Here is a 144,179-nt window from a genome sequence, read left to right as displayed (position 1 = left end):
CAGACCTTGACAAAGATGACCTCAGTGACTTGGAGAACAAAGACATCGTGCAAATGGAATCCAGCTCACAGCATGTTTGAGAAGCCTCACATTCTGGTTCAAGCCAACCCTCACCCAGATGGAATACCAAGCAATGGGACTTTTGATTTTATCTGAAATACCTACCTGTGTCATCAGGGATTTCGTAACATAATGCCATCAACGTTAAAGTTGACATTCATAGAATGTCAGATATAACAAGTATCACCATGCCAGTGATCATTCCAAAAATTAAAGTTCTTATCAAAGTTTAAGAAAAAAATGTTGTGTACTTTTGAAATTTTCTATTGAATTTTGTTTTACTTTAAATATACAATCTGGATTTATTTATACATTTTTCAGGTATTGGCCACTATTTTTTGCAAGAATATAAGTGAGAAAGAGCCAATTACTTGTTTAATAAAAGGTTCTCTGTCTCTAAGTAGGAAAAACATTGTATATGAATTTGTATAGATGCTTCTACACACTTTTGGGAGTCTGTGATCCAAAAGGAATTAGGAATCACCAGTCTCTAAGCTGAAAGCATCTTCTATGACTTTGTAGCTGAGAAGTAGGTAGTTTAAGGGATGAATGTATGGGAAGAGTAGGATTTGTTGGAAGTGTGTGGGGATAGTTTCCATATGTCCCTTCAGATTCACTCTGTCCCTCCAGTTCTTCTCTGAACCTCTGGTAACTGACCTGTGTGAAATACATCAGGACCCTCCTGATTTTATGGCTTCCAGTTGGTTCCTCTAAAGCACACTCTTATCCTGCAGCCCCTCTCTTTCAGCTTCTAGCAGTTGACCCTTCCCACTGCCCCTTTATACCTAGGGCTGGCCCCTGTTTCCTGCTAGGCCATCATCTTTTATTTCCCTTAACCTTGACCACGTCTCAGTAAGTAGTCTCTTCATTATAATCTGTTTGATGACCTCTTGACTGTGTTTTCTGTTAGGACCTGGATGGATACAGGCTACCGCTCTTCTTTCCCTTTACCAAGTCAAGAGGATGTTTTTTAAAGGGATAAAAAACAAAGTGAGATATGTCACCAAAGACCTGACATCACCCCAAAACCTGATCCATGAAAGAAATAATAAGCAGGACTTCATGAAAATTAAAACTTCTGCTCTCCAAGAGACAACATCAAGAAAATAAGAAGACAAGCCACAGAACCTAAAACACATTTGCAAAAGACACCTAATAAAGGAACGTTATCCAGGCCTGGCTGGATGGTTTGGTCGGCTAGAGTGTCATCCTGATACGCCAAGGTTTCTGGTTCAATCCTCAGTCAAGGCACATGCAAGAATCAACCAATGAATGCACAAATAAGTGGAACAACAAATTGATGTTTCTCTCTCTCCCCCACTTCCTCTCTCTCTAAAATTAATCAATCAATAACACTTTAAAAGAAGGAATGTTATCCAGAATATACAAAAAACAGAAAAAACCTTTTAAAAACTCAACAGTAAGAAAATAAACCAAATAAAAAAATGAGATGAAATAAATTCTTGATAACATGCAACAACATGGATGAATAACATGCTGAGTGAAAAAAGCCAGACTAAAAAAATATGTGCTAAATGTTTCCATTTTCTTAAAACTAGAAAATGCAAACTAATCTGTAGTGACAGAATGATTGTTTGGGTGGGAAGGAAAGGCAAGAGAGAGGTTGTCAAGGTACACAAGGAACTTTTCGTGGTGGATATTTTCACACTCTTGATGGTAGTGATGAGTTCACAGGTATGAAGATATGTCAAAACTTACCAAAGTGTACACCTTAAATATGCAGTTTATCCTATGTCAACCATATCTGAATAAAGCAGCTTAAAAATGGAGACAACACAAGAAATACAACTTTGCTATTTGTGGTTCTCAGGGAACATATGTGTACGCTTTTATGTAAAGGGCATAATTTAGATCAGTTGTACTAAACACAATGCTTACCAATAATAAAAAAATTACCCAGTTCAACAAAAAATGTGTTAATAAATCGTCCTCTCTTTTTTGTCTTCTGTGTATTTCACTTGTGTGATAGATCTATAAAATTTCTCCAAGATAACCACTGACTTAAGATCGTTGAAACTCAAAATTGAAAATGGAGAGTCAGCCATTTTATAAGTTTTGTTGCTCTTCTCAGATATTTCTCCGTCTCTAGTTGGTTTAATTCTACTTTTATATTAAATTATTTGGAAACAATACTTATTGATATATGTTTTAAATGCCAATAATTTTGATGCCCATTTCTCAAACTCAAACAAATCTGAGTCATTGCTTTGATCATAGGTAAAGTCTCCTAACTTTAATATACTCAGTAACAAAAAGGATCAAAATGATACCTACATGTTAGGATTTTCATGAAGAGTAAATGTGGTGATTTACATCATATACCTACTTATAGAAAGTGCTCAACAAATGTTAGTTTCCTTCCTCTTCTTCTCCCTAGGCACCTTCTTCTACACCAGTACATAATCTACTCCGTAGACAACAGGAAGACAGGTGGGGGTGTTTCAGGTGATCTTGGAGTGGCAGATGAGGCTTTATGGTTGAGGCCAGTGGGGAAAAGGCCCATATATTCAAGGAGAGAAACTAGATATGTCACCTTGGAGATAGCCAAGCTGGTCCAACAACTAGCATCCCCCAAGAACTTCATCTGAGAAGAGAATTTCCCTTATAGACTTCACAGATTGCTCTTCATAGAAGAGAAAGCACCACAGTTGCACAGACCCAGGACTACAATAAGATCTCAATGCAATGGATAGTGACCAAGAATTCTTACAGAGGCCCCTGGAGTTTGGGGGCACAGAGGCTGGTGCCCGAATGAGCCTGAGCACAGGTGGCTGACCAGACCAATCGGCGAAGTCAGGACCAGGAGGCAAGACAGGAGAGGCCCGATAGTCTCTTTATAAACCAACTGTAAATATTTTGAGTTGCAATGAAGCTGGGAATGTCTCATCAAAATCAGAATTACTCTCACAAATGAAAGATGATATGTAGGTGGGAAGGGAATTTAGGGTTTCATTGGACTTTTCCTCAATGTTTATATAGTTTATACCTATATGGATAAGAACTAATTAAACAAAAACCCTTAGCTAGTTCTAGCTGGAGGCAGATATTTGAATGTTAGGAAGAGATACCAAAATATATGATAATAAGAAATTAATCATAAGAAATTATAATAAGAGTCTTAGGAATAAGTTGTATTTTAAGGTAGGGGTAAGTATACTCCCCTCCTGTAACTAGTTTGTGCTATATACAAGCATCAGTGACACTGTAGACAGGTAGACAGACATGTGCAGGGTAAGAACAGAAGCCAGGTACAGAGGGTCACCTGGGTGTCTAGCAAGAGACAATTGTAGGGTAGGATCTCGCCCTACCCCTTTCCTTCCCTAGCATATTGCTGGTCAGGCAGTCGAGACCCCCTTAGAGAAGAAACGAGGGGGCTGGAGAATAGCCTCAATGTACTCCCTGCAAGCCCTAGCACAACCCCTGCCGTAAGCAGTAAGCCCTCAGAACACTGACGTTCTGGCCTGCATCAACTTATCTTAGGAACAAAGCCTTAGGTCTTTTGACCACAAAGGCAGGTTTGCGCAAACTAGAGATAACATCTAGGCCTCAGTTGTTTCAATTCCAGGCCCAGAAAAGCAGTAAAACCAGAAGAAGCACTCTGGGACTGACATCAGGACCAGCTACAATGATTCATGATGCCTCCCCTACATTAGCACCAACCAATTAGTAGAGACCACCACCCTGAAAAGGACACAGCTGGAAAGCTGATGAGTAGAATATTCTATTGAGGTCCTCCCCTGAGACCTCCCCTAAAATCCCGGCTTTAGAAAACAGATAAAACTCCTTAAGAAGAAGGACCCAGTGTGCTCTGTGCTCTCTCCTCTCTGTCTCTCTCTCTTTCTCTCTCTCTCTCTAGCATACCTGTGCCTCTCCCTCTCCTTCCCCCAGGTACGTTCTCTTTGCCTTTCTTTCTCCCGGGATCCAAGGGCCCTTCTTTTGTCTCTGTAACTTGTTACTTGAGTCCATGCGGCCCAGCTGGCTCCCCTCTTCCACAGCTCCCTGCTTCTACATCTGTGACGTTCTAAATAAACTTTCACTTGTACTTGAGTCTTGGCTCTGAATTCTTTCTTAGCCAGAATTCAAGGTCCGAGATCTAACATCTGGTGCCATTTGCCATTAACATAGGTAAATAAAAACATAGAGAGTAATAACATTGAACTCATAAACTATTAGTTTGGTTGAAACAGATACTTTTCTGTAATCAAAAGAAGCTATTCTCTGTTCCCAGAACAATTAAGTACCTCCGGTGCCTTGAGATATAGACTGTTACATAAATGAGTCAAAGATGAGCCCCGTATATTGGCCCCTGGGTTGTTTATTCTTTCACTGCAGGCTGAGACCCACTATCTCAAAAGCCCCTTTGAAACCAGAAACGCCAGTGTCGATGCTGCCTGTCCTCTCCCAGACCCAATAAGCAGAGACAGGGATTGACTCCTTATGGGCGCTTGATTCAGATGGTTGGCTATCTGAGAAGACAGCAGGTTTGTACCTGAACAGAGTGTCTTAAATTCCATTATAAACGGGCCCTTTTTGTAAGGAGAAGAAAAGTGTAGGTAAGGGGTTTGGAATTCAGGGACAAGGTTAAGCAGATAAAAGCTGCAGCGTTCCTTCATCTGTGCCTTGGGCGGTGGTCCCAGTGTCCTGGGTGGTGGTCATCTCACCCTGGAGCGCAATGGCTCAGATTCCATCCTGATTGCTTGCCTCCTCCTGAGGCATAAAGGTGGAACTGCTCTGGGTTCCTGGAATCAGGGTGGGTCATACCCCCAGTTCCTGAAACAATAGCTTTTTACATACATTGATTACTAAGCTTTTTAGCTGTTACCTGAAACTCAAATTTTCCAGCATTTGAGTCCCCCATCACCTTGGTGCCACTCTCAAATTTATATACATCCAATTATTTCCCAAAAAGCCTGAACGATCCAAATTTTAACCGCTTTGCATCTGCCTGCTTTGCGTAACCCCAAAGCCTCACCCAACAGCTTTACCTACTGAGAGGACAGGGCCTTGCAGAGATAAGCCTGCGAGCCAATGCTTCCAGGGGAGCTTCTGAAACCCAGGACTCAGCGCAAGCTTCCTCTCTGACTCATTTCTTCCCTGTGAGTTCCCTAGCTTTCCTCTCCTTCAGGATGGTAGCCCTTTATGGGAAGCCTCTGCATGGTCTCATGCTGTGAGGGCCTTCCCCTCTCCTGCAACCTTGTTCACGTGCCATCCAGTTACTGATTTTCTCAGTCACCCTTCTTGATCAGCCCCCGCCTTTCTCAAATCCTTGTGTAGGATAATTACAAATTCAGTGGAAAAATTGTAGAAGGCTGCCAATTAAGATTAAGATATAGCTATAGAAAGAAGCGTTGTGGAATACATCTGTTAAACAAAATTCAGCTGAGTAAAGTTGAAGATCTAATCGGCTTCATTAAGGGATTCATGAATCAGGCAGCACCCTATCTGGAGACCAGAAGGGTGCTCAGAGGTGTACAAAATGGAAGTTTTTTTGTAGGAAGAAAGGAGGGCAAGGGAGTTATTGACAAAAGAAAAGGCAAGATTACTTTTAGACCAGGACATCTTTTAGGGCAAAAGGAATGGCTAGGGTTTTGATCATGCAGATTGCCTCTTCTTCCTTTGGGGGACTCATGGAGAGGACCCACGTGACAGATTAACTTAACTGCTACTTGACCAGAAATTCCAGACTGGTTGGTTAAGATTACCTTTCTGGGAGAAGTTAAGGAGAGAAAATGTGTAGGAATTTTGCAAAGATGCAAAAGATGTTGATTTGGGCTGTGACCAAATACGTTTCAAACAAATAAATTGTTCCTATTTCCACCTTATATTCAAAGGGAATGGACCATGATCTTCAATCTGTCGTTTACTGATCGTGCCAACTTAAGCAACTTTTTCTTTTACATCTCTTTGAATTTCCACTTCTGTACCAATAAAATGGAGATAATCATACTTATTGTGAAGTTATTCCGAGTTATTGCGAATATTAGCACCTGCTACCTAACAGGTTTTCCAGATTTGTTAACCCTCCACTCTAGATATGAGGGAAACATATTTTTTCTTTACAAGGGTTCAAAGTACTATCTCGATGACAAAGTACATATGTCATCGAGCTTTACAAACAGAGAGTGTTTTCAGCAATAATTTACTAAAGAATATGCTAACAGTTCAAAAGGTAGAGATGGTCCAAGTCACTCGTTCAAGAAAAGGCTATTATAACCCTCACCCCACTCAGCTACCCCCTTGCTTTAAAAGAAGTCTGGGCCTAAACGATCACGTGAGTTGAAGAGTTTCCTTCTGGCTTTCAGCGGTACTTTGGTTTCATTTGGAAGACAATGTGGTCTAGCGACTGCTCAGAACACAGATCTTGCATCCAGTGATTCCCGCTCTGTCTAGGAGAGACTAGCCACAAAATCACCCATGCCGAGTGCTGAGACCCCTGACAAATTCTTTGACCTCCCAAGCCCCAGTCAAACCCAAAACAAAGTAAAATGTGCTAGTCAGGTTATCTCTTCCTGAGAGTAAAACATCTTTTTAAAGGAGCTGAAGCAGCGTGAGAACTTAAGAAAACAGAAGAGAAACACAAACGCTCGGTCAAATGAACTCTGAATGCAGTAGCAAAAAAATGAGAATAGAAATATCATTGCTTCACATCCAAATCCAAATATCTGAATCATAGAGGTGGCAATTCCCCACGCTCCTCAATGCTAGATATTTAAGCATCCAAAATGCCAAGCAGAACTGTAAGTTCTGATGTCTGAAGTGTTGATTCAGAAAAATGAATGGAAGGGATTTCTTATATACAAATAGAACCCCTTTTTCTCTAAACTTTTATCATGTGTGAGAGAGAGAATAGTCTGTTTTGCTTAGGACCCCATATTGAACTTCAAAACACTGTAAAGATTTTGTTCTAAAGCTATTTCAGCGAAGGCAAAGACCTGGAAAATATTTGCTATAGAAAAAAAGCAGGAGGTAAAAGTGTAATCAGACTGGAGCCGGCGTATTGAAAGGGGTCCTACGATGCCCAGCTTCTATATTAATTCACCCTGCATTCTAGGTCCCAAATAACATTTAAATCAGATTTGAACTCCATCAAGCTGTCAAAGCATACACAGGAACATGCAATATCCGAAAATCTCTGCAGCCCATACTTAAGGATCTAATGCCATCTAAAGGAAGCTGTGGCAAATTACAAAATAAATACATGATTTAAAACTTTTCACTCTGGAAATAAACATAAATGAGATGTTCTTAGTTTAATATTATTAATATTGTCAAGCTAATTATGTTATTAGCTTAATATCATTAAGCTAAGAGCAACAGATCCTGTATTGATTCTGTTGGGGATAAAAAGATAATTTTCCTTCAACCCTCCAAAATTCTTCTGGCTTGTTTAATAATATTCAAATGACATACAGCAGAGTAAGAGGAGAAAATTGCAGAAGGATTTCACATAAACATGAACATTCCAAAGACTGTAAGGCCAAATGAGGTATGCATGTCCTTCTGAACTAAGGAGAGAGAAGTAGGGGGTCTGAGACTTCAGTGGGAAGTTAGGCTATTCACAGGGAGATGAAAGTTTATGTTTAGAAAACAAATGTTTGTTGAACCATCTTGAAACAATGGGATACAGAGAGGACTTTGATACCTGGGGCCTTGCTAAATTCCTCCCTGCCTATCACACCTAGTTCACATTGCACTCCAGTTATCTGTGATGGTAGCCTCCTTCTGGAGCAGGTTCTCTATTTTAAGTCTTGTAGGCATTTAGGGAGAAGCGCAAAGGGTTTTCCTGAGTCTTTTCCTTTCCCTCTTGAAAATAATCACCTTAAAATCATCAATATCCCAAAAAGGCATACTTTTGTAAGGGACAAAGAAGCCAGTCACTCTCAAACCAGTAGGAGATAATTAACAGATGAATCATGGAAAAGAGGCCAGGAAATGACATACTGCAGCTCCTGATACATATCTCTGGGACCAAAGGGAGAAAGATTGTCATCACCGAACCCAGAGAAATGGAAAGATGTAGCTAGATAACTTTGCAAATAAGTTGGAGATAGACCTATAACTAGATTACTCTTAATCACACCCTTAGTTAAGTAGTTAATTGTGTTAGATTGTGAACCTGTATTAACCAGTAATGGAGAAATGGGAGAGAAGGAGGGGGGGAAGGGGAGCTAATCACATTAATATAAAACCAGTTTTCTTTGTCTACCTCAGCATGCATGCCCCTGGTTGGCTGTGCGCCCGACTCAGCAGACTCATGAATAAACGCCTGTGTCCCGGTGTTTTATTGTGAGCATTTCTCACTCTTGGAGGTGGCAAACTCTGCTCACTGTCAATTCCATATAATACCTATTAAAGTTAATAAAGCTTTTGTTCAAAAATTCCACATAAGCAAAAATAAAATAAAAATTACTAATTAAGAGGGAAAAATGTGTTTGTATGTTCATTTCTGTGTGTTCAGCACTGCAATAAATCAAATAAGTATAATTAAAACTACACAGGGAAAGTGTCTTTAAAATTTAATGCTGACTAGACAAAAGGCAGAAGCAACCCGAATGTCTGTTGACAGAAAAATGGATAAACAAAATATGAGCAAAATATGCTGTATACCTGCAACGGAATGCTACTCTGCTTTTGAAAGCAAGGAAATTCTAGCCCATGCAACATGGAGAGAGGGCGTGAGTGTTGAATGGGTATACAGTCTCAGTTTGGGAAAATGAAAAGGTTTGGAAGTGCATGAGGGTGATTTTTGCACAACACTCTGAATGTACTTAATGCCACAGAACTCTATACCTAAACATGGTTAAAATGGTAAGTTTTATGTTATGTATATTTACTACACACACAAAAAATTCAATGCCAGTGGGAGAGGACTGAGATGCATTAATACACTGCTGAAGGAAGGAAAAAGTGATGTCATGCTCCTGGAAAAGAATGTGAAAATATGTAGTAAGAAATGCTTATATGTTTTTATCCTTTGATTATTAGTTCTATAGCTAGGACTCCATCCAAAATATATATAACATAAATATGTTCAAAGAATTATGTACAAGGATGATCATGAAAGCCTTATTTATAATACAGAAAAATGGAAAACTGCTTACAAACCCTATAATAGATAAATAAATTATAGAGGACCTATATAGATTAGTGTGTTGCAGTTATAACTATGTTTATGAAGAATACTTAATGACATGCAGGATTAAGTGGAAAAAAGGGGATTCTTATTTATTTTTACTTGTGTGTTTTACTAATGTTCTATTATACAAATTTCTGTTAATTGGAAAAATGTACATACACACACATACACAATCTGTGAGTTTATAGAAGAGTTGAATTAATTTTCTCTTTGAAATTCAGGTATCCCCTATATGTATAACATGGTACTTCAATAACACAGTTTTACTCTAACATGATATGACTGTAGAAGAGATCCAAGAATTGCTGGTAGAAGAAGAAACTGATGGAGCAATTTTGGTGGAAATGACACCTGGGATGTGCCAAGATAACTTAGGGGATGATAGCACGGATGAAAACCAAGAAGTTAAACAGTTTATTGTATTCTAAGGCCTAGACTTAGCTGAACTGTTAAAAGTCATGTTTCTTAAGTGAAGGTCCCTGCCCTGAAAGGAGCACAAAGTTTAAATGAGAACTTCAAAGTGCTTAGCACCGTATAACAAAATTTATAAAGCTCTCCCAGCTAAAAGCAAGCAATCTAAAATAACAGATTTTTTGCAAAAAGTAGAGCATAGAAATCGAGATAATGCTGAAGAAAGTTCAGAGGATGAAAGTTATCTTGTCAAAAAGAAAACATGACTTAATTCATATTAATATGTAATACTTTTGATGAAGATTGATGTAATAAAGATATTTCTCTTAATTATAAAAATATAGTAGTATTTTTAAAAACTTTTTGGAACCTGACCCCCTGCCCCTCCTTTTCGTACTAGTTTTTTGTTTCATATAACATGGGTTCACATAACATGGCATTTGTTAGGAACCTAACAACCAAATTATATGGGGGTTACCTGGACATTATAAAGTTATTTTTATTTAAGCAAAGCCTCAGAATTAATCATGTCACCTTATAATAATGGCAAAAACTACATTCTGTTTTACTTAACAAGAAACCCACTGAGAATGTTTAAGGCTTTTGTTGACATATAATTAGTCTTTTATTTCACAGAAAAAAGTTATTTGGACATTCAAGATTTTACAAAATTCCGATCATATTTACCACTATGAAAATCCACTATGATTGAGATTGTAGTAGGCACTTAATAGATTAAGTTGTATCTACTGTAAAACCACGATCTCTCTTTAGCCACCATTAGACTTTGCTTGAATTTAAATGCCATGACACAGCTTTTAGGTTGACAGAATGCTTGTTTTATTCCAATAAAAATAAACATTTGGCTCTATGCTAAAGATAATGTTTTAAAATATTGATTGCTTTAATTGATTTAAAAACCTAAGTACCATCCAAGTATTAGAGATACAACACTGAACAAAACAGAACTCCCAGCCCTCATAGAATTTACCATCTAGTGAGAGAGACAAAACAAGCTAACTAAATGAGTAATATGTAGATTGCGTTAGATTATGATAAGGGCTGTGGAGAAAAATGAAACCGAAAAAGGGAACAGAGAGCTTTGCAGAGTTTTGAATGGGAGTGAGTAGGGTGATAAGGGAAGGTGACCTTTGAGGAAACATAAAGGAATCGAGGGAGTAAGCCATGTATTTGGATATTTGGGTAAAAAGTGAAGGACATTCCAGACACATGCAAAGGTCCTGAGGTAAAAGAGTGTCTGTGTTGGAGGACAAACAGCAAGGAGGCCAGTGTGCCTGGAGAAGAATGAGCAAGAATTATTTCAGAGCTCAGAGAGGCAGAAGAAGTAGGAGCATTAAGAGAACTGCCTTGTAGATCATTATAAGAACTTCGGCTTTTGTTCCATGAAAACACCTGTGAAGCCTGGAGACATAAATATCTATCTGTGTATTTTACTTTTTACAGATTGAAGATGTCCTTGATAGCATTTATATACATTAGCTGAGGTTTTCAGGCCATATGTACACACTGAAATGAGACAGTAAGTCATGTGGATGGTCACCTGGATGACACCCCTCTGCTCCATGTGGCCCATCCTTCCACCGGTCAGCCTAGAGATATTCCACGGTGAAAGCAAAGGAATCAGACAGCACGTGGAAATGGCTATGCACTTGTTCAGGCCTCTGCTTGAAAACATTCTATTGGTCAAATCAAGTCACATGGCTGAGACCAGTATAGAGTCCTGAGGCAGGACGTCCCACACAGAATGAGAAGGTACTGCAAAATTACAAGGGCAGGGAAGGGGTGGGGAAGTGCGGAGAACAATGAACGCAGCACCCGGTTGGGAGGGAGTTCCTGCAGGTTCCCGTCCTTTCTGAGCTACATGAGAGTCTGAGGACCTGTGTTACAGAGTACCACTGCTAGCATCTAAAATCCATACTTCCTGTGGACACTGTGGTTCTCAAAAATAGGGAGTCTCTTGGGAGGAAGGTGAATATATCTAGGTCCAGCAGCCATGGAGAGGATGAATAAACAGAATTCTCTGAGTAAATTCCTTATTAAAAGAAGGTGGCTGGAAGAGAATTAAAAGTATAATGAGAACTCTGAAGGACTTCCATGAACAGTGCAGATGGACTAGGAATTCAGCATATTAATACAAAGAGAAGATGTTTAAAGTGACTCCAATTATAGTCCTGAAGATCAAGTAAAAGAGATCTCAAAGCATAGAACAAAAATATAAAGACATGGAAATCATTAGGGAATGAGAAGAGATTTGAAAGATAGGTCCAGAAGACCTAACATATGAATAATAGGCATTCCACGGGGGAATAAAAAAAATAATAGAAAAAGTCGATTATTAAACATAGCAGAAGGATATTTCCTTGAACTAAAGAAAGACATGCAAACTGAAAGGGCTCACTGAATTCCAGATGGTTTTAATAAGAAAGATACATTCCTGGCCATATTCTGGTAAACTTGAAACTCCAAGAATTTCGGATAAATAAAATCTTCCAGTCAGAAAAGAGTTTTTACCTACAAAGGAAGAAAGACTTCAAATCTGTACTATCAGAAGCTAGAGATTAGTAGAATAACATCTATATACTATCATAAAAAGAACTGAAACTCTAGAATATTTTACATAGATTAAAAAAAATAATTGACCAACAGGGGAAGAAAGTTATAACCAGAGAGTCAGAGAATATACCACCCCTGTATTTAATCTGAAACAAATACTTGAGAAATAACTCTAACCAAACAATATGTAAATCAAAATAGAGGCCTGAAGTGTTGAGCAAACAAGGAAAATGACCATGCAGCCTACATATATTGTTGCATTCATAGCCGATGTCTCATGGAAACAGAAGTCTCAGGAATACAGATCGTCCCGTTGCCCAGACATTGTGGGGCAGGCAGAGACTTCTGGCTGAATCAGACTGTGGGAGAGGGACCCCAACCTTTGGGCTTTGAGACTTTAAAGCTGTTTTATTAGAGAGGTATCAACCCCTCCACCCCGCTGCCAGGAATGATCAGAGTCTGGGCCACAACAGCAATGTGACAGGGCAGAAACTCGGTTCTACCTCTAACCCTCCCAGTTCAGCATGGTCCCTTATTTCCTGACATGAAATGGGGCATGGAGTCCAAGCCTTGTAGCTATGTGATGTTGTGAGCTGGTTGCATGACTCAGCACCTTAACATTCCACAGTTGGGGGAGCACCAGCCCATACTCTGGTGTGATCAGGATAGGAAAACCTGGTCTAACACTTATCATTGGCCAGTGCCTTTATGCACGGATCTGTATTCTTTTTCCACAGAACTTTGTAGAAAGCCTACTCTTTTTCTGGAAGACCATCCTGCAAAAGAATCTGTTTTATACAAGTTAACCCTTACCTGTTAGCACCACCTCCCACAATTCTGATCCCCAATTTGGCCTCTTTACTTCTTATTTCACTCTGTCAACACTCTGCTGCAACCATTGGGGCAGTGAGGCCGGTCACTATAGGGGACACTAGAGGTGATTAGGAATGACCTAGTGTGAGCCCTGGAGTACAGATAATGTGTACTCAAAGCAAACAGAGGAGGCCATTGGTGAGAATAGCCTGAGAGGCACCTCTTATCCAATCTGGAGTATAAAACAAGGTCATCATCGGTGGCTGCAGTTCAGGGGTGGAGAGAAGGCTAAAGAGGGCCAAGGTCCTTGATCTTCAAGCCTCTTCTAATGACAGGGTGGCCCACGTTTGCTGGAGAGAGAAAGAGCCACTTTGCATGGCTTGGTTACCAATTTTTTAAATTTTTCATCTATCATTGCTTCTAAGCCCGGAACTCTAGTCTGATGCCAGCATGCCCCAGGAGGAGAACTACAGGAAACAGCTGTATCCTAATACAGTGCAACACAATAAAAGCTAGACAATCATGGGCTTAGGTCCCTTAGAATAAAGGCCATAATCACCCAATCAGGTAAAGAATCCCAACAATGAAGGTGCTGGATGAGAACAAGAAAATTATGGAATGGGAGATGAAGGAAGTAATAAATATCACCCTTGGTCTTGTAATAGTTTTAGAAATAAGAGTTATAGGAGCTATGCCTTTTTTGTAAAAACCAAACCAACCAAACAAACAAAAACACACAATATCTATATCTATCTACCTACTTATCTACCTATTTATCTACTTGTATATCTGTGTATTCAGGCATACATCAGATTATTTTTCTTTTCTTTCAGATTTTTCCCCCTTTCCCTCCCCATAGGTCACCCGGACTCTGAGGTGCCACACCAGGAAGGATGACATATCATCTGGAGAATCTTGAGGTGGATACAATGGCTGATAGCGCTTTGGTCTCCCTTGTTGAGAAGGTGTCAGTCTCTTTGTTTGCAAGATGGTTAGGTGCTTCATGCTAGACAGAATTATGAAGTTCCTCTTCTATTGGTTTAAGGGTAAGAATGGATGCTGAATAGCAAAAAGGCCAGACTGTCAAATCCATTCTCTGCTCTTCAGATGCTCTACTCTCAATCAGAGGGTAACTACATCTCCCAGGTCCTTCTACACCTGGCTTCAAGGTAGGTGCCGCTCATGAAAGGACCAGGCAGAAGATTGGAGGACAAGAGAAGAGGAGAAGGTAAATTATTCCTAACTCTGCCTCAAGCAGGACCTGCAGAAGTTGTTCTGCCACGTTCTTGGTCTGGGTTCCTGCCATGCCCATTATGTCTCAGCTCGGTGGTAAGCTGAGGGCCCTCCATTCTAGTCCACTTTCTGGACTTTGGTAAGTTTATCTCCTTTAGTTGTCCTCCTGCTCTGGGGTAGTGGTAGGGTGCTCTCGTGATAATCTCTGGGTTGCCTCAATGTCCTATGCTTGGCTTCTCAGCTTTTCTTTTTCCTTTTTTTCTTTTAAAATATTTTATTTCTTTTTAGAGAGACGGGAAAGGAGATAGAAAGAGAGGGAGAGAAACATCAATGTGAGAGCTGAATGACATTGATCAGTTGCCTCTTGGACACAACCCCACTGGGGACTGAACCTGCAACGCAGGCATATACCCTGACAGGGAATCAAAATGGTGACCCCTCACTTTGGGAGATGACACCCAACCAACGGAGCCACACTTGTCAGGGCTGGTTTCTCAGCTTTTCTATCACTGTTTTCTCTGAATTAATATCCATTATTGTAAAAGACCTTGAGTAGTTTCTGTTTTCCTGACTGAACTCAGAAGGAGACATATGTATGTTTCATTACAAACGACCTCAAACTCTTTTGGAAATAGATAGTAGTTTTACAAAATAAAAGCTATTTGCCCTGGCTGGTGTGGCTCAGTGGACTGAGCACAGGCCTGTGAACCAGAAGGTCTCAGGTTCCTGGTTGGGGGTGCATGAGAGGCAACCAACTGATGTTTCTCTAGAACATCGACATTTCTCTCTCTCCCTCCCTTCTCCTCTCTCTGAAAATAAAATAAATACAATCTTAAAAAAAAGATATGAAAATCATTTAAATACTTGAAATTTTATCACAATCATCTCTTTTAAAAGTCAGTTATTAATTTTATAAACTATAAAATACTTTGTCCTTTGGATATAAATAATAAAGCCCTTCAATGTATAATGGTGTTATTATTTACATGAATACTGTTGAGTAGTTTTCCTTTAATGTGGCAAACAAATTACCTTTTAAATTTTACTCTCTTGATCTACACAATGGATGTAGATAATCTTTTGATAGGTGAAATTTCACAGATCTACCCAAAGAAGACTATTTGCCCGTATGTTATATTTAATTAAGCCCTCTTCCATTCATATTTTTTTCTTCTTAAAATTGTGTGTGAAGTTGCAAATGATCCAGATGTTACTGATTTGTTTATAGTTAAGTAATCAGCATTGCTTGATATAAAACATTTGAAGGCCTATGATGCTTTTAAAATATCTTTATCCTTTGAAGACCAAGGTTGAATACGGCCAAGGCTAAGTGAAACTTGAACTACACAAAACTCAACTCCAGTGAACCTAAGAAATTTAAAATTTGCACAAGGCCCAAAGCTAACTAATGTTTTCACATGTGACTCTGGATACTAAGCCAAGAAGGAAGAGTGGTTATTTATTTCTTTGTTTATTTGGATGGGTAGGGTGGGGGTTGATGGTTAATTCTACTCTTGTTAAAGGTTCCTATTCAATCAGAAATTATATTTAATGATTTATGGTTTTGACCAGATGGTTTTAAGATCACACTGCGTTGGCATGCAAGAATGCAGACAATGTATTTGGCTTCTATTCTGAAACAATTTTTTTTAACTGAGCAAATGAGATAACCAGTTGCCAAATAATGCCTAACCATTATTTTCCACTTATCCAATTTTAGTAAGCTGATGTACAGCCAAAGGTCTTTGAAGAATTTAAGTATACTGAAAGAAGAAAAGCCCAAGAGTATGTCAGAGTGGCTGAACACAAGTTTTCGAGTCAGTGAGACACGGGGTGGGATCCTAGCTGTATTAGTTACATGAATGTCCTCCTGTGTAAGTGAAAATAAGAATAGTAGCTGTCTCATGGAACTTTGATAATTAAAAAGGAAAACATATATGAAAAGCTGAGTAGATTGCCTGGCACATAGCATATGTTCACCTAGCTATTGCTATTTTGATACGGTATTCAAAACAAACTTCTTCCATGTTAGAAAACCTTTTTATACAAGATGAAATACAGAGATGATAAGACATCCCTAAATGTAGGTAGAACCAGTGAGACCTTTGCCAGTCAGTGAACAGTTTGTTCACTTGTATATATTTGAATTTTCTTTCACTTTTATTTACCTTTTCAAATAGTACATTTACATGGTTTGAAATTCAAAAGCTACTAAAAATATATACAATGAAAGAATTCCCTTTCATCTCTGTACCCTAGTTACCTGACTCTACTTGTTATGAGGCAGCCAATGTCAACATTTTTCTCATGAATCTATATGAGATATGTTCTGCACAAATAAATATTTTTACATAAAGAGTAGCACGCTATACAATTAGCTTGTTACTGCACTTGCTATTTTCCTTCAAGTATATCTTGTCTTATCATTCCATATCAATATGGCTGCATAGTATTCCATACTTTATTTTAACCATTGCCCTATTAATAGAAATTGAGGTCGTTTCCAGGCTTTTGCTATTACAAATAGTGTTCCCAAAACCGACCTCATCTATGCATTATTTAGTATATATATACGCTATACATGCCAGTAGGATTCATTCTGTGTATCTGTAAGAAAAATTCCCAGAAAAAGACCTGCTGGGTCAAAGAGTATGTGTAATTGTAATTTTGATGATTATTTGCAAATTGTCTCCCATAGAGATCACACCATTTCATAAAACTACCAACAATGTATTGTATCTGGGCATTTAAAAATCCATTGTCAAGGCTAGTAAAGGACCAAAGATTCAGTTAGCTCAACAGTGTATCAATTGATCCGCATATACTCTGAGCCCCATGTCTTTTTATTTATTTATTTTTTTTTAGTGTTAACCTCCAGGCAGAAGCATATCTCAGAGAGATTTCTTTTTGTCTCCATGGTGACACTTACCTATTTAGAAACCTCAAATTATTGTTCCTAGGTTACAACAGTAACAACTCCGGATTAAAACATTCTTCCCACTCCATGTTTTAAACAGGAAAGAGATAAGAAAAATGCTCATAGGCACCCAGTGGTACACATACTGCTTCTGTGCCTGGGGATTAATTTAGACATTTTCTTAGTGTGTGTTTAGGGGTATACTTTTCTGCTCTCTGAGATTCTCTTCAATTTTGCCCTCTAGTTTTTGAGAAAGAAACTCTATTTTCTTTTTCTTTTTATAAACTGGAAGAACATGGAGAAAAGGTATGGTGGGAGCAGGGCAATTATGGGTTTCCGCTTAATTTTCAGCCCCTCCGAGTAGAGAATTTTGCTATTTTCTGCTGTGACTCTTGGTGACTCAAATGCATTTGAATTTCTTTTCTTTTCTTTTCCTTTTTTTTTTTTTTTGCTATTAAGTATTAAGGTTGTAATAAACAACAAAGTGTTTTCCAAGGAGAAAAATGCATGTACTTCTCTGATTTTCTTTTTCATTTCAGTAATCAGAAAAGAAGAATTCAACTGAGCTATTGGAAAATCTCACAGAAGTGAACACACATACAATCCGTAGTGTTACTAGTTACAGGGAAAAAAAAAAGTTCCTCTAAGATATCCTTCAAAAACATTGGAGAGGTATGTATGTGTGCCTTCCTGTCACTTGCAGTCCATATGTGAAAATCTGCCCATTTGAAGAAAAAATTTGATTGGCTGTGAATGTGTTTATTTGCAACACTGAATAGTTCATTTGTGAATGTGTGCCCATCTGCAGATTAACTGTCTTTTGCAGGTGGGCTGAACCATAGAAAGGTATTTAAAACAAAAGGTTTCTGAGGGCTTAAGCTTTCACCAGAATTTCCTTTCCCAGTGTTGATTTTAAATTCAAATTCAACATTAAGTTATGCCTCATTTAATGAGTCCAGCTTTCTGACTTTTTCAGCGAAGACTTTTATCCTTGCTGTTTCTTTATTGGTACAAAATTAGGCTTTGAGTTCTGGATGACTTGTAATTTCAGTTAAAAGAAAAAGAAAAAAGGCAAAACTTTATTGTGTGATGATAAATCTGTATTTGCCATGTGTGAGAACAAAAACTTGACTGATATAACAAGTATTTTTTTTTTTTCTGTTTTGACATCTAAGTGCAGCCGTGGAAACATTTTCTGATTGCAAAGAGCCAATACAGCACTACCAATCTTTTCAAGCTTCTTTCCAAAAACAGATGTAGAGTTGAAATGTGAACTACAGCCAATGAATTGAGTCGATTTAGTCTTTCCGTATCTTTATAAAGGAAGAGGTGAATATTCCTGCATGTAACAGCTACCAGAGCTAAGTATTGTTACCTGCCAGAGTCCAGCCAGGGGGTAAAATAGGACTGAAAGGAAGGGCTGGGGAGAGAGAGAGAGAGAGAGAGAGAGAGAGAGAGAGAGAGAGAGAGAGAGAGAGAGAGAGAGAGAGAGAGAGAGAGGAAGGCAGACACTAGGTACTTTAACAGGGGAGATTTTATGTAGAGACTTGGTGACTCAAGAGCTGTAGGACTGAGGTAACAGGTGGAGCACTGGGATAACTCAGAGCCAACAGCAGAAGCAGCAGCTACATCTAGGTCTCGGGAAAACAATGGGACTACTATTCACCTGTTCAGAATAAGGGCCCTTTGGAGCTGGGGATCAGCACCGGTAAGAGCGTGCTGACTGGCTTTCCTCTGAGGGGGAGGGGAAGCTGGGGGTGATGAAAGCTGGGCCCACACAGTCAGGGATGGCAAAAATCAGGAAAGATGGCTCTTCTGTCTGCCTCCCACTGAAGCTCACTTGAGCGCTTCCGAATGGCAGAATTCTATAGCCAGGTGGCAAAGGAATCTGGGAAAAGTAATGTGCAAAGCCTCAGCCCTAGCATCAACAGGGAAGCTGTGGAAGGGTCAATTTGGTGTTGTAGGATTCAATTACTTGAATTTTTATAGAAAGCAATAAAGTTCAGACATTCTTAGTTACTCTATTTTTGTAAAGGATTTTGTATTAAGAAGTCCCACTTACTGGCAAGTTTACTAGAGAACCAATAAAAACCACTAAGAATATTATATTAGTGATTATTTTCATGAATTATAATATATATTTTATGTGTACCTAGTAAAGAGAAAATGGAGTGTTTTATCTGTGTTACTTATTCATTGCTATATAACAAATTATTCCAAAATGTAGGTGCTTAATATAACAAACACTTATTATCTCACAGTCTCTGAGGTCAAGAATCTTAGAATCTCAGAATCAAGAATCTGAGCTTAGCTGGGTGGTTCTGGCTCCAAGTTTCTCCTGAGGCTGCGGTCAGGATTTTGGCCAGGGTTTCAGTCATCTGAAAGCTTCAATGAGTTGGAGGATTCACTTCAAAGCTCTCACATGGCTGTTGGCAGGAGGCTCTAGTTTCCTACCAAGAGAACCTCTCTGAAATTCAGCTAAGGACTTCATAGCAACTAGCTTCCACCAGAGTCAACCCTCCAGGAGAGAGAGGATGGATGTAAGAGAGCAATCAAAATGCCAAAAGTCTCTTCTATATCCTAATTTCAGAAGTGACAGACCATCACTGTTGCCCTACTGCATTCTACTGATCATGCAGACCAACCCAGGTGGGGGCAGTTATACACGAGTGTGAACGCTAGGAGGTTGGTTACCACAGTATCGAAACTTTTAAGTGGGTGGGTAGGGGGTGGAACCCATTTTTTTTTAAACAAAAAATTCCTTCCAGTATAATTATTAGCTCTAAAGTTTGTGAGAGCAAACAGACTTGAGGTATTGTGTGCAAGGGGGAAAATAGTTAGTTGACCCATTCACATAAGATGAATTTAATTAATTTCGTTAGGTTTTCCAGGAGCATTGAATCTTTTTGGTTTTATTTGATTACAATTTCTCTGTTTAAAGAGTTCTTCACTTTCGCTGGTCAGAAATGGCTTCTTCAAAGTGAACATTTTCACTTCAGATGTGGTTTCCTGAAAAGTTTCAGAAGTTAATGCTAACAAGTAAAGATCCTTTGAAAGCCAGTGAGTTTCTATAAGTTTTGGTCCAGGTTAAAGGTATAGGAGCCTTTAAGGTTGCCTGAATAGCAAGCTATATTTGGAGATTTGGCACACAGAGGGTCTGTCTTGGATTAGGTCTCAAAATACCTAAAGGATTTCCTTAAACAGGCCCAGGGTCAGATACAACAGGTGTTTTACTTCTAATTTTGGAAACAGAAGCAGTCAGTTTAGAGTGAGGCTGTTCTGCACTCATTCAGCAGAGCGAGGACAGTAAGTGATTTTGCCAAGACATCAAGTGTAGAAAAAAATGGAAATGTGTTAGTTTTCTAATGGCAAACCACCTTTTTTCAAGATAACATAGAATTTTTATGAATTCTGATAAAGGCCTCTATTTTCTTAGTATTTAACAATTAATTTAAAAATATTAAAAGTGGACTCTAATGTCAGGTTCTGTACTAGAATACTTATTGGAACAGTTATGTCCATGCTTACTTTTATTATACTATTGCCAGTGAATTAAATTTTTGCAATGGAAAATAAGGCATTGTAGAGTTAAGGATATACTTGGTTTCATTTTCTTGTCAAAATATTTAATGGAATTTGGGGGCTTCAGCAGATGGTGATAATACTTTATTAAAAAATATGGAAGCATATTGAAATAAGATTAAAATATAGATAAGCCTTAAAATAGAAATATGCTCGAAACATTATTAGCCATCCAAAATGAAGTTTGGATGGCTAATAACTTCATTTTATTGTGCATATAAAAGTAAACTTTTTATTTGAATGACTTTAAAAAAATTAAAGCAATGTTATCATGAACTTTTTAATTACAAGACAAGGGTTCATACATTTTCAAATGTGAAGTCCCTGGAAATGTTTCTAATATATCCTCAAGATATTCAGCAATGAAATCTTTACATGATATATACAATATATTTCCCACAAATACACACTGAATGACATTAGCTTCAGAAATTCTTATTGAAGAAATATTAAAATGTTAGGAAAGGTATGGTTTTCTTGTATCAGAAAGTCTTGCTTATAAAACAAATACAACGGGGCCTATTCATTTGAGGAATTAAACATTAAAGCTCTATAGTTCAGGCATTAGTTTACTTTGAATTCTTCTGGGGGTTTAAAAAGTAAGCCACACTTAAAAACAAAACAAAAGGCAAGCCCTGTTGTAATTCTTTTGAGTGGAATGAGAAGTATATACAACGTAAATATTTTTGAAGGAAAGCAACTGCTTTGACCTGAAATAGGTTTTCATACATCATTCCATAATGTTTATTTCTCTACAACATGTACAAAATTTCATATCGAGACAAGAACGTCTATTTAGGTCACAATAACTTTTGCATTCTCTAAAAACAGTGCAATTGAAAATCGGATCTTTAAACATTGAGAGAAAATCAAGAAGCTCCAAGGTGAATACACATGTCACCAATTGCTCACACTGACAGTACTCAACACTAATTTCTAGAGTTTTCAGTAATTAGCGTGGGCCTCTCACTCTCGGGCCTGCCTTGACCCTGTTCAAGTTTCTTTGACGACACGTCGAAACCCCATAGTAACACCCCACCTTTTCCTTCTCCCCAACTCCACTTTAGCTTCAAGACTGGAGTAAATTTGACGACTGGCCATGCATTTAAATAATCAGGACATCATGGGCTGCTGTTGAATTTTAGCAATATAAAAGTCTGGAGTCACAAAAACATGTTGGGTTCTCAACACATCCTTTAATTTCAGAGGGGGGGACCTTGAGTGGGAAGCCTCAAGCACTGCTGGAAGCCATGGCAAGTCCAGCACATTATCCAGCAACTACAAGATGAATTTTTTAAGGAAAAAAAAAAAAATCTAACATTTTCTGACCAGTGACGTCTCTTTGTGCTGGTCTGCACAGCTATACTGGCAGGGTGACAAAAATGTCTGTGGCACAGGCATCATCCTGCCGCGGTGCGTGAGCTGTACTTCTAATAGGAATCAGCGATTCACGGCTGATTTATGGACACTGTGTCGTCCAGCACCGCGCCCGTTCCAGCAGCCTTCGCCAATTAGCTCTATTTTCTGCTTAAGCCGTTAAAGCCACCTCCATGGAAACGCCAGGAGAAAAGAGAGGCAGGAGGTGGGGTGGGCCGGGGGGAGGGGAGCAGACAGGTGCGTCCTCTGTTCGCGAATACACAAAGGGTCGACCCAGCGCCGCCGTGTCCCTGGCAACTCCACGCACGGAGGGCGCGCGCACTTCCCGCGCTCCCGCGGCGTAGTAGGCGGCCCGGCGCGCGCAGGGAGTCGGCGCGCTTGGCTCACGGAGACCCTCGGCCTGTTCACTGACGCGGGGCCGAAGAAGCGCGAAGCCGGCTCCGGCGCCGCCCGCGCTGTAGGGATTTGTAGTCCGCTTGTCTCCCGGGCGCCTGCCCCGGGTAGGCCGGCCGCGCGTTCCAGCCCGTCACCAGCCGACTTCCTGCCGCTGCCAAAACTACACCTCCCAGCATCCTCTCCGCTCTCGGGCCGAAAGCGAAAACAAATTCTGGGCCGTGGGTGCTGCCCTCCGCCGGGCGCCCCCACCCGCTCCCCGCCCCTCTGGTACCCTCCTACGAGGTGGGGAGGCGAAAGGCCGCGTCTTTCTCTTTTTGGCTTCCTTGGCTCCTGGTGTGGGGAGTGCTGGACGCGCAGGCCTCGCCTCACCTGAGCCGGCCTCGCGCGCGGGGGGCGGGGTTTCCTCTCTTCACCGCAGTCGGGACGAGGAAACTTGCGGAGAAGGCGACCCCCGGTCCGGGTGCTGAGCAGGGCAGCGAGGTCCCCGGGAAGTGACTTTTCACTCTCGGGTTTTTATTCGCCACCCCGTGCCCCCGGCGCGCGGTCCCTCGGAAAGCGGCCGCGTGCTCACAGCCATGCATTAGGCAGGGCTCCCCTATGCGCGCGGAGAGCGCGGACCGCTGTCTCGGGCCGCCGTCGCCGCCTGCAGCCCGCGGAGCCCGAGTCAGAACCGCCGCCCGCCCTAGGCCGGGGCGCAGAGTAGCCGGAGGCGCGGCCATGTGGGGCTAGCCCGCGCCGCGCCTGGCCTGCAGCGGGACCGGCAACATGGAGGCGGCCGTCGGCGCCCCCGACGGCGGGGACCGGGGCGGCGCACGGCCCCGCGAGGACGCGACGCCCATGGACGCTTATCTGCGGAAACTGGGCTTGTATCGGAAATTGGTCGCCAAGGACGGGTCGTGCCTGTTCCGGGCGGTGGCGGAGCAGGTAATGGGACGGGGGACGGCGGATGGGGGCCTGGGCGGTGGGGCCGGGTGGGAGAGCGGTGGCCGGCAGCTGCCCGGGCAGCCCGCGTCCGGGGCTGCGCGTGGCCCCGCTGTCGTCACAGCCGCCCATTGTAACGCCGGAATGGGACGCTGCCCTGGGTCTGGAAGCTGTAAATCGAAACTTAAAAACCCGAAAATGAACTGGGTGTCGTCCTTTCTGGTGAAGAGGTATTGAGTTGAGGACAACCTGTGAGGCCTGCAGAGAATATGCAGGGTGATTGATGGCCGGGGACTTGGCGAATGACATTTTTCCGTTCTGTTCCGCGTTCACCTTCTCTGCGTTTTATAAGCACGGCGTTCACACCAGTAAACCAGGTGTTTACTGGAAGGAGGTGGTGCGCCAGACAGGACTTGTAGAACATTTTTTCTGCGACTGGACTTTGGAATGTCGGGGAGTTACGTCCGCCGCTGTCCACCTGAATCAAGAGGGGGAAGAAGTGCAGCCAACCTTCTACAAATATAGAATATTTAAAAAAAAAGCCTTAGAGTAGATTACACACTTTATTTTGTTTCCTGAGGCAGTGTAGTTATACTAAAAATAATTTAATTACAAAAAAGCCTTGGTGTTGGAAGGATATAACTGGGGTTTCCTTACGTCCTTCGTGACCGAATTTTCCCGTTAATGGTCAATATCACATTTTAACACAGTTGCTTAGATAGCTTGTTTTTATTTTTTATTTTTGAGTAAGAGAGCATATTCCGTGTTATATAACCCTGTGTAGTTGGTAGGTATGCAGCCACCACAATCTATCCTGTATTGAAAATAGCTGCAAAAGGGGTAAAAGCTTCACATCACTGCCCAGGTGTGTGTGTCATACCTTTTTGTATTTTGCTCCTCCCCTCCTTGGAGTTTTTATGCTTCTGCTTTTCTCACCTTTTTGAATGCTGAGTAGCTTTCAGAATTTCTGTTTGTCAATAAATGTTTTACTTAACATCTGTAGACATCTGTCCTCTTTTTTTTTTTTTTCAGTGTCATAGACCAGCTATTTATTTTCCAAAGGCCCTCTTTTTCACATCAGTAGCATGAAATCTTTATTTAAGTCAAGAAATTGATTGAACTGGTACACACCTTTTTGCATTATGTTGCAGGCCCTGCCATTCAAACATTGTTCTTAAAGCTTCTCAAATCAAGTCCGGTCTTTTTCCAGTTCATTTTAAGAAATTTAGGATGATGTTCCAGTGTTGCTGTGGGAGGTGTTCACACACACCCACCCCAGTCCTGACTGTTAGTAGGTCAGCAGTCTGCCCCATTTGTGAATTTTCCACATCTCCATCTGCCCTGCTTCCTCTGCCTCCGCCTCCACCTCCCCAAACGCCTCAGCACCTCCAGAAGCTGGGGGAAGAGGTGGAAGGGAATTATATAGACTTAGCTCTAGCGAGAATTTGGTAAGGAAGAAGGTATAGAAACCAATAGAAATAAGGGAAGTATAGTGCTTATTTGGAGTTGATTGTCCAGATCTTGGTTTATTTTGAAGCAGAAAGGTGTGTTTCATTTCAGTATTCCATGCCATAGATAATTGGTGAACTTGATTGTACAGAAGCCTCTTTGTTATTGAAGTAGAAAGGGGCAAGAACTAGTTGTACTAAGAATTCATTGCTAACCGGCAGGTAAATACCATTACAACGAGATACAATAAAATGTGTTAGGTGAGGCAAAAGGGAGTATCCCTTTCATTTATGTGACTTGATTTTTAGTATACTGAGCTTAGGAAGCTTAATACCATGAACTTTTGGGAAAGTTCAGTTCTTCCGTAGACATGGGCCGAGCATGCAGCCTTCATGGCCAAAGGCGAAGTATGTGTGTGGGGGTAGGGACAAGGGAAGTAACACCAACCTCAGGCTGCCCTTTAAAAATATGTACAAGGAATTTTAATTTTTTGCCAACATTTTCTCCAGTAATATCAACATAATTTATTGTTTCTAAGAAGGAGTCAGAGTAACGAATCTAAATGACAGTCTTTGAAGGGAGTCGGGTAGAAACTTGAATTAGGAATAGTTTTTCCCTCCAAATTACCTGATTCAGATAGGCCTGCCCGTTTTACACTTCTGGGCTCGGGCCTGCAGGAGGCCTGACCTGAATCAGCCCGTGGCCACCACGCTAAAAATAGGGCGCCCTTAGAGGACGTGCTAAAGCTGCGTGTCCCAGCCTCTCCTGGGTGGGTCGCCGTCTCGTCCCAACTAAAGATGGGAAGGTTTTCTAGCTCTAGCTTATTTTCATGTACATCATGATTTGCAAAGGTATTTGTCATTTGAATTCTTCCTGCGTGTCCTTGAACTTGTACAGTATTATACTTCTATCTAAACAGTTGTCATGTAACCTTGCTTCTCTTACAGCACTTGGCTTTGGAAAGCACCGGCACCCAGCACCTGATGGAAGGTGCTGAGAGTTTTGCTTCTGAGTAACAGGTTCAGATTTTAGGTGCTAATAAAATCTTTGTTAAAAGGAGAAAAGACAGTATGCCTGCCATTGTTTTTGAGGGAAAATAAACTTTATTCTCTTATTTCTGCCACCTGTTGCTAGGTGAATCCCATGAAGACTAGCTTCACTTTGCTAACTGTTGGAAAGCCCTATCAAGTGACACTTCAGTTTACTCAAACTAACGATAACATAGCTTCTGTGAAGTGTCATTAACTGTCATTTGTTCAGTTGGCAAACAAGCTGTGTCGTGGTTATTTTTATATATGGACAGTTCTTCCAGTGCTGGAAGCTTACAGTATGTAAGGATGCTCTTTAATAGTTATATACTCGGTTAAGGTGAAAATCTGCCGGTGTACTGAAAACAGACTCATGGCCAACCTCAGACCGTGCAGCTTCAGTCTATTTCAACGTAAAGGGACTTACTAGCTGCCCAGGTGGTTGTGCCTCTGGTTCTCTGGGTCTGAATGGGCCTTGGCTGTTGCCAAAGAGGCCTGTCCGATGTGCAGCTGGAGCCTCTCTTTTCCTGCCCACCGTGTACATGAGAGAGAAGCCCTCGCTTGGAGCGGTAACTTTTTAACCTATAGTTGGTTTACAGTATTATGTGAATTATATTAGTTTCAGGTATACAAGATAGTAATTCAACATTTTTTTTACCTTCGTCATCTGTCACCATGTGAACTTACCGCAGTATTATTGACTCTACCCCTTCACCCTTTCACCCAGTCCCCCGTCTCCCTCCCTCTGGTAACCATCCCTTTGGTCTTGTTTCTGTGAGTGTGTTTTGTTTTGTTTGTTCGGTTTTTAAAAAATTCCATATGTAAGTGAAACTACGGTATTTGCCTTATTTTACTTAGCGTAATACTTTATAGGCCCATTCGTGTTGCCGTGTATGGCAAGATTTCATTCTTTTTTATTGCTGCATAAGTCATTGCATGCACACACGACATCGTCTTTATTCCATTTATCTATGGACACCTAGGTTGCTTCTCTGTCTTGGCTATTGTTAATAATACTACAGTGAACATGGGGTATATATATCTTCTTGAATTAGTGTTTTTGTTTTCTTTGGATAAATACCCAGAAGTGGAATTTCTGAGTTGTATGGTAGTTCTATTTTTAGTTTTTGAGGCGTCTCCTTAACTGTTTTCCAGAGTGACTACACCAATCTACATTCCCACCAGCAGTGCACTATGGTTCCCTTTTCTCCACATCCTCTTCAACTGTTTTTCATTTTTTTTTTTTAATCCTCACCTGAGGATATGCATATTGATTTTAGAGAGAGGGGAACGGAGGGAGAAGGAGAGGGAGAGCAAATTGATCTGAGAGATTGATTTGGTCCCTTATTGGGACCAAACCCACAACCCAGGCATGTGCCCTGACTGGGAATCGAACCCGGCAACCTTTTGCTTTGTGGGATGACGCCCAACCAACTGAATGACGCTGGTCAGGGCTGTTTGTTGACTTTTTGATACTAGTCATTCTGACTAGTGTAAGGTGGTATGTCATTGTGGTTTTGATTTGCATTTCCCTGGTGATTAGTGATGTTGAGCATTTTTTGATGTCTGTTGGCCATATTTGTATGTCGTCTTTGGAGAAATAATTACCTTTTAATGTTATCTGCCCAATTTCCGATTGGATTTATTTTTTTATTAAGTTTTGAGTTTCTTACATATTTTGTGTATCAGTCCCTCATTAGATATATTGTTGTTGTAACTCCTAAAATTACTTTATAATATAAATTTTGAAGTGGCTTTTCATAGTAGTTTGAGATGTGGTTATTTTAAAATATCAGTGTCTTCCCCCCCGCCCCGCACTTTGACCCTTTAGGGCACTAGGAACACCTTCATTTGAGACACTTAGCAATAGAAAATAATTTTAATCTCCTATTAAGTGTTGAAGTTCAAGTTTTAGAGGCTAGCCAGAGGGTTCCTAAGCATTTGATGAGAGCTTGTTTGAAATCAAAGCTTTGGAATTTTAGTAAGAGACCCAAGGCCAGTAAAGTTATCCTTTCTTGAATTAGTTGTTTAACCCGAAGAGCACAACGGCTACAAAGCGAGAGGATATGGTTCATCATCGTAGCATGGCTTATTTATGATTTTGGGTGTGAGAGCACATTTCCAGACTGCTGGGATGATGGCCCACAGCCACGTGTTGTGTCTGGCGTACACTTGGATGTTCTTTCCAGAGTCATGGAAGCCCACCAACTAAGGATTCAAGAAAGAGTGTCTTAATTTTTCTGAAACCATTGTGGACTTAAATTTCTACACCAGGCAAATAATTTAAAATGCATAGGATGAAGCTAAGCACTGCGTAGCGGGGATTCTATTATTGTTTTGTGAAGAGAAAAATTACAGTAAAGGGCTGTCCAAGAGAGGAAAGTGTCTTAAATTTATAGAGGTGTGAGTTCAGTGACCTAAAGAAGAAATGGTAATAAGCTCTTTATAGAATGACAGCTGGCTTAGGAATTGCTGCTGTTTGTGTCATGTCGTCCTCGTGGTTAGAGGAAGAGGTGGGAATGAATAAAGATCTAGAAATTATAGAAAGACAAATGATATGTCTGTTGGTTGTGAGGTTATTTCGGGTGTGAAAGAAGACACTAGGTAAAATCCCCTTCTAACAAGATGCTTAACGGGGTGTTGCCTTTTTTGTTCAGGTGTTGCACTCTCAGTCTCGCCACGTTGAAGTCAGGATGGCCTGCATTCACTATCTCCGAGAAAACAGAGAAAAGTTCGAAGCGGTAAGGTGTAACTTTAAACTTGTAACGGTGTCTTGACATGCATTTACAGTTCACCCTTTAGAAGGGGTCTGGTGGGAATTTTACAGGATAGCTCATAATGCAGGTTATGAAAATCCCCCTTATAAAAATAGAATTGCGTTGTTGAATTTAAATTCAATTACATTCATGTGATAGTTTTTACACCATTTCGTGGTTTTCATTTACTCAGCCATTTAGAAAACTTCTAGGACAGATAAGACACTGAGCTGTGGAGGACAGGGAGGTGACTCAGGCGGGATCCTTGCATAGTGAGATCCTTGCATGTCTTTGTCTGACATTGGGAATTGGGCATTGTGATTAATTGAGTTATCTGTGATGTGTAACACCCTGTGAATTAAAAAAAAAAAAATCATACTGACCCTTTTATCAGAAGGTGTCTATAGATTTTTAATTTTCACGGCTCATCATATATCAGAACACTGTAATTATGTAACTAATGATTAACAGTTAATGTTGTAGAACACCCTGCTGGACTTTTCTCAGTAGTATGTAGGAGGCTGTGAAATATAACAGTGATCTGTTTTCATTTTACATTGAAAGCCTTAAAAGGTTTACATAGAATTATGTCCCCTGACAGCTTTCAGTGCTGTTTTCCTCTGTTGACTGCCAAAGGAACATTGAAATTTTGCAGATAATTCAATTCTAAGACTTAATAGGTAAATGGTTCTTAGTTTGGATGTGCTCTTGGGTTGGTGTTCCTATTACCAGCGATGTTTTCCTGGGTGCTGTGTTACAAGATGGATAGTAATATATTTCTGCAAGGAGAGTTATCTGCTTGATCAGGACGTCTGAAAGCATGTCTTATAAAAAGAAAGCTGATAATGAGGAGGCTAAATAGAGTATTAGGCTGTGGTGGAGAAGATGAGGGTGAACGGAGAAATAACAAATGAGTTAATCATTATTATTGGCCCCAGAGGGTAAAACTCCATTGATAATAATGGAAATTGCTAACACTGGTTGAGAACTTACTATGTGCTTGGCATTATTCTAAATGCTTTACAAATATTTATTTAACCCTTGCAATCTTATGAGGTATGATCAGGTTGAAATTTTAAAAAGGGTAAGTTTCACTTTATAATAAGTACCTTGAATTGTTATGGCCAGAATTGGAAAAGGCTGTCATGGGAAGAGGGGCTGTTCCTTGTGACTGAGAATGTTCAGTCAGGGCCTAGGTGGATAGAAAGAAGAGCCTATATTGAATACAGGTTTGCAGAACGCTGCTTGGGTCTCTTCCAACTTTAAATGGTTCTGTGGGTTTTTTTTTTTTTTTTTTTAGTCCATAAATAATCACCTAATATAGAATTGTAGCCTTTGATTGGTGGGATATTTAAAATATGTGGCTATTTTATTACAAGTGTGTGTTGAAACTTAAGACATGTTTTGGAAATTTAACAGTATACGATCTGTATAAGAATATCAATCTTAAAAAAATCCCAAGGATTTTAAAAGATTTTTATAGACTGGGGAGAGTACTTTAATTAATTTTTAAGTGTATTACTTTGCTAAATTGATTGGGACTGTAATTTAAATAAAACCAAATTTGGGGTTTCACATGTTGTTTTAGAGCTTTCTCAATTAAATTAATCATTATTAGAAAAACGAATAAATGCTATCACATAGCTTGAACAAACTTTACTTTTATGTTAAGGTGATAGCGAAGCAAGCTGTATTAAAATCTTGTTGATTCTTCAAAATATCTTTAGCATTATTTTCATCTCTTTTTAGTATAACTGACTTAAAGAACAGTGGATATTCACATCTGTATTGGTAAACTAGTATTTCTTAGCTAATGTATCTGCCTTCATTTATGCTCTTCTACACATCGGTGATGAGCACATTAACCTCCAAGTGCTACTTTTATCATGTGATTTCTCTGTGCATATTGTCACCTTCAGTGACGTTAAGTTGCCTTCTCTTCCTCTTCTGGAAGTCCTGCCTGTGGTCAGGGCTCCCTGTAAATGGGTCCAGCCTGAGTTCTCACTCAGTCTGTTGTCTCCATGAAGTTGCTCTGTTTCTGCTGACCAGGTCATGCCTGTCTGCCCAGCTCAGTGTTCTCATGTTTCCATGGGCCCTACTGACCTGCGTCCGTCCACATCCTGTCCAGGAAACCTCTCCTGACTGTATTTACTTCCTTAAATCTTTCTGTATGTTTATGGTACTTAATGATTTGTATGTCTTTCATAGATTATATATGTATATATTTTTTATAGTACTGCTGTAGCCAAGGTTTGTGTAAGAACTTAAGTGATTCACAGTGGAGAGGTTAACTGTTGTTTTGATGTGTTCCTAATAGATTTTTTTCTTTTCTTTTCAGTTTATAGAAGGGTCATATGAAGAGTATTTAAAACGTTTGGAAAATCCACAGGTATGCATTACTCTTTTATAAATCTGTTTTTTATATATAAGATTAATATTACAGTGTATGAAAGGGTTACAGTGAGTTACCCTGTTTCCTTATAAACATTTCTTCGGTGCACATTTTATGCAGCATTTAATTATAAGACAGTTGGAGCTTTGGACTATGCATTGGGTGGATGAGCCCTAAAGACAGGGTTCTGGTATCGTTATCTTTGTTGTAATGGCATGTTAATGGAGCATAAAAGAGCTAAGATAACACTGGAGATGAGTTTCAGGATTCCGTGTTGGTAGGAGTATGGGGCTTGCTGCACAGGGCAGGATTTATTGCCTTCTTCGTACCTGAGGCGATGGGGTCTCTTATGGAGGTTCCGTTTTCTGTGATTAGCTTGAGAGGGAAGAGACAGTCGGAGTAAAAGGCTAGCACTTCCCCACCATGTCCCACTGCCACACTGTCTCAATCATTGAAGTTAAAAGTGTTTTTCCTGCTTCAAACACTCCCTGTAAAAACCCAAATATGGAACACCACGGAGAATGTTCTGTCATCTGCAAAGGGAATTGCCATTAAGTTTAAAATGACATTAGCAAAGGAAGAAGCTAAGAAGAGTCAGGTCAGGAGGGGAATAACACAAGATCAGGGTGTTTGATCCATGACTGCTATCTCAATTTGATTTCTAACACTAATTTCAGTGCTTGTTGTGGGCCAAGAACTGCAGTCACCTGGGGGATGCAGAGGTAACTGGGATTTGGATGCAGTTTGCAGGTGTTTTCTTGTGGGGAAGAATATCTAATACAGGTGGGAAGTGTTGAATACATGTGTCATAAGAAGTGTTAGGTATGAAGCTATAGGCATTCAGAGTTTTGTTTCTCCTGCTTAGGCTGCAAAGCAAGAGCTGGGGAGTGAGTTGGCATTTGAGGTCAGAATAGATTCCGAATGAGAAATGTCAGGAGTGAAGGGCATTTCCAGGTGGTGAAAATGGTGAGTAAGGCAGAGTCAGAAAGCAGTCCAGTTTTGGAGAACGATGGAGCCCATCTGTGAAAGTAGGAGTCAGTGTGAAATCGGTCAGTGGGCGGGCTGTGGGCCAGGTCCCTGAGGAGCCTCCAGGGCTGGGCCCCCCAGTTTGGAGTTTACTCCTTAGACTAGCGTATCTCAGGGTGAGCTACCTGCCATCTGCATCAGAAGCACTGGAGGTAGTTGTGAAAATGCAGGTTCCCTGCGCTCCATTCCTGATCTGAACTGAAGGCTGTGCCTGAGGCCTGGGACTCTGGCAATGGGAAGCCTTTCAAGCTTTTTTGAGGCAGAAAGTGAGTACGTTTTGTTCACTGCTATGAAACAACAGTGCCTGACATTTTTGTTGACTGAATAGGTGGATGAAGCTAATTTGGTGTAAAAGTGGTTTGGAGACAGACGTGATCAGAGGCAAGAACACCAGTTGCAGTGGTTTAAAAAAAATTATTTTAATACATGGAAAAATGCGCCCACTATGTTATAAAAGGAATAAGGAATAAGTGTAATATTCAGTTTGGGAGAGGATTCTCAAGGCTTTTTCTCTAAGTACACTCCAGACCACATTTTTATTTTAGTGATTTCAATACTGAGTTTTGCTTGTTTGTATACCATGATCACAAATTCATTTCCTGAATTTTATATTTTTTCTCCAAGTTGATAAGCCTCATTGAAGGAAAGAATTGCATATTTTATTGCTTTTGGAATTCCTGTCTTACTACATTTCAATTTGGGATGCCTAGTTGATGATCAGTTTGCTTGTACTGAATAAGTGTTAAATCCATATTGTAGTATATATAATAGATAGGAAAGATAAGCACCAAGATGTCTCTAGGTAGTAATATTACTGGTGATTTTCTTTTTCAGTTGATATGCCCTTTTGGTAGATATTGCAGTCAGATTCGTAGAAATACAAACCACACAATCATATTTTAGTGCCTGCCATGACCTTGCATGCCAGAAACCATGGAGCAAGGACATGGGAACAGACATCAAGATTCTTTCACTTGATTTAAGACAACTGTAACCTAAATAAGAGTTTGTAAGCAAGTCATATATGTAGTACTGGTGATTTGTACTCCCTTTATAGAAAATAAAGGGCATGACAAAGACTTATTTTCTTCATTCAGAAAAAAATCTCGCCGTGGTGTTTTACTGCAGCCCTCGTCCAGCGGTTCAGGCTGTTGAGCTGCGCAGGCTGAGAGGGATAGACCTACTGGGGGTGGAGAGAAGGGGAGGGAGGAAATGAGGTGGCATGAATGGAGCTGAGGCTGATGGGGGGTCTGGGAGAGGAAGGAGGGCCAGTTGCTGTGGTCGTGAGCACAGGGCAGGTTCTGGATGGCCAGATTTTTAATTCTTATGACACCCCCCACCCAGTCTGATCACACTTCTCCAGATGCTTTAGATGCCTTCTGAATAGTTGTTTGTTCTTTGTTATTAACACCACATATTTATGTCCTCATTCGTTTCTTTCTCCTCAACATATGGGATGTATGAAATGAAGAAAGTATGGTTGGTGGATGAACTCCATTGCCTCTTCATCCAGTTCTCACAGAGAGCATCGTTATCCATTTACTTAAAATACCAGTGGGGCACTTTGAAAATTTCTCAGACTTTTTGGAACAATATAATTTTTTTGTCAGCTTTAATGAGGTAAAATTGGCATACAATGAAATTCACTAGTTTTAAATGTATAATTTGATGAGCTTTGACAAATGTATGCATTGTGTAACCACCAGCACAAACATTTCCATCACTTCAAAAAGTTCTCCATGCTCTTTTGCATGCAATTTTCTTCTACAACCACTGACCTGATTTCTAAGTTTCATCTTTACTAGACTCTTAGAAATGGAATGATATAGTTTGTAGTCTTGTATGTCTGGCTTCTTTCACCCAGCATAAAGGGACTACTTAGAGATTCATCCATGTTGCTGTGTGTATTAGTATGTATTCACAACAGTTTGTTCCTTTTCATTACTGAGTGCTCTTTCATTATATTGATGTACCACAATTTGTTGATCCATTTACCAGTTGACGGCTATTTGGATTCTCTCCAGTTTGGGGTGGTTATGATTAAAGCTGCTAAGAACATTTACTCGTCAGTCTTTATGTGGACGTGATTTTTTCTCTAGCACGGAATTGGTGGGCCATATCATCATTGTATATTTAATTAAATGAGAAACTGCCAAACTTTTCTGAAGTGGCTATATCATTTTTCTTTTTCATTATATAATTCTCAATATATAAGAATTCCAGTTGTTCTACATCTTCAGCAACACCAAGTATCATCAGCCTTTTAAATTGTAGCGTAAGTGTTAGTGGTTGTGCAATGCAAGCTCAGCGATTTTAGTTTGCGTCTTTCTGGTAATGTTGAGCTCCTTCTCATGTGCTTATTTCCCATCCATGTATCTTCATTGGTAAAATGTCTGTTCATAGATTTTGCTCACTTTTTATTATGTTTTATTGAATTATAAGGGTTTGTTATACTAGATATAAGTTCAGTATTGAATATATATTTTGTAAATATTTTCTTCCAGTTTGTATCTTGTCTCGTTTTCTTTTGAGGAACAGAAATTTGCCTTTGATGACTAAGAACATTTAAGTATGCATTTTTGATATAGTTCATTAATTAGAACCTATTTTGCAGAAATGCTTTACTCTTACCTATAATAAATATGTATATCAAACATCCTTAAAAGTGCTGAGTAAATAAAATTATAGCCTTAAGGTGGAAGATAATAGAATATAATTAAAAAAAAATTAAAGTTGACTTTGGTTAGAGAAGACAAGAAGTTATTGTGATAGCCATTATTAACTTAACCAGACTACAGCAGAATTTGTTCTGAAGATTTCGTACTTATAAAATGGTACATTATTTGAGAGGTAGTATTTTTGTTGGCACTAGTAGAATGCTTTTCTATTTTTTAAAGTGATGTAACACAGTTTGCATAAGCTCGTGTTTGTGATTTAAGCAGACTGATTTCAGTGAGGGAGTTCGTTTACAAAAGGGGGGAGTCGCTTGTAGCATTTATGAGAAGCCATGATTGTGAGGCAGAGGCCTATTTTAAGAAATCTATTTTAATATGTGGCACCCATTTAATTTTGAAAATCAGAGCCAACTTAAAAAAACTTAAAATGAAAAGTCTCTGGGGGAAAGATTATCCTGTCTGAGATCATTGTTTAACATACTTATCTTATCTCAAATTTCTTTAAAAAAAAAAAAAAGTGGCAGCATTCATTTACCATAGCTCATTATTTTTAGTGACTGTTGGTATTCAGTCTTTACTAATTTCACAAGTATAGAATATATTCTTATGATAAAAGATTTACTATAGAATGAAGAGTGAAAAATTCTTCATTTTCTCTTATTTTCAATTCCCTGTCTCCACTGTCACTTTAGGATGTATTTTTCCAGTCTTTCTAGGAACGTACACATATGTATTACACATATCTTTTGTTTGTTTTATACAATGGGATTATTTTACTATGACTTACTTTTTATACTAGTCTGATTTTTGTCCAAATCAGTTCATATGGGTGTACTTCATTCTTTTTAATGATTGCATGTTCCATACAGAGTGGATGAAATTTATGTTATTTAATTATTCCTTATCTATTATTGGGATCTTAAGGCTTTAACAGAAATTTTTTTATAACTATTACAAATAGCTACAGTGAACATCCTTGTTTATATGTTTGTGGACACATGAAACATTTCTGTAGGATAGATTTATAGAAGTTGAATTGCTTTGTCAAAGAGTATATACTAAAAAGAGGCTATACTTAAAAATTTTTATGTATACTGGCTATTTCCTTCTAAAAGGCTTAAAGACTCCTTTAGGGTTGTATTGTAGAACTTTACATCATTTAAAAATGATTGCCGGGAAACTGCTCTCTTTGTACCTTTAATCACCCTGAAGACAAAAGATCTGCTTTTTAAAAAAAGTCCTGATTTCTGCATCCTGCCTCTGTCCAGCATCTCATTTACTGACACAGAGCGCCTGCCAGGCTGTGTCCTGGGTGCTGGGTTGGAGGACAGAGCCCCTGCATTCAAGTTCTCAGCTTAGAGCCACCACTCCTTGGTCTTACCACACAAGGAGGACTGGACAATCCATGCAGTTACTAAGGATTTTTGCAACAGAGACTTGGGCTGCTTTTTAGTTTATGTTATAGCCTGTTTTATATAAATGTTTTTATAATACTACCAATAATGAGCTTTCTGGCACATTACGTATGTTATATAAAGGTATGTATGAAGATACATACCTTTTTCATCTCAGGGCACGCACAAACTAATTACAGAAATTCTGCAGCACACCAAAAATACATTTCTTGCAGGTCTAACAAAAAAATTAGTACAATTTTGATTCACACCAGATGGCTATTGTTGTGTGGCTGTTGTCATTTTTTAATTTGACAGTCTAAGGGAAAAGAAGTCAGTGCCAGTGACCAAATTGTAAGGTACTGCATGCTTTAAAAACTGGTGGCACACCAGTGGTTGGAAGTAGCTGGTTCAGAGGTATATTGTAAAAAGTATGAGACACTGAGGCGCTTATGTGCTTTTTTTCCTCTTTTCATACAGGAATGGGTTGGACAGGTGGAAATAAGTGCCCTTTCTCTTATGTACAGGTAAACACTGTAATAAAAAAATTATATAATTAAACAAAAAGTTAGTGGAAAATTAGTATATTATACTAAAGTTGTTATAATAGCAATTTTATGTTTTGATTGTGAAGCATCTTTTGTAAGTTTTTGTTGTTGCATGAATGAGATTTTGACATTTAGATATGTCAGTGTTTAGAAATTTTAATTCTCAGAATATTTTTGGAAAGGAGTACAGAAAATTTTCCAGGCCTATAAACTATCATTTATTAACCTTACAGAGAAATGATTTCCTACTTTCTCAAGGCTGGTAGCATTGAATGGCCACTAGAAGAGAGCAAAGCACCGTATTAGCAATTTTACTACTGTTGCTTAGTAGAGGAGCAAATAAATGCTTTATGTTTTCTTTTCAAAATGTTTTTATGAATTTCCTCTTCACAATTTCTATGATTTTGAGGTCTCCTTGTAGAATTACCTGATGTCACACAAACACAAGTTATATTTGAAATTATTTTTTTTGAAAAAATACTTTTGTATAGGTATTCTACAACTTAGTTATTCCATTACTGTCTTCTGTTTACTTCTGTAGCTTCAGGGCCTAGACTATTGCCTGGCATATACGAGGCTCTTGATGAATGAATGAATGAATGAATGAGTGAGAAATCTATTCATGGAATACATTCCATCAGAAGTAATTTCTAAACGTTATTTTCAGGAAAGATTTTGTAATTTATCGGGAACCAAATGTTTCTCCTTCACAAGTAACTGAAAATAATTTTCCTGAAAAGGTAAGAATGTTTTTACAGTGTTTCTAAAGATCTAAGTAAAAGAACCACTCAGTTGCCACCTCGATCTCTTAAGCTATAATTTGAAAGTGATTTTTGGAAATATTTGTACATGAAGGTTAGATACTAAGCTGATAGATGTACTGCCTGTTAATCATCGAGATACATTATTTTGTTTTTGTTTTTCCCCACAAATCATTGTGTTGAACCCTATCATAACATTTCACTAGAGAAAAAATAATTGAGATACTAGTATATATAATTAACTAGACTGTTACTGTTTTATGTCAATATGAACATTTAATAGGCCTGGCTGGGTAGCTCAGTTGGTTAAAATGTCATGCCAAGGTTACAGGTTCTATCCCTCTGGTCAGGGCACATGTAAGAATCAACCAATGAATGCATCAGTAAGTGAAACAACAAATTGATGTCCATGACTCTCTCTCTCTTCCCTTTCCTCTCTCTGAAAATCAAATAAAAATTTAAAATATCTATAAAAATATAAACATTGAATAGTGAAAATAGATTCTGCCATTGCATCCAAAAATACTTGTAATCATGATATATTTCCCATTATAAAGATAATTTGCTGGCCAAGGTGTTATTATCTATTCAAAGCAGAAACAACTGAAAATTATGTAGTCTAGAAAGGAAAAAAAAAACCTGCTGATTTCATTAAAAAACAACAACAACTTTGTTTTAATTAGTTGGAGTCATCCAGGCCAAGTTGAAGTGTCTTGTCACCATGTTAAGGATGGTAAGGAGGAGGAGGATTGAGTGAAACACTACCTTTATAGGGACTTAGGGGTTTCCAAGATGCTTGGCTCTGGATCTGGCCTTTTCTAGTACCTTTTTTTGGAATATGACATAATCTAAATAAAATCAATATGCATTTTTCTTTGCGTACATAATTGACTATTTGGGAAGTAGAATTGACCCTTGAACAACAACATGAGTTTGAACTGCCTGGGTCCACTTATACGTGGATTTTTTTTTCACTAAACACACAATCTGTTTTCTGTGACTTAAGGTGTCACATTTGCAGATTCAACCAACCTCAGATTGAAAATAGTATTTTTGAGTGGAGGTTGGAGGTTGGGAATCCGCAAATGCGGAGGGGCAACTGTGCATTGTTCCACACCATTTTATTTAAGAGACTTGACCGTTTTTGGATTTTGGTGTGGGGGTGTGTCCTGGAACCAGTCTCCCATAGATACCTAGGGAGGACTGTAGTGATGTTTTAGGGGATTCAGAAGTTATTTTTGGATTTTCGACTGCTCAGGGATTGCTGTCCCTAACTTCCACATTGTTCAAGGGTTAACTATACTTAAAACTAATGTTAAAGAAGCATAAAATTTTTACTTTTGATTCTGCCTCTGAGAAGTAAGCATTAATAAAGTTCTGGAATAGTTTCTTACAGTCTCTTAACTCTCGTTCTTTTAAGTAGCTGAAATAATGTTTTCATATAATGTATTTGTTTTTTGATATCCCACAAGCATTTCCCCAAGTCATTAAGAATTTTTTTATTTAATGGCTCTGTAACATTTCAGCATAATGGATTTAACATAGTTGACTACATTGGAGCTTTAGGTTGCTTCTAAAATGCTCACTTTTGTTTGGGCATTATTTACTGGTAATTGAGAGAGATTGGAGATAATACGTTGCTATGTAATGTCATATATGAAGGGCTAAAAGGTATCTTATTTTTCTCTTTCAGGTATTACTGTGTTTTTCTAATGGAAACCATTATGATATTGTCTATCCCATCAAATATAAAGAGAGCTCTGCTATGTGTCAGTGTAAGTATCACCCTTGTGTTTTTATAGGAAATTATATTCCTAAGATAACAGTCTTAATGCACTTAAGTCAGGGCAGACATACTGTTTTGTTGTATAAAAAACATTTCTAAGAACCTTAGGTTATCAACAATATTAATACTATGTTAAAAACTCGTTTCAGTGGGGAAAAAAGAGTTAGAGCTTGACGTATAAATACAAACTATTTCTTCCCTGCAGTAGTTAAGTTCAATAGCAAAGATTTGTATGTGTTTTTAAAGCTGGTAGTGTATAGCTTGAAAATCTAAATGAGCAAATCAAACATTTGATTGTATTACCATTTAGTTCTAGAGCAGGGTTTCTGAATCTTGGCATTATTGACACTTTGGACCAGATAATTCTTTGTTGTGGGGGCTGTTCTGTACATTGTAGGATGTTTGGTAGTATCCTTAGCATCTGCTGTGTAGGTTGCTCTCCCAGTGTGACAACCAAAAAATGTCACCACATATTTCCTGGGAGGATACAAACCCCCTTCCCTTCCCAGTTGAGAATTACCACTCTATTAGTTCCTTCCTTCATCGATTCTGACAAAGTGCAAGGCACCCATACGAAGCAGTAGTGCTGGGCATGTAACAGCTTTTCCTTTATTCTTAAGCTAGTGATCAGGAAAGATTATTTGATTAATCTGTTTTGAGGTATGAAAGTCTAGCTGTCTGTATCCTGGACTGTCAAAACCTGAACCTGTCAGCTTTGGGAAGGATGGCTCATGGAGCCTCCTTTCCTGTACTTCTCAGTGCCTTTGGGTTGGATGATACCAGGGTTGGAAGACAGGTGGTGTGTGAGAAGGTCATCTCTTTGGGAACTCGTTGTTGATGAATTCTTAACTGCTCTTGTTTTCGTAAGGATCACTGTAGTGAAACCAAAGGAGAGTCCAAAACTCCACATGTGGGTGTTTTTGAATATTTGGTAATATAAATTTCTGTGTTTTGGGGTTTTTTTTTAAAGCAAGAAAGTTGCCTAAATATGCTTCTTTATTGGCTGCTGAGAGTACATTTCATCACAGTTTCTTTTTAGTCCCTTATGGAAAGTTACTCTCTTTTCTCTAGTCTTAATGTTTCTTAGTGTTTTCCATCCAGGTCTCTTAAGGTCGGGCATGTTGTATGGCATCTGTAGTTCTCAGTTTACTCATCTGTACAATTTGAATAATTGTACCACTGTGCTGGGATTAAATATGAAGATAATGTAAAGGCTTAACACAATGCGTGGAGTGTACTATGTGTATTTAGCTTTTATCATTGTGCTTGTTTCACAGTTGTGATACCTTTTGGTGTTATCGTTAGTTTAAAAAATGACAGTTATGTAATGCTTTCAAAGTAATTACGCACACAAATTCTGGTTGCTCTCTCGGTAACTTTCTGATTAATTTGTTCTGTTGACGATAGATGTTGCAGGTGGCTAGTTAGGGTTTTATAAGCCTGAGCAATAGATACTGAATTTTATGTTAGAATATAAAATTAGTTAATGTTGCATAATATCTCTTTTCTTGTTAATTCCAGCTCTCCTTTATGAATTGCTATATGAGAAGGTCTTTAAAACTGATGTTAATAAAATCTTAATGGGACTCGATGCTGCTGAGGTGGCTGGTGAGCACAGTGAAATCTCAGATTCTGAGGATGACAACTGCAGGTAAGGATGACTTTAAATCCTAAAATATCTGTATAGTGCCGTACAGAGAAATAGTTCAGTCAGTGTTTCTGCGTGTAGTTGCCTGGCACTGAAGTGTTACGGTATTCTTAATACAGCAGTCTGCAGTAGGCGTTTCTTTTCACTGCCACTAACTTTACCTAATCTCTATTAAAGATCTGTTTCTTTTGAAAGCTTATGTTTTTGGTTAATAAACATTATTTCTGTGTAATCTGGATGTATATATGTGGAATAGATTTGGTCTATTTATATGTGTGGTATTGTAGAATTTTAAGGTTAACTTGTCAATTGTTTACATACCCCACTGCTGAAAAAAAATGGCTATTTGATATCCTTGACTTTCTTATTGTTTTCTTTTCTTTTTTTAAAGATTTCATTTATTTTATTTTTAGAGAGAGGGGAGGGAGAAAGAGAGGGAGAGAAACATCAATATGTGGTTGCTTCTTGCACGCCCCCAACTGGGGACCTGGCCCACAAGCTAGGCATGTGCTCTGACTGGGAATCGAACCAGCAACCCTTTTGATTCACAGGCTGGTGCTCAATCCACTGAGCCACACCAGCCAGAGCTGTTGTTTTCTTTCTTAGACAAAGCCACCTTCTTTTTCTTTTTATAACAGATAATAAAAATTTCAAGTTGGAGTGTAGTATGTGAACAGCCTCTGGATAATGTGTCTGTCTGGTTGTGAATAAGCACCTTTTAACTTCAAGTCTCAGGCTCGTTTTTCTTTTCCACACAGGACGTAGAGGGGAGTGGTTAAGAGTTTGGGCTCTAGACATCAAAACCTAGTTTCAGTCCTGCCTTCCTGTCAACTAAGTAGATTTGGGCAAGTTACTTAAATCCACTAAGAAGCCTCAGTTGTATATCTTGTATATGTTAGTATTTCCTCAAAGGGCAGACTTTATAAGAATTAAATGAGATAACAGGTAAAGTGCATAGCCTAATTCCTAGACAGAGTGTCCAACATATATTAGTTTTCATCAGCAATATTAAGTTTATATTTTATATGAACTTTTCCTATTCCATTTCCATGAAGCTAAAACTATTATTGCTGTTGTATCTCAAGTAGGAAAGTATTTTACATACTGCTGTGTACTGTGAAAGCAGATAAAGAAATGAAATTAAGCCTTCAGATATCTAATCTTTTAGTAAATACTTATATCTTTTTTTAAATCTGTAATTCCAGGCATTTGTTGAATTAAATTTTTCTGATCCTGATGGAAAATTTGATAAACCACCATTTCTTTGTAAGAAAGAAATGAATCGGCTAGGTTAGAACCTGGTTCTGCCATCGTAAGGTTAATACTGGAATGGACTAACTTTGCACAGATAGAAAATCTCCATGGTTTTCTCCTGCACCTGTCTGATTAAGACCCATCATTGAGCATGGGAGAAAGTTAACCAGGGAAGGTGTGCTTGTTGTAATGCTGTTTTTCTTTTTATGCTATACTATCATAGCACTTGGAACATGGGAGCCTTTCTGGTTAACTTTTTGTATTGTTAAGATTTCTTGTGTCGTATCTGGCTTAGGGGAAGACAAGGCCTCAAAGAGGGAAGAATGTTACACATTCATGGTACGATAGATGGATAGATGGGCGTAGTGTGGTGGTAAGGAGGAAAGACCAAGGATGTCATTAAGTAGTTCCTTGCTGTATCGCGGTTTACTTATCGCGGCCTCACTGTATCGCGAGACTTTAAAAAATATTATATTTAATTATTTATCGCAGATTTTTCGCTGTATTGCTGGGTTTTGAGGTACTGTATACGTGTGTTGTTAAAGTTATGTAGGTTTAAGAGTGTAGAATAAATGTAAGGTTCTATTTTGTGGGGGGTTCTGGAACATAATACCCGCAATAAGTGAGGGAATACTGTGTACTCTTGTGCCTGGGTTCTTTCTGCATTCACATTGGTCAGTGCTAAAATACTGGAAATTATGGGTGCTTTCTTTTTTCTAAACATGGGGTGTCTTAACAATTGCTGCATTTAAGGGTATAGACGTGGAGATTGTCCTGAAGACTAGAGATGGCCTTATTGAGGAGTGCAGGGCAGAAGAATGCAGTTGCCTTCTCCCTTCTTCTCCCCTTCTACTTGCCATCACTCTGTTGCAACCTTGCTAGTAGCCTCTGGGCTACGCCAGGGTATTTGCACTTGCTGTGTGTCCCCTCTGCCTGAAATACTAAATAGCCATATCGTTTGCTGTCTCATCACCTTTAATTCTTTACGCAAAAAGACCTCTCAACAAGTTCTTCCATCATCCCACATCTTATTATTTCAGCCTACGACTCAACACTACCATGTTTTCCTCCCCCCTCCTCCCCAGCCCGTAGCACTCACGGATTCTCATCTATGTATTGAAAGGAAAGTTTTTACATTGAGTGTTTTACAAACTCCTACTTTATCCACCCAAATTAAAGTTTATTTGTTTCTGGTTTTTGATGATTGGGCCGGTAAGAATTACTGATAGACGCCTTTGACCTATGTTTTATGTCACACGCACTCGCACACTCACGGGCTCGACTGAAGCCTGTATGGGCTCATCGGGCTGTAGCCTTGACTGTTTGGAACATAACTTTTGACATTTTATGTGAGGTTAGAATAAGTTAATTGTATGCAAACATATTTGTACTCCTAATTGTAGCTATGCTTTTTCCTTTGTAGGAGTAAAACTACTACTGCTAATGATGTAAATGGATTTAAAGCTTTGTCAAGTAATCAGGTATTTTTTTCCTAATAGTTTTAACTCCTTTGATATAAGATCTTATGAAATTATAGTCTTAATTTTTTTCTCTTTTCTGTTACATTTTTTGTTTATTTTTTAATACTTACTTTATTTTTCCTGGTTCATTTTCAGTAGAGTTCAAGGAGCATCTGCTTGTAAGAAATTTTTCAGCAGTTGCTGAATTGTTGAAGTTTTCTTCTTTCATTTTATTATTCTTATATATATCTCAAAAAAATGTTTTATAAGCATGTTTGTGTTGATTGGACCTCCTGACTTTGTTTGTTTAGCACCTGAGAAATAACGGGACCTCTCCAAGCCTTCCTCTGTCTAGAAAGGTTCTTAAGTCACTCAGCCCAGCAGTTTATAGAAATGTGGAATATGAAATTTGGCTGAAGTCTAAACAAGGTGAGTTTCAGAATCTACATTTTTCATAAATTTACTTTGTGGCACTGGAAAATAATTAAATCAACTTGAAATACTGATATTGTTTACAGCTCAACAGAAACGTGACTATTCCCTTGCTGCTGGTTTACAGTATGAAGTGGGAGAGAAGTGCCAGGTAAGTGATTACAGACAAGAATAGATTTCACTTGAGATATTATTTATTATTATAGGAACTGAGAACAGATCAAGTTTGAATATGTTGTTAATTTGGAATTTCACAATACATTTTAATAGTTTTAAATACTTAGTATTTTGACTCATTTGAATACATTACCAAAATTGTAAAACCATTGCCTCCCATCAGGTAATCTTTAAAAACAATCTTTTATGTTAGTTGCTTCAAAGGAGTAACAGTAACATTATAAATTTTTTGATAATTTCATTACATTGGCAAATAATTTATAACTGGTTCAAGCTTGACATTATAGGTCAATTTACTTTGTTTATAAAAGTCATCCTAGAAAATCAAGAGCTACATGATGTTTTTTTTCTGTTGGATTAAGAAAGGAAAGTGGACAATAGAGGAGTTTCACTGTTTACTTTGAGTAAGCTCCTGCTCTGGACTTAAGTAGCTGATTATTAAAGGGGCAAGCTGGGTTAGATCTTGACCTGGAGTGGTTTTGCACCCCTTCTCCCTCTGCTTAGCAATGTCTGCCCATATTTTTTTGTTCCACAACTGAGAGGGTGCTGCTCACATCTAGTGGTGGAGGCCAGGGATGCTGCCAAATACGTGACAGTGTGCAGGAACCCCGGCCCCCAAACACACACAGCAAAGAGTGATCGGGGCCAAAGTGTAGAAATGCTGAGGCTAGAGAAACTCTGGGTAAGGTTACTTCCCAAGTCCCTTTTCTGTTCTTTGTTTGTGACAAAAATGCTACTATTTCCAAAATAAAAACGATCCACATACACAAAAATAAGTTGGAAGATAATTTTCATCAAAAAGTGTTACCTTTTAAAAACTACCTTAAAATAGGCATTGACAAACATTTCTTCTTGACTTGTGGGGGAAACACTCATTTCCTTCGTGAAAGAGCGGTTTGTAGACAGTGTCTGATTGACTAGGATTGTATTTGTGTGCTTTGGAGAACTTTTAATGATTCTGATTCTGAGGTATGTGGAAGGAAAGGAAAAAGAGGAAGAGGAGGGTGTGATTCATTTAGGTTTCCCTACAGGATTGGCAGAAACTTGCTCTAATTATAGAACAGAACTGTGGAATTTTTGGACAGCTTGGAAGGGAACAAAAGAAGAGTAAAACCAGGGTGCAGAGCGCCCCTCCTTCCCCGCCCCTTTAACAGAGGAGAGAAGGTTGCTTATCCTACCTACGCGGCATCACTCAAGCGGTGTTACTGGTTATTGCAAATCAAGCGTATTTCCTCTGAGGTTGCATTTGCTTCTGGTAAAATAGATACTGTTGATAAAGTAGCTTTAATTTTTTCCCTTTTGGGGTATTTCGTTTGTAATTCTACTACTTGACTATTTGACTTGGATAAAATTTAATTGCAGTTTTACAGTGGAAACTGCTAGGACTCAAAGATGACTTGTTTACTCCAGTAAGCATGTAAGATAGAGTTTAAACTTCTGATAAAAATCAGCTTTAGAAAACTCTTTGTTATTGTTAAACTCTTGAAGAGAGGAAGGCACAGTGTCCTTTCATGACTGAGGACTTGCATCTGCTAATAAAAGGAGGAGGACACTCAGCGCCCCGCTGCACGGGGTCCTGGGGCGGGGTCCCGGGGGGGGGGGGTCCCGGTGCCCCCGGTGCTCCCGGTGCAGTCAGGCAGGGCCCTGCTCAGTGTGTGGTGTTTGACGCAGAAAGAGCCTCAGGGCGTATGAGTTGCTCTTGGAAAATGCCAGTTGTGTGCTGGAGAACAGATACTGGATCTATTTTTATGGAGAAGAAAGGTCACAGTTACACATTTTAAATACTGGAAAACTGGGGTGAACATGATTATAATAGTTATTCTTGTGCCCTTCATATATATGATACATACCTTATTCCATCTTCATGAGTCTTATGACTCTGGTACTATTATTAGCCTTATTTTACATATGAAGACACTGAAGTATGAGAAGTAACTTGCCCAAGGTCATACTGCTGGTGAATAGAAACGCCAGGCCTGGAGTCCTGGCATGTGTCGTGCCACAACCTTGACGTTAGGACCAGGATGAGATGCCTCTCTTGTTTGGAGCTTTAATAGATTGTGCTCCTACTTCTTGAACTATTTAGAAAAATAATTTAGAACAATTTTGGAAGGATAAACAAAAGTATTTTGGGTAGAGGTACATAAGTCTGGGAGGTTAGAGAGAGAGCTATATATGTATACCCCTTTGAAATTAGTTTTGTGTTTAGCAATATACACTTTATTCTCTTTAATTGGAAACAAAATAAAATTTAAAAAGGATCATTAATGCAAGGAAGCAGGTGACTGATCTTTCTGGAATTATTCAACAGGTTAAGTTGGATCACAATGGGAGATTTTCTAATGCAGACCATCAAGGGGTTCACTCTGAGAACGGACCACTTTCGGTTGAAGAAGCTGGAAAGAAGTACGTACTGCTCTTCAACTAAGGCATTTACTGCCTTTTCTACTTACCCTCATGTAGTCACAAGCATTTCTAAGTGGCTCTGTATCTGTAGTTCAATTAAAGGTGCTGTCTGTGTGCAGGAAATATATTTGTTGTTTGAATCTTTTGAAAAATAGTTTGAATTCAAATTCAGTGTTTTACATGATGACACTTTAAATTTAAAAAAAGAAAACAAAACCCGGTTACTGTGGAAAACGCACCCTTCTTCATACTGGCAGTTTGGGAAGCTGACTGTTCCATGACTATAAATGGGAGCTTCGGAGAGTGAGGAGCACACTCATTTCTGACTTCACTCCGTGCTGCGTTACATGGAGTTAGTTTTAAGTAAATGTCAGATGGAGTCAAATTTTATGGTTGACTTACACCGTTACTTTAGAGCACCTCTGTTTCAGTTGCTGCTGCCCGTGTTAGAGATAAAAGTAGTTAGTAAGTCACACCTGCACTTTACTATGGAAAATTTCAGTCATATACAAGGAGCATAGTGCAGTGAGCCCCAACATACCGTTACCCTGACTTGGCAGTTAACTGCATTTAGCAGTCTTTTCGAATCTGTTCTCCCTAACCCTTTTTAAAAATGGAAGTGGAATTGGAATATTTCAAAAAATTCTAGGCATTACACTTCTTCTCATAGACAGGTACAGGGTTTTGAGTCTCTAGCACAGTATGGACCCCTCCCTTCCCTCACTTGAATGACAGCACCATCATCACATCTAACAAATAGTAATCATCCCTTTAATATTTTGCTTGGATTGTGATTTAAGGCCTTTTGGTCTTCTGTTTCTTTAGGTTAGAAAATAATGATTTATGTTATCTTCTTTGATTAGAATTACATCTAGATCACTAAATGGTTTTTTTTGTACTTTAACTTTTTAAAAATAATTTATTTGTTTGTTTATTTATTTATTTTTAGAGAGAGGGGAAAGGAGAAAGAGAGGGAGAGAAACATCACTGTGTGGTTGCCTCTCACTCGCGCCCCCAACTGGGGACCTGACGTGTAACCTGGTCATGTCCCCTGACTGGGAATTGAACCGGTGACACTTGGTTCGCAGGCCAATGCTCAGTCCACTGAGCCACAGAAGCCAGGGCTTTAATTTGTTTTTAATATAAGAATTAAAACTGGAAATTCTTACATAAGTTGCAGATAAAATTGTTATCCTGAAGACTTAAGTATGATTACAAGTCTTTTCTCTCCTCTTGAAGACACTCGCCGAAGAACCTCAAACCGCCTCCCTCAGAAAGCTGGAACACAGTGTCAGGGAAGAAGATGAAAAAACCTTCCCCTTCTGGACAAAATTTCCATTCTGGTAGGAGCACATCAAGTTATTCTTTTGGGGGGGCGGCAGGGTGATGATACATGGGGTTGTTCATCATAGGAAAAGTATGAGGTGTCTTTGGCTTCTTGTCATAGATGCAGATTACAGAGGGCCAAAGAACCCCAGCAAGCCCGTGAAAGCCCCGTCAGCGCTACCTCCTCGCCTGCAGCACCCTTCGGGGGTGAGAGTGCACACATTCGCTGGCCATTCCGTGGGGCCCCCATCGCAGAAGCCCTCCAGCGAGCACAGGAATCTTAGCAGGACACCCTCACAGATCGGAAGGTAACCGTCCCGAAAGCAAGGACTCAACGTCAAGGGAGACGCATTTCTTTTACTTGCCACGTCACGTGCTCATAGTTACAGAATAATATTAAAAGCATTGTTGATAAAATACTATTAAAATACTATGTGAGGACTTCAGTTCTTCATAGTTCTCTTTAAACAAATCAAAGTAACTTCGTAGGGTAGTCATCGTTACTTTTGAGTAAGTTTTTTTCGAATGGTTTGGGAGATCTTATTCTAGCCAAATCTCATGCTGGCACTTAATAGTTTTCTGGTAGCTTGTTAGACAGTAGAGTATGTTAAATACTGAAGTTTAGATTGCATTTCTAATTCCTTGGAGGGTGAGGATGTTTTCCTTTATATAGGAACTAAGGTTAGCCCAGATGGTTGCCTTACTTTGTTCTGAGTTTATGGTGCTTATATTATTAATGTGTCTAACATTGAGTGGAGCTACAAGTTTTAGGTTCATGTGATCACGAATATCAGCATTTTGACTGAATATCCAGACACAGAAGAACTTCAGGTCATAATTTGTGCTACGGATTTTATTTTTTCCCCTAATGTGCCGTTCCATGAAGTAGTTTAAAGCCCTTCGTATGTAGGAGCTTTATTTGAGAGGGTGTATCTGAAGTTGAGGCTGTCCTTGTCCTTCAAATCGGCCATGTCTCCTGTGGGTGCTGGAGCCCTCCAAGGTCACTGTGACCAGTGCCTTTCTCTCTGCAGGTGTTCGAACAGCTGTAGCATTAGCTTGCCAAGATCTGGTCTTTACTTCCTTTATTTCTAGCATTTGAGAATTTCCCTTTCTTAACATTTGTCATGTACTTAACACTTTGTACATTAAAGATTATTTATGTAACATAATATCTTCAAGATACTTACAGGTTCTTAGGCTGACTGTTACCAATACTGCATTAGTTTACTGGAGTTGTAGCAGGTACCACAAACTGGGTGGCCTAAAACAACGAATTTATCCTGTTGAGGTTCTGGAGGCTAGAAGTCTGATCTCAGGTTGTCAGTCGGGCCGTGCTCTATGAAGGTTCTAGGGCAGGCAGAATCTGTCCCATGCCTCTCTCCTGCTTCTGTTACCCGCAGTCCTTTGTGTGCAGGAACAGTGGAGGCCCATGGTGGGGGACCTCTCCCAACAGACAGAATTTGTGTCATTCATCTACTACTCATGGCTGAAGTGTGCTGTTCAGACATTGACCAGATTCCAGTAGCATCTCGTGGCATCTTGCTCAATGTAGACAGAGTACCAAAGAGGTCCTTATTTTGAATATTAGCTTTGGAAAACTAAAAATATGAAGTATAGACTAGAGAAGAAGCATTTCCCCCCCGGAACACAAGGGCACTTTCAGTGTGTTATTCATTAAAAAAGAAAATACACGTAGGCTACTAATTGGCTAATTTAAATATACTTTTGTTTACCACAAACTGAATTTATATTCAGTGTGTTTCTGCTGTTGTATCCAGTCTCCTAGGAATTGGTAGAACGATCAGACAGATGTGAAATGTCTCTGTCGCGTTAGGATCGTTTTCTTTTTTGTGCGTTAGCTGTTTTTATTACTTCGTATATGAAAACACTTGGTGGCAGAAGGCAGTGAGTAGTGCATAGACCCAAAACGTTAGAGCATTTTTGACATTGTGACTGATGACATAGGAACCTAGTTGTATTTGCCTTCTTCACTGTTAGCATAAGAGTGGATTTTACTTGAATATTAAAACAAATTTAGAGACTGCTGCTAATCAAATATTTAAGGTAAGAGTTTTTAAAAATTAAGTCAAAGTTTAGAATTTTATAGTTAACAAAATCCACTAGATTTAAGCCCTTTAGAGTTTACCTTTCTAATATTTAACACCTCAGCTTTGACTTGTTATAGAGTAAAAGCAGTGTAATGTTGGGCATGAGACCCTTCATTTCTTCTCATTGATATTGTCATTTTTTTGGAAAAAAGAAAACAAGATACAGTAAAAACCAAGCAAGAATGCCGTGTGTGGTTTCACGATGTGAGTGCTGAAAATGATAGCAATGTGGTCGCAGTCTCTCCTGCAGCGAGGTGCCAGTGGGAAGGGTTGGTCCTCCGTGTGGTGCGGACGGAGGTGCGATGAGTGGTTAGGGGTCATCGGGTGGGTGTGGCCTTGGGTGGCGTCAGCTTGGGCCCCAGCATTTGCTGAGTCTTCCCCTCCGGGGCCTGAGAAGGACGGGCCTAAGATAATGAGGGTCCAGTGTGCCCTGCTGCTGTTTTCCTCAATGACCTTGGGGTGGGCCTCTGCCCTGGGGGACTTGAGGTGTGATTTTAAGTGGGACTGTCAGAGGACCTTAAGGTGCTCTTCATTATTTTGAATATTTAAAAAAAAAACAACATGGTATCATTGTGTCCTCCCCACTCTTTTCAGGAAGGTTATATCTTCATATTGTGACAACATATTTTTCCTTTAGGGTGACTTTTCATTTCCCACTGCTGTGAAACTAAGACACTGTAGAGATAGTATTCAGATTGCCTGTGATTGTTACACGTCATACAAAAACATTAAAGTTATGCTATAGGATACTCACCTATTCATGAACTTTTTGTCATCCTTCTTTGACCAGAATTAAATTGAGATGACAGTAGTCTTATCTGTGCAGTTAGTATCTCGCCTGGCACATTTTAATATTTATTCCTTTTAACTTTCCATCTCTCGGGTGTCATTAAAAAGCTGGAGGGTCTTGGTGTCCCCTTTGAATGTCACCCTTTACTTGGAACAGAAAATGAGAATGCTTTTCAGACCTAAACTAATAACTTTCCCTTTCTTTTGAAAGTGAATTCTTATGAAAGTCTTAGAATGTGGAGCAAAGAAATATATACAGTACTTACATTTCTGTTCTGATGGAAAGGGAAAGAAAACAGACCTCAGGTATTTCTGTACCACTGCCCTGCCCCCCATTATAAACTTGTCTTCCTGACTCTATAATGTCGCAGGTATGCTGCTACAGGTGATTTCGTTTGCTGGACATTTATTAGTCATGGCGCCCGAAGTTCTGTAGTGTTATGATGTAGTTAATCAAATATTTTATTGGCAAAACAGGAGTTTTGTTTTATTGTATGTATTCAATACAGTTGTCTTCTTCCTTGTGACAAGAATGTTTTATTTGACAGAAAATCTGATCGTGAGAGAGCTGAGGACTTTGATCACGCCGGTCGAGAATCTAACTATTTTGGCCTCTCCCCAGAGGAGCTCAGAGAGAAGCAAGCTATAGAGGAGTCTCGAACACTTTATGAGATTCAAAACCGGGATGAACAGGCTTTCCCAGCCCTTTCCGTATGTATAAGAAGAGATGCTGGAAGTTATTGTTCAGAAATCTCTTTAATATACAGTTAACCTTTGAACAACACAGGTTTGAATTGTGTGGGTCCACTTATATGCAGATATTTTTTCAATAAAATATAGTCAGCCTTCCAAATCCTCGGGTTTCACATCTTCAGGTTCAACTAACTGCCAAATCTGCAGATGCGGAGGGCTGACTGTGTATTCTTCTACATCATGTTACATAAGCGACTTGAGCATCCATGGATTTTGTTATCTCTTTGAAGTTCTGGAATGAATCCCCTATGGATACCGAGGGATGCACATAACTGAGTTTGGGGGAAGTTAAAAGTTACATGCATGCCCTGGCAGGTGTGGCTCAGTGGATTGAGTGCCGGCCTGTGGACCAGAAGGTCGCAGGCTTGATTCCCAGTCAGGCCACATGCCTAGGTTGTGGACCAGGTCCCCTGTTGGGGGTGCACAAGAGGCAACCACATATTGATGTTTCTCTCCCTCTCTTTCTCCCTCCCCTCTCTCTAAAAATAAAATAAATGCACCTGAAACGTAGGTATGTGCCCTGACTAGGAATTGAACCCACAGCCTTTTGGCAAATGGGACAATGCTCCAGCCAACTGAGCCACCTGGCCAGGGCCATCTCATCACTTTTAGGCCAGTTGGATCATGTCTTCTAGACGTGACATAATCCTGTTCTCAGTTCTGTGTAGTATTTACTGACCTTCAAGGGAAATTTATCTAAAAAACCCAACTTATCCCTGCCCCTTTGTTACATCAGTTAGGAGGTGAGATCTCATGCAGAGCTTGCCTGATGAGCTGACAGGCAGTAGCACCTTAGTGATAACAGTCCTAGTGCACTGTATCTGTGAACTTGCACTTGGGTGCTTTTCACACAAAGGACTGTGGCTCTGCAGTGGCTGGTTTTTAAAGTTGGTTATGAAGGGTGCTTGCAATTCTTTGGGCGAAGAATGTAGAGTAAGTTGCAAGGTGAAAGTTAGGTCAGAGTGGCTTTCTGAAATCGGGCTCTGAAGAAGTGTTACTAGTAATTTGGGCCAAAGGTCTGATTGCCTAATAGTTATTACTAAGCCTATAACTGTAGTGTATATGATTAAATATAAACTGTAGGTCCTGTTTTTTCAGGTTTTGGAGTATAAAGATACAGGGCTATGAATTTGAGACTTAGATGCACGAAAAGTATAATTATGGGCAGGTCTTTAACACAAAGTGTTGGGTTTTGTTCATTTGAAGAGCTCATCAGTCAGTCAGTCACCTTCTCAGGGTAGCAACCCAGGTGTCCAGAGGAAATCGTCACACGTGAGTGATAGGAAAGGAAGCCGCCGGAGAATGGATGCTGAAGAACGGAAAGATAAAGGTACGTTACTGCATCATCGGAAGGCAGATGCTAGAGATCTGTGTCTGGTTTCCATTGGGAAAAGAACCCTTTTAAAATCATGAAGCAGTTGAATGTCACACATTTCACCGATGCAAAGAAACTGACTCATGCTAAAGCTCACGTTCAGTGTTCTCCTGAAAACTATTTTTCACTCACTAAACACGATTCAAATAGTGCTTTTGGCTTTCCCTGTCTTTATACTTTCTTATTCTGTCATCAAACCTGACTAGTGGCTGATGGCTGTCTTTTTTACCTTGATCTGTCACAGACTCCAGCCATGGACATACTCACCTGGATAAAAAGCCTGGGCCAAGCACATCGGAGGTAAACCTTATGAACACTAGCGGCATCTTGTCTTTTTCCTTAACACTGTGCCGATGAAGCAGGAGGAAGGGGAAAGGGAAGATGTTGATGACTTCATCATGTTATAACTGTTGGGGAAGTAAAAAAGGAGAGAGAAAAATGGGGAAATGATCATCGTACTTGAGAATTCCCTCACAGATTGTAACCGTTTCCTCCAGGGTGCGTTATGATGACCCGTCTGAATTGGTGGCAGCAGCTTTTACTTCCCAGTACTGTATAGTAGATTGAGCCTTTTAAAGGAAGAGGGTGCTCTTTGAAACATGGCCCCAGGAAAAATGCTGCAGTGATTTGATAGCGTGAAGATGTGCTGGCAGAGTTGCCTATCTGTTGCAGGCAGGTGAGAGGGTTCAGTCAGGTGCAGGTAGGGTGAACTATAAAGGCAGCCATCATGATCCTCGAACTTGGGTCTTTGAAATACAAAATTATACTTTTTTTTTTTTTTTTTGCTTCCAAAGAGTATTAATGATGATAAATGTGCAAGAATTTCATCACCATCAAAGTCAAAGAAACTAGAGTGCCCGCCTCCTGCAGAACAAGTGAGTACATACATCATTGCGTCTGAAATGAGGTTGGTTCTGTCCGGGCTTTGTAGCTTTATTATGTGATCATTTAAAAACAAAACAAAATGTCTATTAGGAAATGGGAGGATATATTTTAGCATCATAATTTGGATACAGTTATGATTTTTATATTCGTTTGGAATATTCTGTTTTTATGGGGTGTTATTTTTATATTTATCATTTTTTTGGACATAGAAGTCATTCTTCTGAATTGGTTTTTGAATAAGTTTTTATTTGGTACCTTGTTTTAGTTACCTTTGTGATGGGGTGGCTTGAAAATTAGATTTTTGAAGAGAGATTAAGAATTTCTACTTTATTTCAAAACTTTTGAGTTATTTGCATTCTTGAAAATTATTTCATAAAAGGTAGGGAATATAATGATTAGACTGTAATGAAGAAATTAGAAAAAAATACATTCAAAGAACAATACCACCAAGTTCTAAATTTAATAGTGAAGGAACCTGAGTTCCAGCAGACGTTTTGATTCTAGATCTAACACAGGAGTAGAGAAAGGTCTTAGTCCTTGCCTTTCAGTTAACATCCTTTCCATCAGTCAGAAAGCATATACTTCTGTGACATGTCTTTGTGTGAGGGGCTCCTCTACGTAACTGATGAGTTTGTGGCGCTGCCTGGCCTTAAAAGCACTGGGTTCAGGTTGCTTTTGAGTTTGTTTCTGACTGTCAGTGACTTCTGTGACTTTTGGCAGGCAGTCCCTGGTTAGGATCAAATTTGTGTGGGGTTTTTAGCTATTATGCTTTTTCCTTTCATTTCTGAGACCAGAAAAACCATTTATATAGAACTGCAGTTGTATGAAAGGCAGGTGCCTCCCGGGTCATTTGGTGGTTAAAATGAACTCTTACCTTTTTCCACCCCCCACCCCCCCGAAGAAGCCCCCAGAACGAGTGTCTTTGTTGAGCCCAGCTCCTCTCCTGGTCCCTCCAGAGGTGCATCTGACTCCTGCGGTGCCTTCTTTACCAGCCACTGTGCCAGCCTGGCCAAGTGAACCTACATCTTTTGGACCAACAGGTTAGATAAGAACTTAAAAATCCCACACAGGCCTTCCCAGTCAGAGACTTCAAATTCTCGAGGGAAAGCGTGACTTCAGGGTGGAGTTCGGTGTGTGGAGCCTCACAGAGCTTTGGGGATCCCCTGCTCTGCTCTGCTTCCAGGGGGGCGGGGGCGTTTGTCTGGCATTCGTTTCAGGTGTACCCTCAGCACCGGGGGGCAGGGGTGTGAGTGGGTTGTCCCCGCTGCTTGCTCTGCTGCTCAGCACTGACAGCGCAGTTGCATTCCCTGGGGATCGGCTCTTGACCCCACCGAGCCCTGGCCAGGCCCCGTCTGCGTGTGCTTGTGAGCGCGGCTGCTGTGTGACCAATGTGAAGCTTGTTTCCTGGGCTCGTCTCCTCCTGTGTGTCCAGGGAGGGGCCTTGACTCATATAAAAGGTCTCTTCATATTACTTAAGTGCATAGCTTTCTCACAGCGGCAGCATTTGCGCAGCGGTCCGTCTTTTTTTGCTTAATGTAAACTTAGGTTTGTAGAGAGTTACTCTTACCATTTCACAGCTCTTGATTCCCTCCCTTCTCTTGTAGGTGTCCCTGCTCCGATCCCTGTGTTACCAGTGACGCAGACTCTGACCTCGGGCCCGGACGCTGCTGTGTCCCAAGCTCACCTGACTCCCTCTCCAGTCCCTGTGTCGATACAGGCAGTTAACCAGCCCCTGATGCCTTTGCCGCAGACGCTGAGCCTTTACCAAGACCCGCTCTACCCCGGGTTTCCTTGCAACGAGAAGGGAGAGCGGGCCGTCGCACCACCGTACTCCCTCTGTCACAGTGGGGAGGACCTGCCTAAAGGTGAGCCCTCCACGTTCAGATCGAAGCATCTGCAGGTACTGAGAGGGGTTCACTGAGAAATGAAGCAGAGGCCAGCGGTCGTGTTGCCGCGTGAGCCGAAGGGCGGGCTGGGCCAGGGCGGCGGAGGCGTGGCTGTCTCTGTCCCGGCCTGTCGGGCTGGGCATGTTTTTGTATGTTGGGTAGCTGTGCCCTGCCCCTTCCCCCCTGTTATTTTCAAAAAACAGCCAGAAACCATTTTGAATTGAATCTTAATAATGTTAATAACCAGATAACCAAACATTTATTGAGTTTTCTCATCACTGCTTATACTGCTTGATGAAAAAATTACAAGGCCTGCATATAATACATGATAGCTGTCATAGTACTACATGCAACAATCTTTTTAAAAGAATTCTTTTTAAACTTTTCCTCCCTCCCTCCCTCCCTTCCTTATTTATATTGTTTATGCTGTTACAGTTGTTTCCCCTTTCTCTCCCCCCCCCCGCCCCCCGCCAACCCCACCTCTCCCATCCCAAGCTAATCCCCATCCTGTCCGTGAGTTGTGCATAAATCTTTGGCTAACCCTTTCACCATCTCTCATCCTGTCCCCATAGCCCCTACCCTCCTTTCCGGCATCTGTCACTGTGTTTTATGTATACAAGCTTCTGTTACTATCTTATTTGTTAGTTTATTGTGTTCATCAGATTCCACCTATGAGATTATGTATTTTTTTCACTGATTGGTTTAAATTCATTCAGCATAATTTTCTTCAAGTCCATCCATGCTGTTGCAAAATGTAAGAGTGTCTTTTTTACTGCTGCATCTGACCCCTTTAAAGAAATTTTAGTTGCAAAATTTCCTGTTTGTAGGCAAAGTAATGCAATGATATTCTATATGCTCTTTACCTGGATTTTTGTGGGTAATTTTTTTAGTCAGTAGCTTGATGTTCGAGTCTGGGTAACTAGTTCAATGTCAGATGAATACCTTAGCTGCTATTACCCTATGAGTCTTACTAACGAGGTAGGGTTATGTTGATTTTACCCTTAATCCCAACAGTTTTATTTCATCATATTTAAAACCCCACAGAGAAGCTGAAAAAGAAATACAGTGAACACCTGTGTTTCCCTCACACAGGTTTAATTTAAATCAGATTAAAAAATCTCAATTTAAGGAATTTTTGGCATTTAGATGTTGGCCTAGACAAAGCATTTTGAACTTGGAATTAATTACTCTATAGAAACAGAGCCTGGTTTAGATTATATTACAGTTTTCAATCCACATTTTATATCCTAGGCTAGAGAAAACAGTTCTAGTAGGTAAAATGGTCTTTAGAACTACATATGTGAGAATTATGAAAAAAAGCTTTTGAATGTATAATTTTAGTGAGTGATTATTATGTTATTTAATTTTCAGATAAGAACATCCTCCGATTCTTCTTTAATCTTGGTGTGAAGGTATTTATATTTTATCATTTTAAAGTTATTTTTAAGTTAACAGTATTAAATTATTACTATGAATTATCCTGTCAGTAAATAACCCATGGTTTACTAAATCTCAGTATTTTAAGCACTAGCATTTTCAGTACTGGGTAGTATGTTTCTTTTTGGTGGTGGTTGAGGCTCCAGGTTTTTGCTGCTTTTCCTTAATAGTCTGATTTCACCCTGTAAGTACATTCAGAAGACAGCTCTGCCCCTGGGCGGCCTGGTGGCAATGCCCTTGCTAAAGATAAGTGAGCCGTCTGGGTTTGAAGTTCTGCTCCATCACTTTTGAGCTCTATAGCCCTGGACAACTCATTTCATGTACCTGAGCCTAGCTTTTTTTCATTTATGGAAGGGGATAGCATTCTTCCAGCTGCCTCCATTGCTGAAAGGATCAAAGGAACGCCAAGGGAAGGTACTCCCGTGGAAGGCAGGGTGTTCACTAGTGGAGCAGAGGTATCCTTTGGGAAGTGGTCAGACAAAAAGTATCTTGTCTTAGAGAGGCTGGAGTGCACCATGTTCTTATCATTGCTGTGTTCTCTCCTGTCTCGGATTAGTTTTTGTGGGTCCTAGACTGTTAAAAAATGTGAAATGAAGTGCCCTATGGTAGGCTACTGACCAGTTCATAGAAGGAGACTTGGTTAATTTCACCACCTGCTGCGTTTCATTGCCCAGTTTTATATTTACCTAGTTAATGTTGACTTTAGCTAAACTAGCCAATTAGTTGGTAAATCTGTGTGTGTGCTTTGGGCTTTTCCTGATCCTTTGTAGGGAAAGAGTCTGGCATACTTCATTTTCAGTATTACCTTTGTCTGATTAGGAGTCTGAATTTTATCTTTGTACAGTGCTCTGGGGTCTCCTGGAACTGGGAGTCCTAACTGTGGGGGTCATTTACTCCTCTACCAGCATTTTTCTGATAGACCAGGCCTCCCAGACCAGTTAACGAGTTGGCTTGGGGGTCACACAAAGGGCCAGTGGTAGAGCCAGAACACAGATGTGGGTCAAGCTAAAGAGCCAGTGATTGAGATCCTGCAGTCTGGAGGATCAGGTGCTTGCTGGTGGTGGTTTTTGAAATCTGTATCACCCACAGTTATTTCCATGCAGTTATATCCAATGGGTGGACTTAATGGTCATGATAATCTGTGGGTGGGTTCATTGTGTTGTCTGTCAACCTCTGTATGGGACTTTGGGTTGGTTTCAGGATAGAACAAGGAATGGAGTTTTAGAGCAGTGACATTTTGTGATTCCTTTTCATGTTGAGTCTCCCAGTGATACAGTATTTGGACTGCAGATTATATGCTCTTTGCAGGCGTAAGAAATTTATCTTGAACCCACTCTAAACTCCATTTTTTAACTCCCTTTTTGTTTATTGTAACTTTTTTCTCTCTTGTAGGCATATAGTTGTCCTATGTGGGCCCCACATTCTTACCTGTATCCTCTGCACCAGGCCTACCTGGCAGCCTGCAGGATGTACCCAAAGGTCCCTGTCCCTGTGTATCCTCAAAATCCTTGGTTCCAAGAAGCTCCTTCTGCTCAGAATGAAAGTGATTGTACCTGTACCGATGCACACTTTCCTATGCAGACTGAGGCCAGTGTTAACGGTCAGATGCCACAGGCAGAGATTGGACCGCCGACGTTTTCTTCACCTCTGGTTATCCCTCCATCTCAGGTGTCTGAAAGTCATGGACAGTTGTCTTACCAGGCTGATCTTGAATCTGAAAACTCTGGGCATCTTCTTCATGCTGAATACGAAGAGTCATTAAGCGGCAAGAATATGTTCCCACAACCGTCCTTTGGACCTAATCCATTCTTAGGCCCAGTTCCCATTGCACCTCCTTTCTTTCCTCATGTTTGGTATGGGTACCCTTTCCAAGGATTCATAGAAAATCCGGTAATGAGGCAGAATATTGTTCTGCCTCCTGATGAGAAAGGAGAATTGGATCTTCCCCTGGAAAATCTGGATCTGTCTAAACAGTGTGGTTCAGGTTCAGCAGTAGTTGAGTTTCAGGAGGCCAGGTGTGAAGACACACATCCTCCTCTTCCTGAAGCAAGTGTGAGCGAGCACCAGGGCCGGGCTGAGCCCTCGTCCCAGACGCCCAAGGCAGATCTGGCCTCAGCTTCCATCCCTCCTGTGGTACAGGGGAGGGCTCATCTTCCCGCTCAGAGTCTAAACAGAGAGAGAGAAACGGTGCCTGTGGAACTTGATGAGCCTAAAAGGACCATTCCAAGTCTGAAAGAAAAACCAGAAAAAGGGAAAGATACTAAGACTGCTGCTGATGCGGTCAGCGGGGCCAACGCTGTGGACAGCAGACTGCAGAGACCAAAGGAAGAGAGCTCAGAAGATGAGAGCGAGGTTTCTAATATCCTGAGAAGTGGCAGGTCCAAGCAGTTCTATAATCAGACATATGGAGGCAGGAAGTTCAAAAGCGACTGGGGCTATTCTAGTAGGGGAGGCTATCAGCACGCACGAAGCGAGGAGTCCTGGAAAGGGCAGCCCAGCAGAAGCCGAGATGAAGGCTATCAGTACCATCGAAATGGCAGAGGACGGCCCTATAGGGGGGACAGGAGGAGGTCAGGGATGGGAGATGGCCATCGGGGACAGCACTCTTGATGGCTATCACTGCAGGATGTTAGAGCAGAAACCTTTTCTTAGGTGGAGTGTTTCTAAAGGCTTTAAAAATACATTAAAATAAAAACCCAAATTGGAACTATCTCTTCCTCTCCCCCTTCACCCTCACCACCTATCCTGGACAAGAGATTTTGGCTGTTTAAGGGGGCAGGTGAATTCCTGGCATTGCCATTTTTCTTCCTTCAAAATCTGTTTATTTATCTGGTGACTGTCCCCATAAAAAGTAGAAAACACGTTTGTTAAAGTATTTTTTATAAACAGCTTAATATAAATATAGGTTTAGTGTTTTTTTTCTTATATAAGTTTAATTTCAAATGTTGGAAACATGTGTTCTATAGTGTTTACTAAAGTGACAAGAAAATATACCATTTGACACATGATAGATTCCAAAACATAACATTGCACCAAATAGAAATGTATATTTTATTACGCAATGCCTTAGTCATAAACTGGCTCAAACGATTCTTAGGCTAAAACACTGTTGTCTTCTGAAATGCTTCCAACCCAAAGGCCTTTCATCTCAATATCTGTCAAACTTGAATAATGTCTTCTCTCTAATATCACACATAAGGCAGCCTATTAACCTGTGTCTTAGAAATGTTGTATATAGTTCTTTTAATATTAATAGGGTATATTTTTGAATTTTGTTATTTGTTGAACTTGAGATCGCATATAAGAACAGATGTTTAAGAAGTGATAGGAAATCTAATGAAATGGCTGTTTCCACCAAGAATTCTTAGCACTGGTGTAAATATGGTGCCTACTCGAAAGACACGTAGATGCTATGCATTTTGAGAATAATCTGCATCTGTTAAAACTGCAGAAGTTTTTTAATGCCACTTTAACACTAATGCACTGACAGATTTAAATATTTTGTGAAAAGAAATGTTAAAAATTTTTAGCTTGACAGGTTTCTATAGTTACTGTTGTGTTTTCTTTGCACCGTTGGTTATGTGTATACTTTACATTTGCATGTTCATTTTGTCCCAGCTGGAGCTATTGTACAAAACAAGGATGATTGTGACTTCTAGTTCTCTTCCAGAGGATGCTGCTAGAAAGTGGTTTTGCTTTGCGTTTTACGGCTTGTCACCCTCTGGGTAACACGAGTCGGATCCTGCTTCCTCCGGTCTCCGCAGTGTTTCACTAGAAGTTCCCTTTGCCTGTTGCACTCTGTCCTCCTTTGGAGATGTGACTCTGAATCAACAATTTCCATTCATCTGTGTTACACTGTATAGATAACCGTAGCTTGTATTTCTCATTTGTACATACTAGTGTGAAAATCTACCCTTTTTTATGTTCTCTTTTGATCAGGAAGTTTGAGTGCTATGCAAATAAGTGGTAATTTCTCTTTGCATGCAATGTATAATATATCTAGCAAAATAGATTTTTTTAAAAAAACAAATTACTTTAAAAAGCAAATACAATTCACTTGAATTTGACAAACTGAAACAGATAAGTTTTCTGGGTTCTCTGATAACTTACAGGAATGTCTGGGATGCCATCTAGGCCCGGTGACTCCCCACTGTACTGTAATAATGGTTATTTTACCTCTGTGTTGTTTTAATTACCTAATGTCTGTGTAACTGCTGATTTGAGTAGCGATTTAGCGTTTAGATGTTTTGTAACATAGGATTTTAGAGAGCACTTTGAAAGATAGTATTTTGTGATGGTGCTAGGTAAGGACTGTAAAGACCGAGGCGGGCGCGTAGAAGAGAGACGCTGGAGAGAACCCGTTGGAAGGAGTCCGCTGCCACCTAAGCTCGGACAGCTGGGGCGGTGCTGCTTGCGCCGCTGTGTTCCTGGGGCGCATCAGCAGTTACGGAATGGAACCCGTGGGTCCTTCACTTTCAGCTCATGCCTTTTTAAATGTAAGGTTAGCTCACCATAATCTTTAATGAAAATCACCTTTAGATGTTATGACCAGATTTAAAAGTTTAATGTAAGTTTAAACTCAGGAGTCCAAAAGAAATCGCTGTTGTCAGTGTATTTTGTTTTTATTGACTGGGATTTGGTCTTCTCAGTTTTTTCTGGAGATGTTGAAACATTGGATAGGAAAGAATACTGCTCATTTCTTCACTGTCACTGTCATACCTCAATGGAGTAACGGAATACTCTCGTTCCCGAAGGAGATGCTGATTCGCTTCCTGTTTCCCGTGTTTGACCTCCAGGACAGGACGGAAACAGGCTGAAAGAGAACTTGGCAGATGGTACTTGACTCAGTGACCTCTGGAATAAGAGAAATCTGACTTTTGATAATTAGTTTTAAAATTAGGAGTCTTCTGCATGAAGGTCAGTTTAGTTTTTTTCTTTAGGTTTGTTTTAAATGTGTGTGTTCAGGAGATTTTTGCCTTATGCTGAGGTTGAGCTAGGGGCAGGCCAGTTTTTGTCCTTCATTTTAACTTGAGTCATATGCTAGTGTACATGAGATACAATGTTTCTATATGAGAAAAATAAACACTTAGAAGTGAGAATCAATTGTATTTTGAGCTGGAAATTATGGAACTTCACTGTTTTAGGATCACACACATTTTAAAGAACAAATGTTTAGAATGACCAAAGGCCACCTCTTTTGGCTATTGCTAAACTTGATTTTTGTCCCTTTTAGCATTGTGTACATGTCCTTCAAGTTCACTTCCTCAGATAAATCCTCCCGTCTTGCTCCCTGTGCTCACTGGCAGCAGGATGTTAGCATCTGTGTGGTTTCCGGCCTGTTCCCTGGTAACCTCGTCTTCCTTTTCATGCTGACCTGGGCTTAGGCCCTGCCTTCAGCTGGCAGGGGTAGGTTTTCCCAAACCCCAGTGCTGATGCAGCTTAGTTGATGCAAACGCTACAAATTCCTGCATTGTCTTTCCTTTTTGACTCAAGGTTGAATTGAAATGCCTGTGAACTGCAAACTTGCTTACGATTGACTTGGTGCAATAAAGTTCCTTTCTAACCACTTCTGGTTTAGGAGACATTAGCCATCTTAGACACTCGCAATATTTATGTCTCGTTAACATTTTACCTTCAGTTTCAGATGATGGAACCATAGTCTTTCATTTGTGGGTACTAAGCAAGGTCCATTTTAGTGTAGCTGAAGAGAATGCATATTTGGCTACACTATTTCTGTTTACGATATTTTGCTTCTTATTTAATGTCTAAACGCTATTGTTTTTGTTTAATAATAATGGCCCAGTTCCAGCATGTCAGTTTCAAAGAACTACGGTTTTGCTAGTAGTGTCGCCACTTCCTGTCCCACTGATTGGGACTTTTTTTCCCCCTGAACTTAATTTTAGAAAATCTAGAAGAGGGGTGGGTGCATGTCTTAATGCTGGGAAACAGCAACTTTGGGGTTGAATTTACTTGAATGGATTATAATTGCATTGTTACAGAGCTAGAAAAAAATTTAAGTATGAAAAATGATAATAGCCTTACACTGAGTACAGATAATACTTAAAAGCATGTGAAGATGTGATCATTTGTGATATTACTTGTAAAAAACTATATATATATAAATATCTTTTGAAGTGTTGAAATAGTACTTTATATCTTTATCATATCACTTTTTGTAAGTGTTGAATATATTCCTGTTTATTTTTCTATGTTCTGTTTTGTAGCCTTAAGAAGTGTTTCAAACATATCTGAATGTATAAGAGTAAATGCCCTACATGGTGTGATGCTGCATTATATATAAAACTGTGTGCATATATTAAATTTGTCTGTTGATTCTGCTTGTGATTCTTTGGTTCCAGTGTTAATCAAGTAATATAGCATATAATCTTTAGAGGAACTTAGTAAATTTCTAAAAATAAGAGATAGTTTCCATGGTTTTTATCTAGTCAGAAGATAATTCTAGTATATGCAACTAAAAACCACGTGGGATTTACAAACTATGGGGTAGGTACTTTTCCCTACTTTATAAAGATAATGAGATAGGCCACATAATTTAAGGTCATGCCACTATTAGTGGTACAATTTGGATTTGAACCTAGCTGAGAGGTTTTAAAGCTAGTGTGCTCTGCCATTTTTCAGCAATTATGAAATTAAATGTGAATAGAATATCTAGGGTGTGATTTATAAATTAAATGGCCCTTTTATTTTTTGTGTTCTGAAGAAAGATAAAGGAACTCATTTGAAAGTGTTTTTGAAAATGAAAGTAAACCCACGTTTTTTAAGGCTGTATTTCTTCATTGAACCAAGTCACTAAGAGTGTGTGGCTAGTCAGTACTTGATTAAGCTGCTTACTAACAGGTCCTTGGAGAATGGCGTCCCCAGGGGCAGCGCCTGAAACAGGCTGCGTTCAGGGTGAGTGGGTGGGTGACAGAAAGGGATCTAAGAACAGGGGCAGCGAGCTGGGAAGGATGGACACGACACGTTGGTTAGTCACGGAAGCCAGTGTTTTGAGACCGGTTGAAGCGGCGAGTGAATATCACAGAACCGTGGCGGGTTGGATGGAGAAGGAACGGAGGGGAAAGGAGCGTTTTTCTGGTCACCGTGTGAGTGCCAGTGTCTGCTGCCCGTAAGTCAGTAGAGAAGCCAGTGTGGGGAGGAGAGCAGGAGGGGCGTGGGTGCTGGTGGGGCCCTTGCAGCCTGGTCGCCTGGACTGGTCGGATGGAGCAGTGAGACCAAGTGGCTGGGGTCCACAGACGCGTCCCATCCAGGGTTTCCCTGGAAGTTTTCTGTAATTAGAAGGGCCTGCTTTTCACTTTGAATATTTTATATTTTCACTTAACTCTGACTTTTAGATCCATGTCTAGAGAATAGTATGAGAATACATAAATCACAAAAGAAATAAGTAAATCCAGCGTCTCTTTAGAGACGCTGAATTTATAAGAAACTTCCAAAAGTGAATCTTGCACTCAGAATAGTGAAGCTACAGACATTGATTTAAAAATGTTAATTTCTTTTCTGATCTAGGGATTCATTAGAGCTTCAAAGTTAACCATTTAAAAATACATAATCAGTCTTGTGAAAAAAAAACTTTTTTTTTCCACAAAACTATCTTGTAAAGATTAAAGGTGTAAATAAAATTAACTGTGGTTCTTAAGGCCTAATGCCTTTCAATAGTCCAATGAAACAACTGGCAAGTGACTGATCCCTACAAAAAAAAATCTGTGCAGTAAATTACTTTCTGACTAACTGCCTTTGGATGGAGTAGAAGACCAAGTAATGTTACATACCTACCTGGGGAATATACCTGTTCCTGTGTAACTTGTTGCATGCTTTCTGTAAGTTACCTTCTAACTTCAGAGTTGGTAAAAGCATGTTAATCCTCTAATTTTATAAGGTATGTTTACAGGTCAGGGACCAAAAATGGAGACCAGAGGCACACGCATGAAGCCACACTAAGGGTGTGCACTACAAGAAGGGAATGTTGGCTGGACACGGCGGGTCGCTGCCTCAGCAGAGCTGTGTTGACAGACTTGGGGATATGCAAGGTTGGGAGCTGGAACAAATTTACATTAAAGCCAGGAGCACTCTGGTAAAAGGGGCAATCATGATCATAGTAAACTTTTCCCATAGACAAGCCTCTCCTGGTTTCCAGATCCCTAAAGGAAAAGAGAAGAGACAAACACCCACTGAGAATGTTACCACATTTGTTTAGGTTTGAGGTCCAGGAATCCGCAAGCTAAGATGAAAAGTGGACGTTTGCATCACCCAGTAGAAGCAAACAAAGCCTTTGGACAGACCTCCATCAAGCAGCCAAGGTTATTTAACATAAAACGAAGTAGCTTAAACAAAGGGATCTATTTGCCTTTCATAAGAGATCAGGAGGGAAGTGGCTGCTGGTCACTTTAGGACTAGCATCCTTGTGATATTCTTGGCACTTCTCATCACATACTGGCACAACACAAGTGAATCAGTACCAGGTACATCTTTTATTAGGAAAGCAACAGGGCTTCCAGAAACACCCGCCAAGAAACTGATACTTTCAACTTGGCGGCTAGGACTGGGCCATCGTGGCCATGCCTAGCTGCAAGAGACCAGGAAAATAAGGAAGAGGACATGTTGTGACTGTCTTGGCCCAATTCTGAACCATCCAGGCTGGACACACTGCCTACCCTACCAAGTTCCTAAGGAAGCAGGTGCTGGGAGGATGAGGTTGGTAAGGAAAGGGAGTGTGGTTGGCACACTACACCTTAGAATTTTCACCAATAAAGACTCACTGAACATCAGGTCACAAACCAAAATCATACAAGGAACCAGTCCAAGAGCAAGATGTAGCAGACAAAATACACAGTAATGCATATGTTAAGTGGACAGGCTCTAAATGTTTCAAAAGGTTAAAAGACAATGGAGTAAAGTAAGGTCCCAAACAACTGCCGTCTTGATAATTCCAGCTGCTTCTCAACTGGTTTTGCCTTCTTTCCAACCCCCGCTTTGAGCACGTAGAGACCTCGACCTTGGACCTGTAAGGCACTGGGAGTCCACTACTACCTGCCTGCATTCATCCTTGCACTGACCTCTGCCTCTGGCCGGACTTGGCTTCTGCTTTGCACGGGTCATTTTATCATTTATCGTTATAGGTGCTCTTTTTCCTGTGGGCTGCCTCCTTCACGGAGCCCTTTCTGACTCTCCAACAACTGTTCCTCGTCTGAACCTGAGTGCTCACAGTACACCAGGCACTCGGTTAAGTCTGACATACATGCATCTAAATGTTAGTGTGAATGAAATTATAGAACCAAGTAGCTGTCCTGTCTTCTAACTTCCTGTGGTAAGGAGATTCACTCCTTCAATGCTACATGTAGGCGAACTACATGCCAGGCACCACATTGACATAAGCAAGAGAAATACGCGACTGGACTTAATGTCCCCTTTCCTGTGTTTCAGTCAAGTTCTTCTTCCCAAAAGCATTACGCCTCTTGAGTACCTTTGCATATTTTCATTTGAATGGTGTATTAAATAAACTGTGCTGCCCCATGCTTTTTTGCTTAAGAGTTCTTCCAATCAGGACATATTAAACAGTCTCATTTTTTTTAATAGCTAATATCTGCATTGCTGGTATGTTTGAGTTGGTAATGCTGATTTTATAGAAAAACTTTGTTAGCAACTGTTAAGACTTTTTTTACAGCTATATAACATTTTAAGTAACATCTGAACCCATATTATAAAATTCTCATTTACATGGAAAATATTACAGATGAATACATATTCTGTCGTAAGCATTAAGCAGAAAGAACTGTTCTTAATATTATCGCTAGTTATTTTTTTTAGGACAGAATACAGAATCCGTAAATGAACGTAGCTTTTGGCTTATTTTATTCAATATATTTGAAATAATAATTCACAAACTTAACCTTAAAAATAGGCACTACGTATTTTAGTACAATCCCATTTATACACAATACAAATCCTTTACATATTCACTTAGGTAAGTGTACAGGGAAAAAAAAACGCATGAAATGCAAACACTGGTAACCTTTGTGAGGGTAACATGTGAGGGAGAGCATGACTTTATTCCGTAGTTTTATATATTTGAATTTTTCACAAGATGTACTTAGAGATTACATTAATTTTTTAGAAGTCCTAATGGGGCCCAGTTCAACTGTACTTTCTATCCAGTTTGCATATTAATCAAAGCTATTGTTTCAGGCGGCTCTAAAAGTCTGTTGGGTAATTTCTAATCCCATCCTCGCTTTTGCTCACCCCAGTAACTTGCTTAGTAAACTCTTGCCCTCACTTGTCCATGTCAGCTCCAGTTCCCTGCACTACTCAGAAGTATACCTGAAGGGGGCTTCACACTACAGGCTGCCATTGCTCAGAAGGTCAAATAGATTTTGAGAGCTCGTATTACTATCTGGGGACTTGTTTGCATTAATGCTGCCTTTAGGTAAGTGGATGAAAGTCCTTGGCTGCCCCTCAGAAATCTGGAAATTTAAAAATATATATAAATGCTTAAGCACCAACTCTGAAGATTTTGAGCCTGTACTTTGAAGGGAAGTAAGTGTCCTTTTAAATGATCAGTGATTATATAAATGTATGTTTAAAGAACCATTACTTTGAGAATAACAACAGAATATAGAATCTTATGGAATGCTAAAACTGAGTAAATCTGAGTAAAGTTAGGGTGTTTTCTTGGTGAGGGTGGGAGGTATTGAAATGATTTTTGATATATTCAGAAGCACCAAACACTGTAAACAATGGTTCAGTTGGTAACAGCCGTTTTCTGACAGTGATGTTTTGTGGTAATTTTCTTCCTTTGAAAGTGTAAACACAAGACTGAAAACAACAAATATAATCCTAATGTTTATTTATCAAATTTCACCAGTGGGGTCTTCGACCGGCGTTTGAAATAAGGGCAGTTCGTCTTCCTGGCATACTCGGCAAACCATTAAGTACAGAAACCTTTTTCAAGATTTTTAAAAGGGGGCAACGCTGGTCAGCATCTGGTACATGAGTATAACACATCTACTGAAAGTCTTCCCACACATCGCGAAAGTTTGGAGGTAATTAGTATAGCTTGAAATGTCTTCATTTTAGAATGCTGCGCACCAAAAGGGCCTGATCATCAACAACAGAAAGGTGGCAATTTTTGTGTTCAGACTACAACTTACAACACAACTGGCTTATGTTACATTAAGGAAATTATATTTCAGGCTCCAGAGTATGTGGGGCATAAAACCTGATTACAGTTTTATATGACAAAAACCCCAATAAATCTTTTAATAAATGGCTTATCAGTATTCTCAGATTCAGTCTAATCATCCAAGAAAAAGTAGTTTCCACTCTTCTTTTGTTCTACATCCTAAAAAACAAAACAGAGAAGCGACAAGAATGAGCACCGTTGCCCTGCACGTCGTGGGAGGCTGTCGCTCGCAGCATCACCAGCCGTGTCCACGACAGGGCCCCGTCTGCCCCCCTGCCCGCGCCGGCACACTGCTGGGTCAGCCACCAGGCAGGATCGCGCTCGCTCTGCTCCCCGCCGCGGCTATCAGAGCACTGCACCTGGTTCACTTCAAGCAAAGGCCCTTTATTTAAAATGCCTTAGTTACACGAACAAAATACTGCTACATAAAATACTACATCCAGGATGACGATTCCATTTTCACCATTTTAACTTTAAGGCCTTGGCACAAACAGTCCATACTGTCAGTCACACAAAACATGCACCCCCCCAGCACGGTTTACTGACGGGCTCGTAATGATCTGCCTGCTCCCCTGGCTGCTCCCTTGTTGGGGTTCCCGTATGACTGAGATGAGGGGGCAGAGAGAACTGAACCATACACTTCTGGGGAAAAAAGTGACAATACGAAGTGTTCATAATACTTCAGAAGAAATTCTAAGGAAAATTAAGCTGTGCATAACGTGTTCTAGAATTTGGATCCTCTTTCCTGCTTGATGTTTTCCAAACATAAGAAAACTTTTCACTTTTAAGCCAGAATCTGCCACTTCCTTAGGCAGGCACACCACACTGCAGGCTCCGGCGCCCGGGAGCCGCGCACCGCCCCTCGGCTCTGCCCCCCGGGAACGCGCGGGTTAGTCACAGAGCGAGGGGGGTACAAAACAATAAAACCTAGCAAGTGCTACCCAGTGCGTATGACATGCCTGGAAAGTTCCTGAAGTACTAAGGTGACGGCCAGAGGACTGAAATGGAAGCATTTTAAGGAGGTGCTTGCGGCAGGGATATAAAAACAGAAATGGGTCTTTAGAATTCTTTCACTTTTTCTTTTTTTGAGCAACCAAGGGATTACTGCCTTCTAAATAAAAACAGTAATTCACAGGCTACACCCAGTGTAGGGTACACGATTACTTCATAAACCACAAGGAAAGGAAAAATACTTTTCTATTGTTCACAATTTTATGCTCATTGAAGAAGCTTGTTCAGACTCTTAAAACATAACGTCTATCTATCACTCTTGTACATGCACACACAGAAAAACACACGAGAAACTAAGGTATTCATAAAAGCTTGCTGCAGTGGCGAAGCGGTATGAGCTCTCTGGAGGCACTTTAGTGGCAGTTCACCCCGGCGGCCCCACAGCGAGCACAGCTGACGGCACAGCCCGCCCGCGGCCCAGCAGCGACGGCGGCTGCCATGCGGCGGCTGCCTCCGTGGCTACGTGCGCCATCGTGTATCGAAGCGTGGAAAGCTCGACTCTTGGAGGTCATGAAATACAGATTTTAATGACACAGCCTTCCGATTGAAAACATGCCTTTCAGTTATTTACTGAGGAGTTATCCATGATCTAAGACATTTCTCCTACATACCTTAATGGAATTGAGTTTGTTTATTCTTGGCCTATAGTTGTTTGGATCTCTTCTGAATGTAATTTCAAGCTGAGATAAAAATTTATTCATGCCGGCCAAGAGGGTTTGAGGACTAGAAGAAAAATAAGATCATTGTGATTAAATTTTTCCCTCAAATCTGACTACTTTTTGGGAAAGAGTATTACGAATCACCGTTCCCTCTAATTCCCCAATCACAAATCACCCGGACAGTGGGATAATCGCAACAGATTATAAACTCTATGCTCAGAAATGTCTTTGCGTGGACGACACAGTTTGTTTGGCTATAGTATTTTTGTGCAAAACACACAGTTTAATGTGTTTCTGATCTGCAAAAGGAAAGTACTACTTTAGAACAACAAAAGACCATGAATTAGGAAATACAGAATCTCAAAGCTGACATTTTTAGGGGAGAAGAGAATGTAACAGAAAAGCTGATATTTGTATTAGAGGTAAGGCACTGGAGGGAATATGTACAACATAATGGTAACCAGAACTTTAAAAATTTCTATACTTTACTCATCTTAAATCATGCTAAATCACATCATACACGTGGAACATTTTAAGCACTTCATAAATACAAAGGGAGGATCACTATTTGAATAAATTAGCTTTTATGGTCTAAGAAATTTCCCTAACTCAAAGAAATATGCAATTCTCAGTACCTGATATATAAATTTAAAATGAAAAGAAAAGAGCTCTGGGATGCCCAGTAAAGTACTTATATTTCTTGGATAAATTATCCAAATAGCAACTCTGTTCCTCCCTAATACTAGAAAACATTGTTGGAATCACATAAAATTACTGTTTTAATAGGTCAAGAACAGTTGAATATAGTAACTTCATATGGTTCAATCTAATTCGAGGTTAAAGCACTAAAAGTTTAAGAAATTTTTTCATTAACTGATTTAAATACTAGGCTTCTCTACACTACAAATGCTCTCAAGCAAGCCCTTCAGGGAAAGAATGACAGGGAAAAGGGGAAAGGTTGAACCACTGGACCATTTTAGCTGCGCTGCAGAGCAATACCAGACACCCGGGTCTGCCGTGAGCCTGACCTCCAGCAGTGCAAGCCGGGCAGCCAAGTCACGTGGACCATATTTTATCTGTCATTGTGTAACACCTCTGTTTTTTAAGGTTACTGCAGATCCAAAACCCTAATGTGTTTTGGAAATCCAAGTCACACTGACAAAGGCGACCTAAAGGCGAGGGACCCAGAGCTCCGTATGCTCAGCCCCCTGGGCCAGGGCTCTATACTGTGGCGTGAAAACTCCTCTTCTGCCAGGTCCCGCCCAGTGTTCCATATAGAGAGTCTTGGAAGTCACAAAATAATTTCTACATTTTCTAGCTAACTCTTTCCTTCTTAAAACTTAAAATGGTATAAATAATGTTTATAAGCTTATTGGAAAATTTTAAATAACTTTCTAATTTTTAAAGTTAAAATGAGGTTGAATATTTTAGATAGTTTTACCTGTTTGCTAATGTGTTCTTAGATGGAACACCATCAAAAACGATGACTCGATCTGCTAGGTAGGTGGCCATGATGAAGTCATGTTCCACGACAAAGGCTGTCTTCTTAGCATGAAGTATGAAACTAAATAAAACACATGATTTTGAAATCTTGCAATTCCATATCATCACATATTCAAATGCTATTAAGCATAGCTGTAAGCCAGCACACAAAACCCAAAGTAATCCTCCCACGAGCCACCTTTACCGTTTGACAACTCGGGCTGCCATCAATCTCTGCTCAGAATCCAAATATGCAGACGGTTCATCGATTAAATAGACATCAGCAGGTTTGCCCAAACAAAGAGCTAATGCTACTCGCTGCAGTTCACCACCAGATAATGTCTGCACCTATTTGGAGAAGAAGTTTAGCAAACCATACAGATGTCCAGTTTAAAATAAAATGAAATAAAAATTAAGAGTACCTCCTGATCGATGATGTTTTCAATTTGCAGAGGCTTCATTACATCGGTCACAAATTGTGGGTGAGTGTAAGCATCTCGTATCTTTTCATGTAGTAACTGTCGAACACTTCCCTGTTTTTAATGGAGAAACACTGAAGTTTTATTTCAGTATAGAACTGATCTAATTATGAATTGTAACAAAGTTCCAGGCCAAAGGTATATCAATTTGCCACCAACAAATATTGGTACTGTTTTTATGCTTATCTGTCATCTATGGCATGTTTTGAAAATTTTAAATTAAAAACCCATCATGTCCAACAAGTAAAAAAAGCAATAATCTTGAAATTTGAAAGCAGTAAATAATGAATGCTTCAGGGTAGAAGTCATTTGAGAATAGGAATAATTCTCAAGGTCAGTGTGAATATCAAGTAATCTTATGTAATCAGCCAGATAACACAAACTGATGAGGATGAATCTTAAGAAGCCTATTGCTTGTTATTTCAGGAGAGGTCTGAGTTTGAGAACTTAAAAGGTAAGCGTACTGAATGTATCAACGATAGCCCTGGCCATGTAGCTCAGTTGGTCAGAACACTGTCTCCATACGCAAAGGTTCTGGGTCTGGTCCTCAGTCAGGGCATATACAAGCAGTAGCCAGTGACTGCACAGGTAAGTGGAACAATAAATTGCTGTTTCTCTTTCCCTTCCTCTCTCTAAAAATAAGTAAATACAAAAAAGTATCAATGATAAAATTTTTATTTTAAGCTAATAAGCCATCTCCAATAGACCAGAGGATTAAGGTACTGAGTATAGATATAGCGGTGAAGTTCATTACAACATCTGCAGAAACAAAAGGAGATTAACTTCATGTTTTCAAGGTTCATCTATATTGGAACAACTATCAGTATTTTATTTATTTTTATGGCCGAATAGCATTAAATTTGATGTATATACAGTGTTTATCCACTCATCAGTTGGTGGTCATGGGTTGTTTTCCACATTTTGGCTACTGTGCATAATGCATTTGTGCACAAGTTTTTGTGCTGAGATCGTCTCCACTTCTTTTGGGTGCCTGTCTCGTAGAGGAAGTGCTGGTTCACGTGTAACCTTGTTTAATTGTTTGAGGAACCGCCAGTTTGTTCTTCAAAGTGACCGCGCCGTTTTACACCACCAGCATGAGTTCTGTATCTCTACATCTCACCGATAGTCATTAGTCTTTTTGACTGAAGTCTCCCTAGTTGGTGTGAAGTGGTTATCTCATTGTGGCTTAAATTTGCTTTTCCCTAATGACTAATATCATCTTTGGAAAAAAGTATTCAAATCCTTTGCCCATTTTTAAATTGAGTTGTAAGAGTTCTTTATATATTCTAGATATGAGTATCTTATTAGATAGAGGTATGATTTGTAAATAGTTTATCCCATCCTGTGGGTGGCCTTTCCAATTTCTTTTTATAACCTCATCTGAGGACATTTTTTTTTCAGTGCTGAGAGAGAGAGAGAGAGAGAGAGAGAGAGAGAGAGAGAGAGAGAGAGAGAGAGAGAGACATAGATATGAGGGAGAAACATCGATTGGTTGTCTTCTGTACGCACCCTAACAACCAGGGATTGAACCTGCAACCTTTCAGTGTATGGGATGACACTCCAACCAACTGAGCTACACCAGCCGGGGCCCTTTCTACTTTCTTTTTCTTTTTTCTTTTTAAGATTTTAAAATTTATTTTTAGAGAGGGGAAGGGAGGAAGAAAGAGAAAGGAACATCAATGTATGGCTGCCTCTCGCTCGCCCCCAACTGGGGACCTGGCCCACAACCTGGGCATGTGCCCTGACTGGGGATCGAACCGGTGACCCTGTGGTTCACAGGCCTGCGCTCAACCCACTGAGCCACACCAGCCACGGCCTTTTCCACTTTCTTGATGGTGTTATTTTTGTAGCATAAAACACATTAGGTCTTTAAAGGTTCGTTCTGGAAAAAGATGCCTATCAGATTTTTAAAAGCATTTCTTAGTGGTGGAAATGAATCAAAGACTATATTCTTAATACCTTCTTTAGCCACTTTTTGATAAAACTGGACAGAAACTAATTTGGAGAAGAATTTTGATATAGTAGAACATTAAAGTTATAGGTACATAAACTTTAATAACCAAATAACAGAATAACTCACAGTTGATTTGGGACTGATTTTCTGTGGCTTATAACTGACATTTAAAACTGGTACTTCTCCTGCAAAATAATGCAAATAAATAAGTCACTGAAAACTGCCCAGATCTTTAATGTTTACTATGTGGAACAGAGTAAAAGGACTCAAAATTATAACAGTACCTCCTTCATCAGGTTTAAGTCTTCCAGCAAGCATCCTGATAAATGTCGTTTTACCAGTACCTGGCAACACAACATAGAACAAATCAACCTGAAACTTGCTTTATATATATAGAGTAAATCACCATGTACTATTGGGCTTTAATTGATATTATTAACCTATCAAGTATATTTCTAAAGTAATTAGGAGGACTATGAACTAGTCAAAGCTTATAATGACCATTTTAATAAATGATAGGTCTATAAGGTATAAGACTTGGGCTGCTTTTTAAAAGAATTGTATTTAGCTAAAATGTCAATGCACACAAATTGTTAAAATAGTATATGATTGATACTATCATTATAAAGTCCACTTCCATAAAATATTTGAGTTAACTGCAACCCAGTTCAAAATGCCTCCATTCACTAAAGGCTGATACGTTGCAACAATCCTCGTAAAAAAGTTTTCTTCAGCAGTTTTGTAAGCTCTTAAGTATACAATTCAAAAGTTTTTTAAAATCAGAAAAGTAATACCAGACTTGGTACTCAAATTCACCTCATAATTATATTTATGATGGCAACCTAATATAAAAAATGCTGGTAATATAACTACTGTATTTATAAAGGTAGACTAATTTGAATTTTAAAAGAAGAAAATCTCCAAAAGAAAGAGTGCAAGGCAATTTTAAACTTAATTGCTTCTGAATTACCAATATTATTTTCTTCCTAGTCAGTTTCCTATATGAATAAATGCACTGTCAATTTATATATAGAAAAAAACATTAAAAAATTATTTTTATTGAAGGTTATGAAACAAAATAAGAAATATGAACTTGACTGAAGGACAGATTAAACCATACAGTGTCACAAAATGCGAACTATTGAATACACTGAGAAATGTGTTTATTTAATCCAGCTCCCAGAACTAAGACTGAGTCAAACTTTTTCATGGAGTAGTTAAAACTAAGTTACTAGGTAAACAGATGTTCAAATATCATAAAATTAGAAAAACTTACCGTTTTCCCCCAACATCACCATGATTTCAGAATCTGTAAACTCTCCAGCTACAATTGCCAGCTCGAACTCCCCCATCTTCTTCTTCATCCCGGGGTATTTGTACATACACATCTTCTTGACTTCTTCTTCATTTGCTGTCTCAGCCACTTTAAAGACAAGTGACGCATCTCTGAATCGCAAATTTTCTGTTGGAACGTAGCCATCCAAAAAAATGTTTATGCCTGTTAAAAAGTCATTGACAATAGATTAGTGAAGATCAGTTAAAGACTAAACTTTTTCTACAGTGAGACATATTATTACATAAAAGCTCAAATCCCAGGCTTGCTTGGGAGCATTCTAAGCAGAGATTTTACTTTTCTGTGGGTTCATAACATGCAGTGACAACGTGGTGTTTTATGTGCCTAAGGTAAGTTTAAATAATATATGTACACACACACATCCAAAGTACATCATTTCATTATGATGTAATTTTTATAAGATTTTTTCCATCAGGTTTAATACAAAAGCGTATGATGCTATTTCTGCTGGTTTTTATGCCAAAAATAGCAATTTTTCTCTAAAAATGACTAATAAAAGTGGAATGTTTTCAGACTGACATAAAATGATATAAAATAGTGCAGAGAATACTTTTTAAAATAATTTAAATTATGAGTATTCATTTTCATGTGAGCTATAATCATATACTGAAATTACAATTTATTGTATCCCCAATTATTTTTTCAGATTTGTAAGAAATTTATAATGAACTTCATTTGACATGTTTTTGCCTTATTATACAAAGTTAAACCCCATTATATAAAAGGTTTTAAAAACTGAAAACAAGGTAACATATTATACATGAGAATCCCTCCATACCAATGTTGTTAAGATTCAAAATGGCAGACACACAGAAATGAAAAAAAGTGGATTATTCAGGAAACAAGGGAAAAGACATATTTTTCAGTGCTTCTTATATAGAAGAGAGGTAAGAGAAAGAGTAGCTGAAGTTCTGGAAGGTCTTGAAAGAAAGTCTAAGAACGTTATTTGCTTCTCTGGATACGAGAGCCACATCAGGGACCCAAATACTCAGCCTAAAACATAGGTGTTCAATAAATATTTGCTGTCAGAATAAATGAATAGGTAACATTTATTCTGCCAAAAGCAGCATTTAAAAAATCTTAAACTGTTTAAAAACTATAAATGTGAGGTTAAAAATTAAAACCAAAACTTACATAAAAACATAAACTTGAAGACCTTAGTGACCATTTAGTCCAAGTGCATAATTTATCAGGTAAGGAAATGAAGATTCAAGAGAAATAAGGGACATGTAGCAAAACATGACTAAGCTGGCCTCTACTTTCCTGCCGCGGTGTTCGTCTTGCTTGCCTGTACCATTCAAGGACAGCTTCTGTGCAGACTGCACTGATTTTAGTATGGTAAAGGAAAGCAAAAGGAGCAAGTGGTTTGTTCCTTGAATTGTTTTAGCAGGTGAGGCACATTAAAACCTCACCAGGAGCTCCTTCTCTGACGGCAGAGCCTTTACACACAGCACTTACAACCAGCTGACTAGCGTGACAGCCAGGCACCCACATCGCCACCAGCACAAGTCCAGCACTATTCCTACGACAGGGCACAGACTAGGTACTCAGTCAATACTGGGGAACTGAGACAAATGAAACATAAATAACTGATTTGACATCATCTCTTTAAGACTACTAGAAGAAAACAGCAGTCTCACACATTTTTCCTTAATATATGCACCTATTTATCTCTAAGTACAAGAAGTGAGAGCAAATCTTTCCCCACATCTTAAACTAGAGTATTATGTACTTTTATAAATTAAAAAAAAAAAAAACTACTGTCATTTTATGCAAAATGTATAATGCAATATAAATTTCTTTTTCAAAAGTGTCTTAGGTATCTCAAAAACTATTGTTTATAGAGTATGGTATATTGTTCAAGATATGGCCTAAACAGTCCTTCTGTGTGTTCTAGATTGTCTGCGTAAGGCGTAGCCAAAGGGAAGAAATAAAAACTAATGAAAAGAAAACAGGCATACCAGGTGGAGAGTGCACTGGTACTGTTTTGGTAGTCACCGAGAGGGAGGCTAGTTTGTACTTTTGTCTAACTTGCTTAGGTGGGGAAGAGCATGGAAGAGAGGCCAGAGTCCCTCTTTCCTGAAAGCAGAAGGAATACATAAAAAAATATACTCACTAAGCTATTTTACTAGATTTTCAGTGACTTACTAAACTATCTTATTAGAATTTTAGGCAGTGTTAGCTCTACAGCCTAGGATAGATAGCAGATAAATTTGAAACAAGATAAGCACTAAATGAATTTTAAGAGTTTCACTATTGGTAATGGCGTGTCATAGATGAAGCTGAAGATGATAAATAATACAATGATTCTACAGAAGCCAAAATATAAAAGGAACTTTTGACATAGCAAAATATAGCAAATAGTAAAACTGATAAAGCGTTTCTACCTACCCCAGCAGAAAATTCTCCAAAAGAAATAGGTTGTGTGTAACAAGTGATAAATATAACTGTATACACCATACATATTCTGTTGAGTGGTTAGTTTCCATGAGACTAGAGTTTTAGATAAGTAATACTAGAGTAACACAGAACTACTTAATATTAACAATAATACATTTTCTAAGCATTAGAGGAACAGGGAATACAGCATTGTGAAAAGTTTTGCAAGTTACCTTCTCTTACACTAAAGGGCATAGTGACAACACCGTAAGCACTCGGTACGCCGTATAAACAGCAGATGAAGTCAGAGAGATAATCTAAGACACTTAGATCATGCTCCACCACAATGATATATCTGAAAATTAATACAGATTTAAAATGTAACATAATATATAAGATAAAATTAAAATTATATTTAGTTATAACGGTTACATAACTTTTATTATAGTATAAATTCAGGAAAATATATATATTTTTATTAAACAAAAGTCATAAAGTATTTTCTTTAAATAAGACTCTATCAATGTTCATATTCTAAATTGGTGCCCTAAACTAAAAGAAAGAAAAACTAACATGAAACAGTTTATGGATATAAGAAATGTGTTTTGCTAATAAAGCACGTATTTTTAAATAAACTCTACAAAGCAGAAACAATGAATAATTTGAATCAGATGTAGCCTAAACTGTTTGGTTATGATGCCATTGAGCTCACTGAGACCTTCCTACCTGTCCCACACTAGCTGCGGGAGCCGGGCCCAGAGAGCCACTCGGCAGGACCCTCGGCCTGAGGATTTTCAAGGCTGCTCTCAGTTCTCAAGGAAACAAATAACATCCTCAGACTTTCTTTTAAGACCTTTCAAAACTTAAGCTAATATATATATGTATATAGGACACGCTGAAAGATGGATCTTTCATTACTTCTTTTCGATCCGCCTTTCCATCGTGCGTCTCAGGGGTACTCTCTTTCCGAAGGGGTCCCCTGCCCACACCCTCGCCTGCTGAAATCCTCCCCACCACCTCAATCCTAACCCCGGCAGCACCGCTCTTCCTAAGAGCCAAGTGAACTTCCCTTCTCTCATTCTTGAACCTCCACCACTCTGATCCTATACTTGGGACTTTCCGAGTACCCTACAACGTGCCCCCAAACACCTTGAAGACAGACGGCAATCTGCCTCTCCCTGATCTTTAGTCTTGTACTATGTACAAACAGTTATGTAATAAAGCTGTTGACAAGATGAGGAATTTGGACTTATGTTAACCAGCAGTGGGGAAAACAGGAAAACAGTAGGTTCTTAAATAGCACTGTCCAGTAGAGCTTTCCTGACTATGGAAATGTTCTATCTCTATGTTGTCCCATGTGGTAGCAAGTAACTACATGGAACGTGGAGCAGCACTTGGAATATGACTAGTATGATTAATGAAATGAATTTTTTCCCCAAGTGACTATGAGGATATGTTTATCAAAGCTGGGGGCAGTGAAACAAGGGAAGGCTTAGCATAGAAAAGCAATAGGTGAGCCTACGCTGGGCTGCCTTAGCTCACTGGAAGTCAGAGAAAGGGGGCTTTTGGGACAGGTTTTGGGGTGAATCCAGGACAAGCTGCCTGCTGCCCATTGCCTTAGAGTTTAGGAGACGCGTGCCTGTGAAGAAAGAAGTAGGGGAAGAAGAAGAGAAAGGGATGATGTGGACTGCTCCCCAGAGGGACAGCACTAAAGAAATGAATTTTTAACTTCAATTAAAAAAAAATAGCAAAATATGGCTAGAGGCTAAAGCACAGTTCTTAGAATAAAAGAATGACATGAAAAAATATCATTTCAGGAAGATTAATCTGGCAAGAAGAACCACAGACTTTTCTAAACGAAGCTATCACATCAATCCAGGTGTCAGGCAGTAAAAGTAAGAATGAAAAAAAATGGGGGCAAATTTACTCTGAAAAGGAAATCAATGAGTGAGCCAGTACTTCTGCCTTGTGTCTCTGTTGACAATTTTCCATTATCTAGAATAATTCTCTACTTTTTACCATTAAAATCTTCAAGACTCAGTATAAGGCAGCAAAGCATTGTCTAGTGGCTTGTAATTTACTTTAAAAAGAAAAAACAAAAAACAGATCAACCTTCCTGCTTTCCCTACCTTCAAATGAATGAAGCTTATACATCAGTCAAGAAAGGAAGAAAGACTTAGGAGAGCCACTCTGTTTTTTGAGGGTTTGGGAAGAAACAGAAGTCTGCAGCATAATGAGAACCTATGCTGTGAAAATTTATAGCCTACAATTAATTTGTGCATTTTACCTTTTGGTTTTTAATCTTATCGAAGATGTTATTAGAGGTCAAATTCTAGAAAATCTCTTAGGTTATTTTTCCTTTCTCCAATACATCCTCTCTTTCTTATTGGTTATCCAAGGATATGACCTCTGAAATCTTTGTGAAGAATTAAAGACTGAACATGTAGAATTTCAAGATGCAGATATACTTCTTGTAATTGTTCATCAATTTATCACTACAGAGAGATTATTTTAACCCTATTCCTAAGACCCAGCACATTTGTGAAAATGTCTAACCTAATCATTTCCTTCACTTTGTCAATATAACATGTCAATGACATGTCATACCTATTACAGTTAAGGTCACTGCTGTCTCATCATATAAAACTGTAGTGACTTGCCTGAATATTCACAAATTGAGATACATGTCACCTGGTTATAAATCACTATCCTTTCATTCTCCTTTTTACTATGGTTAGGACATTGCTTGATATTTAAAAAACAATTATGTGTGAAGGTAGATTATCTATGACTTGCATTCAGTGTAATAAAGGAGTATAAATTATTTTATGAAAAGCTAGGGTTTAGAACTGTTGATCTGCTTGTGTAGTCTTAAAAAATATTTTTTTTTTTTTAGAGAGAGAGAAAAAGAGGAAAATCGATTTGTTGTTCCATTTCTTTATGCACTCACTGGCTGATTCTCATGTGTGCCCTGACGGGGGATGGAGCCCACAACCCTGGCATATCGGGACGATGCTCCAACCAACTCAGCCATCCGGCCAAGGTCACCTGTGTCTTCTTTTCTTCACCAGATTGTGAAGTCTTTGAGTACTTAGACTACATTTAATGTTCTTGCATTCCCCAAAGAGCCTATAGTAATGCCCAGGACTACGTACAAGGTAAAAATTACAGCTATTTGGCCCCCAAAAGATTGTTTAACATTGATATTTTAAAGATTCTAAATTGGATGATTACTATGAGGCTCAAATGAGGTAATGGATTTAAAAACTCTGCAAACTACAAAAGCACCCTGTAAATACAGGGTATTGTGATTACTTAACGGAGGTTAAAAACCCTCTTGTGCTTATGAAGACCCTGAACAGCTGGAATTATTCTGGTGATCCTTACGTTCTAAATTTTGTGAGTGACACATTCATTTGAGGATCTGGTAAAAGCTAAGGATCTGTTTCCCAGAAACCCATTCATATATCCCAGAATTTGCCTATCATTTCACAGAACTGGTAGTCCCCTGGAGACAGGCATGTTAGTCAATGAATCTTGCATTATGAAACTGTGTTCTAGTCCTGACTGGTGTGGCTCAGTGGGTATCATCCCACAAAGCGAAGGGTTGTTGGGTCTGATTCCTGGTCAGGGCACATGCTCGCATTGTAGGTCTGGTCCCTGATCAGGGCATGTACGAGAGGCAACCTATCAACGTTTCTCTCTCACATTGATGTTTTTCTCTCCCTCTCTTTCTCCCTCCCTTACCCTCCCTCCAAAAATAAATAAATAAAATCTTAAAGGAAAACAAACAAACAAACCTATGTTCTAGATAGAAGGTAAATTCAAGTGGTAACTCCAAATAACCAATATGGAAAACACACACATGCATATGACATTGGTGGCCCAGTGTTTAATCTTTAGAAAAAATCTGTAAAACTCCCAAAACGAAAGAACACAAGCACATGCCCAGTGTGTACTCACCTATCTGGGTTTATTAGAGACCGGATGGTAATAGCAGCCTTCAAACGTTGCTTGACGTCCAGGTAACTAGAAGGCTCATCAAACATGAAACTGTGCAAAAGAAAAGCAAATTTAATGAAAGATAAATATGACATAATTCTACCTGGCATGTTATTTCAAAGCACTGTTACATAGTTTACGTTTGAAGAACAAAAATCCCCTTATCCTAATGAGGAGTCCACCCTGTAGCGGTAAAAACTTTTGTATTTTGTTCAGAAATAGAAGAAAAGAAATAACAAAAAGCAGGACTGCACCCCGACTATGGGGAGACAGACTCAGATGAGGCTGACTTACAAACTGTCACCTGCTTATGAAAAATATTCTGGTACAGCTAATGTCAGCTGCATGAAAGCAAACAGTTTCTGGACTGGAGGGTAGTACACAGGAGTAGACTCCTTTGTGAAAAGGGCTAGCCTGCTTTGGAAGCCAGAGCAGGCCGTGGAGGAGGGCAGGAGAGTGGGTGTGTGGGAGAAGAGGCACTGGAAGGCTGGGGAAGTGCGCCCCTCACATGGCATGCCGTCCTGACCCAAGGGACCTCCTGTTCCACTTGAGGAATTCAAAAATCTTGCTGGCATTGTTGGAGAGCTTAAGCCCTGAAGAAATTCTTATGTACAAACAGTTTAAATAATAACTTACTTTACATTAAAAAGCTCTGGACCCCATCAGTTGTCAAGTACTTAACTAAATAATTAAGTTTCTTCCCCTGTAGGAATAACAGGGCAAATTGGCAGTGGATGTACAACTGCTTCAATGTCTTACCTCAAAATTAGAATCTGAAGATACTATGTGTATTAATTTCTCTAAAACCACTGCTTTATTAGCAGTGTTACACATAAAAACTCTAAAGTAAGGCTTGAGAGCTATAAAAGGTATAAAGTAACCTACATATCAGCTTTCTGTATGCAAACGACAGCACAAGCAAATCTCTGCAACTCTCCTCCTGAAAGATCTTCCACATTTCGTTCTTTTAGATGGGTTAAATCTACAAGGAACATAGAGGCATTGTGTTTAACGTTATACGTTTTATTTCACCTCTGCGAAGCAAAATATATACTGCAGGTCGTTCTGGGTTTGAATATTTCAGCTGAAAATTGTGTAACATAAAAAAGTAACTATGACAACTACCAGAGATTTTCCCATTTATTTCAGTAATCCACATAAAGACATTTATTTTATTATTTAAATTTAGGGCCTACTAAAACACATACACAAAATAAACACTTACCAAGCTGCTGACATACAATCGCTTGTGTCTTTGTTTCATCCTTTCGGTCCAAAATTGACCCCACTGTCCCCTGTCATAATATATCAGAAATAGTTATTACTGTTCTTCCAATACTAAAATTAAATTTAATATTAAAATTACATCAATATTCCCTTCAATATTAAAAAGATACAAAGTAAAGCAAATTTATTTTGATATATCTTTTATACTTCCATTGATGTCTATAAAACATAAATTCTTCCTAAAAAGCAACTGACCTTTGCAGCCTTGGGAATCTGGTCTACATATTGAGGTTTGATAATAGCTTTTAGGTCATCTTCCAGAATCTTGGTAAAGTAATTTTGCAATTCGGATCCACGGAAGTAAGTCAAAATTTCTTGCCAATCAGGTGGATCCTAGAAATACACATGTAATGATCTGAATTTAATAATACAATTGCAAAGAGGATGACTGATATACAAAATAGAACATGTGTCTAAATAGAATACTTTGGCATCTAACTTAAGATTGAAGATTTAATTTCAAATCAAGGCATGACAACTCATAACAGTTCACCGAAGCTCAGAATAATCAGTTAAATAGCATCAACAGATTAAAAAAACAAACAAACTGATCTTTAGAGACACAAACATCAATGTATTTCCACTTCTTTATGCATTCGTTGGCTGATTTTTGTATGGGGATCGACCCCCCAACCTTGGCGTATTGGGACAAGATTCAACAGATTTTTAATTAAAAAAGGAGTTTCATCTACAAATAGTTTCTTAGCATTAATTTCACAAATAATCTTGAAAATAACTTTAAAAGAATCACATATACACTTCCCTTCATTTAAAAAATTTTTTTAAATTTATTTTTAAATTTTTTATTTTTTTCCTTCGTTTTTATAAGGTGGTAATACGTACATCATACTTTCCAAGGTTTGGCTTTTGCTTTCCTGCTAAAATTTTTAAAGCAGTTGACTTTCCAATACCATTAGTTCCAACTAATCCCAAAACTTCACCAGGACGAGGGATAGGCAGCCTGTCAAAGTATACAAAAATAATAAAACTCAGATTCAGGTATCAGAATGACATACTTTAATACACTTGCACTCCACACACATCCATTAAGCTAAGAGATATATGCAGATATTATTGGCTATTAGAAAAAAACCCAGCCAAGATTAATTTAAACTGTTAATAGTTAGAAATGCATCTATGACAATATTACTCCAAGTTCTATTTATTCAATTTTCAATCCAAGTCCATTCTAAAATAACAATTCTTCACATATAAGGCTCAGTTTTAACAAAAATGCTTTGGTAGAAAGTATCATAGCAGGTGCAACCTCACCCTGTTTTTATTTCTTTTGCCTGCCATTTACTTCCAAGGAGAGAATGCCAACTCAACCAGAAATACCCCACTCCGTGCTCCCTGCTGCAGCAGGCGCCTTAAAGCTGGGGGGCTGAGAAATGCCTTTTTATTAGTTAAATCTAGACTTCCAGATTCAAAATATTAGTGTTCAGTAGATTGAAAACCTCAAAGGACTCCTGTGATTTAACAATACACGTCCAAGTTCAGAGTAATATTCTCTGTAGATCATGAGATTAATAGATACATAAAATCAAAGACAAGTTTCTTTAAAAGTCTTTTTGGGTATAAAGGTAATGTTTACCATTGTGATTCTCAACCCCAATTATATATCAGATCATCTGGGAGCTTTTATGACTTTCCAGACTCTTCATCCAGAGAGATGATGTAATTCAACTGGGCCGAAACCTGGGCATTAGTAGTTTTAAAAAAGATCCCCAGGTAATTCTAATGTTAGCCAGAAAGAACGATGGACATATACAATATACTTCTGTGTGTTACAGTATTGTGTTTCTCTTTAGTGCATGGATAATACAGTTTTTTGTTTTTTTTTTTCAGTTTTGCACTTCTCTGAAAATCCCAAAGGTATTTTACTTTTGACTGAAGTAAAGAGGAATGTTGACTTGAAAATATACCTGTGAAGTTTGAAGGCATTGGCACAATATCGATGTGTTGTTTCTTTTTCCAAGTTGCTTGGTAAATTGACAATTGATAAGGCGCCAAAGGGGCATTTCTGTTATTTAAAGTAAAGAATTAATTTTGTGTTAATTTTTAGAAGTATACACATGACTAAAATGGAGATATTAAGACTTTTTTATAAGCATCTTCCCAATGTGGGAGCTGCACAAGGATGTAAAATATTTTTTCATTTCCTTTTCTTTACTTAAAAATTAAAAGTTAAGTTCCTCGAAGGCAAGAATCATACTGACCAATTTTGCATTACCCTAGTGACTGCCATAATCTTAAGACATTTAATGTGCATTTAATGCTTACTGAAAAACCCTACAGAACTTGGAGGTTCTCTGCAGAACCTGGAGGTGTACTTTTTACATTATTAGATGAGACAAGACGAAGAGGCAGGATAAGACAGGGTTACTGAGTGCTATACTACTGCATATTCAGCCCATAACAGATTCCTTCCCTCTATTTCCTTCTTCCTGTCTTTGCATGCACCCGTTTCTACCTTGTAAAGTCCTTTAAGGTCATGGGTTGTACCTTTTTTGGTCTATTTATGCACCAACAACAGCTAGCATAGCATTTGGACAGAACAAGATTAATGTTTTCTGCTGTGATTTTTAACCATCCCATATGAAAAAGATGCTTCATATTCCAGCTGAGTAAATTCACATTAAAAAAAGACTCACAGAAAAAATTATTCAAGTAACAATTGACTATCAATCAGATAAATCTCTATGAAACAAGAATGGAAAGAACTAGAGGGTCATTTAAGATTAGCCATGTGGCTAGAAAAATTTGTCAGAAGTACAGGTAACTTAAAAAAAGGTACATTCCAAAGAATATAACATCACATTTGAGATTGTTTAGCAGAACCGTTCTGTGAGCTCAGGGACCAATTCAAGTCACTGTATATAAAGCAGTAATTTCCCATTCCATGTTACAAGAACACAGATAATTGAAAAAATAAACAAAACTCTTGCTTTCTTTTTTTTAAAAGACCTATTTATTTTTAGAGAGGGGGGGAAGGAAGGGAGAAAGAGAAGGAGAGAAACATCAATGTGTGGTTGCCTCTTGTGCACCCCCAACAGGGGACCTGGTCCACAACCCAGGCATGTGTCCTGACTGGGAATTGAACCAGTGACCCTTTGGTTTGCAGGCCAGCACTCAATCCAGAGCCACACCAGCCAGAGCACAAAACTCTTGTTTTCTAACAAAGTAGTTACTATCCTGTAACCAAAACTATTAATTCTTTACATATTTTTCTGCTAATAAAGTTACCCTCATTTATATAATTCTATTTCATCAATGTACATAAGATGATTATAGGCTAAAATAATTACAACTTCTCTAAATCTACAAGGAAAAAAAATATCCATACTGTTCCCATGAGGTGCATTATGAGCATCTCAGTGTTCAGAGGGTATTATACTATCCCCACCCTCAAAGGGACTCATCATATTACTATCTTTTCACCCAGTGAAGTGCACACCCCAAACTTTGGACCCTCATTTTTCTACATCAGTGAAGAAGAAAAAAAAAAGGAGTTCTTTCTTCATAGAATTAACAATGTATTGTTCAAAATCAGATTTCCAGCACCCAGAACATTGTCATGCAAGAGATTAGTAAATATTTGCTGGGAGAAATGTTCCTTGCTTATATTTTCAAAGTAAGGGAAAATGCTTTCAAGTACCATAATCTTTCTGGATACTTGACTAAGGATTCAGAAACCAATACAAAATACACATAAGCCTTAGTAGAATGAACAACAGGGTGGTATCCATACTCTGATAAAGGTCCTTTCTAAAATATACTATCTACAAATACCTAAATTAGGAACTTCATTAATCGCCTCCAAATATTTTTCATGAATTTAAGTTGGAAATTTACCATTCTTAAGTCAAAAGCCTTAAACTATTCAAGGCGACGAGAACTATCTGGGGTATTTTGAAACATTACACTATTGCAATAAATTCAACAATAGAAGAATGCATAACATGACAGAAAAAGCACTTAAAGATTAGGTTACATTGAAAAAATTCTGGCTATGTGCACTTCTATTTAAAAGGTGCAAATTTAAAATTAAACTTGAAAAATTATATGTAATATAACTCACGTTTTTTGTATTCATGTTTCCAAAAAGTTCTGGTGAAGACATTGCTGGAGAATGTCCTCAAAAAAGGGTGAAAAAATATAATTTTGGTTCAAAATTGTTTTATAAAATTAAGTATGGGGAGGACAACTTTTAAATAAAAAGTTGGCTTAATTAAAAAGCAACATTGTTATTGGTATAAGTACAATTTTCCTATATTTATATTCTTTATTCATTCCTTTATATTTTGCCTCTTTAAAAGCCTTTATGTTTTCAGAATTTTCAGATTACAAAGTTAATCAGTAATAAAATATCACTTACCTTAATACAAATACCACAGCCTATACAAAGAGTTTCAGAAATCCAAGCTATTTTGCTCTGGGGTGTAACCTCGATGCATAATTTTCCTGGCAAAGGAAAAAGATACCCTCATGAGGCAAGAGAGGGACGACTCTAATAAGTTTATTTTAATTTACTACTGGGGAAAATATGCTAGTAAAATTGTGGCAGATCCTAAAAGTTTTATTTTTAAGGTGACTGACCTAAATATTTAATTTATAAAATATGCCTTGGAAATGATACTGTATACCAGAGAAAAGAATGAAGTATGTTAGCTAGATCAGTGAAGTTCTAAAAGGTAAGCAGTCACCTAAGATACAGACAAAATTAAACTTTGCATATAAACAGGGATATTACCAATGGAATTTCTGAATAGCACATATAATAGATAGCATATAAAGTCTCTTTTAAGATTCAATAAGCCTATACCTTTAAATGTAACTGGTACATTGAAAGTTATAATTATTTTAACAAAGTTCTAAAGACTACCAACAATTCATCAATTCTAAATTGATGTGAATTTATTTAATCTTGAAAAGATAGCAAACTTCATAAAGTCACCATTATTAAGCTCGTTAAAGTGAGAATGTTATCAAACACAAACATACTGGCAGTCCTTTCTCCACGACTTAAGAGTTGTTATAGGATTTTGGAGAACAGTAAGAATCTCAGTAACTTGAACTCTGATTTGATTTTATATTCAATAAACTTTTAAAGACTCGATAGTAATAATTATCCTATAATTAAAAAAACAATCATACGGTCTTAAAGCAATAAAAAATTGAGAATAAAATCTGGTTTTCTCTTTACATTTTAAAGACAATAATGGCTAAAGTCCAAAGAACTACGAAGGTAACTTATTCCTTTTAAAATCTCTTATTCTTAAAAGATCCATGGAACAGCTTACCCATTCGAACCACAGGGCAACTCTTTTTGCACTCCTGCCGACATTTCTTAGGTTTACATTTGTCATGGTTGACAATAGAAATTCTTGTTAATTTATCTGCCATAATTCTAGGTAGGAATATCCAGCTATTCTATTAAAGAAAAAAAAAAAAAAAAAGGTATAAGCAATGAAATTAATTGAGAAATAAGTCAGGCATAAAAGTTAGATAGGAGGACATACATTATCACCATATTCAGAAAAGATTATCTGAAACTAGTGAAAAAAAAGAAAACCTAGTAAAAGTAATAAAATAAGTTAATAAGGTTGGGAGAGCAAATTTTACCATTAATAAAAAATATTTATATAAAGAAAAAACCCACCATTTTCAATGATCACAAATAAAAGATCTAGGAATCAACAGAACATAGAAATGTGAGGCAACTTCCAAAATATTACGGAAAAACATAAAGACCCAACCAAGAGAATGACATGTCGTCTCAGCTCTTACAATATGGAACAGTCAACCCTCAGAGGATTTGAGGCCTTGGCTGACTTTCACGCTCTTTTACAACTCCTGTCCCAATTTTTGGTTCAGTCTGTTCATTCACCTCTCCCCTCCAATGACCTTGTCTTCCACCCTACCTCAGCCACTCATTCATTCCTCTGGTCAAACTCCTGACCTTGTTACGACCAATACAGTAACTGCAACCCTCCCAGAGCCTCTGTTACAAATACTCACTCACCAACCACCACTCTGCCTTTTTAGCTCACCGTTCTCATACACAACCCAACCCTTTGAATGCCCCATCTCTCAACCCTTCACAGCTTCATTTGCATCTGTACCCAGCTAAAATTCCATGGTCAATCATTTGTACCCTAAACCACAATCCTGGTTAAATGCAATTCTCCACCTGCACACATATGCTGGAAATGGGTAGAGAAATCACAAAGCCGTGCTTGACCAGTGTCATCTCAAGGAAATGCTTATGCCAGCCAGCAATCCCACTGTCCATTTCCAGAGCCAAGTCCATTCGCACACTAAACAACATCCACTCGGGAGGTGGTCCCAACACCTCTCCCTCCCGTTTTCCACATCATCAGTTTTTCTCTCCACTTGCCCATTCCCTCAGCATTCAAACACTCTATTATCTGACCCCACTTTCCCTCACTGCTTTGTATCTTCTTTCTTTTGCAGCAAGACTAATAGAAAGAGCTGCCTATAGTCAGCTGTTTCAAATTTATATTTTCTCTGGAATCCATTCCAAGCTTTAGTGAGTATCATCCCATCAAAACCGCTTGTAACTTCATTCCTCTCAACGGCTTCCCAACAGATCCCTTTGCTTCTACTCTTACTTTCTTCTGTTCCAACCCTTGACAGTTCATTCTCAATACAGGAACCTGAATGATTCTCTTAAGGTGTAAGCCAATTCAAGTCACTCCTCCCCTTAAAATCCCGCAATGGTTTCCCTACTCACTCCGAATAAAAGCTGCAGTCCTTAAAATAACCAACGACGCACTGGTCAGCCTCTGTTAACGTTCTGAGCTCATCACCAACTACTCTAGCAGTCCATTTCGCCCATCATAATCCAACTCCTTGAATTGGATTCCTTGCTCTTCTCAGCACATGCCAAACATGTTCTTGCTTCCTGGTCTTAGCATTTTCTCCTCCCTCTGCCAGTAATGCGATTCCCCGCAGTGAGTTACACAGCTCGCTCCTTCAAATCTTTAATGTTTATTTCTCAGTAAGCCTTCTTTCTCTAGCTATACTACAAAAAAAAAAAAAAATCCAACTGCCTTTCTGTCCCTCTCCCCTGTTCTATTTTTCTTCCTAGCTCTTTCTTTTATACAAGTTTATATGTATTTCATATATATATGTATATATAGTATATGTAAACATTTACCACAGATTTATTATGTATTTATATATTCTGTCTCCCTCTAGACACAGAGACAATATTTTTCCCTCCCCAAGCAGAATGTACTCCAGCATTAGGGCAGGAATTTTTGTCCATTTGTTCATTTCAGTGGCTAGACCAGTGCTTAGCACATAGTGGGAGCTGAAGCAGGTCAGTGAAGATATAAATTTAAATACAGTAAATAATTTTCCTATAGGTTATAACAACTTCAGAAATTTTTGAAGTTATCAATATTTCATAGTGATAGTTATGCCCTAAAGTATATACAGGAAAAAATAAAAATCACTAAAAACGGAGACTAAATATTTATGTAAAACACAAAGTTATTTTAATAGGTTCACTTTATCCTGTTTGCAGTCTAAGACCAAAAATGGTCCAGGTCTCATAAAGATTAGAAGAGAAAGAAATTAAATGCCTTTTGAATTATTCCAAAAAGCTATCATTCTGGAAGTGACAACTCCCTAAAAAGTGAAGATTCTTTAGTTAGCTATTAAAATAAAACTGGGCACCATACAAATTACCTGGTGAATGAGTGTAATGAATTCTCTAGGGGATAAATCTTTTATCATGAAATTGCTTAAACTTTGTATCTGCCAAACTACTAAAATATTTCATCTAATATTTGAAACTTTTAAAAACTGAGTGACTATGATTTTCATAGAAAAATGAAAAATATAGCAGATAGTTAATAAGCTGATTTACATTAAAAAAACAAACAAACACTGGTAAATTATTCCTCAGAACAAAGAGGGATCTGAAGATCTAAAAAACTGTGTTCAAAATAGGTACTCAAACAATGACCCTCGCTGTCATTCTTCCAGCTGGGAGGAAAAAGGGACGTGCAGTATCTATGACAAGCATTTGCCGTCTCAGGCCAAAATTATTCTAATACTGTGTGAGAACATTTAAAGATCGCTGCGAACGAACGATGCTTAATATCACACTGAATAGTCTAACCTATGATTATTGTAGATTATTAGTCCTATAAAACATGTAAGTTGGGAGTGGTACACATCTCTGATTTCAGTCTTAAACTGAAGACATTTAGAAGAGACACGAATATTGCTTTCTTTTTTCGAAAAGTCCCAGTAATTATATTAAATGTTCTTCCTAAAAAGCTTTTTTTTTTTTTTTTTTTTTTAAATAGGGGAGAACAAGGTTTTTAACTAAAATAAAAGAAACCTTTTTGGATCAAATTCAGTTGAAGAGTCCTTGGTTAACACTGACAAAGCATTACTGTCAGGTGGCTGGTATAGAACGAACAGTCCCAGTACATGGGACATACATGTACTAACGACTGCAACACCAATGTCATTACCATGAATGCCTAGTGAGCAGTCCTGTGGAAGAGAGGACGAAAGAAAAATCAAACATCGCTTTGACAGGTCTCACTTTTATCGACTTCACCACACAGATAAAGAGAAAAAATAGGGCTATGTAGTTTTATTGATGCGGAATCGGGCTTTGACCGTGGTAACTACAATGGAGAAATCTCTGGAGGCAACACAAAGGCATTTCGAACTAAGACCCCACCCCCGATCTCAAGGAGTTTAATATGTAATTAAAGGGAAGAGTACAGTCATCAAGGCGAAAGGTGCCGAATGCTATAAAAGCGCACCAAGCAGCTCAAGGCGTTCCACTGGGAGGTTACCAGGGGTGACCCCAGTCGCAGCCGGGTACAAGCTGGCCTAGGAGAAGAGGAGAGCCAGGTCTGGCCATCGTTTCTGTAAACACTGGGGGTGGGCGAGGCGTATTCAACTTCATGGCGTCAAGATGCCACGACTGATCCCGGTCACCAGAAGATACAAGAAAATGCCACGATTCCGCATGACCAAATTCGCCCATGTGAACACATACCCGTTTCACTCTGCCCGGGGAAGCATGGGGTTCACAGCGGGGTGCGGTAAACGGGGCAGGTGCCTTCCTCCCTAGAAGGCTCTAGGAGCGGGGTGAGGCGGACTGGACTCGTCGGAGGCTGCATCGTTGAGATAGCATCTCGGTCCTTTCTCGTAGCCTCCGACAAGGGTAGCGGGCAACAGCGGCTGAGATCCAGCCCAGCTGGAGCGGAAGCCCGCCGTGCACCCGCGCGCCGGCGGTTCCAGCTGTCCCATCCCACTCAAGCCAACAGCCACGCGCCGCGACCGAGCCCATCGCTGTCACCTGAGGCCTAACCAAAGGTTCTCGGAGAACGTCCCTACAACCTTTAAATCGTGGGAGATAGCACCTAACAGCCAAATCCCTTCGGGCTATTTACGCACCTGGAGAGAACGACCCCCTTGAGGAGGGGAGCGTTGAGGCCAAATCAGCTCTTGCCGTCACTCCGCAGCTTCACAACGTGTGCCTACGGCCTCCGGCCAAAATGGCGCTGCCCAGCCCCCGCCTCGCGCATGCCAGAGGCACGTAGTGTGCGCACGCGACGGAGAGCTGCCGGCGCGGCGGCCAGGGTGACGTCATTGTGATGCGACGCCAATTCTACGTCTTAGGGAAGCAGGGCAATCCAGACAACCCAAGTGGGAGTGGCGCGGAGTTGCAGGGAATCGCGAAAGCCTGAGCTGCTGCAAACCCCATCTGCAAGCTGTAAGTGCGTGAGCTTTTCCCCGACGTGGACAATGGTAACAGCGTAGGCACATGCATTCTCTTCCCCAACTTGTGTTTTTTCCGCTCCCAGTCTCAAGGCCTGTGGGCCACGTATTGGAGTCTTGGCCATTGCCCATTATAGCACTTCTAGAAGAGGTGTCAGGCAGGATCGACAGAGGCCGGTTCAGACTCTGCTCACGCTGGCGTTCTCTCTTTGGCTTCATTTCCTTATGAACTGTGAGGCCAGGAACCCAGTCTTATACAAAGTCCGTGTTTTATCCATTTTGGGGCGTCCGGTATCAAGTCCGGGAGTTGAATTCTGCTCCAGTAGAGAAATGGGCTTTTTTTTTTTTTTTTTACTTTCTGAGATTTTTGGGCACACAACGTTCAGCTTATAATGCTGGTCAGAGGTTTAATGGTCTCATCCTCGTCGTCGTCGTCGGCAGCCGTCCGTCTCGAGAGACGATGGTGTAGCTTCTTAAGAGTCTATCTGCACCGCCGAGAATGGCTGTGCAGTCCGACTCGGGAGTGACACGGTATCTGTCTCCTCCCGTGTTTAATCGACATCTTGCGATGACACTGGAGTGTCCTCTCCAGTGAAGCTGAAGCTACAGAGCCTGGGCAGGGTGATATGGAGGGTCTGCTGTTGCCCATGCAGCAGACCCCCCCTCTCTTCGCAGCTGAAGGATCCAAGGGAAAGACGGAGTCAATACAGCTTGGCTTCAGGTGCGCCGCAGGAATTGCCGGTGTTGACTGCAACGTCAAACCGCCTTAGGGACTCCGGCTCCGGATTTTCTGTCGGGGTTTACTCCCTTAGCCTTTCCCCTGAAGAGGTATGCCGCAAGGCAGCGGAGGTTTTTTGGAGTCAGAGTTTTCCTTCTCTGATGTGCCCTGACTGGAAGATCGAACCAGCGACACTTAGCTCGCAGGCCGACGCTCAATCCACTGAGCCAAACCAGCCAGGGGAATGGTTTCATCCTAGATCTTACTTAACTTGCGGGTGGCAAATACTTTTAGCGTGTGATTGAACCTATAGATTCATCCATTTATTCATTCAGTAAATCGCTAATTGAGCATTTAAGTTTTACGCCTTTACGAATTTTACAGTCCAGTGGCTCTACTATTATTTAGTATCTAAGTGAGGATTAGGGAACACTTGAGATCTAATAGGTGGTGTCAAGGAGATAGTATACAGAACTATTGGTCCAAGTTTGTAACAGCACGAACAACGATGTTCAGTAGCTGTAACTTCGCATTTACGAGGCAGTTTTACATATTGTTCACACTCCACGTTTGCATAGACTTAAGATTAACCAACAAAAGACGTGAAAGATGAAGTCAACTTTTGGTTTAGAATAGGCCAGTTAGACCTTGAAGCCATTTTTCTGACTTTATCTTCTATGGTAAGAGCACATATAAACGGAGCTTTTGACAACTAGTGGGGAGATGTGATTTTTCTCTGCATCATTTTCATGGATTTTTAAAAATGGAGACCAATATTCACATATTTCTGGAATGAGTATTTCCATTTGAGTTTTCCAGGGAAAACATGTCATTTGGATTAAGAATTTTTACTCATAGAAGTATAGAGCTGCATAGCATTATAGAATTGTAGATCAAGTCAACTTCTTTGACAGGGAAGGAAATAAAGCCTAGACCTGCCCAGTGTCTAGGCTAGTTAAGGAAGAGACTGAAGTTAAAACCCTGATTTTGTGCCTTTTTGTCTACATACTCTGCTGCTTTGCTCGTGATATATTTTAGAAACAAAGACTGAATTCCCAAGATTTTAAAAATTACAGTAGTTGAGTCATGTGAACTGCATTTGAGAATTAGATGATTAATACCAAGGGTATGTTAATGGTCCACTTTGCTATTAAATTTTTATTTTTACTTTTTGTAAAAGAAGTTGCTCAGGTCCTGGTATAATGTGGGTATTTTTTTTTCTTTTTCTTTTTTTCCTACATAGAATATTTAAAAAATGACCACACCAAACAAAACCCCTCCTGGTGCTGACCCCAAGCAGCTGGAGAGGACTGGAACAGTACGGGAAATCGGGTCACAGGCTGTTTGGTCACTCTCATCTTGCAAACCAGGTAAAACAAAACAAGACAAAGCAAAGAAGCTGTTTGTAATAACTGCTTACAGTTTCCTTGTATCCTGGACTGACTTTAATCTTCTTTTGTGTATATGCTTCATTTTAGTTCTAAAATAAACTTGTGTTTTTATCCAGTATATATCTCTTCCCAGTTGCTTTACTGTAATAGGCACTTGAGTTTTGACTGCATATGTCATAAGATCTCCTTTTTATCCTTTTCTATCTCTGTATGATTCAGTTATTATACTTGGTTAGCATTTTTTGTTATTCTATTTCTCTATATGGGAAAAGTGGATGATACATTTTTTGAGTGAGTACATATCCCCAAAATAACTCTGTTTTACTTCTGGTTGGGATAGAATTCTTGTGTATCAGCCCTTTTCTCTCAAAACTTTGTGGACGCTATTTCACCATTTTCTTTTTTGTCATGTTGCCAATAAGAAGGCCTACCCCCCCTCTCTCCCCGCCCTACCCCTCTCCCCCCCCCCCCTCTGACTTCTTCTTTCTTTCTGGAAACATTTACATTTTTTCTATTTATTCTTAGCATTCAAGACTTAGCCAAGATATGCCAGGATACATGTGTATCTTTTCCTCATCAGTTTAAACCTATTATTTGATGGGCAATTTCAATCTGTAGACTCAAGCTCAGAGAAAGATTTTTGGCTGTAGGAGCTTTAATTATAATGTTATTGGTTTAGTAGTTGCATTTCCTTCACATTAAGACTCCTGTACTCATCTTTCAGACCAGGCCTCTTCTGGTCCTCCTTACAATACCTCTCTCTTTTTATGAGTAATTTATTGAAGTATGATTTACTTACCATAAAACTCACCCTTTTTAGGCATACAGGTCTATGAATTTTAATAAACACAGTCACGGAAGCACCATAACAGTCAAGTAACAGAATATTTCCATCATCCAAAGCCATCCCTCATGCCTCTTTGTAGTCCCTCTTCTGCTCCCTTTCCCCTCAGGCTCCCGACACCCAACAACCTCTGATTGTAATATACAACTTTAATGATCACAGTTTACCATCAAGTAATATTATACCACTGTAGTTATGGTTTGTGAATCCTTAAACAACATATTTCTAACTGCTCCAATCCTTTAGGCCATTAAACATTTCTTTTTTAAAATCTTCGCCTGAGGATGTGCTCACTGATATTAGAAAGAGGGGAAGGGAGGGAGAGAGAGAGGGAGAATGTGCCTGGACGTGAACTGATGATTTCGCTGTACTAGTCAGGGGGGTAGTAAATGCTGTTAAATGAGCATGTGTACTGTGTAGCTGTCGCATTCCAAGTGACTGAGTAGAACAATGAATATGATCAAGTTTTGTGTCAAGCTTGAATATTCCTCCACCGAAACTATTTGAATGATTCAGAAGGCCACAGATACGGGCAGCTGGTGATTGGCAGCTTCATCACGACAATGCACCCACTCACGCATCACGTCTCGTGCAGAGTTTTTGTTGCGAAACATCAAATCACCCAGGTGACCGAGTCCCTCTGTAGCCCACATTTGGTGCCCTGTGACTTCTGGCTTTTCCCCCCAAACTTAAAATCACCTTTTAAAGGGAGGAGATTTCAGACCATCAGTGAGATTCAGGAAAATATGATGGGGTAGCTGATAGCAATTGGGGGAACTGTGTGAGGTCCCAAGGTGCCTACTTTGAAGGGGACTGAGGCGTCATTGTCCCATGTAGGTGTTTCTTGTACCTTCAGTAAATGTCTCTGTTTTTCATATGACATGGCTGGATACCTTCTGGACAGCCTAGATAGAGAGGTAGATAAATAGAAAGATAGATGAATAGTAATTTTATATTTTGAATATATAGCTCTGAGCATGAGAATTCATTGTCACTTGTGGTGTTTTTAGGATTTGGAGTGGATCAGTTACGAGATGACAATCTAGAAACTTACTGGCAATCAGATGGCTCCCAGCCTCATTTAGTGAACATCCAATTCAGGTAATACATTTAAAAAATATATTTATTTAATGTATTAGAGTAACATTGGTTAATGAAATTACATAGGTTTCAGGCATGTAATTCTATAATACGTCATCTGTATTGGTGTGTTCCTCACCCCAAGCCAAGTCTCCTCCTGTCACCATTTATCCCATTTTTCCCTCCTTACCCTCTGCTACCTCCTACCACCCACTAAACACCATACTGTTGTCTGTGTGTGTGTGAGGGTATTTTTAAAATGTTTTCACCTTTTTCACCCAGCCCCCTCACCCCTTCCCCTCTTACAGCTGTTAGTCTATTTATTCTCTGTATCCATGAGTCTGTTTCTATTTTGTTTGTTAGTTTATTTTGTTCATTAGGGTCACATATGAGTGAAATCATGTGGTATTTGTTTTTCTCTGACTGGCTTATTTCACTGTCGCAAAAGGTAAGATTTCTTTCTCTCTCTTTCTCTCTCTCTCTCTCTCTCTCTCTCTCTCTCTCTCTCTCTCTCTCTCTCTCTTTCCCCCTCCCTTTCTTTCTTCCTTCTTTCTTTCTTTTTTAATAATCGTGTACTGTTCTATTGTGTACATGTACCACAGCTTTTTTATCCTTTCATCTACAGATATGCAGTTGGGATGCCCCCAAATCTTGGCTATTGTGAGTAAGGCTTCAGTGAACATAGGGGTACTTATGTTCTTTTGAATTAGTGTTTTTAGTTTCTTCGGGTATATTCCGAGGAGAGTAATCAATGGGTCATAGGCAGTTCCATTTTTAATTTTTGAGTTAACTCCATACTGCTTTCCATCGTGGCTGCACCAGTCTGCATTCCCACCAGGAGTGCACAAGGGTCCCCTTTTCTCCACATCCTCACCAGCACTTGCTGTTTGTTGATTTATTGATGATGGCCATTCTGACAGGTGTCAGATGATATCTAATTGTGGTTTTAATATGCATTTCTCTGATGATTAATGATGCTGAGTATATTTTCATATGTCTACTGGCCATCTGTATGTCCTTTTTGGAGAGTGTCTATTTAGGTCCTTTGCCCATTTTTTCATTGGATTGTTTGGTCTTTTTGGTGTTGAGTTTTATAATTTTTTTATAAATTTTGGATATTAACCCCTTATTGGGTATATCATTGACAAATATAGTTTCCTATTCAGTGGGTTGTCTTTTCATTTTGTTGATGGTTTCCTTTGCTGTGCAAAAACTTTTTAGTTTGATGTCCCATTTGTTTATTTTTTCTTTTGTTTCCCTTGCTCTCCGAGATTTATCAGAAAAAAATATTGCTGTGAAAGATATCCAAATTTTACTGTTTTCTTCTAGAATTTTTATGGTTTTGTCTTTTACATTTAAGTCTTTAATCCATTTTGAGTTTATTCTTGCGTATGATGTAAGACGGTGATCTAGTTCCATTTTTTTTTGCACATATCTCTCCAATTTCAACCCCATTTATTGAACAGACTATCTTTACCCCATTGTATGTTCTCGCCTCCTCTGTCAAATATTAGTTAACCATAAAGACACGGGTTTATTTCTGGGCGCTCTGTTCTGTTCCATTGATCTATTTGTTTTTTTTTCTGACACTACTATGCTGTTTTGGTTCTAGGGGTTTACAGTATAGTTTGATATGAGGTAGCATGATTCCTCCAGCATGGTTCTTCTTTCTCAAGATTGCTGTGGCTATTTGGGGTCTTTGTGGTTCCATAGAAATTTTTGGTGTATTTCTTCTATTTCTGTGAAATATGCCATTGGTATCTTGTTATGAATTGCGTTGAAGCTATAGATTGCTTTGGGTAATATAGACATTTTAATGATGTTAATTCTTCCTATCCACGAACATAATATGTACATCTACTTATTTGTATCTCCTTCAGTGTCTTTAATTAGTGTCCTACTATTTTTCAAGTACAGGTCTTCTACATTCTTGGTTAAATTTATTCCTAGGTTTTTTTTTTGTGTTTTTTTTTTTTTATGTAATTGTAAATGGGATTTTTTTTTAGTTTCCCTTTTTGATAGTTCATTTTTGGTGTATAAAAATGCAAGTCATTTCTGGATATTTATTTGGTACCCTTCCTCTACTGAATTGATTTATCAGTTCTAGTAGTTTTTTGGTGAATCTTTAGGGTTCTCCAGGTAATACATTTTTGAGTTTTTCAATTTGTGTAGGTTATAACTTGTCAAAGAAATCTATTTTACTTACATAAAGTGTTAAAAAAAATAGAAATTATAGCAAAATGCACTTAAGTTTGCTTTTAATAAGTCTCAGACATTATTTATTTCCTAACTAGAATGTGTCTTAAGTTTACTCTGTCTTATCCTTTATGAATTCTTTATGGTACCTTACAGTTTCTTTTATGTAGATATTTATTTCTAAAGTATACTTTTCAATATGATTTATTCCAATATGATTTATTTCAGAAAAATAGGCTTTGCTTATGACCCAATGCATTGCATCAAGTACACCTGCTGTGACTGCCATGGGGAAAAGAAAACTTTTAACTTAGAACTACTAAGGACATTTTTAGTTTTGAAATGCTTACTTTTGGGGGAAAAGGAAAACAACGATATGTTTGTCAGTTGCTTTGAATTTATTGACTTAGGTGGAAATCGGTTGACTTGGTTGTCTTGCTCCATTTGTGCCGTCTGCTTAATCATTCTGTGGCATTGTGTTTTTGTTTGCTTTTATCGTCATACTTACAGATCAGCAAATTTCTTATGAATAAGCCAGACGGTATGTTTTAGGCCTTGTGGGCTATCTGGTCTCTGTTACAGTTACTCAGTGATCCCACTGTAGTAGGGAAGCAGCTGTAAGCAATGAGAAATGACTGACTTTGGCTGTTCCTATTAAACGTTATCTCTCAAGAGTGGGTGATGGGCAGGGCTCAGCCAGTGGCTGTCATATGCCAGCTCCTGTCTTAGGGAATTAAATATACATAGATCAGAAATAAAACCAGTAGCTAATGTACTTTTTAAAAGACTCAAAATGCCAGATACTTTGCTAAATGTCTTTCCCACTTACCCATTCATTTCATTTAACCTTTACAGCTCTTTTTAATCTTTATTTTGTAGTTTCAGAAGCAGAGACTTAAATAAATTAACTTACTTGCCCAGGGTCACACAGCAAGTGAGTGGAAGAATTGCGATTCAAACACAAGGACTTTGACCCAGAACCTGTGCTTTTAACCTTTATACTGTATAGCCGAGGTCAGTTGCTTCTCTGTGACAACGCAGGCTGTTGCTTAAAAGTTGTCTAATGAGTGTCCTAATTTAATTGTATTATATTAGAAGAGCAGAATTTTTCCAGCATATAAAAATTATCTGTTGAAATAATGAAGAACAGAAGAATGTTAAGAAAAATATTGAGAAGTTCTTTTGACTTGCTTTGTTTTAAAGAGACAGGTAAGTAGTTTAACAGTGGAGATGAATAAAAATTTCAAAAATAAATCAGTATTTCATCTACTTGAATGAGAACATTGATAGCCATAAATGCCATTGTTACCTGAACAAAAAGTACTTTATAAATTTAATAAAATCATATACACACAAAAACCAGCACATGTATCGGTATAAATTGCTTAAACTAAATCATACAAATTAATTTCCTCTTCTCCCCAAATTGCGGACTCTTCATAACTTTTATACTTTATAATTTTGTAAAGTTTTAAGTTCTTAAAAAATAATAGTTAACAGGTGAATGCTGGGACCCATTACATCGTCGCCCTTCAGTTTTTGCACTTAGACATCTTTTAGAAAACTCTTGTGCAATTCTTGAGTAGTTTATTGCATTTCTCCTTATTTTTAAAAGTAGAGCTAATGAAAAAAAATTGAAGTGCCGATGCCTCTTAAAAAATAATGAGTACTAAGCTTAATAAATTAAGACAGTTGCAGTTATGTTAGAAATCATTACCTCAAACAGATAACTACACATTGAATATGATTGGAAAAAACAAAATTAAAGGGAATACTAGACATTTATTGTCAAATATTAGACTAAAAATAAATCGTGGTATAATTTAGGATTGGGTAAAATTTTAATCTCTCAGGGAGCCAGCATTCATGTCTCTGTTGTGTAAGCCCAGTGATCAACTACCTTTCTTTCCTTAGATTTTCTATGTGTTTTCACTAACTCATGTACTAAAGAAAGGACTTTCTATATTGAAAAAAATGGGACAAGTACGCTTGAAGGAAGATCAGTTTGAACTTTATATTTTGTTAAGATAAAACAAAATACTTAACTCCTTAGATATTCTCCCCTTCACAGAGGAAATAAGCAAATCATTTCTTGTAGCAGTTTCCCTGCTAATTGAGTTCCTGTCTCTTCCTAGTGTGCTTAATTTAACACCTTTTTTTGGTAAATAACTATTGTATTTTCTCAAATGCTGTTTCTGCATTTATTTACATAATCATATGGTTTCTCTTTAGTCTAATGAGATGGTGAATTTTAGTGATTTTTTTAATTGTTAAATACACATAACATTTATCACTTTCAAGCGTATGGCTCAGTGTCATTGAGTATATCCACACTGTTGTATAACCATCACTACTCTCCATGTCTAGAACTTTTTATCCCAAACTGAAACTCTGGAGTTATTAAGCAATAACTCACTGTACTCTCCTTTCCCCAGCCTCTGATCACCACTGTTCCATTTTTCTGTCTGCTTACTTTTTATATCTATCAATATTGGCCATTCGACATCTTCCTTGGAAAAATGGCTGTTCAAGGTCTTTGTCCATTTTTTTAAATTTCTTGGTTTTTTTTTTTCTTCTTGTTGCGTTTTAGGAGTTCTTTATGTGTTCAAGATATTGATCCCTTATCAGATGTGATTTGCAAATGTTTTCTCCCATTCTGTGGGTTGCCTTTTTACAAAAGTTTAAAATTTTGATGAACTCCCGTTTATTATTTATTTTGCTTGTGACTTTGGTGTCATATCTCATTGATTAGTTGTAATTGTTATATTTTATTAGTTATTGTTAATATCTTACTGGGCCTTACTTATAAATTAAACTTTATCATAGGTGTGAGACTCCAATTACATAAAGTAGTCTGCTTTATATGTTCTCATAGATCACTGATATTCTATTCATTTTAATGAGGGATGAGAGCTTTTTGTTTTCTATGCTCCTCTTTGGAGAGTTTCTTTAGCTGTGTTATTACGTTCACTGTTTTCTGCAATGTTTAAACTGCTATTAATCCCATCTAATGAATTTCTTATTTCAGATTTCTTTTTTCATGTCCAGAAATCTCATTTGGTTTTTTAAATATCTTGCATCTCTTCTCGCTCCCATGTTTTCTTTTTTTAATTCTTTGAGCAGATTTCTGGCAGACTGTATTTTCCAGTGTGCCCACAACATTATTTCCTATTGCACACGCTCTTCTACAACGTTGCCGCTACCCCACCAGCAGACAGCCTCTATGTTTCCCCTCCTTGAAACTGATCAGGCCTTCGGGGTTTTCTTACCTAATACAATCTGGATCTTATGATACTGTCATTTCTGAGGCTGGGTCATAAAAAGCAATACAAATTCTTCGTTGTTCTCACCCTGGCTGGTATGGATCAGTGGTCAGGGCACATGCCTGCGTTGGGGCCAGGTTCCTGGTTGAGGGTGTGTGAGAGGCAACCAACCGATCACACACACCGATGATTCTCTCCCTCTCTTTCTCCCTCCCTTCCTCTTTCTCTCAAAATAAATAAGTAAAATCTTAAAAAAAAAAAAAATCTCCCTTGTTCTCTCTCTTTTATGTTATTCTCTCCCTTGGTATCCATCTACCATGCTGTGAGAAAACCCACATCAATGGAGAAGCCCATAAAGAAATGAGTGAAAGCCCAGGGCCTCAGCTAAGCTCCCAGCTGACAACCAGCACCAACTTGCCAGCCGTAGTAATGAGCCATCTTGGAGGCAGATTCTTCAGATCTCAAGTCAAGGTGCCACACCTGACGCTCTGAGGAGCCCGTCTTTCTGAGCCCTGCCCAAATGCAGATTCATAAAAAAAATGATGACTATTTTTTAAAACCACTACGTTTTGAGGTGGTTTGTTATACACCTGTAGGCAGATTAGAGGTAGATATTTATATTTTCTTCTTTTAGGTCCTTATCTTTTAATTCCATCATCTGTCTTTTTTATATCTGCCTTTATTGACTGATTTTCCCTTATGGGTCACATTTTTCTGCTTCTTTGTACTAATTTTTGATTGGGTGTGGGATATAGTAAATTTTACCTTGTTGGGTGCTGGATTTTTTTTTTTTTTTTTTTTAAGAGGATTAAACTTTGTTCTGGCAGGCGGTTAAGCTAGTTAAAAATCATTTGATCTTTTTGAGGCTTGGTATTTAAGCCTCTTTACAATGAGTCTAGAGCACCCTTTAGAGTGAAGGTAGCCAACTGTGATGGGATAGATAGTAAATGTTTTGGCTGTGCAAACCATATTTTAGGCTGTTCCAACTGCTCAGCTTTGCCATGGTAGTGCAAAAGCAGCTGTGGACAGTATGTAAGTAAGCAGGTATTGCTTTGTTTCAATAAAATTTTATTTATAAAAATAAGTGGCAGTCCTCATTTGGCCTGCGAGCTGTGGTTTGCCAACCCCTGCACCAGGGCACTAGTTCTCCAACACTTTGGTTTTAGGACCACTCTAAACTTTTATTGAAGTCTCCAAAGATCTTTTGTTTATTTTTTGTATCTTCAGTATTTACCATATTGAAAATTACAGCTGAGGAATTTCCAAGTATTTATTTATTAAATAATAATTTACCTATTATGTTAACATAAGCAACAATTTAAAATGAAAAATAGCTGTATCTTCCCAAACAAAAATAGTGAGAAGAGTGTTATTGTTTTACTTTTTTGTGAATCTCTTTAGTTTCACGTAAGAGGCGACAGTTGGGGTCTCATTTACTTTTCTTCGTGAAATGTTTTACAGTATCCCATGTCAGAGCGCATCTGGGAAACTGCACTGTATACTCATAAGAGAATGATTCTGAAAAACACAAATGACATCTTAGTATTATTAGGAAAATGGTTGTGACCTTGTTGATTTCCTGAAAGGGTCTTGAACCTCCCCCCTGCCCCGGTGATTCCCATTCCCAGGTCACTGTTGAGGATCACTTCTCTAGGACAAGATTAGCCTTGTAGCTTACAAATCTTGATCCTTCTGGAATCTCAGGTGAACATCCTAGGTATTTGAAGAGATATTTGGACTCTCCACTTTGGTTTTTGGGAACTTACGATTCCCTGCGCTGTGTCACCTCTGGGAATTGTTTTATTTACTGCTTCCCAGTAACTGCTCTTTCCTGAGCAATTGCTGCTCTTCGCACGCCTTTGCAGTGTTACCCTGCACACGTGCAGATTGCTATTCACTCACAGACCAAAGGGGACTCCATGCAGAGTGCTGGCGTCCCTCCTCAGTATCGCCCTCCTCGGCTCTGTGAGACTGGGAGGGCCTGGGAGGTCTTCCGCGTGGCTCCCCTCGTTCAAGACCCCTGGTCCTGGGCTGCCTGGTGTGGAGTGTCTGCAGACAGTCTTCCATCTACGTTGTCTGTTTATCCTAGTTGTTTATGGTGGAGGGCGAGTCCTGTAAAAATGCTTTCTTCATGGGGAGACATCCTTTTTTGTTTGGTTTGGTTTGGTTTTTAGCCATATCTGCTGAAAATTTTGCATTAAGTCTTGTATGTTCTACTAAAACATGGTCTTTGTTGTCTCAGTCTTCAGTGAAGACTTTAATTTCCTGTTAACATTGATTAAAAACAAACTTCCACACAGAGAGGGAGTTTTCCACCTTGTACCGGGAACAAAGAAGAGTGTCATCATTTACATGTATATAAACCATTTGTTTGCTTTTTGTTTCATTTATATCCCAGTCTTCTGGTAATAATAATGTATCTAGCATGTTAACAGGAAATGATAAACAAGTTATAGCTATTTTTTTTAGTTTTAAGTCTCGTACCTTTGTAGGTACTCTTTAATATAGTGTAGTCATACAGACTACAAAATCTGGCTCTGTGCACTACGAAATGTGTAAACGAGGATGAGTTGCTTGACTTTTGATCTGAGCTTGTTTTCTCCTCTGTTACGTGGGCATAATAATGTCATATGGAATAGGAATGAGACCTTCCAGTAACAGAACTTCTAATACACAGTGTTTTAATTAAGGGGGACATTTATTTCTTCTCCCTCTTCCTGTAAGAGGAGCTTGGCAGTCCAGGTATGGCAGCCCCACCGTGTCCTGTGGACCCAGCTTCCTTCTCTCTATTTCACCGCTCTTAGCTCACCGTTCTGTCCTCAGGGTTGCATCATGTCTTCATCCCAGGCAGCAGGAAGGAGTAGCAGGGAAAGGTCAAAAGAACATGTCTTCCTCTTAAAGAAACTTTCTTTATTTTACTCAGTCATTTGCTTTAAATCTTACTGGCCTTAACTTAGTCTCTTGGCCATACCCAGCTTTAAGGGAAGCTGGGGAAGGGGAGCCTTTTATCTGGACGTTATGAAGATGAAGAGAAAAGGGGCTGTTAGGTTGGCAGCCAGGAGTGTCTGTCACTAATGTCTTCTGTTGAAATTTCATGGGTTTCCAATCAGTTGAGAAATTATTCAAGACTCCGCAGGTGGAGACCAAAATATCATCCTTAGAAAACTGATGAAGCTGACGTTTGAGAAAGGGGTGTCTGTCTGCAGTCAAGTGTGTTTCCTAGTATTGAACCCTAGAATTAAACAGACTTACCCATCCAGTTATGAAAGCGCTAGACCAGGCATAGCCTGCCCCTGTGAAACTTGGGACCAGAGGGAACAAAGCCAATGTTTGCTTCCTGCCAACAGCTCTTTCTCAGCAGAAAGGGAGTAGTGGGTGAGGAAGTAGAGAGCGCGGCTGGGAGTTACTTAGGTCATCAGAAATGGGAAAGCATTGCCCTTTGCCTTCTCCTTTCCTGCCGTGCCTTATCTGAAGAGCTCAGCAGAGGTCTGGCATAGAGAAAGCGTTTAGTTATGGTGATCATCATTATAATGATGACTTGAGCAATTCGAGTAGATGATAGTATTTCTCATAACCCATGCATTTCATTTTCCCACATGCACTGTTATTGTAAATTCTCCATGAAATAAATTTATAAATAATTGGAAAAGGTTTTCCAGGTACCTTTTAGAGTAATAGTTTTAAACTTTTGGTGAGGTCAGTTTCCTTTGCAAATTTAGTGAATCAGTGAGTATGCATAAATTTTACATATGATTTCTGGGGATACATGGACCTTAGGATAGCATCCCGTGGTGTAGATGAAATTATAAAGAAGTAGATGTACTTACATATTACTGTAAGCTGGTGTCAATGACTGATGAATAAGCTAAGTACAGTTAATTAGGAGGAGGGTGATAATTTAAGATAATGTGAGGCTGACAGACCCATGTTAGAGCTCCTGCAGTGCCCACCTACTTTTTGACCTTAACCAATTATTAACCTGAGTATTATTATTATTATTATTATTATTATTATTAACTCAGTGAAATGAAGGTAATAATAGCTCCTATATCACAAGGTTGAGGAATAAATGAGATAATACACATAAATCATCACTTCTGGGCCAAACACAGAGTATTCACTTGCTATTTGCTGCTGTTACTGTTGTTTTTACAATTATTAGTATTATTATTATTCTTTGCTTTTCTAACCTTACCCTGATTATCTTTGTAGGTTCCAGCAACTAAGTTATCCTGAATTTCATAACTTGGAAATAAAATTATTCTGAGCAAAAAGCTTGGTCCTTTAGATCTGCTTTCATTCATAGAAAAAGAGGTCCTTAAGAGTAATCTTCATGATCTTTGATCTCTGCACAATGAGAAAGACCTTTCACTGCCTGCTTATGGCTCATGGGGAAAAGCTCTTTTGTATCCCTTCAGAATTTCCCCTTCTCCTTTGCTTCCTCTCCTGGCTCCTTCCTGGCCCTGCAGAAGCAGGAAGATGTCAGTTCGATACCTCTGGCCTCTTTTGTAAACCTGGTAATGGTATTTATCCTGTCAGCAGTTCCTGGGTATTTAGCGTTTTACATCTTCATCTGTCTTTATTATTTGAGGGAGAGTCCTTAACTTTCCCCATTCCTTTCTGATGAATAGCTCAGGCTACACAAGTTTGGTTCCCTCACTGAGAGCTACCGATCCCCCGCTGTTTTTTATAGGCTGACTTTTGACACAGAGTTCTTCTGCTCAAGGAGCTCATTGTTGTTGAGTTAGTGGCCGTTTATACCAGAACTTAATTTTTAAAGCACATTTAAATGGACTTCTTAGTAGTTTTTTTTGGTTGATGTTTAAAATTGTCTGATTTTTTTTCTCTAATGACCGAAATAACACATGCTTATTGTTAAAAATTCAAAAACCATAAAAATCATAAAAAAGAAAATAAAGACCTCCCATAGTTCCACCTCACCAAAATACTCACTTTACTGTTTTTGTATGATTTTATGCAGGTCTTTTTCTATACATATATATATAAGTTTATATGCCTTAAAAGTATTTTCCCCCAAATGCAGTCCTCTGTATATACTGTGTCGTAATCCACTTTTTTCCTGACTGTGTATCTGTGTGTTTGTTTCAGATAGTTGTATAGTATTTCATTGAATGAGTATGTTGTAATTTATTTAACTAATTCCCTACTAAGATGGATATTTAGGTTGTTTTCAGTTTTTTCAGTAATTTAACCACAGGGCAAAACATTTTTCTGTATATGTTCTTAAGTAGTTGTATTGTCTTTTATTGCATTATTAGAAGTTGAATTTGTGGGTCAAAGGCTGTGTACCTACTAACTGGCTATGAAAGTACCTTTTTCTAATCAGATTTGGGTATTTTCAGTCATTTTACTGTTTTTCAATATGATGATAACAAAACTAATGTCTGTGTGTTTTAAATTCTGTTTCTTTGATTATTAGAGATCGAACATATTTTTGTTTTTTGGTCACTTACATTTTTCTGAGATTAATGTTCTGTTATACAGTCTGCTCACCTTTCTTAATATGTATACTTTTAAAACAGCAGAATTTTATTCTTGGCATTAAGGACATGACTGTGCTTTCTGTTTTAAAAAAACATGCTTTTCTCTTTGCTGGACTTTATTTCCCACTCAGTTATTTCCAAGTATTAACATAGGAAATTAAGTAATTAACTAGTGAAAACTAAGTTTGTTAGAATAATTTCTTCATCTAAAATACACATGAAAAGGACTGAATGCTTGTTTACATTAATGCTTGCTTACATTATAAGGTGCCTATTTTGTCTTAACTGACTCTTCTTTGCACAAATCTTGTTCTTGACCGTGTTCTAGATAAGAGATATTTATGTAAGTAAAATGTATATTTATACTCTTACATGTTCTTCATTATCATCATTGTTAAAAGAATAGTAAAATTGTTCGTTTAAATACTCGTTTTAGCAAACAGTGATTTTTAAAATCAGAAGATAAGATGTTTTCAATATAATCTTCCCATGTGATATAAAGGTCATGTGGTTTTTACTCTTTTTGCTTTTAGAAGAAAAACAACGGTGAAGACATTATGTATTTATGCAGACTACAAATCTGATGAGAGCTATACTCCAAGCAAGATCTCAGTCAGAGTAGGAAATAATTTCCACAATCTTCAAGAAATTCGGGTATGTTTTTAAATTTTAAAATATATATGTTAGCCTGTAACCCATGCTCTTTTGAGAAGTCTTATTTAGCATTAAATTAGAGATTATGTGATAATACAGGGGTGGGAAAAAGTAGGAAAACAGTCTTTTATATGGAAAATAATACAATAACTAATAAATAATAATATAAGAATAAACATTTGTGTACTCACAACTGTAAACCTACTTTTGCCAACTGCTGTATATGAGAGTAAAATGTTGATGTTTAAGAAAACATTTTTAATTTTTATAATAGTTTACATTTTTTGAATTCTAATTATCACCTTTACAGTTTTCCAATATTTTATTATGGAGGTTTTCAGACATGCAGATTGAAATATGTGAAACACTGGAAATAAATTTTTCATTCATGATATGTGAGGTATATATTTGAAATTTCCGCTAGATGTCACTGTTGTCCTTTAATTACTAGACGCATATCTTAGGTAATAAGTTCAAGACCTGAAGTAGTCTTGGTTGTTCTAGTTTTTCCTAGAGTATATGTAAGTGTGTATGTGTGTATACACACACACAAAATTCTTTGACATATTTTTGGAAGTGTACATCTTCATACACGATTTCTAGATTTATGTGTTAGGTACATGTTTTGAGTTCTGTCGTAAATTGGAGAAACTTTAAACGACATTTGGACCATTGTGGAATACTTTTAATTTAGTCTTTGCTTCTGTTATATCATCTAAGTGCTAAAACATTAGCCACATGGAATAAGGGCTCTTTTAGGTAGTGTCTTAATTTTATTCTAAGTGTGTTTATATTTCTGTGTAGTGACCACATAGCCTCATGAGACCAGTAATACTAAATATTACCAGGTGATAATGTAAGTTGTTTTCCTGAAAAACTTAATGAACATACTGCTTTGCTGCCACAGTTCTCACTAAGGAACCATAATTCTTGTGTTTTGCTTTAAAATATTAGTGCTGCCTTTGCAGCTCATGATATAAAGGGTACTTCATCTTTTAATTATACATCTTTATATGTGATTTATTTTGTTTACCTTTTTCCCTTTATACATTAAAAAAGTAAGAATCTCATAGCACTTTGTTTTTTAAGGAAAAATAAGCAGATTATGATTTTATTTCTTATATTACTTCTCTATAAGATTGAAGTCATTATTTAACAAAAATCTTTGCTTCTCCTAACTCAGATAGTAAGTGATTAAAATAATGTGAACTTGGAGGTTTTAGAGCCATCATTTCATTAGTTACAGGACTGATTTAACTGAGTGGAAAATCCAACTAAGTCTTTTTATATTTTTCCATGGATGCTTGCCCACCGGAGGGTGTAGTGTGTATTGGAGTGTTTTAATAGGTTTCCTTTTTTACTAGAAATTATGGATATGTTTACTTGAAACATTCTAAAAGCCTATTTTCTATAATTTTAATAGTGATTTGAGTAGTAACTTTAAAAAAATTTAGATCAGGGTGAGAAAAGCTAATGGCTATGCTATTTATTCAAAAATTATTCTTTTTCTATCATATGTTTTTCTTCATGTCAGTTATGAAATATAAATTTATATCTATATCTTTGTTACCTTTGAAGGGCCTGCAAAGAGATCAGGCCCTTCCTTTACTATTCTAGAATGCATATGTTAACTTTTAGATATGAGTGGGACTTAAAATGGAAGTGAGGTTTATACTTTCTGCTTAGTAGCTATAAGATACTCCAACTGATTTTGGCTAAATAGAACATTTTTGACACCAAAGATAAATTTAGTTATGCTGCTCATTCTGCTTTCTTTCTTTTTCCTTTTTTCAAAAATATTTATCCTATACAAATCAGGAATCAATGACCTGAGAACATTTTGTAATATGTTTATAATTTATTTCTTCTACACAAGACTATTTCTAAATAGAAGTGAGATTTAACAGGAGTCCTTATGTTATTATCTTTTCAGAATACATTAATTCAGTTGTGTTACTTTCATGCATTAAGTTTTGCTCATGTGTTCAAGATGATATTCAAGAGAAATTTTCAAATAAAGATATGTGCTTTAAAATTTTTAAAAATTTTATATTTTAGCATTATGTTTTGGTTTAATGTTGTTCTTTTACTTTGCTGTCGAAAGGGAAAATATGTGGGAAGGTAGTTTTTTGTTATATAGATTGAGAAACCAAAGAATATTACTGTATCTTAGATGTGACTATTTTAACATTTTAGAAAACATCTCCAGCTAAAGTTTAAGGAAACTTAAAGTTCTTTTCAGTGCTGATTAGGTACAGTCATCCCTCAGAGCTCCCTGCCCCACCCTGTCCAGATCCATAGATGTTCAAGTCCCTTCTATAAAACGGGGTAGTGTTTGCATATAACCTCTGCACATCCTGTGTACTTTAAATCATATCTACGTTACAAATAATACCTAATACAGTGTAAATGCTATGTCAATAGGTGTTTACCGCGTTGCTTAGGGAGTCACGACAGAAATGCTGTGCATGTTCAGAATGGAAGCAACAGTCACAGGCCTAAGCACATAGTACATGGTAGCAACATTACATTTTTCCCTCAAATATTTTGATCATTTGTGGTTGGTTGAATCTGCAGATGTGGAACTTGTGGATACAGAGAGCTGACTATATTTTTCTTTAAAAAGCTATTGTGGGAACTTTTGTATTTAAATATAAAACTAAAGTGGTTTATTAGACATACAGTCACAGCTCTCACAATTATTTCCACACAGTTCTATGAAAAATAACTTGTTAACTCAAGTAATGTTAAGCAGATATTTCCAGCACATGCAAAAGTTGTCCTTTGGGTCATTGTTAGGATAAGAAGATGGAGACAAAGGCTGTGTGTCTGTCACATGATCTTAAAATCTACTCATATTTACTTTCTTATGAGGGGCCTAGTTTAAACAACTTGATATGAAGTGGAATGATTTAGGTAGTATCTGCAAAGATAAATTGGTTTGAGTGTTTAATTTATGGAGCCTTTGGAAAAAATGGTTTTTATTGAATTTAGCTAAAAGAAAATATTTTTAAAAATTAGTTTTTATAACTAACTTTAGAACATCTTTGAAATGAATATAGACTGCTTTGGTATGATACACATAATTTTTAGACCACAAATGTTATTCTCTCTCATCCCTCGCTTAGAAGTAACATATGCAATTTAAAAACTCATAATTATGTACCTTACTTATTTCTAACTAGAATTGAGATAACTATGCATTTGGGCTCTATTTCCTTTTGAAACTAAAATATTTTGCACAATACAAATCATATATATTTTTAAGAGAGAAATATTCTTATATCTCTTGGACCACAAACTTAGACTATAGATTTTTGAAGAGATGTAGTCTGGCATTCCCATACAAGATGAATTCTTGCTTTATTTGGTAAATAGTTATTTAGGGCTTGCTAAGTGCCTGGTGCTGTGTTAGCTACTGGAGATACAGCAAAGACAGTCATTGTTTCTGCCCTTAAGCCCTTTATAGTCTGATGGAGGAGACAGGCAACTAAATATTAACCGTTAAGTAGTAAACACATACAGAGGGCTATGGGAAACACATGGAATAGTACAGCAATGTTTTAAAAAGTTTTCCTACTGACTCTTGGTGATAAATATAAAGCCTCCTCAAGTGGAGAATAAAGTGGGGGCATTCCAAAAGGGGGCACAGTGCACCCAAAGGTGTGGGAGCCTGAGAGTGCGGCTTAACGCCACAAGTGCAAGTAACGCAGTACGCCTCGAAGCGGTGGGGGCCGGGAGCGGCAAGAAAGACTGGAGAGGTGTTCATGCACTCAGCACATTTATTGTGATAGCGATATGGCCTCTCTATGTAAGGAGCTCACGTTCTCGCAGGAAATAAATATATAATTGTTACAGGGAACATAGGTAGGCGAAAGTCAGATTGTGCTTATTGTCAGACTTCTGGGGAGCTTAAATGAGGAAAGTGGTACAATCCCGTCTCGGGAATGCTGGGGCTAGAGCAATGTGAAGACCAGGTGGGTAGCGCCCAGGTGAAAATCGAGAGGATTTTACTAAGACTATTGATTTTACTAAGTTGAGCTCAAGAGTAAGGGATGCAGTGGAAGTAGAAACCAAGGGATTTGTGACTGATTGCTGTCCTGGTTATGCTTGAGGCATGGGAAGGTAGTTCAAGTAGGTAGAAAGGGACACGTAGAATTCTCTGCAGGCTTGGCAACTGGTGGAACATTACCATTAGTCAGAAATGGAATACAGAGTTAAGGAATGTTCGGGTGGGGACAGAAAGGGTAAGCTAATGAGATTAATTTTGTGACTGTAATTTTTGGTTTCCTTTCGATGGAGGGCTTTTCAGTGTATAGTTAGGTATATAGTTCTGAACCTGATGATAAGAACTTCAGGAAGGAAGTCTAGGTTAGAGGTACAGATTTGGGAATGAATCATCAGGGTATAAGTAGAAGCTTAAGTGTGAGTTTTGATTCATTGAGGGAGTACGTATGGTAGAAAAGAAGGGTGCCAGGGCTGGAGCTATGACAATGCTAACAATACTCAAGGATAGGAAAAGATTATCCAATGAAAAAAGCTGAAAGGGAGGTGGAGGGAGGTAGAAGAGTTAGGTAAATGGGGATTAATGGTAGCGGAAGGAGACTTGACTTTGGGGAGTGAGCACACAATACAATATGCACAAGATATATTATAGAATTGAACACTGAAAACCTACATAATTTTATTAACCAATGTCACCCCAAAAAATTAAATAACAAATTTAAAAAATAAAATGCACTAAGAAAGAAAAAAGTAAAAACCCTAGAGGAACTGCCATGGATGACAAAATCAAGAGAATATGATGTCCGAGAAGCTGAGAATGGTCAGGAGTATCCACGTAAGGACTGAACCGTTTTCTTCATAAGCCTCTGTTACATGTGTTTTAATAGGCAATTTATTTAATGAAATTCTGAATCAAGGCAGTTCTTGCAGGTAGTTTAATCACTCTTCAGAGTAATAGTTTCTAAATTTATAGATTTGAGACTAATGAGATTATTTGTTTTGATAGCAGTAATTCCAACTTTTCCTACCATAGTATCATTATCTTTGTGCCAACTAAGAAGATTCCGGAGGGGAGTCTTGTTTCGTAGTGCTTCGAACTGGAGGGTTTTGCGCTGCTGATGCCTACTTTAAGTAAACTTTGAAGTTGATGAGGTTTCTTTCAAGAGCATCGTGCTGTAAGGTCTCTTTTTCAAGTGCTCTTTCTCAGCAACTGTGGAAGAACTGCACTGTTTCTTGTAGGCAGTGTGTGAGTAGTCACCACCACAAAAAAACAAAATGAAAAAACTGTTTCACCCATGGCAGGATATGATGTAATAGAAATATGTGCTTACAAAAGCTTAAATGACATGGTTTTAGAGATACAGATTATCGACCCCTTTTACACAAGGGAAGTCTACTGAGCGAGTCTGGCCAGGGCCGCAGCGGACACGTGGCTGGGAACCCAGTGGCACACTGTTGGAAACGGTGGGCGTGTGATAACTACGCCAGCCGTCAGTCCCTGGGCTTCCCTCTCACCCAGGCCTGTTCGGTTTGCTTCAGAAAGATTATCTGGGCACATTCAATTCCTTCTTTCAGAAAAAAAATTTAAAACATTTAATTTTGATGAGAATGCATAATATAACATTTACCATCTTGACATTTTAAAATTCAGTATTGTTAAGGATATTCACATTGTTGTGTAACAGATCTCCAGAACTTTCTCATCTTGCAAAACTGAAAATTTGTAATCATTAAGCAACTCCTCTTTATTGTTCCCTCCTCTCTGTCCCTGCAGCCAGTATTCTACTTTCAGTTTCTATGAATTTGAATACTTTAGATACCTTATATAAATGGACTGACAGTGTTTGCCTTTTTGTGACAGGCTTATTTCACTTAGCACAGTTTCCTCAAGATTCATTTAGGTTGTAGCATGTGACCGAATTTTTTTCCTTTTTAAGGCTAGTTAATTTTCCACTGAATGCATAATATACCACATTATGTTTATCCACCCATCCATTGATGGGCACTTGGGCTGCTTCCCTACTGTGAGTAGTGAATGCTGCCACCCACATGGGTATGCAAAATCTCTTTGAAACCCTGCTTTCAGGGTTAGCGGGATTGCGAGATCATATGATAGTTGTTAATTTTTCACCTCTGTTAGAAATGTGACTCACAAGAGGTAGACAAGTTAGTTGGGTTTCTCCCTATAGAAACTTTGATTGAGTCTTTATTCTTGGCAGCTAGAATGGCCCTGATTAGAACAAGTAGCAGCAGCAAAAAAGAGCTGCAGCAAGTCTTGCTGAAAACCACCTGCTGAAAAATTGTATCAAGTTTAAAGTATATCTTAATTGAAGTGAGTCCACTCAGGACCTTCATTTTTTTTTTTTCCTGAGCCTTTTTTATATGGGGGAAATGAAGAATTAATACTCTCCAAAGATTAGAGGCAAATAGTTGATTTTTTTTTTTTTTTTTTTTTGATGGGACCAGTGTTGTGTTCAGAAGAGAAGAATCAGCGTGTCCATTCTGATTTAGATTTGATGGACCATCATAGAATTGTATTTGAGTTACTGTGTTCAGTATTATTTGTTACCACTGCTGTTTATTAAGCACTTTTTACATGCATTTCACTGTGGTAAGCAGGCACTACTCACTATTTCATTTTGTGTCTCCCGAGCTCAGGTGGTGGTCAGAGGTAATTACTGTCCTTACATTCAAATAAAGCTGAGCCTTAGAGAGGTTACATGAACTTTTTGCTACATCGCTAACTTTTAATGTGAGAATGTCAGAGCTGGAAGAATCCTCAGAGGTAATGTAACACCACCAGTTCATGTCCATTCTTGCCAATTATGCTTTTTAAAGCAAAATCAGAAATCTAGATTTGAGTGTGAAATTTCCCAGTTTTTAAAACATGTTGGTAATACATGGTATGTCCACGGACTAAATGTGGCCAGGGACTACCAGTTAGCAATTTATAATCCAGTACAGCCCATTATCCAGAGAGGCTAAGCGATCTGCCCAATGTCAGTGGTATAGCTGGGAATCAACGTGCAATACATACCCCCACCCCTTAAAATCACATTAAATGACAAGTTAACCAAAACATTTCTTTCCATTATTAAGAAAAATTGAAGTGTGTAGCTGAAGAAATGGGCTGGTGAGGGACAGGGGATATATTGACTGTAGATTTTTGAAATGTACTTAAAAATTCTTTGTTTTTTAAATGTATTCTATTGAAAAGTGATTGATATTTGTAATACTGATGCTTTTGGCATAAACATTTGATATATCCAGACAACAGTTATTATTCACTAATGAAAAGAAATGAGCTGTCAAGCCATGACAAGACATGGAGGAGCCTTAAATGCATATGACTAAGTGAGAGAAGCCAATCTGAAAAGGCCACATACTGTATAATTGCAACTGTGTGACATTTTGGAAATGGCAAAACTATAAAGACAGTTTAGAGCAGGGGTTGCCAGGAGCTGGGGGTGGTTGGGAAGGATGAGTAGCGAGAGCACAGAGGATTTTTAGGCCATTGAAAATATGCTGTGTGAAAAAAAAAAAGAAAAGAAAAGAAAATATGCTGTGTGATACGATAGTGGTGCATCCACGTCATCACGGGTTTGTCCAAACCCATACAATGTACAACACCGGGCGCAAACCCTAATGGAAACCCTAGACTTGGGGTGGTGATGAGGTATCAGTGTAGGCTCATCGGTTGTAACAAATATGCTACTCTGGTGGGGGATGTTGGTAATGGGGAAGGCTTTGCCTGTGGGGACCGGAGGTGTATGGGAAATCTCTGTACCTTCCTCTCAATTTTGCTGTGAACCTGAAACTGTTCTAAAAATGGAAAGTTTTTTCTTAAAATGAAAGTATAGGTATTCCTCACTTTTTGAAAGTACATGTTATGTCACTTTTCTCTCCCGAAAGACCTACACTGTTACCTGTTTTTACTAACCAAAAGAAATCCAAAGAGGATTTTTACTCTCAGGAAAAAGGGGTGAAAAGCAAAAATAGGGTTCAGGGTTTCTTGTGCAGGGGGCTTTATAGAGGCAGCACGTGCCCTGGGCCGCGAGAGGGGCGCCACCACGCTCCTCCCTGTGAACTGCACTCCGCGTCTCCACGTCCAGCCCCATCCTTTGAGCTGTGTCTGTGAGCACCTGTGCTGTATCCTGGTTTTCTTCGTGCACCGTTAGCCAGATGTGTCCTAGGGTATCAGAAACGCCTGAAGGGCTCATAAGGGTGTTGCCTTAGAAAAGGTAATGACTAAAGGGTTCGTAATTTACCTTGGAAACATCTTGGAGGCTCATACCCAAAGGTGATCCACTCGGGTGAAGTATAATATGATAACACGTTAGGGACTAAGAACAGCTGAGGGGTGAAGAGAAATCTCTGCCTGCCTTCACTCTTCTACCTTAGGATTTAGGTAGCTGATTCACATTTAAAGTAGTACAAGGATAAAAAGTCAAATCCATTCTCAGCTAATTTATAAACTCTAGTTGTTAAATGTTAGTTATGCATTTTAAAATTTTATTGTTTCTCTGAGGAAATGAGTGAAAGGCTTTGAGAGGTGTTCCGGGCTTGGAAATACTTATATTGTATGAAGAGTTGCTCTATGTCGAAAGAAGATTGAGGCAAATGTGGAATTCAAATTAGAAAAGTTTCTGTTGACTAAGATCAGGACTATCAGTAGCATGGAATCATCATGACTCATTGAACTCCGTTTAACCTGAAGTCGTAGTCATTTGAAACCTGCTGCTATTCCCCTGGAGTCCTGTTGTCCTCACGATTGAACGCGGAGTTCTCTGACCTTGGCTTATGGGGCAGAAACCCAGTCTGTTTCATAATCTGCAATCTGAGTTTTAAATATTATATTCAAAGTGGGACAGAAGGATGAGACCTAGCCAGAGGAAGGAACATGTTTCTAGATTGTCTTGGCCACCTGCTGCTTTAATTGTGGGTTTTGGAGTCTGTTAGATCAGAGTAGGAATCTCGTTACTGGCAATTCTTTATTTTGTGACACAGGGTGAATTTCTCTGTTCTTTCTGAGCCTCTATTTATTTACTTAAAAATGAGAATGGAAATACCTACCTTGTTTGGGTAGTTGCGAAGAGTAAATGAGGTAAGGTGTGTAAAAACATCTGTAATATACCAAATACATAGTAGGGTTTTCAGTCAGTGTAAGTTCATGTCCTTCCATACTTCTTTTTTTCTTTAGTTTTGTGGCTGCTTGCTTTATCCTTGCTCCTACATGACTTCACAAGGTCAGAATGTGCTAGATAAATGTGTCTTATCTTTATTAAGGCATGTTCTAGTAATAGATAGTAGATGGTTGTTTTGGATTCAGTTTCTTACGGCTGGATATAATTAATGCAAATTCTCTCTTCTTTAAAAAAATAAATAATATTTGACAATTTCAAGATTTTTTGAATATTTGAAGTAAAATGTAAATTTATTTCCACGTTAGTTTTTAGGAGAGTAGTAGTGCTTTCTACACCTCTGGAGAAATCTTAATTAAGAACACTGGATATTGCATATTACAGGTTTTTAAAAAAATGTTTAAACAAATTTTTTCAATTACGGTTTACATTCAATATTATTTTGAATTAGTTTCAGGTGTACAGCATTTTGGTTAAACAATCATGCTTCACAGAGTGTTTCCCCTTATATTTCCAGTACTCAATTGACACCATACATAGTTCTTACATCTGACATTCTTTAGTTAGTTGTATAAACCATATAGGCAAATACATGTTTAATAGCTGATTATTATTTTAAAAGCTTCAACATTTTTATGGTAAACTTCCATAAAATAGAAATTACTCTGTAATTTGTAATACCATAACTTACAGCTTAATTCAATTTGAGAAAAATACAGAAATTCTATCAAATAATATATTGCCAGTGACATCACTGTGGTCTGTTAAGATAGACTTAAAATCCCATTATAAACCGGCATTGTCATGTTTCTGAGGTTAATTGGCTGCATTCAGTTATAGGTTATGAACGGTCCCACTTGAATAATGTACCAAGACATCAGGCAGAAAGACCATTAGTTCACAGGACTAATTGACCTTGCCAGTATAATAGAAACACTTACAAATGAAATTCTCTTTGCCAACAACGTTGCAGATGAAAACCCTAGAAGAAACTGTTATGTCCTGTGACTGTCCTGGAATGCTGTAATTCAGTTAGCAGATTGTGGTTGGAGGTGGGTCTTGATGGGCGGAAGTTGGGGGAGGGAAATGTAAAAGATAGGAGGAAAATTTTGAAGGGAAATAAATTAGGCAAAATGTTAGAAACATAGCTTTAGAAAGATTTTAAACATCTTAAAACTCCAAAAAGGAGTGTCTTTACGTTTGTTGTCTTTTCTCCCTTCTTGTTCTCTATCTCAAGCCCTTTTGTATAGATTTCGATAGTCATTATTGCAGTGAGCTGTTTTCTGAAAGGTAAGGGCACAGCTTGGCCAAAGCACAGGGCTGTAATGAGGACGAAGCACCGTTGTCCTCCTGCGGCCTTGCTTCACTCACCAGTATAAAACAAATATTGTCTAAAGCACCATTAATTATATCCTTGCATCAAAAATGGCTGTTTGTTTATTTGTTGGTCAGTTGGTTGAGGTATGGATTTGTGCCAGAGTGGGGGAAGGGAGAAATATTACAAGAGACACAGAGAGAGAACTGCCACTCCCTAACAAATTTTGACAATTTTTTTTTTCTCTCTCTTTTTTGGTAATGATTCGAACCATGTATTTTATTAAAGAACCCCCAGAGCAATGTATCACTATTTTTTGAAGAAAGCAAATGTTTTCAAATGCTTTAAGAAATTTAGTGAACCAAGGCTTGGTCTTTAAAGGAAAATAAGGAACTTCAGTTTAAAACTCATTTGGAGGCCATGGGTCCCTAAAAGTAAGCTAGAGAAATTGTGCAGCAAATATCAGCCTTCATTGTAATACTGTAGAAGGGCAATAACTTTCCTGTTGTGTTTCCTTTTTTTTTTTTTAAGGCATCTTTTATATTATAAGAAGACAATCAAATTGTTAAGTGGGCTTCAAAAATAGTAATAAAAAAAGATTTATAACGGAAAGAATTGATGGTATATTTCACCTAGAGTAAGAAAGACAATGTGTAATAAGGGATTTTGTGGTTTTACAGCTCAGTGCATGTGTTTGAAAGCTGTTCTCTCAGCAACGTGGGTGGCAGGTTATGCTACCATATAATGTATTGTAGTTGGCTCTCCACACTTGTCAGGGTTAGTGTTCAACCATTCGGAAAATTTTCTCATTGTTCTATCATGTGAACCAAGACTAGTGTTGAATTCCCAATAACTTACCAAAAAAAAAAGAAAAAAAAAAAAAGGTTTAATTAGAAAGTTTGAAATTTGATTACATCTTTTTGTTTTAATACAGTTCTATATATATTAGTATTTTCTCTACTATTGCAGTTATTTTTCAGTCAAAAAGATATCAAAATCAAGACTTTATTCTTTTTAAAGCAGGTTTTACAGAAATCTGTGTACTAAATCTTGCCCTTTTTTCTGTATTAACACTCTGTTTCCATCTTAAGCATTTTGCTTTAGATGGACCATGGCTCTTGGCAGCTAGTGCATTTTTAGCAAATAATACTGTTTCTAGTAAGAGTTGCAGAGAAAAAAAAACTTAGTGTGAGGTCCTTGTAAACTGAACCTTTGGAACATTATTTCTTTTCCCCTCTTTTGTGCTGCTTCTCTATTTGTGTAATGGTTATAAATTACATCCTTTGAAAAGAAGAATTAAAAACATTTTGTTTTGTTATTTTTATAGTTGTTTTTTCTTTACCTGTTATTTTAAAGATATACAGAGAAATGAGCAATTATGGTATTGAAATGCCATTGTGCCGGCACCTCCAGAGCATATCCAAAAAAAACAGAAACCCGCCTACCGGGTTGTCTGCAGTGCGCTTGTGTGAACATCAGTGTCTGCTGTTCACACATCATTTTTTTTACTGGAAGTTCCTTTTGGAATAAAGACTCTGTGTTTTCCGAGTGTAGTGAAACATTTGTTGGTCCTTATATTTTTAATTTGTGCGGATTTCTGTTTATAAGATTAGTTGTCATAGATGTAGATTACATGATTGTCACTGGCACATCAAGAAGTAGAGGAAAGGCTTTTATGTTTATGTGTTATAAAGTAATGGAAACCTTTCAGTGGAATAATAAAGTATTAAAGGTAAGAGGTAATGAGCTTTTTTGGAGATCTATATATGAAGAAAAATTGATTTAAATATTGACTTTTGCCCTTTAAAATCTATTTTGGGTGAATATAAAAATATCATAAAGTTCTTGTATTTCACTTGAAATTCAGCTACTTAAATATGATGATGGCTTCTTGACAAGATAAAGTTAGTAAATTTTTTCACCTGACCCTACATAATTAATCAAGGAATGTATTAGAAATTATATTATGATAATTAAAACGTTTTAAATCTGTTACACTTCATTCATTTTTATTCTTATTTTGCTGCTGGTTATCATATTAGACACAACCAACAAACTTGCAAAATGTAGTCCAGTGTGTTGGCAGTCTGAACCTTTCACTCAGACTTGTAAAACATCAAAAAGAGAAAGCAGTTACCAGATAATAGGGAACTTCGGATTTAAATTTGGTGAGATGGAAATTGATGCCCAGTCTCTAAGGTTTATTTGAATGATTCAACATCATTTGTTTTTTCTTAAAAACTGCATAAAACTTATACATGCCTTTGCTGAACTAGGTTTTTTACCCATTTGAGGTGTTTTTCATGGAGGCATAATTTCAGAGTTGTCAGCTTCTGAATTTTACTCTTGAGTTTCTTAATTAAAAGCACTTTAACATTTCATGGTAATTATACCCATCTTTTAATTATTGTTTCTTCTGATTATTAGAATGAGATGACCGTCTCCATGGGACCAGTTACGGCGCTGGGTCAGGTGGTCCCGTAGGCCGTGGTGCGTGCTCACCTCTCACACGGTCTCAGTCTGCCTTTTATTAGTCTTAGCCTTCCTCTCAGCCTGTAGAGGGAAAAGATTGTCCCCAAAACAAGATACCCTCACGTGTACCTCCAGGAAAGGCCTCGGTTCCTTGACATGCTAGTTTTCTAAGGGCCCGAGGTGCCTGCCTCTGCTCACTGCCACCAGGCCTCATTGCTCACAGGGCAGCTGGGCCCCTGCCATCTCCCTGCGGGCCGCTCGCCGGTGCCTGTGAACAAGAATGTCTTTGCTTTTTCTTCTCAGTTGCCACTGATTGCAGTTTTAAGAAACAAGTTACCTTTTTTTTTTTCTCAAAATGATAGTAATTTGCATGAAGATGAAGTCTGACTTCATAATATCTAAGCAATAAGTAGTAGAGTTAGTTTAGTGCTTTTGAAATTTATGTTAAATAAAATTCATTACTTCTTACTCCAAAATATTCATTTTGTATAATTCTGCCTTAACTATTCAAGACAGATGTTTTAGATTTGGATAAACACTTAAAGTAAATTATGAGGTGGTTTCTTTGTCTTTTTATAAACAAAATTTGTTATATATGAGTTATGGGGCCAATGGAAATCACAGATTTTGCAAGCAAAATGTGTGCATGTGTTGGGGGTGGTAGTTAGTTTAGCTGTTTTGAAAACCTGTTACTGAGACTACTAGAGATGTTTGCATTTAATTTTTAATATAGCTGGAGGTGTGTATTGGGTTTTCACCTCTGCCTGGACTGTGACAAGCACTTCACGTGTTCCCAGTGTCAGGCTTGACTCCTAGGTCCCATGACTAGTAGAAATCTGTGAGTACTATGATGGGACTTCTGCTTCTTTTCTTCACAGTCCCCTTCCGAGTTCACATCTCTTTAAGGCATATGCAGGATCATAGCTTTTTGAATTGCCAATATTTATTCACTTACACTAATATCAGAATGTGTTCTTGTCTTATTTTTATTTCAGACAGGCATACTTTATTAGTTTGATGTTTAGGGTTTTGGCAGGCTTCATCGCGCACTAGTGAGGTAGCCCTCAGCAGATTATATAACCTCCCTGAACTTCTGGTTCCTCAGCTGTGAATTAGGGATGCGGTGTTGGGATAATTAAAGCAAATGTACATTAAATGCCTCATACATGGTAGCAGCTCAGTAAATGGTAGCTGAAAGGAGCAAAGCCCTGAAAACTGGTAATGTTTTTATAGGCTGTGAAAGCACCCACTGGTGTGCTTTTCTTTGTAATCTCACAAAATTGGGGAGTTTCAGCTACACGTAACTATTGGATGTATAGTTGTACCTTTGAGTTAATAAAACCCAAGTGCATGGGCTTTGGAGTCATCTAACTGGGGTTTGAGTTTCTGCTCTGCCACTATGACCCTTGGAAGATGAGCTTCTCCATGCCTCAGATTTCTTGGGTATAAAATGAAGGTGAAAATAATGTACTTCATAGGGCTGGCATAAAACCAGTCCATGTGGAACAATGAATACAATGCCTGGCAAAGAGTAATTATTCCAAACATGTTAGTTGTTGTTAACTATGATTATTTCATAGAAAAGGAAAAATCATGAAGCCAGAAAACTCCAACGGAGTCCGCCTTAATTAATGGATATCCCCTTCATCCACTTCTAAATAGTTCCGATTCCCTTTCTTTCTAGTGCCCTTCAGAGCTCCACATCTCTTTAAAATGGATTTGGGGTTGCACTGCAGTTAGGATTCTGCTCTTAATTCCTTAGCTCCATGGGGTTGTGATGTCCTTGCAGTGAACATCTTTAGATGTCTCTTAATCAGATATATCTGTTCAGTTTGTCACTTGCTCCTCATAGGTCTTGGGTTAGTTTTTGAATAGCTCTTTTGAAGGCAGCTTTGATTGTGAAAAGATTTTTTAAAGACTTCATTGCTCCACTGAACTTTTTTTAGAAAAGATTATTGGGTATCCTTCTGCTTCAACTGGACTTTTAAAATAAGCAGTTATTTACTTAGTGGTTAAATGATTTATATAAAGAGTGTTTTATAGTGATTCTTTGGGATCTTGAATTACTGATTCCTCCATCTATTTTTCAGTGGTTTGTAATCTAGTGGTATGCCGTCCAACAGCTCGTTGCCTTAGCTCTGTTACAGACATGTGCACCTCAAGGCTATCTTTAACCTCTCTTTGTTTTGAGAATTTACTCATTACTAAGATTTATGGTGATAGAATGACTTTTTAAGTTGCTATACCTTAAGAATTATTCATGCATGTGAAAAGTCTAAATTTGTATATATTTGCATAAGATTTTCACATTGCTGCTGTACATACAAATTGTTTCATTTTTGTTCTAGGATAAAAGAAATTAATGTAAACTGTAAAGGATGTATACATGTATTTATTTCAGAGCTCATTTAATATTGCAAATCATAATTTACCTGGAATATCAAGGACTGGGGAAAGGCTAACCCTTATTCACAGCATACTAGGTCTGCAACTCTGTGCTGGAGTTGGCGCCCTTGTTTCCCCTGTGTGCTCAGTGCTCCCTGCTCCCCAAAGTCCATAAAACACACGCATACAGTTTATGTGTATATATAACTTTTTAATGTAAGAAACAGAACTTTATGAGCATCCCAGAAGCTGGGGGTATACCCTCTTCCCTTCCCCTACCACGGTCCTTTCCCCGCCCCTTAGAGCTAACCACTACCCTAACTTTTTGGGATAATTTCCTTAGATTTTAAAAATACCTTTATCGCCCAAGTGTATTTTTACTACAGTAAAACATGTACATAGATTAAGTCTGAAAGGACTGCAACAGCATTTGTAACGACAGGACTTCTCTCCCCACCCCATATCCCCAGCCCGCTCCTGAGGAGCAATGCTCTTAGTCGTTTCAGCCTTACTTGCTTCTATATTTCTAAATAACATCGGTACACAGATATCTGTAATCGGTGTGTGCAATTCTAAATAATGTGTCTGTACATATCTATATTTAAAGGCATGATCTGATGATATCTTACTATGAAACATTGGGACTTAGCTCTGTCATCTCATTTCTTCTCCAGTGCACCTCTTCATTTTCCTAGTGTAGTTTTTCATGGTATTTTCTAAAATCATTATGCACATTTTCATTATTACGACTGTACAAATATTGCTTATACCTGATTTATACTGAGTTCTGGGCTTAAATTTCCTTTTTACACCTAACTTTATTTTTCTGTACTTAACAGTTGCCTCATTTTTTCCTTTATTTTAAAATTGTTATCAGTTATCAATGTATTCCTAAATTCTCGGACAGACTTATAAAATATCTCCTGAAACAGTCATGTCTACTCACTCTCTTGGTTCCACACTTTCTTCTTGGAAACCTCCTTCCCGGATCTCTAGCTCAGCTACTGAGTCAGTGGAAATTCTGTCAGAGAAGTGGAGCAGTGGGGGTAGGAGGGGTGGAAGTGGAGGTGGGGGTGCCCAGACCACACCTTGCACAGTCTTATCCAGCCTGCGAGAGGCAGGCCGGGGCGCTAACCCCTGGCGGGCCTGGCGACTGGCAGCCTGGGCTCCCGCAGCTCCGGGGCGCCTCGCCGAGCTGTCTGTCCCCGGCACTGCACTGCCATCTAACACGGCCCGCCCGGCCGTCCTCTCTTCGCGGCCCCCTTCCCCTGCGCTCAGACCTGCTTCACTGTCTGAGGGCGCCTCTAGCCATCCCTGGCTCGCTCCCCCTCTTTTCTCAAAGACAGTTCTCCTAATAAATATCTGGTACATCAATTCCTGTCGTGCTGTCTGTTTCTCAGAGGGCCCGGGCCAACAGCTGTCTCCGTAAGGTATCCCTCCCACATTGTCCTGGGAGTTCCCTTCCCCTCCTCTTTTGGTGGACCCCTTGTTTCCTGGATCCCAGGTCTGCTTCCTTTTGGATTTACTTCCCTTTTGGGGGGAATGCATATTCCACATGGGAGGTAAAATTGTTGAAGCCTTGCATGCCTGAAAACTTTATTTTCATCTCACCTTGGAGGGATGATTTGGCTGGGTATGGAATGATAGTTCGGAAGTAATTGTTCGTCAGTTTTAAGCACATTCTTCAGTGCCTCATAGTTTTCAGTATAGATGTTGAGGAACACTTTTGATTTTTGATGTTTTGCATGTGACCTACTTTTCTATGTAGACGCTTTTATAATCTCCTTATCCTTGGTGTTTAGACATTTCACGATGCTCTGTCATGCGTGCGTGCGGCTTCCTTGGTCGTGCTGGGTGCTCAGTGGGCGCCATCAGTGAGGAGACACCTGTCCTTCAGCTCCAGGAGGCGCTCTGAGATTCTTTCATACGTTTCTTCTCTGTTCTCTTTTTCTGACTTCACATTTGTGAGCTGTGATACCTCCTTCATTGAGCCGCTATAGTTCTTATTTTCTATCTCTTGTTTTCTTATTTTTCCGAGCAAATAATTTCATTCCACTTAATTAAAATTCTTTTTGCATACACGCACATGACAGGTGACCCATTTTAAGTGAAATACAGTTAAGATGTCTTTTCCATCTCTTGATCTTTGGAATATTTTCAAAATCAGTTTCCTTCATAATGTAAATTTATTTTCACATTATTGCAGATTATGTAACTGAAATTAGGTGAAAGACCATTTAAGATAAGCTGAAGAGGCAATTAGGGATGAACATTAGCTCTGGTTCTCTGCTGCTCTCTTGCTGGTACCTTAAGAAATTGCCTATTAAAAAGGAGATATAAAATTTTAAATCATTAACATAAACCCGCTTGAGGTACCTGAAATCATGGGCCTGGATACAGTTATATAGGACAATTTCAGTTATCCTGTTAGCTTAGCAATAATAAGTCTTAACTTTATTAATCTTTAAATTTATCGATCTTTACTGAGTTACCAGTTATTTTTCTGTCATTTACAATATTCTCCTCCTAGCTTTAATAAACCATGTTATATATTTTTGTATACAAAATTATGTCTAAATTACAATATTATAAACTTTATAAGCCTTAAAATTTAAAATAGAAATAGATCTTGGTCAGGCACATTATTAGATAAAATCCAGAGTACAGTAATAAACTGTATGAAAGAACTGTTCTTAGAATTGGTTTGGCAAACAGGGGGATGGCTGGTGACTTTGACAAGACTGATTTTAGTGGTGGGGATAAAATTCAGATCGGAACGGGATACAGATAGCTGAACGGGATACAGGTGAAAAAGTAAAAAAAAAAACAAAAAACAAAAAAATACTTTTCAAATGAATGACTATATGGACAAAGCCAAAAGCGGGAGATGGCAGAAAGAACCAGAGGGAATACAGAAAATTATTTTATTTTAATCCTCACCCAAGGACATTTAGAGAGAGGAAGGGAGAGTGAGAAACGTCGATGCAAGAGAGAAGCTTTGATTTGTTGCTTCTCACACACGCCCAGACTGGGCTTCAGTGCCTGAACCAGCGATTGTGTGCATCCAGACCTGGGGATGCACACACCCACGTCTGGGCTGGGGTTCGAACCCACAACCTAGGTATGTGCCCTGACCAGGAATTGATTGCAACTTTTCGATTATGGGACAATGCTCCAACCAACTGAGCCACACTGGCCAGGGCAAAACATTTTATCTTAATGGTGCTGAAATTCTCATTTACTGAGGTCCAAACCAGGAATGGGGGAAAAAGTTATTTTGGAAAAATTTTGTCTTTTATTAATTGTTTGAAATATACAAAAATAACATAAATAATTTTTGCTTAAAATATATTAAACATTTACAAAAAATTAAATTTCTATGTACTATATGTACTTTGGTTTTTTTATATCTGCGAAATAAGTTTATAATAAAGTTTTGGAGATGATTATGAGAATTTTAAACTGGGCACAATAGAAGTGAAGTAGACACAGAGCTGGTGTTTATGACTTCCAGGCAATGTGGTTGATGGTGAAGCCATTTGAGAGATGTTAACAGCTATACATACTCTGTAATGTACTTTTAGTGACTGAGATCAATAAACTTTATATGTTTTAAAGAAACAGTTTATTAATTGTATTTATTGAATAATTTACTACATTTATAATTCTGTATATATCATGCCAAAAATCATATATGGTCTAAAATCTTAATACAGTTTTTTGTGCACTGAAGCACATAAAATATAAGTACTCTAAAAATAACTTTGCCTCTGTTAGAAATAGTGGTTAAATATGCCAAAAACATTATATTAGTAAGGAGCTGAATTTAGAATCTTGGTTTTATTTTTTGTTCATTATTGAGATTCATTATTGTACATTTACCTGGAGAAAAAATTATTTCAATCAGAAGTGCTTTCTTCCTGCTCTGAACTCCCATGTACATCTATTATAATAAATAGTTTCCTATTTCTGCTATAACTAATTACCACACTCGTAGTGGCTTGAAACAACAAAAATTTATTATCTTACAGTTTGGAAATGAGAAGTTCAAAATGGTGTAATGGAATAAAATCAAAGTGCCAGAAAGGTGCATTTTTTTTCTGGAGATTCTTGGGGAGAACTGTTTCTTGCCTTTTCCAGCTTCTAGAGGCTGCCTGCATCCCTTGGCTTGTGGTTGCATCACTCCAGCCTTTACTTCTGCCCTCACATCTCCTCTGTCTCTCCTGCCTTCCTCTTATACGGACCTTTGGGCTTGCATTGGGCCCACCCGGGTAATCCAGAGTAATTTTTCCATTCCAAGATCTTTAACTTAATAATATTTGCAGAGTTCCTTTTGCCATGTAAGTTATATATTCACAGGCTTAGGGGAAGGGAATGAAGTGGATACCTGCCTACTACATCTTCTTTTATTTAGACTTATTGAATGTTAAACCTGGAAGGGACGTTGGATGATAACTTGTCCAGCCCTTTTATTTTATACATGAAGAAACTGAATGAAGCCAGAGAAGATGTTTGTCTGCATCTAAGGTTTTTTTTTTTAATGGGTTGGAACAAGCCTTATTTATGTTTTGTATGCTTAACTATACTTACCTTAAACATTAAAAACAAAATTTTTAAAAAGATTTTATTTATTTGCTTTTAGAGAGAGAGGACGGGAGGGAGAAAGTGAGGGAGAGGAAACAGCAATGTGCAAGAAATACATGGATCAGTTGCCTCTCGTACACCCCCAACTAGGGACCTGGCCCACAGCCCAGGCATGTGCCCTGACTGGGAATTGAAGTGGCAACCTTTCAGTTTTCAGGCCAGCACTCAATGCACTGAGCCACACCAGCCAGAGAGTACCTTGAACATTTTAAGTCCTCAATAACTCTATGTGGCCCAAGTGAATAAAAGGTTAGTGATGGAAACCAGATTTCTGATGCACTCATTTTTGAGTTAGTGCTAATGGAAGCTCATAAAATGCCACTGACCAGAACACCATGGGGGCAGAAATGCAATTATTCTTATATTTTATAGTTAAAAGGAGGAAGTCCTTTAGTCTTAAACGTCAGCTACCTTTTTGAAGATGATAGTTCTCTTGCCGCATCTCTACCTACCCTCTTTCTTTATTAAAAATGGGAAGAAAGAAAGGAAGAATAAAGAAGGGAAGAAAGAGAAGAGAAGTTATGAAAAAGAATGAAAGAAAGAAGAAAAAGGAAAGAGGGAGGGAGGGAAGCAAAAGAAGAAGATACAGTGACACTCATTTAATTGTTTTTCTAGATAACTCGTGGAACCTCAATTTAGTCTTTAGCGCTCATTGCCCTTTTTGTTGATAAGATAAACCTATATTTTTTGTAATGCATATAGTTACTTTTGTCTAATAATCAAGATAATTTAAAAATCAATTATTTTTTAAAACTACTTTATAACTTTAGGAAAATTTTTAGAAACTTCAGTCTACCTTTTGACTTATGATTTTCCTTTTCTTGTTGAGTAAAAACAGTTTGGACTCTTGTTTAAAATAAAATTAAAAATTAAAAATATTATCTGGCATTTCTTATTGAAAAACATTAAAAATCTAGATTTTAGGTTAGAGCATCGTCTAAAATAGATAAATAGTTCACTTACTGTGCCCAGGAAAGAAAGCTTTGTTTGATGCTTATTTAATGACTGATTTTTTTGGTTAATATTCTTGCAATTTATATAGAATCTGGTTGTTATATGAGTTTGTATTTTATATAGGATCTGATTGTTATATAAGTTTGGATTGTTATATAAGTTTGGAGGCATGTTTCCTGAAATAAAATATATTAGAAGCATGTTAGATTCTTTTCCTGCTTGTATCAGTATGGTCTTCGATTGGATGTATACTTTTATACATGTCTGATTCTAACACTAAGACTGGCTACTAAGATGGTACATGTAATGTGCTTAGCAACTATAAAAAGAGATCATGGTAAAAGTATCCAGTAACTGGTAATGGTTATTAGCATATTGTCATTCTCTCAGTGAGTAAGAGGTTAATTTTTAAGTCAATTTTATTTATTTTATTTTAAAATTTTTGTCATTTTTAAATTACAATTGACGTACAATATTATACTATATAATTTCGAGTGTACAACATAGTGGTTAGATATTTGCATAACTTACAATGTGATCACCCTGATAAGTCTAGTACCCATCTGATGCCGTCCACAGATAACTTAGAATGTGTTCATTATAATAAATTATATTCATTGGGTGAAAACCTAACCTGACTTTTCTTTTCCTGGCAGCAACTTGAATTGGTGGAACCAAGTGGCTGGATTCACGTTCCCTTAACTGATAATCATAAGAAGCCAACCCGCACATTCATGATACAGATTGCTGTTCTAGCCAATCACCAAAATGGAAGAGACACCCACATGAGACAAATTAAAATATACACACCAGTGGAAGAGAGCTCCATTGGTAAATTTCCTAGATGTACAACTATTGACTTCATGATGTATCGTTCAATAAGGTGACCTGGAAACACTACAGAAATCATTAAACATGTCTTTGTTTTCTCTGGTCAGTAAATATGATTATCTGGTATCTTTATTGGAAAGGCATCAGTTACTTTATACTTTTGTATGCATTAAGTATTTTATTGTAGTTTTAAGAAAGACATTTTGCGTCATACCATATTTTCTTGAACATATAATAAAGCTCACATGTTTTATATTATTAAAAATGAATTTGAAGCCAATCATTAAATTTTTCATCAATAGACATTATCTTTAATAAGCCAAAATTATCCTTTTTTTCTCTCCAGAGGAAACTTATTCTTTTAATATTGGGCCTGTTTAAGGACAGTGTCAGAACAAGCTTAGCATTAGCTGTCTGATGGTAATCATTCTGATTTGGGGAATATAGTTAATTGTGTCATAATTACTTCCATGAAATACTTTTAACCCTCTGTTTGTCTGTATCCTGATACCATGTCAGAGATTGCCAGTGTAATCTGTTTATCCTAATTTTAGTGCTGCTAGAAGAGTTAGTTTCTAATTTGTGACTGACACTGAAACACTCCTAAGGGATAAATATGTCTCATGAAAATTTTAAAAATGTATGAAATTATTTATATATAAAAATAAATTAAAGGAGCTTAAATGTATGTTCCTTTCCATGGTTTAAAATGAGTAGATTTGCTTCTGCATACTTTTTTTTCTATATCTATTACGTTTGGGGAGGATGTTTATTTAGCCACAGAACTTCCCCAGGTTGGCTTTTGTTTGGGCAAGATTCCTTGGTGGTTCTTGGCATTACTGGAGAAACTGAAGTCTTAACCGGTAAAGTTTAAAAAATAATTTTGTGTTTCCTTTATTCTGGCAGAGAGTACTGATTTACATGGATGCTATAAAGATTTTACTTTTTAATCCTTCCTCATGTGGGAAGGCCACCCTACCCTCCACACCCCCACTCTTATTAGGGTTTTCTGGACCCAAGGGTAGGCAGGACGACGGCCATGTCCAGCTTGAAGCAGCTAGAAGAGCTCGAGACCTTCGACCATTGTCCTTTATAAGATTATAAAGGGTCTTAAGTCTGAGAGGGGGGAATTGTTATTTTTTATTGTTATAAAAAGTTAATTAATTTTTAAAAAAAGAAGAAGAATATAGGAAAGGGTGAAGCCAAAGAACTTGTATGCAGAACCCATGGACATGAACTAACAGGGGTGGGATTGCTGGGGGAAGGGGGATACTGGGCAGAGGGGAGCAAAGGGGGAAAAAAATTGGGACTATTATAACAACATAATCAATACAATATACAAAAAATAATTCAAAAATAAAAATAAAAAACAGTAAAAAAAAAAGATTTTACTTTTTCACTCAACAGAATCTGCTGTTCTTTCTAAGTTTCACAAAGAATTTCATCATGTAAATTTTGTTGTCTTTGAAAAAGTGTGGTAGGTGATTTATAGTCACCAGTCTGTAACCAAAACTCATTTGGGATCAGCATACTAATCCCAGTGTAGATGATGACATGGGATGCTGGAAAGGGTGGAAGAAAGGATTGAAGGAAAACACATGGGTCGGAATAAAAAACAAAGGAGAGAATCAAGGAAATTAGAATAGCATTATACATACACTAGGTACTGCACTAGTTGGTTTGCTTTATTTAGTCTGATAGGGAAAACATTCGTGTAAACAACAGGTCTTAGTCTCAGAGACAGAGGAATCTAATAAAAATGCAGAAGGAGCCATGGCTGGGGGCTCAGGTGGTGGCGTGTCACCCTGTACACCAGAAGGGCTGTGGGTTCATCCCTGGTTGGGGTGCATGCGCGAGGCAACCGGATCGACGTTTCTTTATGACACTGGTGTGTTTCTCTCTCTCTCTCTCATTAATAAAAGCATATCCTTGGATGAGGATTAAAAATACAGAACGATTTGTTAGTAATAGTGTTACTACTCGCTAACTGCTTTTTAAAAATTTGCTTAAAAGAAAAAAGGAGAAAAATTAGTTATTATTTACATGATCCAGCGTGTTATCTCTTACAACTAATAGTTTGCTTAGAGACTCCTAAAATTAGTAGTTAAGAAGAATGTTGAGAAAATCAGTATGTTTTCTACTTCAACTGACCATCTTAACAGACATGAGAAAACTTGGTACCTGAGGATTATTATGGAGATAATGCTTGTCCTTATTATAAGGATTAAAGTATAGACAGGTCATGTGTTATAATAACAAAGCATAATTATTTAAAGCAGTTGCCTTTCTCTTAAAAGTGCAGATTTGTATCTAGAATAAAGAACTCCAGAACTCAACAGTAAGAAGGCAATCTAATTAAAAATGATCAGAAGATTTGAAGTCATTTCACCAAAGAAGATGTATGACTTGTAAATAAACATATGAAAAGATGCTGAACTTCACTGGACATTAGTCATATGCAAATTAAAACCATAATGAGCCCTGGCTGGGTAGCTCACTTGGTTAGAGTGTTGTCCCTAATACGCCAAGGTTGCAGGTTCAATCTCCAGTCAGGGCACATACAAGAAGCAACCAATGAATGCATAAATAAGTGGAACAACAAATCTATGTTTCTCTCTCTCTCTCTCTCTCTCTCTAATCAATAAAAATTTTTAAAAAACCATAATAAGATACCATTTCACAGCCACTAAAATAGCTACAATTAAAAAAAGACAATTGCAAGGTTTAGCAAAGATATGGAGGAACTGGACCTTACACTGATGGTGAGGATGCTTGCATGTTTTGGAAAAGAGTTTGGTAATTTCTTAAAAAGTTAAACAGGCACCTAATTATGTGACCCAGCCATTCCGCTCCTACATATTTACCCAAAAGAAAAGAAAGAATATGTTTATACAAAGATGTGTACATGAATATTCATAGCTTTATTTGTAATATCCTGAAACTGAAAACAACCCAAATATTAGCAAGAAAATATAAACATTGTGGTATATCCATATAGTAGAATACTACTGAGCAATAAAAATGAACAAACAATAATACATGCAACAACAGGGATACATTTATTTCTTACTGTATAGGATATGAGAATCAAAAACAGATTAAAAAGCCACTTTAACAGTTAAGAAAATGACAGCAAATTCACTGATGAATTTGTAATGAGTATATATTTTTGAGTATTAAACTGTGCAGTTATAAGATTTACATTTTTAAAGTTTACATGTAATCTAACTATAAAACACTTAAAATCAGTTTATTAGCTGAGGAGGTATAGTCACAAGAAACTGTACAAAACGAATATTAAGACAAAGCAGTTCATTGAACTAATAAATACACAACTCTTAAAAAAACATAACAGACACTGGGTGTTGCGTTAGATGTGTAGTAATAAGGAAACCAAGGGCCCTGGCTGCTGTGGCTCAGTGGATTGAGCGTCGGCCTGCGAGCCAAGTGTCGCTGGTTTGATTCCCCAGTCAGGGCACATGATTAGGTTGCACATCAGGTTGCCCCCAGTTGGGGGCGCGAGTGAGAGGCAACAACGCAGTGATGCTTCTCTCTCTTTCTCCTTTCCCCTTTCTTTAAAAATAAACCAATCAATACATTAAAAAAAAAAAAAATAAGGAAACCAAGGTAAATCTGATGTGGACCTTGCTTCCCAGTTGCTTACAACCTACTGTGAGAAATAACAGTCTTCTAAACAAATAAAAACTTAGAGTGGTAAGATCTCTAATTGATGAATGGGAGTGTAGAGGAGAAGAGGTATTTGGTTTCCTCTTCAGGAAATTGAGGTGAAGCTAAATAAGACATTGTGGAGGAGGTGAAGTTTTGGAAAGAAAGACTATTTCTAATAGCTAGTTACTCACTTTTCAAGCCTATTCTTGAATCCAGAATATTGTTTATATGTAAGTAACAACAACTAATTTGAAACAGATGATTGTTGTGTTCAGAATCAAGTATGTTTTGTACATTTACTCTCATTTGAAAGGTTCCAATGATTAAAACACAGACAAATCTTGAAAAATAATTTTAGAAACAGTGCCTTCTGTTCTTTTAGCCATTATGACTACTAATTTAGAACAGTTTAATATGCTACAGTGTAAATTTAATGAGTATAAAATTCAATGAGTCAAATACAAATATTTGATGTTTCTCATGTTTTAGAAAATTTTTACTCCTTTAAACTTCTTAATAATGTATACTTATGTATTATTTATTTTTTAAATATATTTTAATGATTATGTGATTACAGTTGTCCCAATTTTTCCCCCCTTTACCCCGCTTCACCCAGTACCCCCTAGCCCTCCAGCAGTTCCCCGCACCCCTTAGTTCATATCCATGGGTCGTGCATACAAGTTCTTTGGCTTCTCCATTTTATATACTATTCTTAACATCCTCTTGTCTATTTTGTTCCTACCAATTATGCTTCTTAATCCCTGCACCTTTTCCCCATTTTCCCCCTTCCCCCTCCCAGCTGATAACCCTCCAAATGATCTCTATACCTATGATTCTGTTCTTGTTCTAGTTGTTTGCCAAGTTTATTTTTTTAGATTCAGTTGTTGATAGTTGTGAATTTGTTGCCCTTTTAATGTTCATAGTTTTGATCTTCTTTTTCTTAAATAAGTCCCTTTAACATTGCATGTAATAATGGCTTGGTGATGATGAACTCCTTTAGCTTTACCTTGTCTTGGAATCACTTGATTTGCCCTTCCATTCTAAATGATAGCTTTGCTAGATAGAGTAATCTTGGTTGTAGGTCCTTGTTTTTGTCCTTGAATACTTCTTGTCAGCCCCTTCTAGCCTACAAAGTTTCTTTTGAGAAATTAGCCAGTAGTCTTATGAGAACGCCTTTGAAAGTAACTCTGCTTTTTTCTTGCTGCTTTTAAGATTCTCTCTATCTTTAACATTTGGCATTTTAATTATGATGTGTCTTGGTGTAGTCCTCTTTGGGTCCAACTTATTTGGGACTCTGTGCTTCCTGGACTTGAATGTCTATTTCCTTGATCAAATTTGGGAAGTTTTCTTTCATTATTTTTTTAAATGTTTTCAATTTCTTGCTCTTCCTCTTCTCCTTCTGGTATCCCTATGGTTCAGATGTTGGTATGTTTGGACTTGTCCCAGAGACTTCCTATACTATTCTCATTCTTTTGGATTCTTGTTTATTTTTGCTGTTCTGCTTGAATGCTTAATTCTTCCTTATGTTCCAAATTGTTGATTTGAATCCTGGCTTCCTCCTATTCATTGTTGTTTCCCTGTATATTTTTTATTTCTCTTAGTGTAGCCTTAATTTCTTTATTTATGTTGTTGCTGTACTCAGTGAGTTGAGTGTCCTTATCACCAGTGTTTTGAACTCTGCATCTGCTAGATTTGTTATCTCCCTTTCATTTAGTTCTTTTTCTGGGGGTTTGTTCTGTTCTTTCATTTGGGCCATATTTCTTTGTCTCCTCAACTTGGAAGCCTCCTGTGTTTGTTTCTGTGTATTAGGTAGAGCTGCTTTGACTTCCTGTCTTAGTAGCATGGCCTGTTATAGGAAAGGGACCTGTAAATTGTGTGGGGTGGAGCCTTAGGTAATTGCCAGGGTGGGTCACCTGCTTCACTGCTTTGTGGCTCTGTGTGTGGGGTGGATTTGGAGAGGGGACAGTGCTGCTTCCTGGCTTCTGGAGGTTTGCCCAGCACCCTTGTTTTCAGTTACTTCACCCACTCTCCTTATGCGATTGGCCCTCTTCCAGCTGTGGCCCTGGTGCTGATTCCCAGAGTGGGTGGGTTTGCGTACATTCTAAGACCCTGTGGGCCCTTTAAGCAGAGTCTCCTGAAAATCCTGTAGTTTCTTCTGTCGCCTCAACCCCCACGGGTTTTTACAGCTAGAGGTTATGGGGATTTATCTTCCCGGCGCTTGAACCCTGGGCTGTGTAGTCTGGCCTGGGGCTTGAATCACCTGCTCCCAAGGTGTCCCTCCCAAGTTTTATCTTTTACCTACCACACGTGAATGTGGGACTGCCCATTCTGGGGCTGCTGCCTGCCTCCCCAAGCCACACTGCGTCTCCTCACCTGTCCACCTGTCTCTGTCCACCTCCTACCCGTCTAGATGAATGTGGCTTCTTTAAATCCTTGGTGGTTGGACTTCCACAGTTGGATTTTCTGACAGTTCTGGGTGTTATTTATTTTGAGGTTTAGTTGTAATCTTCTCTGTGGTTGTACAAGGAGGCAAAGTCTACCTACGCCTCCGTCTTGACTGGAAGTTCTCTATTATTTTGTATTGAATTCTTGGTTATTAGTTTATTTTATCAATTACCTTTTTAAAATGATAAACTTTGCAAAATACGTTACATTAAAGAATTATGGAAAAGAATACTTTGCAGTTGTGATTGTATGTGGACACTTTCTGTTTTGTGCATCTTTGGCGCCAAGATTATCTTTTGCCCACATTGTTCTGGTGCTCCCCACTTCTACTATGACTTTCTAGAGCAGTGATTTTAAAATATGCAATATCTGACTACTTAGTCAGGGGCACTGACCTCTTTTTCCTTAGACTTTGAAATAAAACAATGACAACGGCCAACACAACAGTAGCTGTCTGGGTGTGAGCGAATCAAAATTAAACCTATTTGTCATATTGGCAAAAATATATTTTTTGGTGTGCCACAGAATTTTAGTAATTAGTTTGTGTGTTCCATGAGATGAAAACGGTTGAAAATTGCTCTTCTAGAGTATGGTGTTTGAAAATGTCTGCTGTCAAAGCTGTTTACCAGCTTTCTATACATAAGCTGTCTGTGCCTTATGGTTTTCCATCTAGTTACCGCTGTTTCTGCACACTGGTGTCCAGAGGCCTGAGTGAGAGGAAGATGATGAAGAAGAAACCCGCAGGGATTAGTTTGTTAATTATCCATGATAATGATTTATTATATTAACTGGACAAATCTGAAGGCTAATTGGACCCCCTCCCCCTAGCTATAAATCTAAGAAAATGTCGATAATCAAGGGCAACTTTATATAAAAAGTTAAAATTATTTTTTGTGCTATTGACTAATCTATTTTTCAGTTTTATCTGAAAGTACCCTTTTTTTTTTTTAAATAACTAATCTCACCCCCTTTGTCTTCTCTTCTTCCTTCTGGTGAATAGAAGCAACTTGCTATTTTGCAAACATAAGCAGAATTACAAGTGGACCAATTTTAAGAGAGTTCTACCTGCTTATGAAACCTTTTCCTAAGTGCATTTTTGTTTCAGAAAAGGGTATTTCACATCATGTAGAACTGAAACTCTCGCAGTCATTTTAATCGCTGCATTTGTAGCCGTTGGCTTTCCATGGGTGCAGTCCAGCGATCGCCGGAAGATGGTCTCCCCACTAGGCATTTGCTTTTCTGATGTTGAGAGCAAGTTACAGTTTTCCCCCTGTGGTCCTGGAAGTAAGTCCCCGAACTGTTTTTATAGGCTTCATTCTGAAACCAGCACTCCTCTTTACCCTGGCATTCATTTGCAGCTGGACATCCAGATTTTAACAGATCATTTCCTGTTATTACTACAGCACTATCAAAATACTGATCCCTTACCAAGAGGCAAAGTATCCAAAAGACTGAAGCAGAGAGTTCAGCCAGCTGTTTGTTTTCAACTGTTAACATTTATAAGAATCACATGTTAGATGGATATGAAGGCAAAGGAAACGGAGGGCAGCCTCAATAGCAGGAGAATGAATGGTAATGATCCCTCCAACTGTTGTTACAACACTCATGTGTTTACCAAAGACAAAGCAATGGCATTTTACTATTTATTTTTAAAATAGGGCTTGTTTTTGAAGGTAGCATTCAGTAACTAAGAGATTTAAGGGACTGCTCTTTAGCAGTTTCTTTTTTTAAAAAATACCTGGTTATGAAAAAAAAATCATCAGTTTTTTCTTGAAATTGTCAATTGTTTAACTGATGTAATTTGGTGTATTTTGACTCCTCTCATCTCTTCATGTACAGTAACACCAAGGCCTGCAGGTTCCACATTAATTATCACTTTTAGTTTCACCCAGTTCATGTCATTCTATGCCAATTGCAGGAAGCTTCCAGATGGACCATTGGTCTTTATGCTAAAATAAAAGTATCCAAACAATGTTTCACCACATGGCTTTCTGTGAATACATGTACTAATTCCACATTGCCCACGTAATTTACCAGATATATGAACCTGAAGTTCGTGGCATCCTTTCAAGGCCATACCTCTTCCGTGACTCTCTCATAACCTTTTATTATTATTATTATTATTCTCAGGCTCTTTGCCCTAGGCAAACAAATATGCTTGTCTGTTTTATGCACCCTCATTCTTATTTTTGTTCTTTTATATGTAACATCTAAATGGCCTTTAATCTTGTCACTATTCTACTAACCGATACCACTTTCCTGAGCAGAAACTAGCTCAAAAGTCACTCCCTTGAATGCCTTTACTTATCTGGTTTAATCTTTTTTTTTTTAATGGGATATCTCATTGTGGCTTTATTTTTTTTTTAAGTATATTTTATTGATTATATTGTTACAATAGTTCCAATTTTTCCCCCTTTGCTCCCCTCCGCCCAGCATCCCCCTCCTGCAACAATCCGCCCGCAAGTCCATGCCTATGGGTCGTACATACAAGCCCTCCTGCCTCACCCTTTTATATATTCTTCTTCTTCTTTTTTCTAATTAATTAATTAATTAATTATTTTAACAATAAAAAATATCAATTCCTCCCTCTCAGACTTAAGACCCTTTATAATCTTATAAAGGACAATGGGCGAAGGTCTCGAGCTCCTCTAGCTGCTTCAAGCTGGACATGGTTGTCGTCCTACCTACCCTTGTGTCCAGAAATCCTTAATAAGTGTGGGGATGTGGAGGGGAGGGTGGCCTTCCCACACGGGGAAGGATCGTGCAGACTCCAGGTTGGTTGGCTGTCCCCAGACAACGGCATGCTTGATTTAACAGGCTGGCATCCTTGTTGTATTCTGGAGGCAACATATTTGGCAACAGGGTTAAAGGACATCATTCAATCCATAACCACTAGATGACAAAAGACAGGTATTAATTTTTCAATGTCCCACATTAGGGAAAAAAAGGGCTTCTTTGGAGGAAGGTGTGCCAGGTACATCTCACCTGTCCCAAACCCTTTTGCCCATTATACTTAGTTTGGGCTGAGGGAAATAGTTTAGGTTTCCACCCTCTCAGACCTCTGGGTCCTTTCTGTCCAAGCCTTTAGGACAGAAAAGAGAAACCAGTTTTAAAGTGAAGCCCACAGACCACCCCATTCTTCACCAACCCAGTCACTTAGTTCAGCCAAACCATTGAGTCTCAGGAGGCAGCAATGCAGACAGGATTAAGTGAGGCCTATACGTACAGACAATCACTCAGGTAATGAGATCGTAGGCTTATGCCGTTTGAAAACAGAAAACATGTGTTAATTTATGTAACATAACCCACATACAAGTCTCTAAATCTGTAGGACTGTCTTATCGGAAAGACATCCAGTTGCAAGGCATTTGACATTCTTCTTGCCTGTAAGTCAAACATCTTTGATAATGCCACAGACATAGTTTAACTTTCAGATGAAAACAAATTTTAAATGAGAAGAAACTTTAAAGACGGTTAACTACACTACTTTATAGTCTACCACTGGGCATTGTGATTTTCCTTGAATCGCGATTTTTCTCCCTAAGATTACCCTCCTTGTCATTAAAGGGACTGCATTAAGTCCAGTTTTAATTTATCCTGTTCATTTGCATAAACACAACGAGAGCAGCAAATGATCACTTATGATCTTTAGTTCTGCTTTGCTGGAACTTACGCAAGGAACATTTAGGGTGACCTTCAGTCTGCCCTTCAAGGCACAGAAGCTGAGCCACATACCTGGCATTCAGCCTTGCCTGTACACACCTGTCTTTTCCAAATCCTTCTGGTTTTCCATTGTGCCTTAAGGTCCCATCTAGCCATCTTTCAGGAAAACAACCTTCATTCCTTCCCTGGAAAGATTGCCATGGACCGCGCATCCATCCAAGGTACCAGGCCTTTTATCTCATGGACTTTTATTACCTTTGAAAGTCAATCCCAGTTCCTCGGGGCTTTTTGGTAACAACCAAAGCCCAAGCATGTCTCCTTTAGGCATGACATTCCGGTCAAAGTCTTAGTTAAAAAAGAAAACCTCTATTAACAACTGGTCTTATTAGTTTTATGCAAAGAAACTTATGTCATTACTTACTTCTTTAGAATGCCAAACTCTGGAGGGATCAGATGGGGAGAAAAATATACAGTGTGAAGGAAAATCCTTGTCCTTCCAACATTCACTGAACTTGTATTTCCATGCTTTATATTTTTACTTTTTTCCCCCACTAAAAAAATTTTATGTTTTTCCATTACAGTTGTCCCACTTTTTTCCCCCTCTTGCTTCCCTGCACCCTGTCCCCCCTTCTCCCACATTCAGTCCCCACGCAGTTGTCCATGTCCGTGGGTCATTTATACATGTTCTTTGACTAGACCCTTCCCCTTCTTACCCCCTTCTCTCCCTCCCATCTCCCCCTTTGTTACTGTTAGTTTATTCCTTGTTTACATACCTCTGGTTCAATTTTGCTCATTTGTTTGTGTTGTTCATTAGTTTCCTGTAATAGGTGATAGCATAAGGCATTTTTCTTTCGTTGCCTGGCTTGTTTTGCTAAGCATAATTCTCTCTAGTTCCAACCATGTTGTTGCAAATGGTAGAAGTTCCTTCTTTCTTTCAGTACCTATTTATTGTCATTTTCCCCCTTTGTACTCGTGTTCCTCTCTGTCTCTCTCTGTTTCTTCATCTTCTTAAAGCAGACCCTTTAGCATCTCTTGCAATGCTGGTTTGGTGGAGATGTATTCTTTTAGCCTTCTTTTGTCTTGGAAATTCCTTATTTCACCTTCCATTTTGAATGAGAGTCTTGCGGGGTAGAGTATTCTTGGTTGTAGGCCTTTGTTTTTCATTGCTTGGAATATTTTTTGCCATTCCCTTCTGGCTTTTAGTGTTTCTGCTGAGAAATCTGATGAAAGCCTATTGGAGCTCCCTTGTATGTTATTAGTTGTTTCTCTCTTGCTGCCTTTAGGATTCTCTCTTTGTCTTTGAATGTTGCCATTTTAATTATGATGTGTCTTGAGGTGGGCCTGTTGGGGTTCATCTTCATTGGGACCCTCTGTGCTTCCTGGACTTGCATGATTCTTTCTCTCCTCATGTTAGGGAAGTTTTCTGTCATTAGTTTTTCAAAGAGGTTTTCTATCCCTTGCTCTTCTTCTTCTCCTTTTGGAATTCCTATGATACGGATATTATTACATTTCATGTTGTCCTGCAGCTGTCTTAGAGCCTCTTCAGTCTTGTTCAATCTTTTTTCATTTTGTTGCATTGTCTGGGAGTTTTTGTCTACATTGTCCTCCAGCTCGCTGATCCGATCTTCTGCTTCCTCTAGCCTGCTTTTAATTCCTTCTACTGTGTTCTTCGATTTAGAGATCGTATTCTTCATTTCCTCCTGGCTCTTATTCATAGCTTCTATGTCCTTTTTCATGCTGGTGTAATTCTCAGTAAGTTCCTTGTAGTTTTTCTGGAGTTCCTTGTAGTTTCTGCTGAGCTCATTGAGCTTCTCCATAATCATGCTTTCAATTCCATATCTGATAGTTCGCTCCCCTCTATTTCATTTAGCACTCTTTCTGGGGACTCTACCTTTCCTTTCGATGGGGGGTTGTTTCTCTGTCTCCCATTTTTGTGTCTCCTATTGTTTGTTGGTGCTTCTTAGAATGATCTGCACTTCCTGGATCTGCCCCTGGTGGCGTCAGATCCTGTACCAGTCTGGGCCTAGGCAGCCTGTTGGAGACTTCCAGGGATCCACTGCCTTTGTTTGTCTTCTTTAGTTGTTAATCTATTCAACTTGTGATTAGCAATCAGGTTTAAGGACCTTGGGTGCGGCAGCTTAATTCCTGTAGGCAGGACCTTTGCTTCCCCTCAGGCTGACGCCACTTGGCCGGGAATGGTCTGCCTGCAGTGTGGGAATGAGTCAGCACTGGGACCCAGTTGGCTGCTTCCCCAGTTCTCCCCTCAAAGCCACCACACCAAACTCTCCCCAAGCATCTCCAGTCCTCTCTGCCTTCGCTCTGCTTGAGCCCAGGGTAAGTGGGGGCAAAATATTTTTGTATGTGATCCGCTTAAGAGCTCTTTTTCTCCAGCTATTTCTTTCCAGCTAGCAAGAAACCCTGCAGCTTTTTGCTTTTCTCAGCTGGATACTATTTTACTTTCCACTCTGTTGCTGTAGGCTGGGAAGCTCAACTGGGGGTTTAGACCCTGCCCTTCTCAGGGGGAACCCCCGGCTGCTGAGCTGTTTCTCAGTCCCTTCAGCTGCCACCCATGGGAGCCCAGCCAGCCCTTCCGCGTCTCCGCACTCCTTACCGGTCACATTGTGATGTAGCGGCCTTTTCTGTCTCTCCGTGGTTACAAGACTTCTCTCCAGCTAGTGTTCGGTTGGTTATTCCAGATGATTTCTCCAAAATTAAGTTGTAAATCCAGACTAGTTCTGGGAGGAGGTTAGTGTAGCTTCCACTTACTCCTCCGCCATCTTGTTTCTCTGGTTTAATCTTGTATTACATTTGTGTTCCTTCCTTTATTCTAAATCCCCTCAGCATTTATGTAATCTGTTTAGCACTATATTAACATATGAATGCTATACTGTGTATATTAGCCCTGGCTGGTTTGGCTCAGTGGATTGAGCGTCGGCCTGCGAGCTAAGTGTCGCTGGTTCGATCTTCCAGTCAGGGCACATCAGAGAAGGAAAACTCTGACTCCAAAAAACCTCCGCTGCCTTGCGGCATACCTCTTCAGGGGAAAGGCTAAGGGAGTAAACCCCGACAGAAAATCCGGAGCCGGAGTCCCTAAGGCGGTTTGACGTTGTAGTCAACACCGGCAACTCCTGCGGTGCACCTGAAGCCAAGCTGTATTGACTCCGTCTTTCCCTTGGACCCTTCAGCTGCGAAGAGAGGGGGGTCTGCTGCATGGGCAACAGCAGACCCTCCATATCACCCTGCCCAGGCTCTGTAGCTTCAGCTCCACTGGAGAGGACACTCCAGCGTCATCGCAAGATGTCGATTCAACACGGGAGGAGACAGATACCGTGTCACTCCCGAGTCGGACTGCACAACCATTCTCGGCGGTGCAGATAGACTCTTAAGAAGCTACACCATCATCTCTCGAGACGGACGGCTGCCGCCGCCGCCGACGACGACTGTGTAATATTGCTAGTTCTTGAAGAGAAGGAATCAGTCATTTATTTTCTATGTTTGCATTATGACAATTCTCAACACAATAGTAGGCATGGAGTAAATACGCATTACTTTTCTTCTATAAGATCTTGCATTGACATACTTTCAGGGTTACATTTAGCTATGAATAATAGGAATTCCTACCACAATGACAAATAAGTGTCTGTTTCTTGTATAGTAAAAGGTTTGGTCATCCATGGTTGTTTCATTGGCCCAGCAGCTTAATAACAGGCTTTCTGAGAAATTTTAGGTCATTCGTGGACAAAAGAATGGTTGCTGTAGTCTCAGCTATGGCATTGGCACTTGGGCGAGGAGGCGGAAGAGTAATACTGTCCTCCTTGATCAGAAAGGGAAAACTTCCCCGGAATTATTCCGCATACTTGTATCTCAGTCAGAACTGGGTCACGTGGGCATCTCTACCTGAAAGGGAGGCAAGCTTGCCTGGGGAAGAAGGGAGTAGATTGTCGAATGAGGCAAATAATATTTACTAGGGCTAAACAAAGTATACCCTTTACCAAAAAAAAAAAAAAAAGAAAAGAAAAAAAGAAAGAAAGAAAAAGCAAAACTCCAGAACAGTATTCTCTATGCACGGAAGAAGGGAGAAGAGAGATTAGGCAGACAATAACAGTGTCTGCCACACAGCCTTTCTAAGCCACAGCATCCTCATCTGCAAACTGGAAGCACTAATAGCAGCTCCTCTCAGAGGATAGCAGGAGATAATAAATGTAAGCACTTAGCCCAGAGCCTGGCAAATA

The 144,179-nt window shown here is 38.6% G+C and overlaps 3 protein-coding genes across 3 annotated transcripts; 2 read left to right on the top strand and 1 right to left on the bottom strand.

Annotated features, from left to right (window-relative positions):
- The first annotated feature begins 22,771 nt into the window (after positions 1–22,771).
- On the top strand, positions 22,772–61,360 carry OTUD4 (OTU deubiquitinase 4). The gene is made up of 21 exons (XM_090288426.1): positions 22,772–23,444; positions 28,576–28,659; positions 31,013–31,063; positions 36,642–36,688; positions 37,377–37,449; positions 39,164–39,245; positions 40,778–40,907; positions 43,582–43,639; positions 43,930–44,047; positions 44,137–44,201; positions 46,539–46,633; positions 47,873–47,976; positions 48,081–48,267; positions 51,405–51,567; positions 52,816–52,939; positions 53,229–53,284; positions 53,779–53,859; positions 54,771–54,909; positions 55,474–55,734; positions 57,127–57,167; positions 58,585–61,360. The coding sequence occupies exons 1-21, from the start codon at positions 23,286–23,288 to the stop codon at positions 59,800–59,802; spliced, it is 3,336 nt and encodes a 1,111-aa protein (XP_090144552.1). The 5' UTR covers positions 22,772–23,285; the 3' UTR covers positions 59,803–61,360.
- Positions 61,361–68,033: 6,673 nt separating this feature from the next.
- Positions 68,034–92,573, bottom strand: ABCE1 (ATP binding cassette subfamily E member 1). Its single transcript, XM_090288765.1, has 18 exons — positions 92,450–92,573; positions 88,297–88,426; positions 87,372–87,457; positions 84,919–85,016; positions 83,837–83,954; positions 83,189–83,326; positions 82,932–83,001; positions 82,592–82,688; positions 81,668–81,757; positions 77,938–78,059; positions 75,248–75,469; positions 74,256–74,315; positions 74,098–74,156; positions 71,961–72,071; positions 71,744–71,886; positions 71,498–71,620; positions 70,009–70,120; positions 68,034–68,545 (listed from the first exon to the last, which is right to left on the bottom strand). The coding sequence occupies exons 2-18, from the start codon at positions 88,397–88,399 to the stop codon at positions 68,498–68,500; spliced, it is 1,800 nt and encodes a 599-aa protein (XP_090144891.1). The 5' UTR covers positions 88,400–88,426; positions 92,450–92,573; the 3' UTR covers positions 68,034–68,497.
- A 94-nt stretch (positions 92,574–92,667) lies between these two features.
- ANAPC10 (anaphase promoting complex subunit 10) lies at positions 92,668–130,257 on the top strand. Its single transcript, XM_090288437.1, has 5 exons — positions 92,668–92,768; positions 94,735–94,861; positions 96,737–96,827; positions 108,303–108,423; positions 129,996–130,257. The coding sequence occupies exons 2-5, from the start codon at positions 94,747–94,749 to the stop codon at positions 130,224–130,226; spliced, it is 558 nt and encodes a 185-aa protein (XP_090144563.1). The 5' UTR covers positions 92,668–92,768; positions 94,735–94,746; the 3' UTR covers positions 130,227–130,257.
- The last annotated feature ends 13,922 nt before the right edge of the window (positions 130,258–144,179 follow it).

This window comes from Furipterus horrens, unplaced genomic scaffold (assembly GCF_987537825.1).
Source record: "Furipterus horrens unplaced genomic scaffold, mFurHor1.1.pri manual_scaffold_10, whole genome shotgun sequence".
NCBI classification, from domain to species: Eukaryota; Metazoa; Chordata; class Mammalia; order Chiroptera; family Furipteridae; genus Furipterus; species Furipterus horrens.
Note: the sequence above shows the minus strand (reverse complement) of the source record. Positions and strands in the feature narration are given on the sequence as shown.

Excerpts from the sequence above, each read along its gene's own strand:
- OTUD4 (XM_090288426.1), top strand. The coding sequence starts at position 23,286 with ATGGAGGCGGCCGTCGGCGCCCCCGACGGCGGGGACCGGGGCGGCGCA. Across the intron at positions 43,640-43,929 it reads AAGCTTTGTCAAGTAATCAG|CACCTGAGAAATAACGGGAC; the intron begins GTATTTTTTTCC and ends TTGTTTGTTTAG. Across the intron at positions 44,202-46,538 it reads AAGTGGGAGAGAAGTGCCAG|GTTAAGTTGGATCACAATGG; the intron begins GTAAGTGATTAC and ends ATTATTCAACAG.
- ABCE1 (XM_090288765.1), bottom strand. The coding sequence starts at position 88,399 with ATGGCAGATAAATTAACAAGAATTTCTATTGTCAACCATGACAAATGT. Across the intron at positions 85,017-87,371 it reads GCTGTGGTATTTGTATTAAG|AAATGCCCCTTTGGCGCCTT; the intron begins GTAAGTGATATT and ends TTTAAATAACAG. Across the intron at positions 75,470-77,937 it reads GCCCTTTAGTGTAAGAGAAG|GCATAAACATTTTTTTGGAT; the intron begins GTAACTTGCAAA and ends ACTTTTTAACAG.
- ANAPC10 (XM_090288437.1), top strand. The coding sequence starts at position 94,747 with ATGACCACACCAAACAAAACCCCTCCTGGTGCTGACCCCAAGCAGCTG. Across the intron at positions 94,862-96,736 it reads ACTCTCATCTTGCAAACCAG|GATTTGGAGTGGATCAGTTA; the intron begins GTAAAACAAAAC and ends TGGTGTTTTTAG. Across the intron at positions 96,828-108,302 it reads TTAGTGAACATCCAATTCAG|AAGAAAAACAACGGTGAAGA; the intron begins GTAATACATTTA and ends TTTTGCTTTTAG.